The sequence below is a fragment of the Mercenaria mercenaria genome, chromosome 6 (genome assembly GCF_021730395.1).
Source record: "Mercenaria mercenaria strain notata chromosome 6, MADL_Memer_1, whole genome shotgun sequence".
In the NCBI taxonomy this organism is placed as follows: domain Eukaryota; kingdom Metazoa; phylum Mollusca; class Bivalvia; order Venerida; family Veneridae; genus Mercenaria; species Mercenaria mercenaria.
Window position 1 is genome coordinate 2,126,517 of NC_069366.1, and position 144,179 is coordinate 2,270,695.

General features: G+C 37.2%; 1 protein-coding gene and 3 long non-coding RNA genes across 15 annotated transcripts; 2 read left to right on the forward strand and 2 right to left on the reverse strand.

Moving 5' to 3' along the window:
- Positions 1 to 3,654: 3,654 nt before the first annotated feature.
- On the forward strand, positions 3,655 to 21,661 carry LOC123549839 (uncharacterized). Of its 3 annotated transcripts, none has more exons than XR_008371226.1 (6): positions 3,655 to 7,355; positions 7,702 to 7,765; positions 10,328 to 10,458; positions 13,857 to 16,264; positions 18,972 to 19,101; positions 21,066 to 21,661. It is a non-coding gene; the product is annotated as an uncharacterized LOC123549839 (long non-coding RNA). The 3 variants fall into 3 exon arrangements; XR_008371224.1 differs by having other exon boundaries at positions 3,664 to 7,355; positions 10,328 to 10,445; XR_008371225.1 differs by lacking the exon at positions 7,702 to 7,765 and having other exon boundaries at positions 3,663 to 7,355; positions 10,328 to 10,445.
- A 3,644-nt stretch (positions 21,662 to 25,305) lies between these two features.
- On the reverse strand, positions 25,306 to 74,686 carry LOC123549840 (uncharacterized). 10 transcript variants are annotated; one of them, XR_008371228.1, is made up of 12 exons: positions 73,029 to 73,119; positions 67,558 to 67,682; positions 63,405 to 63,501; positions 62,856 to 63,074; positions 47,720 to 47,816; positions 43,429 to 43,540; positions 39,984 to 40,578; positions 39,217 to 39,335; positions 33,562 to 33,766; positions 32,959 to 33,051; positions 30,377 to 30,526; positions 25,306 to 28,882 (listed from the first exon to the last, which is right to left on the reverse strand). It is a non-coding gene; the product is annotated as an uncharacterized LOC123549840 (long non-coding RNA). The 10 variants fall into 10 exon arrangements; XR_008371230.1 differs by lacking the exons at positions 67,558 to 67,682; positions 73,029 to 73,119 and adding an exon at positions 74,544 to 74,686; XR_008371229.1 differs by lacking the exon at positions 67,558 to 67,682 and having other exon boundaries at positions 73,029 to 73,118.
- Positions 74,687 to 85,381: 10,695 nt separating this feature from the next.
- On the reverse strand, positions 85,382 to 95,829 carry LOC128545999 (nuclear apoptosis-inducing factor 1-like). The gene is made up of 3 exons (XM_053544969.1): positions 95,767 to 95,829; positions 86,456 to 86,538; positions 85,382 to 85,961 (listed from the first exon to the last, which is right to left on the reverse strand). The coding sequence occupies exons 2-3, from the start codon at positions 86,507 to 86,509 to the stop codon at positions 85,674 to 85,676; spliced, it is 342 nt and encodes a 113-aa protein (XP_053400944.1). The 5' UTR covers positions 86,510 to 86,538; positions 95,767 to 95,829; the 3' UTR covers positions 85,382 to 85,673.
- A 39,764-nt stretch (positions 95,830 to 135,593) lies between these two features.
- Positions 135,594 to 140,258, forward strand: LOC128557957 (uncharacterized). Its single transcript, XR_008371516.1, has 3 exons — positions 135,594 to 136,075; positions 138,443 to 138,529; positions 140,121 to 140,258. It is a non-coding gene; the product is annotated as an uncharacterized LOC128557957 (long non-coding RNA).
- The last annotated feature ends 3,921 nt before the right edge of the window (positions 140,259 to 144,179 follow it).

Here is a 144,179-nt window from a genome sequence, read left to right on the forward strand (position 1 = left end):
AAAACATGCAAATACATACCAGGATATTTTAAACTATCCTCATTTAAACAAGAAGTTGGGACTCGCCGAATTTACCAGACTCAAAGTAAAAACAAGTGCGCCCATGACGTCATCCGTCTATACGGAATAATCTGGAGGTTTTCGAAGGTTTTGACTGGGGATCACGCGGGCGATCATACATGTTCATTGCACCATTGGGTGGTTATTTTTGGAAACTAATAATAGTAGCATCGAAATTCCAGAGATATAAATCGGAAAACCATGCATGGTGTCAATTGCTGTTACTGAAGGCTACATAGACAATGTAAATTAAAAATAAACAGAAGTAGGGATAATGTTGATAAAATACCGGTATTCCCCGATGGTACCACGGGAAGATGGTACCACGGTTACTGGTATACCGGTAATACCGCGCACCTCTAATCAAAAGTGAGTTCCAAAGTTTAGATCCGAATATGTCAAAGATTTTCTTTAATATGCAAGTCTGCTTTGAATGTCAAGGTCATACCTGTTGTCAGAGTGGCTTTTTTTGGCTCAATTCTACATTTTGTTATAAAAGGATGGCTAAAATGAAATACTAATTAGAAATTGACTGCTTCATTACTATTAAAGACAAAAAATGACATATTTTTTTAAACAGTCATGGGTTGCAAATAGGATATTAGGTTACTGTCTTCTTAACTTAAGGACGCTCGCTACAGTTTCGTAATTTTTTTCTCAATAATAGATTTTGATGAAATGTTTTGTATTAAAAGATCATGTTATGATGTATTGAAAAATGAAATAAAAATACTAGGTCACCAGCTTAGTTTCAATTTAATTTGCCCCTAGATATGGTGCTATTTTAAACATTTTCAAAATTCTGTAATCCTAAAATATATTTCATTAAAGTACAATAATCAGCATAAATTTGATATCTAAGCATTTTTTATAACGGAAACAATGTATCTATTGGAAACATGCTCAGAGAAATCAAAAGAACATGATTTTGTAAAGAAAGGAATACTTGTTCAGTAGATCCAAGGGCTGTTTTTGCATATTTTTGTCAGTTTAAGTTGGTACTTCTGCTGTTTTATCTAGTTTCACATAATAGAATTTAATCAAACTATGCACATACCTTTGGTTATGTCTACCTAATCTAAAACAAAAAGAAAATTGATAGGTCACCATACTGATTTCGCTTAAATCAAATTACAACGAGGTGGGTGTGGCGGGCATTTATACAACGCAGGTTGGCACGAAATACTCTTCCAGTGTTTGAGCAAATGACTTAGAATTGTATATATAAAATTATCCAACGGCAGATTTCTTAATAACCGGATTTTGAGGTGTTTCAGAAGCATTTTGTTGTCATAGAACGATGAAAGTTTCCGCCTTTTTTTTTTAACAAAACCTATAGTTTACGAATGTACGGTACGGATACGGTACGGGATTAGAAACAGCTGTGACTCAGTGCAGAGTTGGAGCGTTGGTATAAATAACAGACTCCAGTATATATCGGATTGAAGCAGTTTGAACTAAAAGTACTTTAAATGTATATATTTTGTAACCATGGTGATACTTACTCTAACCTTTAGTCAGTATATTATACATTTTGTACATTAAATGCATGCGACCATACAATAATTTGCGAATTTTTGCCGTACGGGACATTAGATAATCACTTCCGGGCATGCGCAGAAGACCGCACCAACACTGCAGTGAGCTACATCGAAACCAAATTGGCACGGTGTTGGGGTAAATATCGACCCGTCCGGAAAAACTGTAGCGAGTGCCTTTAAATTTATACAGCAATACAGCAAGTTGGAGAAAGGTTTATCCATCCTAGGCTTTGCCAAGGGGAGTCAACTTATTGAAAGGGTTTTTTTTATTTTGCAACCAATAAAACCTATTAAGAACAAAATATTTGATAAAGTAGCTTTTCGATACAAAAATAATAACTCACATTTTACTGATTTGTAAATTCCCCCGCCGATTGCTCACTTCAGTGAAACACAATAATGAATTGCTTATATATTGCAATAAAAACATTAATCCTTCCTTACAATTTGACTTCTGTGTGATATAAATGATAGTTGCTAACTGGCATTCATGTACAGAACAAGTGATGCCATTTCAGCTTGGACAAAATTGATATCAAATGTCTGCAGTCTCTACCTTAATCTGCTCCATTTCTGGTATGAAAATAACAATTCAGTGAAAGTCTTTCCACAAAGAATGTTTAACATCCATTGAACAGTTATGATAAATGCCTGCTAAAAAGATGTAAGAAGTGCAAACTTTGCCAAAGCAAAGGTCAGTTGACTCAGACTTAAAAACTTTGTAATGTTCCATACTGAGGTAGAATAAAATAGAATTGAATAAATGCTTTATTTTATGGTGGCAGTCATAGTGAGAGGGCATGATGAATTGTATGAAATATCAGCACATCTGCTGAAATATTGAGGGACTGCTAGGGCTAAAAATAGAAAAAAAAAACTTCGAAGGATTTCTTCTCATGAACTGCTTGATAGAAATTCATCAACCTTGGTCTATAGGATCATTATAAGGAAATCTCTCTGTAGCATCATTGTAACATCTTCCCTCAGATTTGTTCAAATGTGAGCAGTTGGCCCCATTATAGGGCTGATGGAGCTAATAATAGGAAAAAAGCCTTTAAACATTTCTTCTCATGAATTGTATAAAGATCTTCATCAGTGTTGGCCTGTAGCATCATGTCCTTTCCCAAATTCATTTAGATAGAAAAGGGTTGGGGGGGCCCTTGCGCCTTTAAGGAGCTGTCAGAGGTAAAAGAAAAAATATTGAACAAATTCTTCTTATGAACTGCTTGGTGGATCATTAAAAGGTTCTCTCTTGCATTTATTCCAGTGGGAGCCCTGTGTCCCTTTTAGGTGCAACCAGAGTTAAAAATAGAAAAACATTAGAAGAAGTTCTTCTCATGGCCTGCAGAATGGATTTTCATCAAACTACTTCAGTACCATTATTGTAATATCCTCTGTTAAGGTATTGGACCCCTAATAGTAATGTTTAAAAAATGGCATTTGCTTGGTATATTCTTAAAGTTGACCATGTTTCGAACTGTGTTGCAATTTTAAACAACTTTTACCGTGCTGTTTTTTTTGTAAATTTTGTATGATTTATGGAATTTCCTCAAGCTCAAGTAGAGACAAATTTCAGTGTGATGGCCACTATCTAAAACATTTGCAGAGAATTCATTACAGCATTAATTTTGATAAAAGAAACATCAAACTATTGTTAAACAATTATAAAACACAAAATAAAACTGTAAATATCTGTTTTTTTCTAGGGTGCATCAAGTAAACTTTATTAGACAGAATTCTTACTCCAACATTGAAAAATTAAGGTCGAATCCTGTGGGTCTGTTTTGAATTTTGCTCACTTCATTCAAAAATGACCTTGGGGCAGAAGTAAAACCTACCTGCATTTCTTCCACAATATGTAATCTGAGAATGAAGGCAAAATAGAGAACTTTTACCGCACGTAACTCAGTATTTTTAAAGATGTCTTACTCTACCTCTCCTGATTCAGAGGTAAATTCACTTTGAACAGCAAGAAATAGCTTATAAAATGAAAAAAATTGGTACCAGTGGGGCTTGAACCTACGCCCCCTTGAAAACTGCAGTCAAAGAAAGTTTATGGTAGGAATTGAATACTCTTCAAAAAGAAGGTACTCTATTACGGGTCCAATAGGTTAGAGACCACCAATTGTTTTCCCATAGACTTACATTGTAACATTACGGCGTGTACGGCCTTCCATACATCAAAATACCCGAAGGCCTACATGTGTCGCATATATGCCACTTTTCTTTATGTGTGAACCCGGAACATTTGAACATTGAACCCCAGTTTATAAATAATGAAAGGCAGAAATGTGGGGACAAATGCTCAGGCCCCGTGTTCACAAAACATTTTTTGATCTCAGCTGAGTTTGAGTTTGAAATTTTAATATCAGTTTTACCAAAACTTCAACATTAAATTTCAAATGAGATTGACCATCAATACCGAATAATCACTTTGAAATAGTTATCAACTTAAAATTTAGTTTTAAACATGTTATTTCGATATAAATGAGAAATTAAGTTTCATTATCAAACTCAGTTGAGTCTGAAAATGTTTTGTGAACAAGGGGCCTGGCCATAAGTTTAGGGAGTTTTCTTTCAAGGACTTTATTCTATGGTATACAGTAGTTTACTATTTTTGTATATTTTTGATAAATATAGCACTATTATATACACAACTTATACAAGGCTTATTTACATTTGTGTGGTTAAGATAACTTGTTATATGTGTGCAGTGCCAGCTCAGCTTGCAGTACCGGCTCAGCTGGCCACATTAGGCAGCACAATAATTTTACTTATAACCATCTTTATTTCATGCTAATGTCACACTCTATGCATAAGCAAGATCTTTTAGGTGTGGCGTGCTAGAAAAGTCAGGCTTGGGGTCAGTGAGACCCTTTGAATAGTGTAAATCTGTTTGTAATTTGTACCTATACTGGCGTGATGCAAAACGACTGTGTCTTGCTTGTGATATATACCTGGTAGTTTTACGCAACTTGTCATAGTACTCTCTTCTTAAAAGGTGTCTGATAACAGAAGAGCTATGTGACAGTTTTACACCATTTACCCTAGCTTTAAGGATGACAGTGTCAGCAAGCCCATGATTTAGTCTTAGAATCTAGCCATGGATACGGCCATGGCAGTTGCGGAGAAATGTTACATTTTTGGGCAAGCATGCATCATAGGATCTGTTCACTGCTTCACATTTCTGTGTAGATGTTAAAAATTTAGTTTTTTCTATGCTTTCTGGACCAAGGAGAATTTCAATACATTTTCTGAGTAAAGTCTCATCATCATCAGTCATTTTAAGCCCAATATTGTCTGGCATATAGTTTTTTGCTTTTCTGTAGTTGCCAGCAGAACAAACCAGGCTGTATTTAGAACACGAGGTACCACTGTAACCTTTGAAACATAGTACTATTGCTGAAATTATAATAGGCATTTTGTGTTTTATTACTTTCAAATTGCTTTTGTACTTCTTATGTTCACTTGATAGCTCTGAAACACACCTAGATTTAATAGATAAAGCAAATCTGTTTTTAGCTCAACTATTCGAAGAATAAGTAGAGCTATCCTACTCACCACGGCGTCGGCGTCACACCTTGGTTAAGTTTTTCGTACCAGTCCACATTTTGACAAAGTCTTTGAGATAAAGCTTTGAAACTTTCAACACTTGTTTACCATCGCCATGACCAGTTATAGGCAAGAGCACATAACTCCATCAAGGATTTTGGCTGAATTATGGCCCCTTTTGACTTAGAAATCATGGTTAAGTTTTTCGTACCAGTTTATATTTTGACAAAGTCTTTTGAGATAAAGCTTTGAAACTTTCAACACTTGTTTACTATAACCATGTCCAGCCATAGACAAGAGTACATAACTCCATCAAGGATTTTGGCTGAATTATGGCCCCTTTTGACTTAAAAATCTCGGTTAAGTTTTTCGTACCAGTTTATATTTTGGCAAAGTCTTTTTAGATAAAGCTTTAAAACTTTCAACACTTGTTTATCATCACCATGACCTGTTATAGGCAAGAGAACATAACTCCATCCAGGATTTTGGCTGAATTATGGCCCTTATTGACTTAGAAATCTTGGTTAATTTTTTCGTACCAATTCATATTTTGACAAGTCTTTTGAGATAAAGCTTTGAAACTTTCAACACCTGTTTACCATCACCATTTCTAGTTATAGGCAAGAGTACATAACTCCATCGAGGATTTTGGCTGAATTATGGCCCCTTTTGACTTAGAAATCTGGGTTAAGTTTTTCGTACCAGTTAATATTTTTTGTAAAGTGTTTGACGTATGGCTTTGAAACTTTTATCACTTGTTCAGTATAATAGTCTCGATCTGTAGGAAAGAGTACATAACTCTGTCATCTATTTTGGCTAAATTATGGCCCTTTTTGGACTTGAAAATTTGTTCTGTTTTCATACAAGTCCACGTTTTGTCAAAACTATTTGACATATTGCTTTTAAACTTTGAACACTTGTTTATCATCAGGATTTCAATCTGTAGGCAAGAGTACATAACTCTGACAACTATTTTGGCTGAATTATGGCCCTTTTTGGACTTTGAAATTGGTTCACACATTGCCATTTAGTGCAAGACTTATCGAAATCTACAAATACTGGAACATTGTCTAATCTTTTTTTTCTTTTGTCTGAATATCTTTGGTAATATTTTGACCCTATTCTTCAATCAATTCTTCGAATAGTCGAGCGTGCTGTCAGCAGACAGCTCTTGTTTAGATTAGACTTCTGTTTACCACAGAACATTTTGTCACTAAATGGTGCCTGGTTAATTTGCCTTTTTAGAGAATTTGCTAGGTGCCTCACATCTTTCAAGTGCACAGTTTTAGTTCCTTGACCTTTGTCTACACCAGAATGACTTTTAGAATCTCCATCACCTGTGTGGTGTGAAATCTGAAGATCTTTAGTAATATCCTTAGATACCATTTCATTCCATTTGGCTTCATCACCAGTGGATTGGGCTTCATCTAAATTTACTGTACAGTGACCTGGATGATTGGGGCACTTTACACCCTTGATTTCTTAACTTAGAAGCAGCTGTACATGTTTTAACACCAACAAATGCACCAATAATTGACTTTCTATGTGTATTATTTTCACAAATAGCTGTTGCGGCAATGGTGCCAGCTTGAAAGGGCGTACTTTCAGAGTTAAACAAGGGGTTATTATAGCAGGAGTCCCCTTCAGTTAGGACTTCTGAGCTATTTGAATTACCACATTTCGCATTTTCCTGTTTAAGTGACTGTCTTTCTTCATGCATATTCTGTTTGTTAAGGGTTTCAGTGTTTTCACCTACTTTATTTGACAATCTTTGCATACCAGTAACACAGGGTGGAATTATCTCAGCATGGGCCAGTAATCTAGCTGCACCTGTATTACCTATTGGGGTTGTCATTACACCTAACTGGAAGCCAACATTGATTTTAGTAGCTTTTCTACCCCTTCCTTGTTTTTCCACCTCATCATAAAGCTTATAATATTTACTAATATAGCTACATTTTGAGCATTTAAGCTGCTCTTCCCAAGCTAATCCCCATTTACGAGAAGATTCCGCATCAAAATTCAGATTGCCATCACATATGTTTTCACCGGTGCAATGCCTTTTTATTTCAGAGTTAAACATTTCCTGTAGCAGCTTAGGACAGTACAGTTTGTGAGTTAACAGATCAGGGTGAGCCTCAGTGTTTCCTGGTGTACTGTACTCATCCGCCAACTTAGGACAGCTGTTTAGTGACCACAGAAGTGGGACAATCATTTCAGAGCCATTTACATCATTTAGTTTAAGTAAACCTTCGTTATCATTAACCCTTGACTCAAAAGTCTCTTTTGTAAGTCTAACATACTTTTTTGCAGTAACACTTGTCTGACTAAGTAAAGAAATGTTAGTTTTACCTTCATGAATTACCCCCTTTTTAAATCCGACAAGCCTGTTATGACTTTTACTGGAAAATTTCCGTGGCATCTCACTTGAAGAACGGCTTATTTCTTAACAAAAGGATTATTTACACTAAACCTGTTTTTTTCTATTTTATTTTCTAAATTATATGTGTTAGTAACAAGGCATGCAGAAACTTAACTAACATTTCAGGAGGATTCCTGTGTACGACAGTACTGAACCTGAGGATTTTCACACATTTTTGAGCAGAGACCAGGTGTGCAGTATCAACACCTTTTTAGTTACATTTTGACATAGTTTGAATAGTTGGAGAGAACTTGAATACCATGGCCATGAGATATGACTTTAGCTATAAAATGCAAAAAGATGCAGTATTGTTATCCCCCGCCGATGAAATCGGGAGTGGGGTATTGAAATGGCGTTGTCCGTCCGTGTGTGTGTGTGCGTACGTCCGTCTGCAATAAACATGATCCAATAACTGGTATGATGCCTGTCAAGTTTTTTTTTTTTTTGATTGATCAATTTTCCTTAGAGTTATTGCCCTTTATTTACTGAAAAATGCCCAAAAATGTCCTTCCACAGTCATTTCTCAATAACTAGCAGGTAGAATTTCATGAAATTTTAAATAAAGATGAACCAACATACTGCAATGATGCCCGTCAAGTTTTTTTTGGGTTGGTCAATTTCCCTTAGAGTTATTGCCCTTGATTTAATGAAAAATGCCCAAAAATGTCCGTCTGAAGCAATTTCTCAGTAACTATCAGATAGAATTTCATAAAACTTGAAATAATGATGCCCTTCAATTTTTTTTTTGGTGGGGATTCAGTTTCCCTTAGAGTTATTGCCCGTTAATTGTTAAAAAATCCACATTAACAAAAAAAAAATTCACTAAACACTAATTTTGTTCTATGTTTTATCACAGTTGCATAATTAGAAGGTTTTTTTTAGTGTAGTTGTCTATTCCGCATTTGCTGGTGGTATATTTTATGTAATATCTTACGGGTTTTTTGAAAAAAACAGCGTTTAATGACTATATGTGATTCAGCCCAATTTTACGGCTTAAACTGCAGTCTTTGGACAAAATGATGGCTGTACAAAAATAGTGATTTTGAGAAAACTACTTGTTTGTTTGGGCTGAAACTTGTTTTATAAGCTGAGTATAGATGAAACTTCACATAGCAAAAAAGCTGTAAAAAAAAATTCGTATTTCCTTATAGGCATACAGACACTAAATAGCCCGAGTACCTGTGAAAAAACGGTAGTCGCATAATAACGGCGGATTCAAATAGTTCTCAGTTTTTTTTGCTGTAAGAAGGATTTTTCCTTGAAATCATTGCTATATATTGGTTGAAATCATATTGCATGCCTATACTTGACATACTGGTAGCATTTGCATGTTGAAAAAAGACTCCTAACTGATTTAACATGTGAAATTTATTCATACACCCCTACACTGAATTGTGATTGTCATTTCAGTGTAAAAATTATGGTGTGTCCGTTGACCAGAAATATTTTCTTGCATCAAACATGACCCTACTTTCTTTGGATATTTTTTACAGTATAATGTTGCTCTACAAGAAAATGTAAGTGAAAGAAATTTAAAATGGGTCTAGGTGTGTACTGCAGCATTGTGAAAACTTGTTATTTTATATAGAATATATAGTGCTGGCTATTTAGTGTGTTATAACCTAAATATATTTCAAACTGGACACTTGACTCCTTTGAGTGTCTGTTGGAGCTCAGAAAAGCAAAATATTTAACTGTGTACTTCCTCAAGAACCTGCTGAGTGTATTTTCATCAAACTTAGTTTGTAACATCATAATAAGGTTCTCTTTCAAATTTGTTCAAGTTTTTTGGGGGGACGCAAGTTCAAAAAATAGAAATACATTTTAACAACTTCTTTTTTTGAACCACTTGATATGTCCTCATCAAACTGTTCATAGCAATATTAAAAGTTCCTCACTTTATCTTGTACATATGAGGGTGCTTAGCCCTTTTTATGTAAATTAGAGCTAAAGATAGAAAATTAGAGCTAAAGATAGAAATAATTCTATACAACTTCTTCTCATGATGTGCTTATTGGACCTTCATCAAACTTGGGCTGTAGCATTCTTTTAAAGTCCTCTATTTAATTTCTTCAAAAAGGGATATTTAGCATCTTAAAGGGGACACTAGAATTAAAAATACAGATGTCTGTATATGACTATTCCTTGAACTGCATGAACTGGAGCACTTCAGTAAACTTGGATCAGTAGCATTCTTGTAAGGTCCTCCTTCAGGTTTGTTCAAATAGGGGTACTTGAACCTGTTTTATGTTTTTATACTAAACACATTTGTTACCAAAATGGATCAAAGTGTCATTCATATATTCAAGATCATATAGTTTAGGTCAGTTGAGTTACTGTGGCCCGTATGGCTGTTTTGTTATGTGTAATTTCCTTTTTTCTGTATTGCTGATCAGCAATTCTTAAGTCACTTGTTTCAGTTGGTCCAGTGCTGCTGTCAGTTTCAGAAAGAACAAAATTGAAAACAAAGAAAGCAATTGTCTGAAGATTAATTGTTTTAACAAAGTGTCACATCACACTTTGAACAACTGCTACAATACACAATTCTGATATAACACACTGAGATAAGTTAACCCACCAGTGGAGCTTCATAACCCTTGAAATATTCCCAACTTAACAGCCATTAAAATTTCATATATAATTGACGTAGACTTGCATTTATAGGAAACAGTTTGAATTGTAAATATTGTCTTATACTCTTTGCATTAATAAACTAGCTTTTTGTACATCATGAGGAAATTTTCTTTTTTAGAGAAATTTATGAGGCAGAGCTATCAGCAGTATGCCAGAGACACAGCAAGAAGTACACATTGTTTTGCACAGATTTGTGTTCCACATGTATGGCCTTAGTGGAATTGTCATAGTATAAGGTAAGAATACCAGGTATGTACCCGCTGAAAAAAAATTGTGTAAACTAATCGATATGGCCCTTGTCTCTTGTGATGCAATTGATGATGGGGAACAACTATTATAAGAGATGAAATGAAATTTCAAGAAAAAGGTAACAACTAATTTTAAAACTGCTTGACTGTATTTTGTGCTATCCTAGTCTCTCTGGCATCGACTTCCGCGTCAGCAGTTTAGTTGTTAAAGTTTTCTTGCAATTCCATTTCATCTCTGTTATTACTTGATTGCTTTGCTTCAGACTTATAATAGTTGTTCCCTATCATCATTCACATCACAAGAAAAGGGCCATAACTCTCACACCAATAATACATGAATGAATTATGCCATCATTTTATTAATTTTAATTAAAACATTTTGAGCATTTTCTTCCTATTTCTATTATTACTAAATAAAATTTGATTCAGACTCCACATAGTTGTTTCACGTCATCACCCACATCATATGGCACAAGAATATAATTACCTTTTTGGTACTGAAAAATTCTGGTTAATGTTTGGTGCACTTTACCTTGGTTATATGACTATTAAATGGATTTGACTCAAATGGTTGTCCAGTATCATCCTTTACACTGGGGGTATTAATCACTACAGTGATGGCTCTAGTTTCTTCAGGTATGCCCTGTTTTGCTATCAAGCATGGAAATAGTCATGCTAGCTGTCTCCACTTACAGCTCTTGCCTTTTCTGGGTTAGACAAAGATTTGGGGCACAACCATCCCTAGTTTTCTCCACTTACTAGAGTTTTATCTTGTCAGAAATTTCATTCATACACTATTGTTTCCTCTGCTTTATTGCTTCACTGAGTTTCATCAGATATGCCCAATTACTTCAGTGATAGCTCTAGTTTTATCAGATATGCCCAATTGCACTTTTTAGCATCAAATTCGTCAAGCATGCTGTCTCTCTGCATTATTGGCTTCATATAGTGTCATAGCAGGTTTAATGTTACAGGGTTATTCAGCGCTATAATAATAGCACGAGGCTCTAAGGGTCAATGCGTTCGATTTGTGTCCACATGTGAAACTGGTATATGATATTGACACACATGATATAGGTTGAATTCTATCAGTTTAATACAATCATATTGTATGTTAATGTAGTAAAGCAACACACTCTGAAAACAAAGGTTAAAAGACAGTCAATATATGGTCAAACATAGTAAAAGCAATACACAATTCATCATGCATATGTTCCTGTAAGTACCATATATTCCCATTTAGAACATAACAACATAGTGGCCAAATAACCTTATTTGTTCTATAAGGTATATAACACATATAGTTACACATAGCACATCATATGACTACCATCTATGGGATGAACGATCCACAACTGTACAATTTCACACTTCAATCAAACCAGTGACTGTTACTTGATACTGCAAAGTTTAATGTTAGTAGTGAATAAAATGGAGAGATGTGATTGGAGAAATACAAGTGTCATTCTGAAACTCACTTTTCATCAATCATGAAATTCACAATTATTAAGTTACTAAACTCAAAGTGAAACTAATACAAAGATTTAATTCCTTGTACTATAAACCCAGTGATTAACTACAACAGGACAAATACAAACCATTGGAAATACAATTTCTGGGCCACAGGTAAAAACACGTCTTAACAACAAAGACTAAAAGTTTTTTTCCAAAGCATGGCCAACAGGTAACTTTTGACAGGTTAGAGATACAAGGTTGACGGAATTGTCTCCCTTACCAAATTTAAAACTGTAATAAAAACTGACCCAGTTACATTAAGTTTGCATGATAGTCTTACAAAATATTTAACTAAATGTGAGATTTTTTTTTCATTTAAAGTCATTTTCTAGTAAGAACTCTAAACCTAGAGATTACTCACATAAACTTGCCTTTGAAGCCACCTGTACTTAGCAACCACTTGCCTTTTAGCAGCCAGTCAGCTAACTTACTAAATTGACATTTTGTTCTAACTTAACTTCAGCAGCCATCTTCCATAAACAGTCACATTGTGCCACTCCTTTGGCTGACTGCTTAATTAAGTTTTTCCTCCTTTTAATAGACAGGAACTGATTTTATAAAAAAGTAGGAAATTGATTCTATGATTGAAGGGAAGTAACTCAATTAAAAATGTTCTTTCTAATCTTATTATGGTAATCTTGCAGTTTTCTTTCCACAAGTATCGCATTGAAATATAAAATAATGTTTTAAGGAACTATAAGTGTTTGTGTGTCTGTTTTGATTATTTGGATTTTTTTTGTTTTTTGTAGTGATGCTGCATGAATGCAAAAAGATATAAAGTTGTAAGATATAAGGAGTTGAGTTGCAAATAAAATGCATAAAATAAGAGACTAAATAAAAAAAATCAGGATTTTAGTTCTGTGGTGTGGGAGACATTGATTTACTCCAGTGTGTGTGTTTCTGTCTGTCTGTCACAGAACTTGTCCGCACTCTAAGTCGATTATTTCTCATCCGATCTTCACCAAACTTGAACAAAATGTGTTTGACCATAAGGCCTCAGCCAAGTTTGATAACTAGCCAAATCGGCCAAGACACTTCAGAATTGTGGCCCTTGACATTAATTAATGAATCATCTAGGCTCATAAAAATGCTGAAGTTTTCATTCTCAAACATGCACCAAAAACCGTTCATTTTGTCTGCACTCTAAATCGAAGATTTCTTATCTGATCTTCACCAAACTTGAACAAAATGTGTTTGCCAATAAGACCTTGGCCAAGATCGATAACTAGCCAAATCGGCCCAGGCACTTAGGAATTATGGCCCTTGAATAAAAAATCAGCCTTTTTACTCTTGTCTGCACTTTAAGTCAAATATTTCTCATCCGATCTTGACCAAACTGGAACAAAATGTGTGTGACCACATGTCTTCTCCCAGGTTTGATAACAAGCAAAATTGGTGTAGGCACTTCAGAATTATGGTCCTTGAATTACTGAAAATCAGCCATTTTACTCTTCAGAGGTATATTTGTTGTGACTAAACAGCTAAACAGTATAAAAAGACTGACTTAGTGTTTAGGTGATAAGGCAGTTGTGGGAGACATGCACTTTTCTCAAAAGCAGCTCTAGTGTTTGAAATGTTTCTGTGGTATAGAATTTGATTTGCAATGAGAATGTCTTGAATGAATTTCTAGCATGACCCTAAGTTACAAGATTTTAAGGGAAAATTTTGGCAAAATTAAAAATTTGGTTAGATTTAGCTGTCGCCCCAATATTGAAATACTTCCAGGTTGTTGTATTCTAGGAAGTAGTTCTTTGAAATTGTGAAGTCTCCATTTTGAAGCCATCACTGTTTTGACTGGTTAAATTTCAAATGTATTTATTGACATTGTGTAAATTTTATGTCATTTCTGATGTGTCTAACAGTTGTTTTGTCTGTTTTTTGCAGGACCACATTCCTGTGCGGAAGGATTAAAAAAGTACTCCGGACCAGATGGCCTTGACAGATGTCTATGAAGAGGTGTACAGTGATAGGACAGCAAAGACAATAAAATGATACTGGGCAGACACCAGAAGAAACAACTAGCGAATACAAATATTAGGATATATGGCCTAGAGCAAAATGAGGTTTTTTTAATGATGCCAAAGTTTGAAAGCATTAAAAAACTAGGTTTCTTTTTGAATTACATTTCTTGTATTATTTTCATTCCAAGAGATTTGACCCTTTCTGTGTTGAAAATTTCTGAGGAATCGGGCAACTAGTTTCGAAGATATGACACATTCAAAAATAATATCAAACGACATTTGTTAATGTTACAGTCCAGTGCTTAAAATAATTATATTATTACAGTTTTTACATATCATGATGTCAGTTATTTTATTATTATTTTGTTTTGCTGTTGTTCATTTTTTCTCTTTAATAGTCTTATAATTAAGTGAGTGTCTGTCGGATGGATGGATGGGAAGCTTCTAATCGTATTTAATACATTGATCATTGATATATATATATATATATATATATATATATATATATATATATATTTTTTTTTTTAAATATGATTTTGTGAAATTTATCGTAAATGTTTGTATACATGTGTATTGTTGTTGTTGTTAACTGAAGGCCATACTGAAAATAAGTTTACGTTTCATTTTCATGTTATGTACACTTTGCATGTAACCTTCATTAAATAAAGATTTTATTATTATTATTATTACTCTAAAGTTGAAGAAGATTGTGAAAAATTGCCATTTTAGCGTGACATGCATTTTTTGATTTATTAGAAATGTGTGTCCAAAGCAAATTTTAGTATATATGGTTCTTTTTTGGTGTTTATACTATAGCACAGCCATCTACTTTCATCAGGAAACAGTTCGCTTTAAAGAAAAAACAGCATTTCCTGGTTTGATGGTTTTGAAAAAATATACTCCAATGAAGCCAAAATAGCATTTTTATACCTTTATTATATGCTGTATGCAATAAACAATACAGGAAGCTTTAAATATATGTAACCTGACTTTTTCATTAGTCAATAGACACCACTTTAATACCATATCCTAACCTTCTTCATAGTACTGCATGCATGCTAGTGGCTAGTATCCTTTGATGCACCAAATTTGTCCCAACAGTCACGGTTTAACTGTGTTCCTCTTCTTTGTTCACTGTTTTACAACAATATCAGATTTCTAAGATTAATCTGTCTTAACATATTCCTTAACCCTTATGTAGATATATGAGCCGTGCCATGAGAAAACAAACATAGTGGGTTTGCGACCAGCATGGATCCAGACCAGCCTGCGCATCCGCGCAGTCTGGTCAGGATCCATGCTATTCGCTAATAGTTTCTCCAATTCCAATAGGCTTTAAAAGCGAACAGCATGGAGCCTGACCAGACTGCGCGGATGCGCAGGCTGGTCTGGATCCATGCTGGTCGCATACCAACTATGTTGGTTTTCTCATGGCACGGCTCATATGTACTTCAGGCCAGCTAATGTGCTGATACAGATCACCCATACATCACACTGAATCCTTGTCCCAGTTTCTGTCCCAACAGTCACAGCTGTATTAGCTGCATATATTCCTGTTCCAGTATTTCTCTAAATATAATCGTGCATATTTTTATGTTCATTTCTTATCTATGGACATTTTCTAACAAGACAAACATAAATACCATGAAAGCAATTCTCAAAAATGTTTTGTTACTATTTTAAGAAGTCTAAAAATTCCAAAAATTGTACATGGATGACAGATTTCCAGAAATTTCACATTTTCCAGCAAAAGGTAGCAATAACTTGTTGAAACATGCAAATTTAAAATACTGACCAGTTTACAGTGTTGAGTACATCTCATTGTCCTGGCAATAGAAACTGTGACTGTTGGGACACTTTCATACCTAGAACTGTGTGTTGTAACAAAATTAAATTCCTAGGATAAAATGGATAACTATCAGTAGAATTCAATTTTTGGCCTCGGAAAGCGAAGATTTCAGAAACTGGGTGTGAAATTGAAAAGCAGTCTAAAGACAAGACAGCTGCAGAGGGACAAATAAGATGTAGATCTAACAAAGATCTATATATACTAAAATTTGTTTTGGGCACACATTTCTAATTAATTAAAAAATGCATATTGCGCTAAAATGGCAATTTTTCACAATCTTCTTCAACTTTCTAGTGTCATATCTTCGAAATAAGTTGCAAGATTCCTCTGAAATTTTCAACACAGAAAGGATCAAACCTCTTGAAATGTAATTGAAAAAGAAACCTTGCTTTCAAACACTCATCCTGGCTTCATCAAAAAAAGGATTATTTTGCTCTAGACCATACATACCTAATTAAAGCCTGACAAAAGCATCCAGTACTGTTAGTAAAAGTTTTTATTCACAGATCAGCTTTATTTCATGAATGGATAAAACAAATTATGTGATCTGTCATCATAATACATGTGTATATACTTAGAATATAGATAAAACTAACACAAGTTGACAGCTCATTCAATGAATAATTGTTATATGTCTATATAAAAGCAAAATTAGGATTTGTTTTACCAAGCATGGTACTAAAGAGTGAGTAATTTCAAAATTACAATCGAGACAAATAAAAAATCTAGCGTGCACAAGAGGCTAATATGTCTCCCAAGTCTAAGCTCTTAAACTGCCGGGATGCAAATAGATTTGCACACTTGTGTCTGTCTGTTACAGCTGTCGACTGTGTCTGACTACGAGGATAAAATTTAAGTCAAAGGCAGGAATTGTTCAGTTTGCTTTAAGTTTGAGCCCAGACCTAAGTCTGAAAAAAAAGTTAGGGTAATTTCGGGTAACTGAGCCACCCAGGTAATTTGTTACCTTTATAACATATCGACATTGCTAATATAAAATTATACGTGCAAAAAGGGATTTTTCTATCACCTACAAAAACAAACAGCCTTCACATTACCAGTTACGGAAGGTGCGTTATACATGTATTTATAAATTTGAAATTTCGACTTCTTACCTGTAAAGTGTAGATAATTGTTAGTTAGAATACACAGAATTATTAAGGACAGTCGAAGATCATCAAAGGGTATTGGCTCACATTCAATTCATGTTTAGACTGACTCACGTAATACAGTTGGACAAGAATAATATAAAATGTTCTGTATTAATAGTTGTATCTCACAAAAATTTAACTATTTGAAAAATATAAACATCTATCACTTGTACAGATCAATTCAAACTTTAGTATCAAAGATTATTGAAATTTCATCAAATATTTTAAACGGCATGTGTAGTATAAATAAAACGACAGTGAGATTTATAAAGATGCCTTTAAATTAGAATTTTAACACTTTTGGGGCAAATTTTAATGGCCGCCGTAAAGTGGGCTTCTCATCCATGTGGTTGAGGCTGCTTTCTTCTATCACCTGCCCCTAAATGCCGGTGGCTCGAAACATCCCTTGGTGTGTTAAACTCTTTCATGTTAGGAAGCCATCCAGCTGGCTTTCAGAAGGTCTGTAGATCTGCTTAGGTTCCCGTCCGTGATGAAATAATGCCCTAGGGTTTTGTTCCGCCATCAAAAACTGTAAAATCGCCAATATGACCTAAACTGTGTTGGCGTGATGTAAAACCAAGCGTAAAAGCAACAACATGAAAACCAACAGATGTATCGCTGTTAAAAGCATTTGGTCAACATAAGTTCTTAAGTTTCATGAGATTTCATATATATGATATATACAATGAAAATCCATTTGGCATGTGACTATATCACGGCATACACATGACCGCAGTGATATTCTGTGTATATTTTGCATTAGTTACAAGTTGTGGCAATTGATACAGTCATTTTTGCCAGAGTATATTTTTGTAATCATTTTTAACGGAAACACTGTTTTATTATTTTGCGCTCCACGTGTTTTGAAGGAATTTTCAATATAACTGCGCACTGCCCTCGTTTGTAATAGAAGTAAATGTTTCGTATACCTACTTTTTGGCGAGAAAAAACGTGTTTTTCATACCATCGAAAATGAAAGTAACTTATAAACACGCTTGAACATGCTTCATTTATCTGGCTGAAGAACAAAATACCCCTTCAAAATATCATAGTTTTATTTCGTCTATAGATATACCATGCCTATCAAATTAGCACAAACATGTTTTAACATGCCCCACTCTACAACGGCCGAGCATGAAAAATAAAGACGCAGAGAGGAAAGGAATTGATAAAATAGATATTATGTTATTATAAAGAATAAAGGCAGTTATTAATTTGTTTAAGGTAGTCCCTTATATAGGCCGTTGTCTCAAATTAAAATATGTACATTTTAAATCATTAATTGCATTGAGGAATAATGTTTTACCTAGATCGAACGGTCACTAAAAATAGTGAGACGTAGGTAACAGAAAGCACCAGTCAGTACACAAACATATATTCATGTTAAAAACAACCTTTTAACAGACTGTTATCATCCAAACCTTTGATACGATTGTAAACAACAGTAACCCATAATGAAAATTAGTTAAATGGGTTGCGCGCATCTCCGCTGTCCCCACCTCTGTTATGATATCTATGGCTAAAACAATGGTACGCACTTGACTTGAGACATGTATTTATTTTACGTCGATGCTAACGAGTATTACTGCAAGTATGAACACGTTTTCAGAAAAAAAGCTGAAAACCTGAAACGGAAATAACTGCTTAATTTGAAGTAAAATGTTAATTCAGCACCTTCCGTACAAGTAAATCGTACAAGTTTTGGACAAAGTTTGTTTTAATTTTCCATGTCTATTATTCAACAATAAATATATCAGATGTCGTCAACTGTGAGCAAACCCCCAAATGACGTTTATATGGACGTGCCATCTTGGAATAGATGTCACGTCATTTTACAACGCAAGTCTATGGGGAAAACATAAAATCTTGATTTTTAACTTCATTTTACATTTTTAAAAGAAAATGAAAAGGGTGCCTAGAGATATTAACCGTCCAGTATTAACGATGCCATTTTTGACAATTTTACATTGAGTATAAAAAAATTATCGGAGGTCCAAAATTAGGTGGGACAGACTATAGTATGTAATTATTTTGATTCCAGGAAACACATCAGTCAGTAAGATGAATCGGAGTGAAATATATAACAGGATAGCAGCTGGGAGATTTACCCTTCTAAATAGCAACACCAGTGATAGTGGTACATACTGTCCACACAGGGATCTGTGGTTAAGGTAATATATCAGAGTGGCATACGTAACAGTATCGCTGGTGGGCAGTTTTAGTAGTTCACCTGTCACATAATGACAAGTTGAGCTTTTGTGATCGCCCTTGATACGTCTCTGTTCACAGTTTCTTGTGAACACATTAGAGACTATATTTTGCAATTGATTTTAATCAAACTTGCACTGGCATAATATCTCTGGCATAAGTTCCTTTCGAAAACATTTTAATAGAGTTGTGGCCCCCTTAAAGGGCCAAAATTTGCTATTTTGGCTTTTGCAGCCATATAGAGACTTCATTTATGATTTGATTTGATACAAACTTGCAAAATACCTTTAACAACAATAGCTTTTGGATTCCTTGAATACATCAGATCCAATCATAGGTTTTGGAGTTATGGCTCCTGACTGATCCGTGAAAAAGCCTAAATTTGTTAATTTTTACCTTGTCAAGATGATAGAAGTGACATTTGACTTTTGATTTTAACCATACTTGCACACAACTTTAGTTACAAGAAGATCTCTGCTAGATTCCATCATGGGTTCTAGTGTTACTGCCTCTGAAAGGGGCAACATTTTCTATTTTTGGCCCTTTCAGCAACATAGATGTTTCATTTATGCTTTGATTTGATACAAACTTGCACATCTTGATGATCTAACTGGGTCATGTAGGGTCAAAATTAGGTCACCAGGTCAAATAAAAGGAAAAGCTGGTCAGCACCATAAAGGCCACATTTTTGACCCTATCTTCATGAAACTATCAGAATGTTTATCTTGATGATTCCTAGGCCAAGTTCAAAACATGGTTGTGTGGGGTCAGAAATTAGGTCACTGCTCAAATCAAAGGAAAAGCTTGTTATCACTCATGAGGCCATATTTATGACCATATCTTCATGAAACTTGGTAAGATTGTTTATCTTGAAAATTCCTAGGCCAAGTTTGAAATTGGGTCATGTGGGGTCAAAACCTACGTCACCCTATCTTCATGAAACTTGGGCTGATTTATGTCTCCCACACCACAGTGTGGGAGACATATTGATTTACTTTAGTCTGTCTGTCACAAAGCTTGTCCGCACTCTAAATTGAACATTTCTCATCCGATCTTCACCAAACTTCAACAAAATGCGTCTGCCAATAAGTGCTCGGCCAAGTTTGATGACTAGCCAAATCGTCCTAGGCACTTGGGAATTATGGCCTTTGATTTACCAAAAACACTCAGATTTTTTGCGCAGTTTTACCCCTAAACCGGCGTCTATACTACTAGTAGTATAGTATAGGCGTCCTTTTGGTGTCAAGAAAGCGCATGCACATGTGGATTAAGTAAACAGTATATAAAGACTGACTTACTATTTAGATGATTAGGCAGTTGTGGGAGACATGGGCATCTCTAGTGTTTATCTTTATTCCAAGGCCAAGTTGAACAGGTGAGTGATATAGGATCATCATGACCCTCTTGTTTAATAAGTTGCCAAACAATTTGGACCACTTGTACAGTTTTGAACATTCATCTCGAAACTGATTTTCAGTGACCTTGATTTTGACCTACTTACCTACTTTCTTCTTTTTAAGATACGACAATGAAATTTGGAGATCATACAGTTTTGCAGACAATTTTTGAGCATATTTGTACATTATCTCCCTGTACAATATACAAATGCATTGTATCATATTTTCAATACCCCTGTTGCCCTGACAATAAGCTTGGGGGTTTTCATCAACATTAGTGATAGGTCTTGTTTAAAGTAGAAAAAAACATTTTCTGACTAAATTTGTTGTATAGCAAGCTTATTAGATGTCGCCCTGGTTTTAAAGTATTTCTGGGTTGTTGTGGGAGGAAGTTCTTTGTAATTTTGAAGTTCACAATTTGAAATCATTCTTACCTTGAATTGTTAAATTTTAAATGCATTTATTGATACTTTGTACATTTTGTGTCATTTCTGATGTCTTTAACAGGTGTTTTGTCTTGTTTTTTTCAGGACTACATTTTCATGCGGAAGGATTAAAAAAGAACACCAGACTGGCTGCCTCGACAAATGTGTATTTGAAATTTGAGCAGTACTGGAACTTCGATGTGTATCAAAAAAAAAAGTTAATTGTTGATGGTAGTGTTTTTCATGGCAAGATTCAATGTCAGTGTTAATCTTTAGAAATACAGAGCTGCCAATCATGTAATTTTCTCCATGTCCAAATGTGCTTGATCTTCAATACAACAAAGAAATTGTACCGGCCGACACTTCCATGCAAAATAGTTAATGTTGAATATCTCGGCAACTAAAGGACTTACAGCAGTGAAAGTTACAGCACACTATATAGTAGCTGATAACAATAAAAAATCTGTAGCTTAAAAGATTTTATAAGGGTTTATGAAAATTTTATTTTATTGATTTTTGAGTCTGCTTAACGCTGAAAGCATTTGATGAGTCCTTGCCATCGCCCGATTTCTCATTCTCATTAAATGGCCTCACAACACAGCGAATAGATGTAGTTCCATTAGCACGGGTACTAAACAGTGCCTGCGGTACTGACTGTGCCGACGAGGATTGAAGGCACTTCGCTTCCTGTACCGCAGGTACTTCGTCAATGTTTACAAAACGAGCGAGATCGGTGAGTGATTTTTGTAATTTTTGTCATTTTGTTACTGCATGGAGTATTTTTTCAAAAATCGGGGAATGTAGCGGGGTGTAGATGTATCTTATCTACATATCCATGCTAAAATTTGTGGCAAATGATCAATTTCCTAGAAACGTAAGGACAAATAAGTTGAGAATGAAACGTGATTTTTTCACATCAGTGACTGTTTAGACTCGATTTCTTTTCGCTGACTCAAACGATGTCGTCTCTGCCGTCGTAAATTGTATTTATAAATGACATGTGATCTGCTAAAACATAAAATGTGTCCAGAAAATTCCGAATTTGAACGTTATGCCACTTTTGGAAAAGTGCTGCAGGCATTTTGACGATGCCGCAGCCCCTTCGAGGTGCCGCAGGCACTTTCAAAAAGTATCGGGACATATTTAGCCGAAACTAGACAAACAGACAAATGGAAGAACAGAGAAACAACATTTCTTTCAAGAAAACGAAAAGAAAAAGGGGTGTGGGATAGTATGCAGTGGAATGCAAGTCAACTGGAGTCAGGTACCCTCATATTGCCGCATTTCAGAAAGCGGTCCGCAGAATAAAAACCCTACTTTCGTTTTCACGTAAAACAACTCGAAAACAAGCGAATATTAGCATGACAAGTGTCCTATTATATGTAAAATTAATTCCACGAGTGGAATGATGCCCATTTGGCTCCCGATTTATGCGAAAATGCGCGAAAAATAGAAAACTTAAGATCTATTTATTAGGGACTTCTTTCGACTACACCTACACCACGGAAGCACATTTTTGACCAGATTACTGCATTATAACCTCTGCCACGAGATAGGTAGGTAGCTGTCAGGATACTTCAAGAAATTATCGTGATAAAGCGAAGTTTTCTAATAAGAGTCTCAATAGTCAAAAGTTTCCTGTAAATATTATTGCGATGATTCACATTATAATCTCGATACCATTTGTGTAAGAGCCCATTGTGGACAGCTGACATTTACTAGCTAGACAGTTATTACGGTATAAAATCAGAAACTATATCGATGTTTGAAATTTACTGTAGTTATTTTAATAGCCTAACGTTTCCTGGAAATATTAAGTATATCTACAAAAAAAAAAATATTTTAAAAATGTTTTCAGAAAAATGGAGAACTTAATAAGTATAGCTCATAAACGATCAAACGGGAGAATTTTAATAGTTTTCACATGTACGCAAAAACCTATTTTATTCCCTGCAAACAAAACTTTGAAAAAAAAAACAACAACAACATATCGAGCAGCATAGGGTTTTTATTCTGAGAACCGCTTTCTGAAATGTGGCAATATGAGGGTACCTGACTCCAGTTGACTTGCATTCCACTGCATACTATTCAACACCCCTTTTTCTTTTCGTTTTCTTGAAGGAAATGTTGTTTCTCTGTTCTTCCATCTGTCTAGTTTCGGCCAAATTTATGTCCCCGATACTTTTTGAAAGCGCCTGCGGCACCTCGAAGGGGCTGCGGCATCGTCAAAATGCCTGCGGCACTTTTCCAAAAGTGGCATAACGTTCAAATTCGGAATTTTCTGGACACATTTTATGTTTTAGCAGATCTCATGTCATTTATAAATATAATTTACGACGGCAGAGACGACATCGTTTGGGTCAGCGAAAAGAAATCGAGTCTAAACAGTCATTGATGTGAAAAAATCACGTTTCATTCTGAACTTATTTGTCCTTACGTTTCTAGGAAATTGATCATTTGCCACAAATTTTAGCATGGATATGTAGATAAGATACATCTACACCCCGCTACATTCCCCGATTTTTGAAAAAATACTCCATGCAGTAACAAAATGACAAAAATGACAAAATCACTCACCGATCTCGCTCGTTTTGTAAACATTGACGAAGTACCTGCGGTACAGGAAGCGAAGTGCCTTCAATCCTCGTCGGCACAGTCAGTACCGCAGGCACTGTTTAGTACCCGTGATTAGATTGTCTCTAATTTCAAAGAGTTCATTGATCGGATGAAGTTCAGTTATGTTAATCCCATTTGCTATGACCAATTTACGATGTAATCTGTCAAATTTATGAAGTGTAATTGTGCAAACTCTAATAAAGCCATGTATTTTCTTTCGCGGTAACTCATTAAGCATAAACACGCATAACGATTCTGCGGATCATTTGGTATACATTTGCGCATATGATTATGGTGACTAATTTTATGCCCTTTTGTCACAAAATAGCAATTATGATATTCACAAATTCAAATAAAAACTACATAGTAACTTATTAGCCAAATTATCCATTTGTTACTCTGCCCATTTCAAAACATAATCTTTAAAATCATTGCGCAAATAACAAATTTATTACGCTGTGCATTTCATGAATTGCGCAGGCTTACCAAGCTTGCGTAACATCCAGCGAAAGACAAAATATAGTTCCAGAACATACTGCTAGTATTTTATTAGAGTCGGGTACCTCTGAAAGCATTGGAGTGTCTCTTATCAAAGAGTTTACCACATCGGTGAAATTAAATTATGACAGTTTCATTTTAAATGGCCCGAGTAAGATATGTGCAGTACGTTAATCCTTCGCGAGACTTCGCGGAAGAATCCTAAATTCATTCTGGGCACTTGTTGGCGAACACACGTGACCTGTTTGTAACAACGCTTCTACGACTTTGCTCTTGAAAATATGGACTTCGGTTCAACAAAAAAATACTACGAAGATCGGCAAGATCAAAATGATGCAGAATTGCGATGGCGAAAAATGCAGACATATACATACAACTTCGTTCTAAATCGTAACCTTTCTGGAATTTTGACAGGTTTGGATAATTTGCTTATGATATAGGTCGCAAAAAAAATGAAACCGTCACCCATTCTGTGTTTCATGATGACACATGGGTTGAATTTTGCAGTCAGTAAGCGGATAAGTTATCGGGAAAAGAAGCTCTTACTGGTTTGTTTAATTACTACTGATTTAAAAAATGATTTTATTTCTCAAGAATAAACAAATTGGCGAAACATTAAATTGTATTTTCTTGTAGATTTTGAAATCGAAAGTAGATTGTCTATGTTAGAATGCTTTGACGAAACAAAACAATTTTTTTAGCTCGACTATTCGAAGAATAGGGGAGCTGTCCTACTCGCCCCTGCGTCGGCGTTAGCGCGAGCGTGAGCGTCACACAAATGTTTAAAAGTTTGCGTACCACCCCAAATATTTTCAAAGTACATTGAGATATTGCTTGATATTTTGCATACTTGTTTACCTTCATGACCCCAGTCTGTAAAAAAGAGGCAACTCTATCAAGCATTTATAAAACAATATTCAATAAACAAATATTTCATCGTTATACTTCCTGACTTCGCTGAATATGGTAGAAATGCCAAATATAGTTTATTGGAAAAGCCAGTAATGCAGAATAAGAGAAAATCAGAGATACCCCTTCTCATTAGTTCAGAAATACATGTTGATCTCCACTTCCTTTGCATTTATTTGCAATGGTAAACACAACCTCAAAAAATAACAAATTTTGAAGTTGCTTACAACAAGGAGAATATGACAAATGAAAATCGATAGGTAAATACACAGTGCCTAACAATCGACTGTCCTAATTATTTTTATAGAAATATCTACTAAAATTCAAGTGCATACTTTTCTTTATTTACCATTGGTGAATCCATGCATGTAAATAAAATGTTTAGACTGAACAAGAAATATTACCTTAAATTTTTTATCTTAAAATTTTACATCACTTTAGAGTAGCCTGAAACTAATTCCTTAATTTAATAAAATTCCATTTACTAAGGGCTTTTAAGTGTTCTTTTTAAAAAGCGAGTAACCTCCCTTCAGTTGTAAAATTTGTTTTGTTTAAAAAAAACTTAAAAGTAATGGACCCATAACAGTGTACCTCCTTTTGAAGAGTATTTAATTCCTACCATAAACCTACTTTGACTAATTTTTTCAGGAGGGTGTAGGTTTAAGTCACACTAGGACCAAACTTTTTTTCTTTTTTTTCTAGTAAGTTAAACTTTTTTCAAGATTTATTACTGATTGATTACAAAAGCAGAAAAATGTTCTCGAAAGTTTCATGTTGCATTTTATAATTGTTTAAACAAGAGCTCGTCGAACACGAAATGCACCCCTTGATGCATTAAGTAATTGCACAAGGAACAGAAATTATATGCTCACTGTAAACAAAAATTACTATTCTGGTTTAATCTGACCTTGACCTCTTACCTACTAACCTAACAAGAGATTACAGAGTGATCTTGGCACCATCCACTGAGCCATTTTTGAATGTTCCAAATTTCAAGACTAGATCAAGGTCAAATTTCATTTCGATACAAAACAATGTGTATGTGGTCCAAATTTGAAAGCTGTGGCTTGAGAAATGTGAAAGTAGGTCACTAGATCAATTTCAAGGTCAAAGTTCATTTCGGTAGACAGAACTATGCAAATGCTTCAAATTTGGAGGCTGTAGCTTGAGAAATGTGAAAGTAGGTAATAGGTAAAAATCAATGTCAAATTTAAATTCAGAACACAAAAATATGCATGCGGTCCAAATTTGAAGCCTGTGGCTTGAGAAATGTGGAAGTAGGTCACTAGGTCAATCTCAAGATCTAAGTTCATTTCCGTACACAAAAATGTGGTTCAAATTTGAAGACTGTAGCTTGACAAAAGTGAAAGTAGGTCACTAGGTCAAAATGAAGGTCAAATTTTATTTCTGAACACAAAATTATGCAATTGGTCTAAATTTGAAGCCTGTACCTTCAGAAATGTGGAAGTAGGTCACTAAGTCAATCTGAAGATCAAAGTTCATTTCAGTACACAAAACTATGCTTGTGGTTCAAATTTGAAGGCTGTAGCTTGAGAAATGTGAAAGAAGGTCACTAGGTCAAAATCAAGGTCAAATTTTATTGGGGAACAAAAACACTATGCATGTGGTCCAAATCTGAGGCATGTACCTTCAAAAATGTGAAAGTAGGTCACTAGGTCAATAAGATCAAAGTTTTTTTCGGTACACAAACCTATGCATGTGGTCTAAATTTGAAGGCTGTAGCTACAAAAATGAGAAAGTAGGTCACTAGGTCAAGATCAAGGTCAACTCGTCACTAGGTCAATAAGAAGATCAAAGTTTTTTTCGGTACACAAACCTATGCATGTGGTCTAAATTTGAAGGCTGTAGCTACAAAAATGAGAAAGTAGGTCACTAGGTCAAGATCAAGGTCAACTCATGTCAAGGTTCATCTTGCCATTCATAACTACACATATGGTCCAAATTTGAATGATATAAGTTATGGACATGAAGATTCTAAGTTTTTCCCTATATAAGTCTATATGAACCATGTCACCCCTGGGGCGGGGCCATATTTGACCCTAGAGGGATAATTTGAAAAAACTTGGTAGAGAACCACTAGATGATGCTACATTACAAAATATCAAAGCCATAGTCTTTGTGGTTTGGACAAGAAGATTTACAAAGTTTTTCCCTATATAAGTCTGTGTAAACTATGTGACCCCCAGGGTGGAGCCATATTTGACCCTAGGGGAATAATTTGAACAATCTTAGTAGAGGACCACTAGATGATGTCATATACAAAATGTCACAGACCTTGGCCCTGTAGTTTTGGACAAGAGGTTTTTCAAAGTTTTTTTCTATGTAAGTCTATATAAACCATGTGACCCCCAGGGTGGGGCCATATTTGACCCCAGGGAAATAATCTGAACAATCTTTGTAGAGGACCACTAGATTGTACTACATACAAAATATCTAAGCCCTAGGCCCTATGGTTTTGGACAAGAAGATCAGAAACCGTTTAACTGTTCCTGGCCAATGTGACCTTGACCTAATGACCTCAAAATCAATAGGGGTCATCTGCTGGTCATGTCCAACCTTCCTATCAACTTTCATGATCCTAGGCCCAAGTGTTCTTGAGTTAAATGTCCTTGAGTTATCATCCAGAAACAGTTTAACAGCTCAGGGTCACTGTGACCTTGACTTTTAACATACTGACCTCAAAATCAATAGGGATCATCTGCTGGTCATGACCAACCTCCCTCCCTATCAACTTTCATGATCCTAGGCCCAAGTGTTCTTGAGTTATCATCCGGAAACCATTTTACTATTCAAGGTCACTGTGACCTTGACCTTTGACATACTGACCTCAAAATCAATAGGGGTCATCTGCTGGTCATGACCAATCTCCCAATAAAATTTTGTGATCCTAGGCCTAAGCGTTCTTGAGTTATCATCCGGAAACGGTTTAACTGTTCAGGGTCACTGTGACCTTGACCTTTAACATACTGGCCTCAAAATCAATAGAGGTCATCTGCTAATGATGACCAACCTCCCTATCAACTTTCATGATCCTAGGCCCAAGAGTTCTTGAGTTATCATCCGGAAACGGATTGGTCTACATTCCGACCGACCGACAGACCGACATCTGCAAAACAATATACCCCTCCTTCGAAGGGGGGCGTAATAAAAGTTACCGTAATTGCGTTTCCAGATGTTTATAGTAATGTATTCAAAAAACACTTACGATATTATTGCACACTTATCAAAGAATAATTTAAAAGTTGTAAATGATATCTTCCAAAAACCAGTAACAATTTACAAATGGGTTTTAACATTACTTTGTACTTCTGGTCAGAACATTCAAGCCTTTTTCTTAAAAATGTCGCTATGGATGTCAGCTTGTTCATGTGAATATGATATAGTGGAGGCCTTTATAAATGTATATAAGCTTGAAACCATGCTACATGTTACAACATAATGAAAAGGTCTGTTTCAGGTCACATTGTAAACTAATATTTAACAAAATTCATTTTACATTGATTAGGTCTTTTGTCAATATTTCATTAACAGAATAGTGCTATAAAACTCTGTACAAAAATATATCCAAAATGAACTATCCGGATACTGGTACACTTTTGTAATGTCGTCTGGAAGTGTTTTTAACTTTGTTTACTTGATGCAATAGGATAAACCAGAGTTAGTTCCTTAAATTTTGATGTTACTTATCATAAAAAATACGCTGATTGTCAGCTTTTTTTAAGGAATTATGGAAAAATTGCATACAACATCATGACAATTGTGTGTAGTTCGTTTTCGCTAAAAAGCAATGGGTGGCAATAAACATTTTTTTCGCAGTCCCAAAACAAGTGGTGGTGCCCAGAATAACCAAACCGGTCTGCAACTGTAATGAAGCACACCTGAAAAAGAAAACATACATTTTTGGATTCACAATGACTGACTTCATTCAAAACATAGTCAAACAAATTTTCATCTGTCATCTTGGGTATAGCTAAGGCTGGACCTCTGTTGAAAATGGCCTTGAAATCTGGTGACAAAAACACACAAAATTGCCAAACTTCAAAAATCCATAGGAACTTCCCTGCAAATGATAGAATCATTTAGTTTATTGCTCTAGAATTCCAAGACACACCAGAATCTGAAAATGTATTCAAAAATATGTGCCGTCCGCACCGTTTTTGAGCTATTTACAATCTACTGAGGCCCCCGTCAAATGAGCGTCTGTTTTCCTGACTAGCTGAAAAAAGACATAGTTTCGCATTCACCGCCATTTCTCAGCAGGTACTCGCTATACAGCATTGACTGGCTGAACAATTAATTTTCAATGTCCTCTGATTCTAATGATTTACAGATAACCTTCATTCATTATTATTTACATGACCAATAATCTACCCAATTTTCTAACTTAACTTATATTTCTGATTTTGACCCTGGCCAATTCGACTGCAGGGCTAGAAACTGTTTACTGCCTCCTTAAAGAGACAATAAATCTTGCCTGATAACTATCATTCTACCATATTCAAGCAGTACTACTATCATGTAATAAAAATAACTATAAAAACAAACCTGGTGTTGAGTTTTCACTGTGCATTATGCATTTTACCAACATGATAATCTTGTGAAATTCCAAGCAAGATTTAGCCATAAATGTCTACAAACAGTATACCTGTTTAAAAGCTTCCCTTTCTTCTACATCTTATCCAGGATATTTGTGACCCCTCGATTCTTCCTTCTGTATGAGTAGAAAGTCTGAAAATGACATATAAGTGCACAGGACACTTACCTTTCTGGAAAAACAATGAAATATGTATGCGACTCGGCTAAAATTTTCAGCTTTGAGCGGTTTTCGTCACTTCTGGTTATGTCAACTGGCTGGTTCCCTTTAGAAATATGTCAGATATATGCCTACACATGCCTAAATGAAGTAGCAACTCTTTAACTAGCACCTTATAAATGTAAAGATAACCTTAAGCTGCTGTAAGAGAGACTGAAAAAATTACCTTGTATATAAAGGGAAGTAATCCATCTGGTCTTGTTTCAAAATCAGCACAATGTCCAAAGACAAACAGTCCAGAGAGTGTCAAGAACCTCATTAATAATGTAATCCAATACCAAAGACCCTGATAAGCCAACTCAGCTTTCAATTTTTGTAACAATAACCCAGTGATAAGCCACTCCAAATGCAGCATCTTTGTTTTTTTGGTAGAATCACTTAGGATTTAGACTCCACTGTGAAATAGTGTATTGAAATTATTGTAAAAATCTGGATTAATAATCTACAAAAATGTTTAAAGGAAATACCTTGAAAAGGAAACACAGCTACAAGCATTCTCATGGAAAACGTTGGACTCAGTTTAAAAGTGGCAATGTAGGAAAGCAGAAGCAGAATTTACCTATTATGAATGTTGAAATGACTGACACTCCAGACCTTCAACTGCAGCGATTGAACACTACTGAAGCAAGGGATGTTCTTTATGTTTCCGAAAATGCAAACCCGGATACTACAACTGTAAATACACTTCCGTACAGGCTAAGACCTCAATCTGAAACAAAGCAGAATAAAATTCTTAATGGTGACATAGATGAAAACATTATTGTTAACATAGAAAAGTTACGGCAGCTTATTCAGCTGGTCCATAAGTGTAGCTGTCCTTCTATTTCTGTAAACATTAATGAAAGAAAAGGATTAACAGTAATGCTGTCAGCTGTATGTAGTACCTGCAAGTTTAAAACACCAACACTTGAAATATCAGATACATTACAATAACAAATTCAAGAGGTCCAACTTAAGGGGCACTGATTCAATGACATGTTACTTTTGCCTGTGATGAAATCGAAAGTTGGCATTGAGGATCTGTCTCTAGTTATGTCTTGTCTGAATATAAAACCACCAAGTAAGCCATGCCTTCAAACAAAGATGAACAAATTAAGTGAGAAAGTGACTGCATTGAATGAACAAGCACTGTTAGAAAATCAAAGGTACATAAAGCGTGTGTCTGAAACTGCCGGAACAAGCAATGGCGTCAACATTCAATTCGATGTTTCATTTTCACGAAGACCTCGTGGAGGCTTTGAGGCTGCACAACAAAGCTTCGGAGTCGCAATTGATCACTCAACATCTAGATCTCTACCTATAGATACTGCCATTGTTAACAAGCACTGCAGGAAAAAGAATTGCAATCATACAAGTAACTGCACAAAAAACTACCAATCAGAGGCCTCAGTTTCTTCCAGTGAGCGATCACTCCTACACGAAAGCCTCGACAAAATAACACAATCTGGACTAGTAAAAATACAATCCATAACTACAGATGCAAGCACACAAGTAGCAAAGGCTATGAATGATTACAAGCGGGACAAAAAAATATATTTCAAACACTACAAGTGCCTGGTCCATCGGCTATGAACACTTGAAAAAAAACATACGTTCATTGAGACTGCAAAGTATTCCGAGACACTACACAAAATCCATCTACATGCAGAAACTTGCTGCTTGCATCCATGCCAGGGTACGACTAGAGTTACAGCATCTCAGAGCTCTAAAATATCATGGGCAACACATTGTACACAAAGGCTGTTTAGCCATTAAATACATTACACGATGACTAAGCGGTAACCATAGATTCTGTCGGGAAAACTCAACAGTGTGCATTCACCACCTACAACACTACACAACTAAATCACTACCCTATGGCATCCAACTGGAACTGAAAAACACAGACCTAAACACCATACAGGCAGAGATCAACAGGATTTTTGGCATTGAAGGGCTCAAGAGCATATGCAAACTAACAAAACCAACATGTGTGAGAGCATGCATTCAAGTGTCTATAACTTGGCACCAAAATCTACAGGCTGGAGTCGAAACTTTTCCGGTCTCTGCCATTCGGCAACCCATTCAAGAACACTGGGCCATGGTGTTGCAACACTTCGACTGGCAAGGGCTGCTGGAATGAAAGTCAAAAGCAGCAGTCAAATATTTCTTCAGCTGAGACAAAGGGACAAAGTTAAAAATTATCATGCAGCTAGCAAGACCTTCCAAAGTACAAAATTTCGCAATACTTCCTTAGAAAAAGAACAGCGAGCCACCTACAATACCAAAATTCCCTGTACAGATCTGGCTGCTACATCTGGTGTATCTGGTGAACATAACTATGGACTTGCAATCTAAACTTTTACAAAAACAGTAGTAGAAATAACAACAACAACAGCAACAAAACTTGAAAACTGGAACTCTGCAAAAGTGAGAGAACATGCAAATATTAAGATATATTACCGGTAAAAATACATATCCCATAGCTCCGATGACCACTACATTCTTTACATAAAGACATGACTTTCTATTATTGTTAACTGATTATGGTTCATATGAAAGGTGTGATACTTTAATGCAGAGTCGGTTATGGCATCGATGTGACACATGAATTTGACTGTCAAGCTGCACTGTTGGATCAGACAGGTAAAATGCTAGGCGGTGATATAACAGTTTGACCCGTTTTCCATCTAACATGGTTCTGACATAGCCAAAGCCATAACGATCACATGGTCCTGACCATATCAGACATTGGCCAACTTCCTCACACTTTCTGAATAAACTGTTTCTAAGTTTTTGTAAACACTCATTGTCATGACTTTTTGTAAAAAATGAAGAGGCCATAATTTGTTCTGAAAAAAAAAAAAATCACTAAATTTTCTACAAATTATACTTAAAATTATTTTATTCTTGATATTTATTATCAGAAAATGAATTATAAAGTATCTGAAATTCATTTCCATACAAAAAAAATCAAACTTTAATAATTTTGTAAAAAGTGCCTATTTTCAAAGTTTTTATTACCTCCCTTTTTCAATTAGCTCTCACATACAAGATATGAATAAAATTTATGAAAGCTTTCCTTTTCCTGACACTACATGCATGTGTCTGAAATATGACTACTTATTCCCATATTGTGATGCTGAAAACTTGATAAAATACCTTAAGGTGGCAATAAACAGTTTTTTCGCAGTCCCAAAACAAGTCGTGGTGCCCCGAATAACCAAACTGATCTGTAACTGTAATGAAGCACACCTGAAAAAGAAAACATATATTTTTGGATTCACAATGACTGACTTCATTCAAAACATAGTCAAACAAATTTCCATCTGTCATCTTGGGAATAACTAAGGCTGGACCTCTGTTGAAAATGGCCTTGAAATCTGGTGACAAAAACACACAGAATTGCCAAACTTCAAAAAGCCATAGGAACTTCCCTGCAAATGATATAATCATTTAGTTTACTGCTCTAGAATTCCAAGACACACCAGAATCTGAAAATGTATTCAGAAGTATGTGCCGTCCGTACCGTTTTTGAGATATTTACAATCTATCGAGGCCCCTGTCAAATGTGCGTCTATTTTCCTGACCAGCTGAAAAAAGACATAGTTTTGCATTCACCGCCATTTCTCAGCAGGTTCTCACTATACAGCATTGACTGGCTGAACAATTAATTTTCAATGTCCTCTGATTCTAATGATTTACAGATAACTTTCATTCATTATTATTTACATGACCAATAATCTATCCAATTTTCTAACTTACCTTATATTTCTGAGTTTGACCCTGGCCAATTCGACTGCAGGGCTAGAAACTGTTTACTGCCTCCATGGACTCGGGTGTGAATGAAAATATCGTTGTCATCTCATGTACTTCAATGTGCTTTGTTATCTCATGTACTGTCCTCAATGTGCTTTAATTCACTTGTACTTTTTTCTCTTTTCTCAGGGAAGCTGTTTATTATGAAAGGCTAAAATGTCCAAATTAATCTATTCAGTCCATTGTTTTTGTGAAAAAAAAAACGAACAAAAAACTAGAATGTGTCTTTAGGACACAGGGTGTGCCCCCCACTGGTACATTTGTCACAAATAAGGGGCAATAATTCAAATGTTTGCAGTCTTAATGGGGTAAAGCCTCAACAAACATTTTATAAAAAGGATTCATTATTCTAGGCCCTATACTTTTTGAGCTATGAGCATCACAAACAAAAAATCCACTATTTTGGTTATTTCACGGGCCATAACTCTGTAATAAGAGCTAAGACTTTCAAGAAGAATGCCAAGTGTGCAAGGTCACATCACGATAAAGACTCCAGCAAGGTTTCCTGAATTTACATCTAATACTTTTTGAGCTAGGCATATAATTCGGTGAAAAAGTGCATTTTTTTACTATTTCAGGGGCCATAACTTTAAAAATAGGGGGTGGACACACTGGTTAGGCAAAACGACAGTCCTCGCATTGTTACGTCAGACCGAGCGTATTTGATCGCCAAGGCTCGAGAAAAAATGGCGAATTTTGACACCAATGGTCAGGTAAGGCTTACTTTCTTCCTTCTATTTTCACTTGTATGCACATTCTAGTTAAATGACTAGTCTTACGGAATATCCACACCATCTGTCCATACGCCGAAATATACTATATCGCTAGAAAGCGAATGGTTTCGTAGTAAAACGCAACAAAGTTTGTTGTGTAATGTTCAAATAACAAACAGACATGTAAAATTGGACACAATTTATCATCGCATTATCAATATCAACGTAATCCAGCCATCTTCGGGTACCTAAACACTCTATATATAAGAGTAATGTTGCTAACGAAATAATTTTTGACGGAAGTATTCCTTATGCCGTTTAAACGCACTTTTTAAAATGCAACGTTATTGCTTAGCAGATCCATGCAGGGGAACGAAATCGCCTGTTCTGTATGTGTCACGAATCACATTACCGTAAAACAAACGATAAAACACACGTTTATGTTATAGCCTAGTGACAGTGTTAAACATTTGATGATACATGTTGACGAAATAATCGGAACACACGTTCACAAGAAAATACATTTCTTGATCCATGTTGACAAAATAATCGGAAAACATGTTCACAAGAAAAGACAAACTTGAACGGCAGAAAGGACCAGATCAATTCAAGTCAACGTGTTGCAGGTGTTCTATGCAGGTATTACCTAAACGTACCCAATTTGTGGTCACAATTTCATGGAAAATAGGTGTCGCGATCATTGCAGATGTGTGCATTCATATGCAGAACGACTTGGATACAAGAATGGTATGCGATAAGCAGTTCTTGCATAAAGGACCTCTTACTCTGTAAGAAAATAAACCGCTGACGGAGAAAAGTGAACTTTAAGAAAAAGTGGATTACTATATAATATTATAGTTTACACGTTTCCTCACATTTGAGTAGAATTGTTAGTCTAGCTCACTTCTCTATGAAATAATTGCACCTACCAAGAAAACATATTTTGTGGTTTTGTGCCATATAAATAATTATAATTTTACAACATAAATCTTTAGAAAAATGTAATATCTTTGTAATTTGATATAATTTGGACAATGAATTTATGTGCATCAGCCCAGATCTTACATCAGTTTTTATTTAATAAGCCTAAAGATGATTCCACGTTTAGCCTCACCCAAGGTCAGGGTCAGTGTGATATTTTCAGTATTATTTCATACACGAACCTTTAAATGGCCGACTTATATTCCATGCAAGTATCCACCCTTGTATATCATTCAGTACGCCGAAAAGCTTAAGATTAATTATAAGTAGTAAAATTTGTGAAAGTCTTTTTCTTGTTAAGCATTTAATTTTTGGATTCAAGATATGATGTTTTTCTCAAGTATATGATAAAAGAATATCAAATTCATGTACACGGCAGTTGTTTAACCTAAGTGTTTTGATAATAAACAGTTTGATATAAGGTTATTGGAATTAACCAGGCCGTACTAGTACGTAGGGCAACTGAATTCAAAGTCTCGCCCGCTTAGCTCAATAGGGAGAGCAAAGATGTACGGATCGCGAGATCGTGAGTTCGACCCCCGTGAGTGTATGTTCATGACAATTGATTGTTAAAGGATAAGTACATATCTGGCGTTTGTTTTAGGTAAAAATCATTTACGAAAAGTGGTTCTCGAACATCAACGGTGTATTGCGATCGGTATCCCCTAACGTTGCATTTTAAAAAGTGCGTTTAAACGGCATAAAGAATACATTCGTCAAAATAAGTTCTGTAGCAACCCATTACAGATGTATATAGTGTCTTCAGGTACCAGAAGATGGCTGAATTACGTTGATATTGATAAACAGAGGACAAAGTGTGAACAATTTTACATGTTTCATCGCCACTAGAACGTCACTCGCTAAACTTTGTTGCGTTTTACTCCGAAACTATTCTGTTTCTAGTAAAATAAAATATTTCGGCGAATGGAGAGATGGTTTGGATATTCCGTAAGACTGGTCATTTAAGTAAATTGTGCATACGATGGAAAATACAAGGGAAGAAATATGCCTCACCTGAATATCCTTATCTGAATTCGCCATTTTTTCTCGAGCCTTGGCGGTCAAATACGCTCGGTCTGACGTAACAATGCGAGGACTGTCGTTTTGCCTAACCAGTGTGGTGGAGCCAGCCAAAAAATAAGAGGTGTGAAAGTTTATATCATGATAAAGACTCATGCAAGTTTTCAACCATTTATATTTAAAACCTTTTGAGCTAGGTGCGTTACAAGGTGAAAATGTGCATTTTTGACTATTTCAGGGGCCATAACTCTAAAAACAGGGGGCAGACCAAAATGAAAAATAGGAGGTGCGCAAGCTCATATCATGATTAAGACTCATGCAAGGTTTCATGAATCTATATCAAACACTTTTTGAGCTAGGCATGTCACAAGGTAAAAATGTGCATTTTTGACTATTTCAGGGGCAATAACTCTGAAAATAAGGGGCAGACCCAAATGAAAAATAGGTGTGCAAGTTCATATCATGATTAAGACTCATGCAAGGTTTCATGAATCTATATCAAATACTTTCTGAGCTAGGCGTGTCAAAAGGTGAAAATGTGCAACCCCCCTAAAAATACCTGAACTCAACAGAACTATTCAAGAGGAAAAATTCCAGCCACATTAAACATGGGGTTGACTGGCTCTTTTTTCCACCATTCTGAACCAAATCACATGCATATGAAGAACACTCTCTAGATGGCCGCAAACAGGCAAAACAGGCCCTATCAAAAAGTCATGTTATGCATATTCTGACATTCTCATTCTGTCAAATTGTACATGTACCTACTATTTCATATCTCCTCTATTAAATTATGCCATTTATTGCAGGTCTTTCACTCAAAACTTCACAAATATTCACCATCAAACAGAGGAATTATTTTCCGCATAACCACTTCCGTATTGTGGTCAAATTGCCAAGGGCAAATAACTGTGGTCTTGTGCCTACTTAGACCTATTTTTCTCTTCAAACTAAAAATTATTTTACCAGTACAATCTCACATGTATAGCAAATTAAATCTGAAAGTTACACCTTTGTTGAACTATGCACTAAAATTTGACAGCTTCCAATGTTACACATGGTATCTGTCAAATCTGAGCAATAAAAAGTTTCACGTACTTTTCAGATGAAAAAAGAAACGCAAAATTCTATAACTTTTTTGTTTGATGAGATTTGAGACCCAAAATAAAAAACAGCATGTTTCCTTATTATATATCTATCCAAATTAAGAGCCACTTCAACTTTGATTACAATATCACTGTTCAAATTTTAGGAAAACTATTCATATTACAAAAAGCACGTCGAAACGCGTAGTCTACTCGTACAAAAAAGTAAAATGTGAACTAAGAAAAATCCTGTAGCTGTCAAATTTGCAGCCCAGTATGTGGCAAATATGAGAATGAATAGCTTTTGTAAATATATGTGTCATGTACTTTTCAGTGATCATTCATTTATGGCTACCCTAGGTAAAACTAGAGTTGTCACAGAAGTGACGAATTTATAATAATACCCCACAATATGGCCTTGTCACAGAACTAAGCCAAGGTCAAAGCTGAACTTGCTTGACCTTTGACCTACTGACCTCAAAATCAATAGAGGTCATCTGCTGGTCATGATCAACCTCCCTATGAAGTTTCATGATCCTCGGCCCAAGCGTTCTCAAGTTATTGTCCGGAAAAGGTTTAAATGACCTTTGACCTTTGGAACCCAAAATAATTACGGGTCATCTGCTGGTCATGACCAACCTCCCTATTAAATTTCGTGATCCTAGTCCCAAGCGTTGTGAAGTTATTGTCCGAAAACCGTTTAAGTGTTCCGGGTCACTGTGACCTTGACCTGTGACCTGCTGACCTCAAAATCATTAGGGGTCATCTGCTGGTCATAACCAACCTCGCTATCAACTTTCATGATCCTAGGCCCAAACGTTCTCAAGTTATCACCCGAAAACCATTTAACTGTTTCATGCTATTGTGACCTTGACCTTTGACCTACTAACCTCAAAGTCGAACCTGACCTTTATTTAATCATGTTACACCAGTGTACAAAAATTTAAGATCCTAGACTCAAGCGTTCTCAAGTTATTATCTGGAAACCGTTTAACTGTTACGAGTCACTGTGGCCTTGACCTTTGACCTACAGACCTCAAAGTCGAACTTGACCTGTATTTCATGATGTTACTTCTGTGTACCAAAAATTATGATCCTAGGCCCAAGTATTCTCAAGTTACCATCCGGAAACCATTTAACTGTTCCGAGTCACTGTGACCTTGACCTTTGACCTACAGACCCCAAAGTCGAACTTGACCTGTATTTCATGATGTTACACCTGTGTACCAAAATCTATGATCATAGGCCCAAGCGTTCTCAAGTTACCATCCGGAAACTGTTTAACTGTTCAGGGTCACTGTGACCTTGACCTTTGACCTATTGACCCCAAATTCAAACCTGACCTGTATTTTCTGATGTTACATCTGTGTACCAAAAATTATTCAAATCGGTCAAGCCTGTCATGAGTTATCATCCAGAAACCACAAAAACCAACGGACCGACCGACCGCCAAGCTCACTCCTATATACCGCCCCCCCTCCCCAAACTTCGTTTTGTGGGGGTATAATGAGCCAAACAGCTCTGAAAAGTCCAATATGTGAGCTTACTAAAAAGTTTATGAGTCTTTTTGGAATGAATATTTCACTCAAATCTTATAGTTTAAAGGCATTCAGTGCACTCTGTAAATGAAACATGCACACCATGACCATTTACACTGCACAAAATCTTACATTGTGTATCACAGCTGAGCTTTCTGGCAAAAGCAGCCCCTATCTCTATAAAGAATGATTTTAATGTACATCACAGCCAGCTGAATGTTCCAAACTGGCTAAATTTCTGCAAAAACCTTAATAAATATCAACCTGAGAAACTACAACTGGTGCTCCTATTTTTTCCGGTGACTAATATCAATGGAAGTGACCCTTCGTGTGATCGAACCAGGATCTTCTGTGTGATTGGAAGGCCTGCGGCCGAACAACATCTGAAATATGAGTCAAGCTAGTCATAATTTCTTAGATTGAATACTTAATCAGTTTACATGATTGTATGTATGTGCAAACTATATTTCAAAACAATCTGACTGCAAAGACAGTGTGAAATGCAAAAAAGTGCCCCTCAAAGCAACTTTTCTATGAATATTTATATCACAATCTCCTTTCCCGATACTGAAACTGTCATAATGTAATATAAAACCTCAAATTCAAGTCTTATATATGTAAAATGTGTCATAACAGTCTGAATAACAAAACTATCAATCACAAAGCAGTCTGTCCAGTTTCCTTGCTTTACTGACTGCTAGATCTGAAGCAATGTTTACTATTTTCAGGTGAAATTAGCTACAATCTGAACTGAGTATTCACAGTGGGAATACAGCTTACTGCATCAACTATTATGAACAAATTCCTGTTCAATTTCATGGTAACTGATTATAAATGTAATCTCACTACCACACATGCTTTAGAAAGTAGTCATTATGGCAAAACTGGCTGAAATAATGTTATTCCACTACAATTCTATTTTCTAGCTGTTTTTCGCTTGCTGGTGCAATTTAACAAAGTCTATTAAATTTTACAAAATCACAGAAAGTACCTGATCTTGATTAAAAGCATCTAAAAAAGGAATTATTTACCCATTCACAACACCGAACAATTGTCTTCGGTCAAATCTGAGAAGCTGTAGACATATATGTACAAAGGTGGTCAATCCCCGTCTATGCGACAAACTTCACATTGTCCGAGTGCTCTCATTTCAGGTTTTTAGGTACTAAAGTGTAAGAAATCCAACAGAATAAGTAAATATACAATTCAGGACCTCAGATATGATGATTTATGTTCAATTAAGCATTAAGGAAACCAATATGCAAGTCTAGTGTGTGAAAATCTGCCTGTTTTCCTTCAAAATCAATTAAAATATGCCAATTTCAGGCCTTATCTGTTCAATTTTCAAGTCCTTGAACTGATTTTTCTTGCACAGATTATGATAACACATACTTTTCTATTCAGACTGTGTGTACTGTGTAAATTCAAGTAACCAAAAGAGCAATTTAATGTAAACAAGAATAGAAAAACTACATATCCGACTTAGGTGAGATTTCCTCGGCCGCAGCTCAAATTTCTAAACATTCAAGAGAATATCACATTGCGGCATTTGTAATACCCCATTCTGTTTTCCACATACCGGTTTCAAACAAAGAACTTATAAAAATGTATTTCATGCATGAACACCTGCAAAATTAGAAAAAATCCAGAAATATGTAAACTGAAAGTAGGATTTTTCACATTTTTCAAGTGCATGTATACTTTTTACCCAAACTGAAGCAGTTTCATCAAATGTAATAATTAGTCTAAATATTTACCAGATTTCTATGCCTACCAGTCATTCACTGTCAAAATTTCAGCAATGTTGATTGAAAAATAACAAAAATATTGACAATTTACTTTCTGACAATTTCCATTATATCAGGCCTAAGACCATAGTTATTTTTACATTAATTATATTCTATATAGGCACTGGACACTTTTGCAAATTTGCATGCATTCCAACCCCCCTAAAAATACCTGAACTCAACAGAACTATTCAAGAGAAACAAGAGGGCCATGATGGCCCTATATAGCTCACCTGTTATCATTGCTCTTGAGGACAAGAAGACCCTCAGAAAAAATATCTAAGTCCAAAGGACAGGAACAACAAAGGGAAGAAATTTAACCAAAAAGAAAAAAAAATCTTACAAGGTATAGATATGTCAAAATACACCTAAAAACTGGAGGTACCATCCATGTTGTACCACAGAAAAGTGGTCTTGGTTTTTCCCTATGGCCAATAATAAAAAAGTTACTAAAAATAAGCTATTTATTGTAACGTAAAAGGGAAGTAATAAAAAAAAATATTGTAAGTGAACAAAAGAAGGATCTGCCAAATAAATCTGTTGACATAAATGAAATTTCAGATCAGTATCTTCATTAGTTACGGAGATATACCCATTTTAACTTGAAATAAAGGGAGGTAATTTGACATAAAATCAGTCCATAGTTATCTACCCTGATTGTCTCAGTCCAACTAATAACAATAATGAAATTTCAAATAAGTCCTATAAGTACTTACTGATATAAATCCATTTTGATTACAATCAGGGGAGGTAATCAGATATAAAAAAACTCTGGAACCTACGATTGGATCTGATTGCTCATAGAATCCAAGATTTATTGTTGTTGAAGATATTTTGGAAGTTTGTATCAAATAAAACCATAAATGAAGTCTCTATATGGCTGCAAAAGTCAAAATAGCCAATTTCGGACCTTTAAGGGGCCATAACTCTGGAACCCATGAAGGAATCTGGCCAGTTCAAGAAAGGAAGCAAGATCTTGTAGTGATACAAGTTGTGTGCAAGTTTGGTAATTTTGGCCCTTTCAGGGGCCATAACTCTGGAACTCATTAAGAAATCTGGCCGGTTCAAGAAAGGAACCGAGATCTTATGGTGACACAAGTTGTGTGCAAGTTTGATTAAATTCAAATCATAAATGAAGCTGCTATTGTGCAGACAAGATCAAAATAGCTAATTCTGGCCCTTTCAGGGGCCATAACTCTGGAACCCATAACAGAATCTGGCCAGCTCAAGAAAGGAACCAAGACCTTATGGTGATACAAGTTGTGTGCCAGTTTGGTAAAAATCAAATCATAAATAAAGCTGCTATTGTGCAGACAAGGTCAAAATAGCTAACTTTGGCCCTTTCAGGGGCCATAACTCTGGAACCCATAATGGGATCTGGCCAGTTCAAGAAAGGAACTGTGATCTTATGGTGATACAAGTTGTGTGCAAGTTTGGTTAAAATAAAATCATAAATGAAACCACTATCGTGCAGACAAGAAATTGTTGACGCACACACGGACTGACGACGGACGAAGGGTGATCACAAAAGCTCACCTTGTCACTATGTGACAGGTGAGCTAAAGATTCCAGCCACATTAAACATGGGGTTGACCGGCTCTTTTTTCCACCATTCTGAACCAAATCACATGCATTTGAAGAACACTCTCTAGATGGCCCCAAACAGGCAAAACAGGCCCTATCAAAAAGTCATGTTATGCATATTCTGACATTCTCATTCTGTCAAATTGTACATGTACCTACTATTTCATAATTCCTCTATTAAATTATGCCATTTATTGCAGGTCTTTCACTCAAAACTTCACCAATATTCACCACAATCAGAGGAACTATTTTCCGCGTAACCACTTCCGTATTATGGTCAACCAAGGGCAAATAACTGTGGTCTTGTGCCTATTTATGACTTGCAGATGCGAAAACATGCCTCCACTGAGCTAGCTGAAAGTGGAGTTGTCATTTTAGCAGGGGCCTCTGGAAAACTGGAATAGTGAAAAAATGGTACTGATGGCACATATATTTGAGCTTATTTTCAGATTTTACAATGTTACTGTTGTATGAACCCGTGTAGCAGTTGGGGCTATCATTTGCAGGAAATTATCTGCAGCGATTTGAAAACTGGCTTTTTCGTCATCAGTTTCCGCGACTGGGAGAGCACAAAATTCAGGTCTTATAAACGGAAAACTAGATATTAGAGATGTACTGCAGATTGTTTGTAACGATAGACATACAGTCATGTTGGTTACAACTTGTGTGTGAGGTTTTGAAAGTTGGGTATGCGACTAGGCCGAGAAGCTCTGAAAACTTTTACTGCCTCCTTTGAAATTCATCAAATTTTTGCATTTTCCAGTTGAAATTACTGTAGGATCAGACTGCATTGAGATACACTTATGATTAATTTTAACACTTCATTGATTCTCGCCGACTGTGTGACTTAATTTGCTGATAAAAAAATCAGCGAGACATGTCTACAGGATAAAGGGCGGGATTTAGCAGATCAAAGGCAGGATGCGCATTTTAAGTGCAGTGTGGTGGCAGTTAAAAAGGGCAGGGCGGGGCACCCCACTGCGTCACTCTAGTAATAACACTATTACTATTACAGGTCCACTACCTTAATGTATGTATTCAGTTCTGCTATAACTATGCAGCTGGACTAAACGAAAATGGTTCTATATACGAATAATCTGTTTACTCATTAAATGTTTTCTATGCTGGCCATCCACTGTGTTTTCCATATACACCATGCTGAACAAAGACCTGCATATCTGTAACTATTCTGCTTCACTAAAACTTCACAGGTTTCACTACAAAAGAAGAGACTTTTTTTTTTTTTTAAAAATCAAGTAAATCCAGAAAAGTTCTATAGACATATATTTAAAATGTTATAACACAAATCAGGGCTCCAGATAATATTTACGCCAATGAGTATTTACTCGTCATAACTTTTGTGAATGAATAAAATGGTACAATCTGAAATTGACTAGAAGTAATTTTACTCCTGGGAATTTCTGTTAATGAGAAAACCCAGAAATCAGTTCTGTTACATATACATTGTGTATATTGTTTGTTTGCAGTTAATTTTTTAATTCAGCAGTCATGTTTTTGCCTATCTATAGTGGACTTTTGAAGGTTACTAGAGCCTAACGAAGGAAACACAACTTTAGCTTGACTATTCGGAGAATATGGAGAGCTATACTACTCACCCCAGCATCGACGTTGGTTAATTTTTTTTATAATGTCAAATATCTTGAATACTATCAAAGATGTTCAACTGAGACTTGGAATACTTGTTTATAAAGACAGTGTGCACATGTATGACACAGGGCATTACTCTCTCAGCAATATTTTCAGAGTTAAGCCCCTTTTTAACTTAAACATTTGGTTAAAGTTTTTGATAAAGTCAAATATCTTGGAACACTATCAAAGAAATTCCACGGAGACTTGGAATACTTGCATATAGTGACAGTGTGCACATTTATGACAAGGAACTATGTCAACAATACTTTCAGAGCTATGCCCAATTTTAACTAAAAAATTTGATTAAAATTATTCATTATTATTACTATTATAATACCAGCTTTATGTAGCGCCCTTTTCATGATAAACACGTTCAAAGGCGCTTAACATACAGCAAACGCAGCCACACAGGGCGCGAAATTCATCCTTTACTTGTACAGACACAGAGCGATCTGACCAGAGGGGCAGGATTAGATTAAACCCCCAGAACAGACAAAGAGAACGTTTTAGATACAGTGTCCAGCTAACTGGTTCTTTTAAGTGCCCGGTGTTGGATTCAAACTTCACACATGTCTTTAAGGACTGTAAATATAGTCACAGGTCCAGGTCCTAGAAAGTCTAACTTGTATTTTAACAAAATTAAGTGACTTTTTATATTAAGAAAATTTATGTGTTAATACAGAGTACAATTCTCTGCCTTTGTAAGTACTTGAGGGGTATTGTAATGAAACTTCACACATGCCTTTGGGTCATTGCATACGGTCACTCGGCCAAGTCCAATAACTCTGAACTTTTTATTTTAACAGAATTATACCCATTTGTCTACTTAGTTCATATTGAGGTTTTGCATGCAACTTAAAATCTTTCTAAGTACTAGGACTATTGGATTGAGACTACAAAGCTATGTTAAGAGTCAGTGTATAAGGTCACATATCTTGGACTTGTATTTTAACAGAACTTTGCCTGTTCTGTACTTAATGTGTGTGACTCATGAGTGATGTACTGGACATCAACTCCGGTTCAGTTTTATATTTGTATTCAGTCTATTGTAGTATTGGTCCTATATCACAAACAAGAGGACAATGATGGTCCTGAATCGCTCACCTCTTCCCACATGACCCAGTTTTGAGTATGACGTCGTTTTTTCTATTATTGACCTATTGACCTAGTTTTCGAAGGTACGTGACCCTGTTTTGAACTTTATCTAGATATCATCAAGGTGAACATTCTCACTAATTTTCATGAAGATCTCATGAAAAATATGGCCTCTAGAGAGGTCACAAGGCTTTTCTATTTTTATACCTAATGGCCTAGTTTTTGACCGCACGTGACCCTGTTTCGTAACTGACCTAGATATCATCAAGGTGAACATTCAGATAAATTTTCATGAAGATCCATTGACAAATATAGCCTCTAGAGAGGTCAAAAGATTTTTCTAATTTTAGACCTACTGACCTAGTTTTTGACCGCAGTTGACCCAGTTTCAAACTTGACCTCGATATCATCAAGTTGAACATTCAGACCAACTTTCATACAGATCCCATAAAAAGTATGGCCTCTAGAGAGGTCACAAGGTTTTCTTTATTATTTGACCTACTGACCTAGTTTTTTATGGCACGTGACCCAGTTTCAAATTCGACCTAGATATCATCAAGGTGAACATTCTGACCAATTTTCATGAAGATCCATTCAAGGGTATGGCCTCTAGAGAGGTCACAAGGTTTTTCTATTTCAAGACCTACTGACCTAGTTTTTGATCGCAGTTGACCCAGTTTCAAACAAGCTTTTCCTTTGATTTGACTCCACACGACCCGAATTCAAAACCACTCAAGACTTCATGATAACAAACATACTGATCAAGTTTCGTGCACATCAAATGAAAAATGCAGTCCTTGTTGCCTACACAAGGATCTTCTTTGATTAAACCAGATGACCTAGTTTTTTACTACAGATAACCAGATTCGAACACAACTTAAGATTTCATCATGAAAATCATTCTTCCATGAATATCAAATAAATAATATGAGCCACGTTTTAAATGTCAAACTGATGGTTTTTAGAATTTTTTTGGAAGATTTTCCGATGTACAATCAAGTAACCCCTGGGGCGGGGCCAATTTTATCCTGGGGGTCATGACTTAAATAAATTTTGTAATGGTCCGCTAGGCAATGCTACATGTGAAATATCTCAGCTCTAGGCCTTCTGGTTTATTTCTAGAAAATTCTGAAGATTTTTCTATGTACAATCAAGTAACCCCATGGGGCGGGGTCAATTTGACCCCGGGGGTCATGATTTGAACAAATTTTGTAGAGGTCCACTAGGCAATGCTACACGTCATATATCTAAGATCTAGGCCTTCTAGTTTATTTTTAGAAATTTTTTGAAGATTTTCCTATGTAATATCAAGTGACCCCTGGGCGGGGCAAATTTTGACCCCGGGGGTCATGATTTGATCAAATTTGTAGAGGTCCACTAGGCATCGCTACATGTCAAATATCTAAGCTCTAGGCCTTCTGGTTTATTTTCAGAAATTTTTTGAAGATTTTCCTATGTAAAATCAAGTAACCCCTGGGGCGGGACCAATTTTGACCCCAGGGGTAATGATTTGAACAAATTTTGTAGAGGTCCACTAGGCAATGCTACATGTGAAATATCTAAGCTCTAGGCCTTCTGGTTTATTTTTAGAAAATTTTGAAGATTTTTCTATGTACAATCAAGTAACCTCATGGGGTGGAGTCAATTTGACCCCGGGGGTCATGATTTGAACAAATTTGGTAGAAGTCTACTAGGCAATGCTACAAGTCGAATATCTAAGCTCTAGGCCTTTCGGTTTATTTTTAGAATTTTTTTGAAGATTTTCCTATGTAAAATCAATTGACCCTTGGGGCGGGGTCAATTCTGACCCCGGGGGTCATGATTCGAATAAATTTTGTAGAGGTCCACTAGGCAATGCTACATGTCAAATATCTAAGCTCTAGGCCTTCTGGTTTATTTTTAGAATTTTTTTGAAGTTTTTCCTATGTAAAATGAAGTGACCCCTGGGGCAGGGTCAATTTTGACCCCGGGGGTCATGATTTGAACATATTTTGTAGAGGTCCACTAGGCAATGCTACATGTGAAATATCTAAGCTCTATGCCTTCTGGTTTATTTTAAGAAAATTTTTGAAGATTTTCCTATGTAAAATTAAGTGACTCCTGGGGCGGGGTCAATTTCGACCCCGGGGTAATGATTTGAACAACTTTAGTAGAGGTCCTCTAGGCAATGCTACATGTCAAATATCTAAGCTCTAGGGCTTCTGGTTTTTGAGAAGAAGATTTTTTAAGATTTTCCTATGTAAAATCAAGTGACCCCTGGGGCGGGATCAATTTTGACCCAGGGGTCATGATTTGAACAAATTTGGTAGAGGTCCACCAGGCAATGCTTCACAACAAATATCTAAGCTCTAGGGCTTCTGGTTTTTGAGAAGATTTTTAAAGTTTTTCCTTTGGGTTGCCATGGCAACCAGAGTTCAGCATGGAATTCAATTCTTTGAACAATTTTGAAAGGGGGCCACCCAAGAATCATTCCTGTGAAGTTTGGTGTAATTCTGCCCAGTGGTTTTCAAGAAGAAGATTTTTGTAGAAATTGTTGACGGACGACATACTACGCACGACGGACATCAAGCGGTCACAATAGCTCACCTTGTCACAGTGACAGGTGAGCTAAAAATAAGACTGAAATATCAAAAGTAAGGAAGACAACTTACAGTGATGTGATGATATCAGTGACCTTCAACAATGTATCTGTCTCACATCTGTGCGTACACCCACAAACGCCCTCTGAACTGTTACTGTGCAGCTGTGCTACAAGAACATTAAAATGTTATAGAACATGTGCACAAATATAATTATTCTGACAACCGCTGAGCGAATTGCAAATGGCGTCAAAACTTCACCTAGACTTCAAACCGAAATACACCACTAAAACGATAAATATCATGCTAGCTACTGTTTCAATACAATATCTACAAACCGGTACCTTGTACTACATCAGGGGCCTCCGTGGCCGAGTGGTTAAGGTTGCTGACTTCAAATCACTTGCCCCTCATCAATGTGGGTCCGAGCCTCACTCGGGGCGTTGAATCCCTCATGTGAGGAAGCCATCCAGCTGGCTTACAGAAGGTCGGTGCTTCTACCCAGGTGCCCGCTCATGATGAAATAATGCACGGAGGGGCACCTGGGGTCTTCCTCCACCATTAAAGCTGGAAAGTCCCCATATGACCTATCATGTGTCGGTGTGACGTTAAATAAAAAAAAAAAAATTGTACTTCATACTGCAAGGTGCCTTCTGTCAACAGTAATAGAATAATAGTAATTTGAATAAAAACTAAAATAATCTAAGCTGCTGCTCAAGCTATCAACTCTGCGAGGAAAGTGAACGATTCGCATGATACTGTTCTACTTGACTGATTTCATGTGCTACTTCTGTTACCCAAAACTATTTAACTACCGACATCTACCATAATCTACCATGAAATTACCATAATACACGGTTAGTAAATTATTATAAACAAACAGTAAATAACAAGGTGTTGACCCCGCCACATACTCCTCTCTTCTCGGAAATGGCATCCCGACATTTAAATTAATTGTAAAACTATAATACATCATGACACAAATTAGTTCTAATAATCTTTACAGAAAATATGATAGACTAACTCTTATTATTTCACTGAACTATATTCCAATGTCTGCTTTCAGAATCTGACCAATAATCTGCAAATGAAGTAAATGTAAGTCAAAGCTAACTTAATTATACTGAAATAAAGATATGACTTTACTTAGATAACACAATGCTAATATTCTCCTTCATCCTGCAACTTCTGTTATACTGAATAATTACGTACATGAAATATTATTTAATATTAAAAAAATTCATAGTAAAACTATGTACAGTGTAATGCTATTCTATCTAAGCTAGTTCTTAACTACATCATCTGAAACAAAATTAAATGACAAAGTAATCACGCTTATTGACTATTCTAGGATTTGTTTGCAACTGCCCAACTACATATGGTTCAAGCCAAGCTGGTAATTTCCTGGTCCGCTCTGGTCTCCTTGTTTGTATCTGACCTGTATCTGGGGGTTCTGCTTGCGGTCTATTCCCTTCTGGTTGGTGAACAGTATTGTTCTCATTCAATCTACCATCTGCACCATTTTCACTACTACCGTCTGCACCATTTTCACTACTATCATCTGCATCATTTTCACTACTACCATCTGCTTCAGAGTCATCCTCTGACCCCTCCTCCTCACTTTGATCATCATCATTACTATTATGATCATGTTCCTCATTCTCAGAACTACTTGCATCTCCACTGAATCTTTCTACCGTGTGGTGGGCGTCCCCATGCACACTTGGTTTAAACATAGTTAATATGTATTCCTCTGATTCATCTTGCGTGACTTCACTTTTTTTTATCATACTCCGTTTCATTTTCAGAACTGTTTGTTTGTCTTGTCACTGAAACAATATTCTCTGGTGCTGGTAATACTATATCTTGTTTCTTTACAATGTCTATTTCCTTATGTTTTGTGGCATGCCTGGTCTTAGTATCTACTTGAAACAAATGATTTCTATGCAGGGTTTTCTCAATTCCATCAGGTGACTTGACCAAAAACACTGGTATATCTGTATTTGGCTGTCTAACCACCTCGTAAAATTGTTCTTCAAATTTGTCAGCCAGCTTGTGTGGACCATCGAATGCTAGTACTTTTACCATTACTTTGTCTCCTACCCTGATACTTGCAGCTTTGGCTTTCTTATCAAACTGTTGTTTTTGTTTTAATCTTGATTTGTCTGCTATCTTTTCTGCTAATTCATATGACTTTCTAAGTCTTTTTTGTAAGTCACAAATATATTCAGACTGATTAGTTTCTGTACTGCTGGAATCTGTATGAAATATTAGATCAGCTGGGAGCACTGCTTTCCTTCCAAACATGAGTTCGAACAGTGAGATGCTTGTACTGGAATGTGGAATAGCATTGTATGCATATACTAGTGGTGCTACAAAACGTTTCCAATCCTGTTTTTCTTCCTTTTCTAGTGTCCCAATCATATCTATCAGGCTTCTGTTGAATTTTTCAGTGATTCCATTACACATCAGATGATAAATAGTTGTTCTTAGTTTCTTAATTCCTGAAATGTTACAAAGTTCTTTCATCAGCTGACTTTCAAAGTTTGTGCCTTGGTCTGTAAACAGTTTTGATGGAAATCCGTAGTGTAGAATGAAGTTATTGAAAAATGTTTCTGCAGTTGTTTTAGCCATTTGATTTTTGGTTGGAAAGGCTTGTGCATATTTGGTGAAATGGTCAGCAATTACCAAAACGTTACTAATTCCACCTTTGCTTGGTTCAAGTTTCAGAAAATCCATAGTCACCATTTTAAGAGGGTAAGTGCTTTTTATGTTAACAAGTGGAGCTTTCTGCTTTAATGGGCTTTTTCTTTTTAAACACCTCTCACATGTTTTTATCCACTCTTCTGTGTCTGATGTCATACCTGGCCACCAAAATCGTTCTTTGATAACATCCAAATGTTCTTTCCCTTCCTAGATGTCCCAAGTCATTGTGACAACCTTTCAACACATCTTCTTTGAAAACATTTGGTATAACAAGCTGAAGTTTTTTCACATCTTTTTCAGTGACTTCCTTGTACAAGACTCCTCTTGTGAAGTGGTTATAATTCTTTGACATAGTAGTGTGAAGTTTATTCTTCTCAGCCAGTTTCCTTTTTGGTCTTATTTTATCTCTTAAGGCAGGCAGTGAACTATATTGATATAATGCTGTCATGTCTTTGAGCTTTACGTATCAGTCTGCGTAGTCAAAGTACCAGGATATATGCTGCATCCATTATGTCGACTGATGGGGAATATGCTGTTTCATCTATCAATGGTGGTTCTTGAATGTGTCCACAGACTGCTTTAATTACATCTGTTGCTATGTCTACACTGTTACTATCTTTATTCACTGTTGGTAGTCTTGACATAGCATCTGCATCAGTATTGTGTTTGCCGGGTTTGTATACTAATGTATGTTGAAGTCATACGATCCTAAAGATGCTAACCATCTATGACCTGTTGCATCGTGTTTTGCTGAACTGAGTACGTACGTCAATGGGTTATTGTCTGTTATGACTGTGAACGCGTTACCACACAAGTAATCGTGCTATTTTTCTGTGATAGCCCACTTCATGGCTAGAAATTCTAATTTATGTGTAGGATAGTTTCTTTCTGACTTTGTTAGTGATCTACTAGCATAACTGATTACACGTAAAATGTTATTCTGTTTTTGGTACAGTACTGCTCCTAATCCATCTACATGTAGCTCAAAAGGCACTGAATAGTTGGGATACGCAAGTATGGGAGCTGTTGTTAAACATTTATTCAGATGTTGAAAAGCCTTTTCTTGTTGGACACCCCAAATAAAATTTTCTGTATGTTTAATTTTCTTTCCACTTCTCTGGTTTTGCATTGGCATTACTTCATACAGTGGTTTGGTAATTTTTGTAAAGTCTTTTATGTATTTCCTGTAAAATCCCACAAACCCGACGAATTGTTGAACTTCCTCTGGATTTTTTGGTGTTGGCCAATGTATAACTTTTTCTACTTTGCCTGGATCTGTAGAAACTCCTTTTTATGACACAACATATCCAACATATTTAACTTCTGACTGTAAGAAAACACATTTCTGTGGAGCAAGTTTCAGGTTACATTCTCGAAGGAGCTGGAATACCATTTCCATTCTTTCAAGATGTTCTTCAAATGAATTTGAGAAAATTATCAGGTCATCTAAAAATATTACACAGATTTTCATATTTAGGTCATCCAGACATTCTTCCATCACTCTCTGGTATGTGGCAGGTGAACTGCATAAACCAATTGTACTCATAAAATCCAAGCGGTCCCACGCAAAATGCTGTTCTTTCTTTGTGCTGCTCTAAACCCTCTAACTGATGATATCCACTTTTCATATTATTTCCATTACAGAATAGTACTTTGCAACTTTTAGAGTGTCTAAAATGTCCTCAATCCTAGGTAAAGCGTACTGATCGCGCAACGTCCTAGAATTCAATAATCTGTAAGTTGACACATTCAGAGACTGTTACTCTTCTTACGAACTAGTACTACATTGGAAGCATATTGAGAATGTGATTTCCGAATTATACCTGCCGAGAGGAGCTGTTGGCTAACTTTGTCCTGGTGTGATTCGTCTGTAACATTGTTTGAAGGGTCTTCATCAAGTGTATCTCATGTTTAATTCCTGTATAGTGACCAATGTCTTCTTCATTTTTAGAAAAGATATCAATGTGTTTCCTGAAGAGCTATTCTAATCTGCTAGTTTGTGCTTCACTAAGTGTAAAATTTTCAATAGTAATTTGTGAGAATGTTGGTATCCGCATCAGTGTCAAGTTTATTCTGTCATCAACTTTGACCGATTGTAGTTCACACAGGACTGACTTTGGAGAGATAGCAACTGTCCTAGTTGTAACATTTGAAACATTAATGTCTATGATGTTGTTATCTTTGTACTTATAGTTAATGAGTACTGGAGAGATGTCGATATCTGATGGTATTACTGAAAACTCACAGGCTTCTGTCATGGCACATGCTGGACTGTATTCAAGTTGTTGATCTGGAGTTAGGTTTAACTAGCACTGTATTACTTTCAGCTGATCTAACGATTCCTAGTCTATCTTTTGTTTTTTTTCAACTCTCTTTCTCAAATTGTCATGCATCAAAATGCTAAGTACCACAGTGTATGGAGCTTTGCTGACTGTAAGAATCTATCATCATGTTTTATTTTGCAATATCCAAGAGTTCATTTAGTATGTTTGTACCGATTAATAAAGGAACTTTGGCGCTGTAACTGCTTTCTGGAACTACTAACAGAAGACAGTGATGTTTGGTAGTATCATCTATTCCACTGAATTGTAACTCAACTTCAATAAATCCCAGGTAAGGTAATTGTTGTCCGCTAGCACATTCAATCTTCAATATCTGATCTAGTGGCTGTATTTCTAAATTTTAGGGATGGGAACGAATATTCGAATATTCGAATATTCGAAAATCGGTCGAATATTCGAATATGAAAATCAAATTCGAATTTTCGTAAAAAAATTTCAAAATAAGTATCATTGGTTTTGGGCAATATGAGCATGCTAATTCTACAGAATAAAACCATTTCATGTTGGTTTATCGTGTATCAAAAGATGTCCAATTAACAAGAAAATAGCAATGCATATTTGGCAGGGACCATCGTTAAGGTTTAACAGTTTGCAACAGGCGTCAATGTGTCAGATGCATGTCAAAAGATGTCCAATTAACAAGAAAATTGCAATGCATAATTACCTGGGGTCATCGCTACGGATTAACAGTTTGTATCAGGCGTAAATGTGATATCTTTTTATCTTTTGTTCATTTTTATTGGCGCCTGTTTTATGCAACAAGTTGTAGATTTTTTTTTCGAAAACAATATACCAAACTTGTAGACATTGTCGATCTTTTCACAATATTTTGTACGACGTTTCAGACCATCCACAGAATCGGTTTTCATCGGCAATCGGTCGTATTCGAATTAAATTCGACGTACTTTATAATAAAATCAAGAAATAACATATGATTGATGTATAAGTTCATGTTGAAGGAGGTTTACTTGCTTTTTACACGACGATTTTTACACGCCGATTGAAAATTTTCAAAATGCCGGCGGTAATACAACAGCGCGTCACGTGTTTGAATTGGACGACCTAGATAAAATTGCGACGGTCTAAATTATAATCGTTTTGAGTTTTTATATCATTTTGAAGCTAAAACACTGAACTAGTTAAATATGTTCATGATTATACTGACAGAATCGTGAAATAAAACGCTAGGATCGGCAGGTTTTGCTAGTTAGGATCAGGTTACCCGAAACAAACAGTTTTTGACATTGTTACGTACGATGATCCACGCTTAAAACAAATGAATACATTGTGTATATACCAATCACTTAATAAGAATTTAAAGCTTCCATTAAAACAAACCGAATATTCGAATATATTCGAATATGGCAAACCGAATATTCGAATACTGATTTCAGTATTCGTTCCCATCCCTACTAAATTTGCTAAGTTCTTTTTGTAAAATGTTTCACTCACTGTGCTAACACATGACCCTGTATCTATCAATGCATCTGATGGAATGTTATTTATAGTCACTTGTGCTTCATTGCTTTGTCCGACTAAATTGTTTTTGAGACAATTGTTTTAATTTATCTCCTTGTTTTTGTTGTTGGCCCAGCATGTGTCTCCTCATCTGGGCCCTTCCCAGTTTAAAAAAATCTTCTCTTAAATTGCATTGGTATTGGTAGTGACCTTACTGACCGCATCTGTAACATGTGACATTGTCTAGATTTCGTCTTGTTGTTTGATGTTGTCTCTGTTGTTGATTACCATTGTTGCCTGTGGCTGTTTTTTGTTGATTTGTTGGTGTTTGGTTGTTGTTATGACTCTCGTCTTTCTGTGAGTATCCTTTTTTGTAGCCTCTACCTCTACTGTATAAATAGTTGTATCCTCCCCTAATATATCTGCTGTTGTTATATCTGTACGGTGTATGCTGTTGTTATATCTGTACGGTGTATGCTGTTGTTATATCTGTACGGTGTATGCTGTTGTTATATCTGTACGGTGTATGCTGTTGTTATATCTGTACGGTGTATGCTGTTGTTATATCTGTATGGTGTATGCTGTTGTAACTGGTGACTCATAACAGTGATGTTTTCTGACATAGTAGCCATCATCCCTTTCAAATCTTCCAATTCCTTCTTTGTCTGGTTTTCTTCAGCACATGTTGCTCCTTTACTGATAATATTTGTTGTTTTGCACTTCTGTTCTAGATGTTCCTGCTCCATTTCTCGTAACTCTACTCTTAATTTATCAAATTAACCACAGATATCTTTAAGATCTTTTTTTCATGCCTGTCCATAACATTGATTTCAACATACTGTTCATATCTGGTTTTTTAACTAGACCTTTCTCGGCCGCTTTACACAAAATGTCTTCTAGTTGACATGACCATGCAGTTATGTCTTCTGATTCTGTCTGTTTGGCAGCATAAAATTTTGCTAGCAAGCTTTCTCTTGTTTCTACAATTCAGTAAACACTTTAAAATTTCTGTAATATTTCTTCTACTGTCACATCAGTTCCTAATCTCATTAGTATTCTTACAGCTTCTCCACGTAACGAACGTCTTACTGCTTGTAACAGTATATCTGCTTTGTAAGTGCCGCTCTTCATAAGACTTGATATTTCGTACCGCCACTGGTCATAAACAACTTCACCTTTAACTAAAGTGTCTGTATCACCATACAAAATAGACACTCTTGGTACTTGAGTGTTCAGTGTTACTGTTGGCATAACTGGAATTCCTCCTGATGCGCCGTATTTATGCAACCAATCGTCCAAGTCCTCCTTTGTGTCAGCCTTAGGTTTGATCCCAAGTTCCCTCATCGATTTAATAAGTCGTTTCTCTTCTTCCGTCACTTCAATCGACATCTTGACTTGATAGTAAGTTAAGTTTATGCAGAGTTAATGCTAGAGTCTATTTGAAGCTCAGACTATGATAAAATATTCACACTTCTTTCCACAGTCTCAAGTATGTCAGAGTAACTGCTTCAATATTTACGCTTGGTTTTCACAAGTTTTATTTGTATTAACTAGATAAATGTTCCTTAACCAAGTTACAAGACTTATTTGCGTAATTGCTGACTAGCACTAACCATTCAGTGTCTATATTTCAAGTATCTCTTGTATAAAAATACCTTAATCACAAAGTGTCTTTTGTCACAAACTGCTTGTATTACAAAGTGTCATTTACCACTCTATATTCTGCTACAAATCTTTTAATTCAAAGTCTGCACGCTTTAAATGTTTCTACTTCAACTGCTCCCAGGAACGCCAATGTCGTTGCACGATGAATGTTACGCAATCTCCAACTTTTTAATATAGACTATAGTATTTTCAATTATCTTCACAATGCTTCAGTATGATGAAGCCTGTAGGGTCGATCCGTGAAAGTTCGGACATCCGGAAAATTTCGGACATTATCGCATTAAATGCATTTTACGTCACTCCCTTATAGTGACCTACATGTCTTCCCTAGTTACTTCCCTTTCTTGTTCATGTTTAAAAGAAATCTAAATATAGCATGCGGTTTTTTCCGAATATACGAGCAAGGAATTCTGGGAAAACTTGAGCTTCCTTTCAAGTTCACAACAAACTTCTAAAGGCGGGAATATTCAAACCTGAACACTCATCTTAAAAATTTAGGTAGTAGATTTAAACAAATAGAGTACAATTTCGTGTAATGCAGAGCAATTGTTGTTTCTCTATTCAATTAATTTTACCTAGAATGCAAAATCTATTGTTTTATTTAAATAAAAAGGAAAAAAAGAGATGTCCGAGTTAACCCTACGTTTTTTTATTGGAACGGTTAAGCTAGGACACAGGTCTTTTCATCTTGAGCGGACAAATAGGTTTACAAAAAAACAAGAGCTGTCTGATGACAGCGCGCTCGACTATTCGAAGAATTGATTGAAGAATGGGGTCAAAATATTTCCACGGATATTCAGACAAAAGAAATAAATAGATTAGACAAACAATGTTCCTGTATTACTTTGATTTCGATAAGTCTTTCACTAAATGGCAATATATGAGCCAATTTCAAAGTCCAAAAAGGGCCATAATTCAGTCAAAATAGTTATGTACTCTTGCCGACAGATGGAAATGATAATGATAAACAAGTGTTCAAAGTTTAAAAGCCATATGTCAAATAGCTTTGACAAAACATGGACTTGTATGAAAACAGAACCAATTTCAAAGTCCAAAAAGGGCCATAATTCAGCCAAAATAGATGACAGAGTTATGTTCTCTTTCCTACAGATAGAGACTATTATACTAAACAAGTGATAAAAGTTTCAAAGCCATATGTCAAACACTTTACAAAAAATATGAACTGGTACGAAAAACTTAACCAAGATTTCTAAGTCAAAAGGGGCCATAATTCAGCCAAAATCCTTGATGGAGTTAATGTGCTCTTGCCTCTAACTGGACATGGTGATGGTAAACAAGTGTTGAAAGTTTCAAAGCTTTATCTCAAAAGACTTTGTCAAAATATGAACTGGTACGAAAAACTTAACCATGATTTCTAAGTCAAAAGGGGCCATAATTCAGCCAAAATCCTTGATGGAGTTATGTGCTCTTGCCTACAACTGGCCATGATGATAGTAAACAAGTGTTGAAAGTTTCAAAGCTTTATCTCAAAAGACTTTGTCAAAATGTGGACTGGTACGAAAAACTTAACCCAAGGTGTGACGCCGACGCCGACGCCGTGGTGAGTAGGATAGCTCTACTTCTTCTTCAAACAGTCGAGCTAAAAACAGGTCTGACAATAGGATTTGTATAAAGTCGTCCATAGGCATAGTACAGAATAAATGTAAAGTTGTTTATTTCTTTCATGTTTACTTAAGGCATTGACTTCCAGATTTTGCTAAAAATAATCTTCTTTCAAATTGAAGCTTGGTCATATTATGAACATCAGAATATGAGTTTTTGTTTCTAAAATATTTTTAAAATTCCAAATCAAGAAAAAAAAGATGACCGCGCCGGAAATCAAATCCGGACCGCCGCTGCAATAAAGTAACCAATAGCGCTAGGCGAAATTAGTGATTTTTGACTGCAAAATACAGATATTTATAATCGAGACAGTTTACATGGAGCTTTTCGATTTTTATCTTAGATCTAACAGCAAATTCTCACGTGTTTCCGTAACATACAGTTTGTCAGTAATTTTAAAGTTTTAAAGCCTTCTTAAGAAATATAGCATCTATTTCCAGGTATCTAAAAATATTTTTGTTGTCGAACGATCTGGAGGCCAGTCCTTTTAATATCTAATTAATTAAAACAGACTTTTCGGAATGTTATGATTAAGCCAAAACAGTTCAAATTTTATTTGTAGAAATGTTTGCCATACCAAACATAGTGAAAGTGATTAGCAGACGGCAGACTGGGTTCAAGAAAACAGAGAATATTTTGACTATCATAGCTCTCAAAATGCTGGACAATGTTTTGAACATCCGTTACTTTATGCTTTATAGTTTGGATTATTTCTTATCTGTTGCTTTGGAATTTTTTAGTTCAGTATAAAATCAATATAACTTGTTCTTTTTTTTTTTACTAATATTCATTTTGTAAAAGCAGACAACAAACATCAATATGACTGAAAGAAATGTAATTAAGCATAATCCGTAAGTTATATTCTGTATATAGATTTGTGTGACCATAACAAATTAATCAGAATAGTTTTCAAAATTGTTTAATTTGCCTGAAATAAAAACGCAAAAGCAATTGTGATCACAAAAATGATTTGTCTTTCACAGGGAAGCCATGACGTTACATGAAGTTACATCGTCAATTACCGAAAAGCCGATGGCACATGTTGTAGATGGTTTGCCTGACACAGGAACACTTGAACCAGTGGTGTTACAAGACAGCAGCCATTCTCTGAAAAGTTCTGTTCTTGACATTAGCGATCCAGAACAGCTCGTTACTCTCATCGAGTGTGGCGAATTACTCTGTCAACCTTTAGTTAACGAAAATGGATGCAACCTTGTGGAACCCTTAGTTCAGATGCAAAATGTCGAAAAAGAAATAGAAGAAATGTTTATTCCACCAGCACAGCGCAAATCAAAACAAGTTAACAAAACGCAAAAAACGGTGACAACACATCAGCTGTTGACAAGCGAGGACATTTTTAAGAAGGTCAAAGCAGAGGAGAAAAAATTTGAAAAGGAACTGAAAAAGAAACATAATGAATTGAAAAGAGAAAATTAGAATGCACTGAAATTTTCAAGTAAAAAGATCAAACGTGAAAAAAGCTTTTTACTTGTCCGAATTATTCCTACCTTCGTCCGAATTTTCCCGATGTGAGAGTCGATATTATTTCTGCATGATTTCACTATCTCTGACCGTTAATTAAATAAAGGCATACGGTAAATCCCCAGCACAACAGTAAGGTACTTACAGCAGCTGAAATTATTACGGAACACTGATACCGAATACGAGATTAAAAAATTTGAAAAGGAACTGAAAAAGAAACATAATGAATTGAAAAGAGAAAATTAGAATGCACTGAAATTTTCAAGTAAAAAGATCAAACGTGAAAAACAATAATAACATAGAATATGGTCAACACAATGAAAGAATACCCGCTAATAATCTGTAAAGAAATTGAACTTAATATGTTTAAATGACTGGATATCAGATACCTGTATAAAATTTTCGAAGACATATGTCTCATAGTGATATATTAATAGTGATGTTATTAAATCTTGAGATAATATCTGTTAGTCAGTACTACACTTAACTGTAATGTATACAGTTTAATTTTTATGAAAAAAAAAAAAAAAAAAAAAAACATTTAATATTTGCTGTAAAACATATTTTTAAAAAACAAATTGCTGTCCGAATTTTCCCTATATAGCTTTTTACTTGTCCGAATTATTCCTACCTTCGTCCGAATTTTCCCGATGTGAGAGTCGATATTATTTCTGCATGATTTCACTATCTCTGACCGTTAATTAAATAAAGGCATACGGTAAATCCCCAGCACAACAGTAAGGTACTTACAGCAGCTGAAATTATTACGGAACACTGATACCGAATACGAGATTAAATTCATACAAACACGAAGCTGCGAAAAGCGTCCAAATTTATCCGGATCGACCCTATATTCATGCGTCTCCTTTGCTTGGTATTGACATCAGTTATAATGGCACTGATATTTAAACAAAATGTTGAAATTCTTCTCTAAATTATTATTATTATTTGTGATGAAATTCAAATCCTCCAAAATAACTTGATAATTGTTTCACTTTTCCAGAACTTATCACTTGAGTGAATGCAATAGCTCAACCTATCGGTATGTGAGTGAATGCAATAGCTCAACTTTAATAAAGGAAGCACAGTGTATTCCTTAAGATATATTCTAAACCTAATCTAAACTAAGCATGCATAAACCTGTAATCTGCTACTGTATAGGCTGTAGCACTTCTTGGTAACTGTAACTTTAACTGTAACTGGACTTGGTAACTGTAACTGAACTGTAACTGATCTGTAACTGTAGATGTTCTACTCTTGTCATCTGTAACACCTGGAACTGTTCTAGATCTAACACACTAGCATATCATATATAAATTATTATCAATTATTAATACAAAATGTACTACCTATTGAGAATAATTGTAACTTTATTAAATCAAATTATCTATTTTGTATCTGTTAAATGTATATATATAGTTTCTAATTTCCACTTGACCGGTTATTTACTCAGTAGATTATCTGTAACCTATGCAGTTCTGACAATCAGTTATCAGCTGTTGTTTCATCAAATTCAATGGAAATGGTGGTCTCACACAATCTGTAACTTTGTATTCTGAAAGAGAACTTGTCAGTACTTTTTTTTTTTTTTAAATCCTACTTGAAAATTTACTTACAATCCTACATCTATAATTACTTAAACCCTGTTTACCTTATATGCTTTAAATCAATTTGAAACTAAATTACTTACTGAATTTCCTCTTATGTACCAACCAGACACTAGAGCAACTGTAACGCCAAATATTACTCCCGGTTGTCAGAACAATTACTGTTAGCAAAGTTAAATATATTAAGCAATTTTAAGTGAAGTTCATGCAAACTTACAGTGAGATATTACAAAGCACCTTCACCAAGTGAACATTGTGATTTTAACTGAAGCTTACTCACAAAGTCTCTTTTTCACCATTTAAATATTTAAACACTCAAAAAAAAAAGTGCTCAATGTAATGCTGCAAAAAAAATTGTAATTCTTTTTCACCTGTACTCTCACCTATGTATAACTGCCAAAAACATTTCACTGAATTCAGCCTGTTTTACTATAACACACTGACTTGTAAAACAAGAGGGCCATGATGGCCCTATATCGCTCACCTGTTATCATTGCACTTAAGGACAAGTCTTCAAGATCAAAAGATCATAATAGAAATCAATCAAAAGAATTATGAGAAAATACAGTTGAAATTTTCTTTAAGTAACTTTAAAAACAAGATTTGAAAACTTTTTGTAGAGGTCCACTAGGCAATGCTACATGTCAAATATCTAAGCTCTTCTGGTTTACTTTTAGAAAATTTTGAAGATTTTTCTATGTACAATCAAGTAACCCCATGGGGCAGGGTCAATTTGACCCCAGGGGTCATGATTTGAATAAACTTTGTAAAAGTCTAATAGGCAATGCTACATGTCAAATATCTAAGATCTAGGCCTTCTGGTTTATTTTTAGAATTTTTTTTTAAGATTTTCCTATGTAAAATCAAGTGACCCCTAGGGGCGGAGTCAATTTTGACCCCGGGGGACAAGGTTTGAACAAATTTTGTAGAGGTCCACTAGGCAATGCCACATGTCAAATAGTCTCTAGGCCTTCTGGTTTATTTTTAGAAATTTTTTGAAGATTTTCCTATGTAAAATCAAGTGACCCCTGGGGCAGGGTCAATTTTGACCCAGGGGGTCATGATATGAACAAATTTTGTAGAGGTCCACTAGGTAATGCTACATGTGAAATATCTAAGCTCTAGGCCTTCTGGTTTATTTTTAGAAAACTTTTGAAGATTTTCCTATGTAAAGTCAAGTGACCCCTAGGGCGGGGTCAATTTTGACCCCCGGGTCATAATTTGAACAACTTTAGTAGAGGTCCACTAGGCAATGCTACATGTCAAATATCTAAGCTCTAGGGCTTCTGGTTTTTGAGAAGAAGATTTTTTAAATATTTTCCTATGTAAAATCAAGTGACCCCTGGGGCGGGGTCAATTGTGACCCCGGGGGCCATGATTTGAACAAATTTTGTAGAGGTCCACTAGGCAATGCTACATGTGAAATATCTAAGCTCTAGGCCTTCTGGTTTATTTTTAGAAATTTTTTGAAGATTTTCCTATGTAAAATCAAGTGACCCCTGGGGCGGGGTCAAAAATTGACCTCGGGTCATGATTTGAACAATTTTAGTAGAGGTCCACTAGGCAATGCTACATGTCAAATATCTAAGCTCTAAGGCTTCTGGTTTTTGAGAAGAAGATTTTTTAAGATTTTCTTATGTAAAATCAAGTGACCCCTGGGGCGGGGTCAATTTTGACCCCGGGGTCATGATTTGAACAAACTTGGTAGAGGTCCACTAGGCAATGCTTCACACCAAATATCTAAGCTCTAGGGCTTCTGGTTTTTGAGAAGAAGATTTTTAAAGTTTTTCCTTTCGGTTGCCATGGCAACCAGTGTTCTGCATGGAATTCAATTCTTTGAACAATTTTGAAAGGGGGCCATCCAAGGAACATCCCTGTGAAGTTTCATCAAAATTGGCCTGTTGGTTTAGGAGGAGATGTTGTTTAAAGGAAAGTGTGGACGGACGTACAACGGACGTACAACGGACGGACGGACGCCGGACGGTGAGCGATCACAATACCTCACCCTGAGCACTTTGTGCTCAGGTGAGCTAAAAATTCAGTCAAATATTCTCAAACTGTATATATCTACTTCACAATAACATATTTCACAACGTTGAACCTATCATCACATTTAAACTAAAAATTATTTTCTTAAAAATCTAATAAAAATGTATTTAAAATGGTTAAATTGTCCTAATCAATTCTGGCACCACTCCTAAGACAATGTCTATATAAACACTCTACAGTTCATTTGTATCCTCTCTAATCTGTTGATAATTCCTCGTTTAGCTGGATTCCAGACATAAAATCTTTAAAGTTAATGTCTAATTCATGTACACTTACTATACACTGCTTAAAATGGTGTATAATGTTTGTCGTCATCACTAAAGTGAGTAGATTTTCCAAAAAGTTCATTGCTAATGTGACATCTACGAGATCCTCTATCCAGGAGTAAACTGGTAGTACCAAGGGCATTGTCAATCCCTGTCGTTGGGGGCTCCAAAATGTGACCTCATGAGTGATGTAATGGACAACAACTCCGGTTCAGTTTTATAATATTATCTGTATTCAGTCTATTGTAGTATTGGTATTGTATCACAAAAAGTATCAATACATCTATATAAATAAAACTACAAAAATATACTCAGACTTATAAAGATAAAAATAAGAGTAAAAGGCTGATAACTTAGTAACTGCTATATAAGTTCATCTGACATACCTAAATAATTATAAATAAACCTCATACAATACTCTGAGCAGTCAAATACTTGTAACTGCAACTGGTGTTACAATGCCATAAATAACTGTTCTGAAATATTACAGTAGTAACAGTACATACAATATTTCTTAAAAAATAAGACTGAAATATCAAAAGTAAGGAAGACAACTTACAGTGATGTAATGATATCAGTGATCTTCAACAATGTATCTGTCTCACATCTGTGCTTACACCCACAATCGCCCTCTGAACTGTTACTGTGCAGCTGTGCTACAAGAACATTAAAATGTTATAGAACATGTGCATAAATATAATTATTCTGACAACCGCTGAGCGAATTGCAAATGGCATCAAAACTTCAAACCGAAATACACCACTAAAACGATAAATATCAAGCTAGCTACTGTTTCAATACAGTATCTACAAACCTGTACCTTGTACTACATACTGCAAGGTGCCTTCTATCAATAGTAATAGAATAATAGTAATTTGAATAAAAAACTAAAAAAAATCTAAGCTGCTGCTCAAGCTATCAACTCTGCGTGGAAAGTGAATGATTCGCATGATATTGTTCTACTTGACTGATTTCATGTGCTACTTCTATTACCCAAAACTATTTAACTACCGACATCTACGGTAACCGTAATCTACCATGAAATCAGCACAATACATGGTTAGTAAATTATTATAAAGAAACAGTAAATAACAAGGTGTTGACCCCGCCACATGTGTTAATACTGCATACAAATTACTGCCACTGTAAGTACTTGTAAATTACAGCAGGTTTTATAATTTTGACCCTTATTGTGACACAGCTGTAACAGTACTATTATATAATCCATTTTATTGACAAGCCTTTGAAAAGTTGAGCGTGCTGCCATCAGACAGCTCTTGTTCCTTTTGCACTAAATGCATAATGCACATTTTAATTTAATTTGTAGGGATCTCCGGAATTGATAAGCCCTCATTCCAAACTGCCAGGGTTTTCCTGGAAACAGACACATGCTTTGGTGATACACTAATTACTCAATCCAGTAATTTCAATGATGCTTTAGGGATCACTTTCTGTTGGTTTATAATATGCATAGTGTTAACACAGTTTACTTTTTAATTTCTTTAACAGTGTCAATTTGTTGTTTTCACTGCACTAGAAGTTGATAATTTTAACCAACCCCACTTTAAAATATACCACCGTACCAATGCAGTTCCAAACTTATATGTTAATGCAAACACCTAATCGACAATGGGAATATTAGCTAGACTGACACATTAAAGCATTCAGACGAATTAGTTGTTGTTTACACTAGAAAAAAATCACTGCTTTTCTGTTATTTCACATAGGTATTTAAACACTTGAAAATTATCAGATATGCGTATATGCATTACAGTCAAATACCATTACCTCGATATTCCAGGGACTGCAAAAATTTGACATATCAGAAGTTCGACGTAATGATATTGTATATCTTGGACTATATTTTGTATCTGTGTAGGACGTCTATATTGTCATTACATCCCATGCTTCTTTTAGTGGGTTTAAAAGGGGAAAGAAATAATATAAAACGTAAATACGTCATTTCTAATGGGTTTTAATAACGAAAATTTGTCATTTAAATACGCATATTGTTACTCAATCGAAATATTGTTATACTGGAAAACAGATTTTCCAACTTGCATGCCTTTTAGACTGATTATTGCGAATTAAATGCAAACTTGCTAACATATAACAAAAACACACGCACAATCTAACCTGATTATAATTAGTACATCGGCGGACAACAATAGGTTAACTTACACACCTTAAAATAACATCGATATTTTAGACGCTCTGTGATATCGACGAAACCAGGTGTGAAACCCCTCCAGCTAAAAAGAAAATTGAGCTAATGATATCGAGCTAATGATAAATAATACCATTAAACTATACAGAGAAAAGTCGGGACCAACTAAAACACATCGTGCTATCAGAAGTATCGAGCTAACCGATATCAAGGTAAAGATATTCAACTATATTTCAATGTGCTAATATGCATCTTATCTGGAGTCCTGACAAATTCATAAAAATCTTTTAATATTTCAGTTGGACAGCACTTTAGTGTATAATGCTGATAATAAGCACTGTGTGACACTACATTGTATATACTTATATTTAAACAAGAGAGTCATGATGACCCCGGATCGCTCACCTGAGTAATATGAGCTATATGTTTCAAAGATCAAACTGATGATACAATATCAAGAAAGTCAGTAGGGCACATTCATGCTCAATGAAACTTTGTTTTATGATTGGTGTGCAAAACTGTGTATGTCATCAAAATTTCAAGGCTGTATCTTAAAAAAAACACAAGAAAGTTGGTCAGTAGGTCAAGGTCACAGTCAAGTGACATCGTATTACTTGGGGTCATCAGGTAATTATAATTAAACAGTCTTGGAAATAGGATCAAATGATTTGTTTAAGTATTTTTTCCTATATAACTCACGTCATAGTTACGAAGTGACCCCAGGGCAAGGGCCTCTTTTAACCCCAGGGGCATAATTTGAAAAATTTTGGTAGAGAACTACTAGACAATGCATCATGCCAAATATCTAAAGCATAGGTCGTATGGTTTCAGACAAGATTTTTAAACTTTTTTCATATATAAGCCTATGTAAAACTTGGGACCCCTGGGGCGGGGCCATATTTGACCCTGGAGGGATAATTTGAACAATTTTGGAAGAGGACCACTAGATGATGCTACATACCAAATATCAAAGGCCTAGGCCATGTGGTTTTGTACAAGAAGATTTTCAAAATTTTCCCTATATAAGTCTATATAAACCATGTGACCCCTTGGGCGGAGCCAAATTTGATCCTAGGGGGATAATTTGAACAATTTTGGTAGAGGACCACCAGATGATGCTACACACCAGATATAAAAGCCCTAGGCCCTGTGGTTTTGGACAAGAAGATTTTTAAAGTTTTTCCTTCCGGTTGCCATGGCAATTAAATTCTTTGAGGTCACAATTAGCTAAATAGTTTTCCCTATATATTCTATATAAAACTGACCTTTTATAAAGAGCTACCAAACATAGCTAGACCCATTTCAGAGAACAAATCCTTACCTCATTTTAAAGAGTTATGATAAAACAGATATAAAATGAAGAGATAAGTAGGGGTCATGTATCCTCTAAGAGAGATTTCTCTGGTCACATTTGCTTACTGTAAACTGACATCAAAATCACACTGCTGTGACCTGAAAGTACTACTCATACTAAAATTGAGCTTCACTTCACCAAATACAACCTGCTCTCCCATTTTTCCTACCAAAATGTCAAAAATACATCCACAATGAAATTTAAACAGAAACTAGCTTCAATTTAGACCTCTGTTGCCATGCCAAGTGAAAAATTAGTGTTCAAATACCTGGCAGCCATTACGCAACTAGACCAGATGGCTCCCACGCTGGTTCCTTTAGTTTAGTTAGGCCTATAAGAAAATCTTTTTTTCTGTAATAGTCTCAATTTCATTTGTATAGTACCAGTAACATATCTGCATGAAAAATACCAAGTATCAGCTTGATTAAATCAGTTTTCAAGGTTTTATGGCATTTTCACTAACGCGGGTCCCTGCGCCAATTTTCCTTTAAAATTGATGTCACGACATAATTTTTAACCAGTTCTTCTAGCCAGTGCTGGTTTTTGCCCTAATTCATAAATTTTCACTATAAATTGCAAGCAAGTTACACACTAACACTTTGAAATATACCAAATGTCCCCTCTGAAAGGTATAGATGGGCAAAATTTAGAGTGTAAATGTGCATTTTTAAAAAAAATACACCCAAAACAGTGAAAATGTGATTTTTTTGGTTTTTATCAATTTTTGCATCAAAATTTCAATGAAAAGCTCATTTTTACCAAAATCTGACCAAACTAGTTCATTTATATCAATATCTGGACAAATCTCAATTTTTGCCCACATTTTCTTATAGGTCACAATTAGCTAAATAGTTTTCCCTATATATTCTATATAAAACTGACCTTTTATAAAGAGCTACCAAACATAGCTAGACCCATTTCAGAGAACAAATCCTTACCTCATTTTAAAGAGTTATGATAAAACTGATATAAAATTGTCACAGTGAGTGAAAAGAATTGGTATTGTACTACATAAATCACTGATGCGAGAGTGTATGTTAAACAAGTTTTGATTGGCTGCACACTAAAATCTCACAAAATCACGTTTTTGGCGGTAATTGAAATTATACTTGGCAATTGACAGCTTTTCTTGAAAGGGGAAACATGTAGTTTTCTCAACTACAACATTTCTTCTCCTTCTAAAAGACTTACAGCTATTTTACAGCTCAGGTAAATCCCAGGTTGTCCATTGTCCTGTCCCTTGTTCATGAATTGCTTGGCTAAAATTCCCTTTTGTCCAGTTTTCATGAATAATGACATTTCAGCTGTTTTCTAAACTGTCAGTTGTTTTTACAAGAAAACATTATTTTCATATATATAAGTAAATTCTCCATAGAATGATGCAATTTAGCTTTATTTGCTTATAGCTAACTGCTTTGATTTTGCTTTTATTTGCTTTTATTTTATTTTATGTTATAGCTTATGCTTGTGTTTGTTTGTTTGCAGGACACCCTGCAATTCTACCAATCAGTATCTGCATAATCTTCCAACAATGGAATAAATATTGACAAACCCTTATGAATCTTATTTTGTGACAACCCCCAGAAATAACTGAGTTCTACCAAATACACCTCTGTCACAAAATGAAGAGATAAGTAGAGGGTCGTGTATCTTCTAAGAGAGATTTCTCTGGTCACATTTGCTTACTGTAAACTGACATCAAAATCACACTGCTGTGACCTGGAAGTACTACTCATACTAAAATTGAGCTTCACTTCACCAAATACAACCTGCTCTATCATTTTTCCTACCAAAATGTCAAAAATACATCCACAATGAAATTTAAACAGAAACTAGCTTCAATTTAGACCTCTGCTGCCATGCCAAGTGAAAAATTAGTGTTCAAATACCTGGCAGCCATTATGCAACTAGACCAGATGGCTCCCACGCTGGTTCCTTTCAAGGTTCCCACACTTTTTTTTTTATCTATGAAATTTAAGGACTTTTCCAGGACCTTGTTGCTATTTTCAAGGACCTCTGTACGACATATCGGGTTGTACGTTCCCGTCAATTTTTCTAGATTCAGTGCAAAAATATAAGAACAAGAGGCCATGATGGCCCGATATTGCTTAAAAATTTCTACTTAATAAATACAGGCTTTGCAAATTTTCTTTTTTCTCTTTTTTTTCATTTTGTTTCCTTACTGTCCTCAAGTTTTGTTTCTCAAGGAAACTATGAATCATTTACTTGTCTAGCATGTTGTGAAAAAATTAATCAACTCCTTCATAATAACTACACCTCTGGTGCCACCTACATTATTTATATAATCTTTGATACACTTCTAGCAATTAAATTATTTTCAGTCAAGTTGATGTTTGATCACTGAATTCAAGCGTGTCACTAATCACGATTTTCACAATAATTTGTAGTGCTCGCGTACGGTCTGGTATGGCCTACGGGGCGATAGCCTGAACCCGGAACACAGCAAGAGTGATTTCCCTTGGCGCGGGCAGCACGAAAAGACGTTGCTGGTGTTGCTAGACAATATTATTTGGCTATTGTCCCAATTAGCATAAAGTACAGACTGATTCCACCTGGTAAGTTTCCCACAGTTACAATATTGGTGGCAGCGGTTCATTTTGAGCCCATATTTCGCCGACCAATAAATCGCTACCGAACAAGTTTCTATTTTTAGGCTTGGCCAACTTGCCAGTCTAAAAACAATTGTGACTTGTGTTGGAAAAGGGACCGGGTGAGGCGTAATTGAATTTAGTCGATTACGTTCTAGGTCAAAACACTTATTTAAGTGTAATAGGTTGAATAATTGAAAAATTATTCGACATTTCCAGACAGTTTGTTGGGACTTATACCATCGGAAATCCCTATAGTTGGCATTGTAGTTTACCTTTGTTGAATCTTTAGGATCCTTAAAAGAATTTTTTTGGATCATTCTGGAATTGAAATAATTAAATTTATTTCTGATTTTGTTGTTGTTATTTTGATTTTTATCAAAGATGTCACAACAAAAGAGTCCAGAAGGTAAGTCAGTTACATCTGGTATTAGTTCACAAGTGGTTTCAATTAATTTTGCTACCCTTGAGCAATTGAGAATGATACCTGGAATTAATACAAAAATTGCCAGTGCAATTTTGTTGGTGCGTGAGGCAACGGGGAACATAACCCCGGAAGTCTTGTCCGTGCTGTGTCGTAAGAAATTTACAGAGTCTGAGCTGGGTCGAATTGATTTTACCCAGAATAAACTATGGCCACTTCAGGACAGTGATAAGGAGCCTGAGGCTAGAAAAGAGCCTTGTGCTTGGTCACATGTTAAGACCGGAAATACTCTAGCTAGGCCTGGGGACTTGATCACCCCTAGACCCAGAATGCATGCTGTATCTTCTGGTATGCGCAGGCCATTTTTGAAAACTCCGGCTGAATTCCTTGGGACACCAGCATCGGGCAGGAAGAGGGTATCGTTACCAGAAACGAAACTGAATATCAACCTTGGTAAAGGTAGCACTCCTTTTGGTGATGATGGTAATGCCAATGCAAGTAGACCATCATCAGATGGGAGAGTGGGAGCCGACTATAGTCAGATGGCAAAGAAATTAAGTTCTTTGCAAAAGCATTTGGCATTTGATGGTAAGGGCAGCTGGGAAGCTTTTGATTTAAAGTTTCCCAGATATGCTGAGACATGCGGATGGTCAGATGCTGAGAAATTTGAGGGCTTGTGCTGGTGTCTTACTGGCAAAGCTATGGACTATTATGTACTGATACATGATAGTGGTGAGGTGAACTCTTACCAGGGTTTACATAGTAAGCTTGAGGCGTGGTTTGGTGAGCACGAGTTGCCAGCGGTGGCTCAATTGCAATTTCAACAGGCTTGCCAGGAAGAGGGCGAGTCGTTAGATGATTTTGCAGACCGGCTTTTGACACTTGCAGCAAGAGCGTTCAGAGGCCTGCCAGATTCATTTGTGACTAATCAAGTCATAAGTCGTTTCTGTCAGGGCCTGTTAGATAAGGATGCAGGCATTCATGTGTTTATGCTTGATCCTACGAGTATCCAACAGGCCAAGCAGGTAGTCCGTAAATACCAACAGGCACACATGGCTATATTTGGTATGTCAAAGCACCAACCTAAGCCGTTCGAAAAGGAGGAATGGTGCGAAGAGGAGGAACGTATTTTTGCAGTGGGAGAAATGGCCGGTAGCACACAAGGGGCACCAGATAATAGGACTGTCATTGAGGCACTTAAGCAATTAGAGCTTAAATTTGAAGAAGTCATGACAGTCAGATCCAGTAAAGGTGAATCTGGTGAACTACCATAGAGGCTTTATAAAAGCAAAATCTGTTTTATGCTTTGACAGGCAAACTTCGGTTTGTGTGGCGGGGAGAGTGGGTCAGAGCTTTTGAAGTTTTGATAAGAGGCTCTGATGCAACCGCCTGGGTTAGCCTTGTTGATGGGGATGGATGAGTTTATGCTTTACACCAATGCATGGAATAAATAGATCAGTGCATGGGTACCATAGGTCCAGGTCGGCAAGGAAAAGGTCACTGCATATGGTAGTTATGGTAGTTATGTTCTTATTTGGTAAACTGTATTGTACGAAATGACCACTCAAGTTTAAGGTGATTCATGGGGTTCCAAGAGCCTCAAGATTAACTGGTGAGACAGTGGCCGGAGGAGCCGTCTCGGTTGAATATTGTGCTGCAGCACGGGGTAGGTCGTGAGCATGATAAAGCTAAGGCAATGTCTTGAATGCCGGTTGGAGGCATTGCAGTGAGTATCATGCTGGGACACGACTGGAGCAGTTACCTTGTGGCAGGTGTAATTACTGTTAAGAAGACAACGAAAGTTGGGGTCCTTAAACCTTGTAGACGACGCAGTGCCGTTGGTCATAGGGGACACCGAGCTTCCATCATAGAGCGTTTGAGGGACCTAGGACCAACAAGGGCATGGGTACGACTGTCTACGGGTTTCTTGATGTAGACGACGCAGTGCAGTTGGTAAAGGGGTTACCTGGAGGTTACATCACAGAGCATCCGGGGAACCTGAGACCAACATTGGCATGGGTACGACTGTCTACGGGTATCACGAGGGAACCACAGATGACACTGCGGGTAAGAGTGGCAAGCCAGTCCTTGCAATAGTAGTCTCAGATGCGGGATGACCCTTCTGAGAAAAGTAGCCTACCAGATGCTGGTATGGATTTAGACTACTGTGAGGTAGTAAGCTTCTTTGTGGTAGATATGTTTGAACATGCTGTTGTAAACATGAACATGGTGACCACAAGGAGGGTTGTGACTGAGGCTGTTTAGGGCCTCGGTAGTCGGTAATACAGTCACGTCTGGACAGTCAGTTCAGTGCCTACTGTAGGACAGCCAAGTTCACAGTCTGAGGTCCTATCCCCAGAAAGGACAAACAAAAGACTTGCCGTGCTTAAGGGTGCGACAGGTACCTCTGACTCTACAAAGGGTCTGGGGTCTAGCCTTCAGAATTCCATCTCGGTACCGGATCAAGGAGCTCTGAGGGATAAAACTGGACTGTGTAGTTGGTGGTTCTTAGTGGTGGAGCTGAGTGAAGTGTTGAAACAGGATGAGAAATTGCTGTTTGTTTTGGATTGGTAATGAGAAAGGACAGATCCGGCATGGTCCGATCTGTTTCTTGCCAGTCCAGTAGCTGAATTAAATCGGTAAAACGGGGAACAATTTCTTCTGTTAGATTGTGTTTTATGTTAGTGTGACTAAGGTCAAGATGGCATTCATCTTGGTATGCTGAAAAGTCTGAAGGAGGAAGCTATTGAACTCAATCATGGCTTAACTTCTTTGGGACATCAGACTAAGAAACAGATTAGTCCGGTGAAGCCTCGTCCTAGAGACCCTTGACGAGGAACGTATGGCCTCACACAGTTTTACTAGGATAGGGCAGGCACCGCAAGGCTCTGTCACAGAGGAGACTTGAGCTCTGCTTGGACTAGCAGTAAGGTTACCTAGGCCCCCCTCTGTTAGGCAAAGCTCAGGTAGAGGCAACTGTGTGAGGTAAGAGTCAGCCGCCTGTTTGACTAAAGGTTGTTTTATGGTAAGTGTTCGGCTGCTGACCATTCTTCGAGTACGAACAGTTCTTATGATAGCATTGACTATCTATAGAAGAACTGAGTCTGTTTAGGCCATAGGGGCTGATCCTGGTGCACTATGGATGCGGAGATCCATGGTCGCCGGTAGCGGTGGTATTGTGGCTGAAGTGACACAATACTAGTACTGGTTAAACCCAGGAACATCTCATATTTATGAGCAAGAGACCATGGTATACTTCCATGGTCTAAGACACCATGGTCTACTTCCATGGTGTAGGGACTACCTCCTTTCAATAGGACGGGGAGGAGTGTAGTGCTCGCGTACGGTCTGGTATGGCCTACGGGGCGATAGCCTGAACCCGGAACACAGCAAGAGTGATTTCCCTTGGCGCGGGCAGCACGAAAAGACGTTGCTGGTGTTGCTAGACAATATTATTTGGCTATTGTCCCAATTAGCATAAAGTACAGACTGATTCCACCTGGTAAGTTTCCCACAGTTACAATAAATTGTTCTCGAAAAATAATCGGAATTTCACAGGGCTTCTTAAAAATCGACACAAAAATGACCGAAAGCCTAAAATTACTGTTTAAAAATTCAAGTATAGCAACCTATATAGGCCCATCAACCACAAAAACATCGGTATTTTCAAAAAAGGAAATTGAAATGACACCCATGTCCGCCATTTTGAATCATGAATTACTTCCCTTAGCAAAGTTGGATAATTCCCGGTATTTTCCCGTACCTTTACCATTTTCTCGCCAAATTCCTGGTATTTTCACGGCCGGGAGTCAATTTTTGAAATTCACAGACTTTTCCCGTTTTCCTGGATAGCATGGGAACCCTGCTCCTTTAGTTTAGTTAGACCTTGAACAATTTTGAAAGGGGGCCACCCAAGGATCATTCCTGTGAAGTTTGGTGTAATTCTGCCCAGTGGTTTTCAAGAAGAAGACTTTTTAAAACAAGAGCACCGCCTTGCGGGTGCTGACGCTCATCTGATTTTTTTTGTGTAATAGAAATATTGTCCTTCCCATGATTTTCTAAGTCTAAAAAGGGCCATCATTCTTGCAAAAAGCAGGATAGAGTTATGTTTCTTGATGTTCAGTGTCCACTTATGATGGTGAAAAACTGTTGCAAGTTTTAAAGCAATAGCTTTGATAGTTTATGAGAAAAGCTGACTTAAACATAATACTCAACCAAAAAAATGATTTTCTAAGTCCAAAAGGGGCAATAATTATTGCAAAAAGCAGGATGGAGTTATGTTGCTTGCTGTACAGGGTCAGCTTATGATGGTGAACAAGTGTTGCAAGTTTCAAAGCAATAGCTTTGATAGTTTAAGAGAAAAAGTTGACCTAACATAAAACTTAACCAAGAAATCTGATATTTTTAAGTCCAAAAGGGGCAATAAATTTTGCAAAAAGCAAGATGGAGTTATGTTTTTTGATGTAAGGTCTGCTTATGATGGTGAACAAATTTTCCAAGTTTCAAAGCAATAGCTTTGATAGTTTAGGGAAAAGTTGACCTAAACATAAAACTTAACCAAGAAATCTGATATTTTCTAATTACAAAAAGGGGCCATTAAATCTTGCAAAAGCAAGAGGGAGTTATGTTTCTTGCTATACGGGTCAGCTTATGATGGTGAACAAGTATTCCAAGTTTCAAAGCAATAGTTTTGATAGTTTAGGAGAAAGCTGCCCTAAACATAAAATTTAAACCCGGGCAACGCCGACGCAGACAACCGCTCAAGTGATGACAATAACTCATCATTTTTTTTCAAAAAATCAGATGAGCTAAAAATGTTGACGGACGCATGCCACACAACGGACATTGAGTGGTCACAATAGCTCACCATGAGGCTTTGGCTCAGGTGAGCTAAAAATGCCCTCAATAAGTCTTGGGTTATATGACAATGGTAAAATCATTCAAGTACATGTAGCTATAACAAGAATTAATAATTGCAGTAGAGAACACAAAGGGTTGTAGTACATGTATGTGGAAAGGAGCCTGAGAACTACATCAAGAGGGGCTCAAAAATGAAGTGTTCTTGATCCAATGCTAATTTGATACATGCGGCTTTCCAATGGATTTAAACCTCTTAAACATGGGCACATGTATCAATGATCTACCTGATAAATCAAAAAAATCAACTATAATTCCCTCTTTCACCATGTAGAACAAAGACCTGCATCTCTTCACTTCTGAAGTTACTGGTCTCTTGTCACTCTGCTTTACTTTTACATCACACTACAAAAGAGACATTTTTATAATGTTTAGAAAGATACAAAATACAATAATAGATACACATATACCACAAAAGAATGAAGCAGAGATCTTAGTGTGTTTTTTGTTTTAATTGAGTTACCTCCCTTCAATTGTAAAATTTGCTTATTCTTAAAACAAGAGGGCCATGAAGGCCCTGTAGCGCTCACCTGAACTATTGACCTAAAGATCATCAAGATCTACATTCTGACCAAGTTTCATTAAGATACGGTCATAAATGTAGCCTCTAAAGTGTTAACTAGCTTTTCCTTTGATTTCACCTGGTGACCTAGTTTTTGACCCCACATGACCCAGATTCAAACTTGACCTATAGATCATCAAGATTAACATTCTGACCAAGTTTCAGGAAGATACAGTAATAAATGTGGCCTCTAGAGTGTTAACATTTTTTTCCTTTGATTTGACCAAGTGACCTGTTTTTGACCCCACCTGACCCAGATTTGAACTTGACTAAGACATCAAGATTAACATTCTGACCAATTTTCTTAAGATATGTATAAATGTGGCCCTACGTGTAAACAAGCTTTTCTTTGATTTGACCTGGTGACCTAGTTTTTGACCCATATGACCCAACATTATACTCCTCCAAAATTTTATTGAGGGTAACATTCTGACCAAGTTTAATTCAGATTGGGCCAAAATTGTGACCTCTAGAGTGTTAATAAGCTTTTCCTTTGATTTGACCTGGTGATCTAGTTTTTGACCCCACCTGACCCAGATTTGAACTTGACCTATAGATCATCAAGATTAACATTATGACCAAGTTTCATTAAGATATGGTCATAAACGTGGCCTCTAGAGTGTTAACTAGCTTTTCCTTTGATTTTGACCCTACATGACCCAGATTTGATCTGGACCTTGAGATCATCAAGATTAATATTCTGATCAAGTTTCATGAAGATATAGTCATAAATGTGACCTCTACAGTTGTTAACAAGCTTTTCCTTTGATTTGACCTGGTGACTGTTTTGACCCCAGTTGACCCAATATCAAAAATCGTCCAAGATTTTTTTGAGGGTAACATTTGACCAAATTCATTAAGATTGGGCCAAAAATGTGACCTCTAGAGTGTTATACAAGCTTTTCCATTGATCTGATCTGGTGACCTAGTTTTTGATCCTAGATGACCGAATATCAAATTCATCCAAGATTTTATTGAGGGTAACATTCTGACCAACTTTCATTAAGATTGGGCCAAAATTGTGACCTCTAGAGTGTTAACAAGCTTTTCCTTTGATTTGACCTGGTGACCTTGTTTTTTGATCCCAGGTATTTGTATATCTGCACATCTGAATAATACACAGTGAAGGGGGAAGAAACTGACTAGTTGGTTTTTACCCCCTGGTATTTGTATAATTATCTGCATGTCTGAATAATATACGGTGAAGGGGGAAGAAACTGACCAGTTGGTTGTTTCCCCCCTAGTATGTGTATATCTGCATGTCTGAATAATACACAGTGAAGGGGGAATAAATTGACCAGTTGATTCTTAATCTTTCTCCCCTGGTATGTGTATATCTGCATGTCTGAATAATAAATGGTGAAGGGGGAAGAAATTGACCAGTTGGTTCTTTTTCCACCTGGTATTTGTATATCTGCCTGTCTGAATAATATATAACGATGAAGGGGGAAGAAACTGACTAGTTTATTCTTTCCCCCCTAGTATGTGTATATCTGCATGTCTGAATAATACACGGTGAATGGGGAAGAAATTGACCAGTTGGTTTCCCCCCCTATGGTATTTGTATATCTGCATGTCTGAATAATACACGGTGAAGGGGGAAGAAATTGACCAGTTGGTTTTTCCCCCCTGGTATTTGTATATCTGCATGTCTGAATAATACATGGTAAAGGGGGAAGCAATTGACCAGTTGGTTTTTCCCCCCTGGTATGTGTATATCTGCCTGTTTGAATAATATACAGTGAAGGGGGAAGAAACTGACTAGTTGGTTCTTTCCCCCTTGGTATCCTGGTACGTGTATACCTGCACCTCTGAATAATATACGGTGAAGGGGGGAGAAATTGACCAGTTGGTTCCCCCTCCCCCTGGTATTTATTTATTTATCTGCATGTCTGCATAATATACGGTGAAGGGGGAAGAAACTGACCAGTTGGTTCTTTCCCCCTTGGTATTTGTATATCTGCCTGTCTGAACAGTACATGGTGAAGGGGGAAGAAATTGACCAGTTGATTCTTTCCCCCCATGGTATTTGTATATCCGCACATCTGAATAATACACAGTGAAGGGGTGGGGGGGGGGGGGGGGGGGGGGGGGGGGAAAGAAATTGACCAGTTGGTTTTCCCCCCTGGTATTTGTATATCTGCATGTCTGAATAATATATGGTGAAGGGGGAAGAAACTGACTAGTTGGTTCTTTCCCCCCTGGTATGTGTATATCTGCATGTCTGAATAATACACGGTGAAGAGGGAAGAAATTGACCAGTTGGTTTTTTCCCCCCTGGTATGTGTATATCTGCATGTCTGAATAATATATTTTGAAGGGGGAAAAAACTGACTTGTTGGTTTTTTCCCCCCTGGTATGTGTATATCTGCATGTCTGAATAATAAACGGTGAAGGGGGAAGAAATTGACCAGTTGGTTCTTTCCTCCCTGGTATTTGTATATCTGCCTGTCTGAATAATATATAACGGTAAAGGGGGAAGAAACTGACTAGCTGGTTCTTTCCCCCCTACTATGTGTATATCTGCATGTCTGAATAATACACGGTGAAGGGGGAAGAAATTGACCAGTTGGTTTTCCCCCCTATGGTATTTGTGAAGAGGGAAGAAACTGACTAGTTGGTTCTTTCCCCCCTAGTATGTGTATATCTGCATGTCTGAATAATACACGGTGAAGGGGGAAGAAATTGACCGGTTGGTTCTTTCCCCCCTGGTATGTGTTTATCTGCACGTCTGAATAATATATGTTGAAAGGGGAAAAAACTGACTAGTTGGTTTTTTCCCCCCTGGTATGTGTATATCTGCATGTCTGAATAATAAACGGTGAAGGGGGAAGAAATTGACCAGTTGGTTCTTTCCTCCCTGGTATTTGTATATCTGCCTGTCTGAATAATATATAACGGTGAAGGGGGAAGAAACTGACTAGCTGGTTCTTTCCCCCCTACTATGTGTATATCTGCATGTCTGAATAATACACGGTGAAGGGGGAAGAAATTGACCAGTTGGTTTTCCCCCCTATGGTATTTGTGAAGAGGGAAGAAACTGACTAGTTGGTTCTTTCCCCCCTAGTATGTGTATATCTGCATGTCTGAATAATACACGGTGAAGGGGGAAGAAATTGACCGGTTGGTTCTTTCCCCCCTGGTATGTGTTTATCTGCACGTCTGAATAATATATGTTGAAGGGGGGAAAAAACTGACTAGTTGGTTTTTTCCCCCCTGGTATGTGTATATCTGCATGTCTGAATAATAAACGGTGAAGGGGGAAGAAATTGACCAGTTGGTTCTTTCCTCCCTGGTATTTGTATATCTGCCTGTCTGAACAATATATAACGGTGAAGGGGGAAGAAACTGACTAGTTGGTTCTTTCCCCCCTAGTATGTATATATCTGCATGTCTGAATAATACACGGTGAAGGGGGAAGAAATTGACCGGTTGGTTCTTTCCCCCCTGGTATGTGTATATCTGCACGTCTGAATAATATATGTTGAAGGGGGAAAAAACTGACTAGTTGGTTTTTTCCCCCCGGTATGTGTATATCTGCATGCCTGAATAATACACGGTGAAGGGGGAAGAAACTGACCAGTTGGTTTTTCCCCCCTGGTATTTGTATATCTGCATGTCTGAATAATATACAGTGAAGGGGGAAGAAACTGACTAGTTGGTTGTTTCCCCCCTGGTATGTGTATATCTGCATGTCTGAATAATACACGGTGAAGAGGGAAGAAATTGACCAGTTGGTTTTCCCCCCTATGATATTTGTGAAGGGGGAAGAAACCGACTAGTTGGTTTTTTCCACCCTGGTATGTGTATATCTGCATGTCTGAATAATACACGGTGAAGGGGGAAGAAATTGACCAGTTGGTTCTTTCCCCCCTGGTATGTGTATATCTGCATGTCTGAATAATATATAACGGTGAAGGGGGAAGAAATTGACCAGTTGGTTCTTTCCCCCCATGGTATGTGTATATCTGCATGTCTGAATAATACACGGTGCAGGGGGAAGAAATTGACCAGTTGGTTTTCCCCCCTATGGTATTTGTGAAGGGGGAAGAAACCGACTAGTTGGTTCTTTCCCCCCTAGTATTTGTATATCTGCATGTCTGAATAATACACGGTGAAGGGGGAAGAAATTGACCAGTTGGTTCTTTCCCCCCTGGTATGTGTATATCTGCATGTCTGAATAATACACGGTGAAGGGGGAAAAAATTGACCAGTTGGTTCTTTCCCCCCTACTATGTGTATATCTGCATGTCTGAATAAAACATGGTGAAGGGGGAAGAAATTGACCAGATGGTTTTTTCCCCCCTGGTATTTGTATATCTGCATGTCTGAATAATAAACGGTGAAGGGGGAAGAAATTGACCAGTTGGTTTTCACCCCTATGGTATTTGTGAAGGGGGAAGAAACCGACTAGTTGGTTTTTTCCACCCTGGTATGTGTATATCTGCATGTCTGAATAATAAACGGTGAAGGGGGAAGAAACTGACCAGTTGGTTCTTTCCTCCCTGGTATTTGTATATCTGCCTGTCTGAATAATATATAACGGTGAAGGGGGAAGAAAGTGACTAGTTGGTTCTTTTCCCCCTAGTATGTGTATATCTGCATGTCTGAAAAATACACGGGAAAGTACAAACATCTGGGTGGGTACGGATTAATTCACTGTCAACGGTCATTATGTCATATGGGCAATTCCAGACCTTTTCATTGTGATACCTACATTTTCGATAAGAAAGACCTTACCAAGTTTGCATTGTTTTTTTTTTTGCTAGAAGAAACTAGTCAATCATGTCAAATCCTTTCTGACGTAGTCAAAATCAAATGTGGTAACATTTAAACGTGCTCTGTTTACTTTAAGAGTAAAGGTATAAGCAGCATTTTCTAAATATATTTCCACTCATTCAGATATTGTGATGCCTGAAATATAAGTTTGACATATGTTTTTAAAGAAAAGCAACAAGAAAAACGAAATATATGCAAAAATGCTAAATGTCCGTACTTTCCATGTTGTTGTTATGTGTTGAAAAAGTATGGACAGATGAGTTTAGTTGATTGTTTGAATTTCTGATAGTTGCTTTCCTGTTCTTTTCCAATTATAGCATTTGCCAGTGAAAACGTGGAAAAGGAGATAAATGGCTGTTGGACAGTTTAAGACATATATGCTGATAAAACAGGCAAATTCTATGAATTGGTATCCCCCGCCAAAAGGGTCTGTGGTGAGGAACGGCAAAAAAATATATCCAGCAAAAAGTTAAGAATGTTACAAAGTAGCAAATAATTTCATTAGTCAAAATCAAATTAACAGAAAACTAGAGATGCTTTTGAGAAAAGCGCATGTCTCCCACAACTGCCCCTATGAAAAATGTCTAGTTTCTCTAGATGGTTTAGACAAGTGGATCCAATTAGATAGTCTGGATGAGCGGATCCAATCAGTAATTCAAGGGCAATAAATCAAAAGCGCCTGGGTGGATTTGACTAGTTATCAAACTTGGCTAAGGTCTTATGGCCAAACACATTTTGTTCAAGTTTGGTGAAGATCGGATGAGAAATGTTCGACTTAGAGAGCGGACAAGAGTAAAAAGGCGGATTTTTCAGTAATTCAAGGGCTGTTACTCCAAAATGCCTAAACCCATTTGGCTAGTTATTGAACTTGGCCGAGGTCTCATGGTCAAACACATTTTGTTCAATTTTGGTGAAGATCGGATGAGAAATGTTCGACTTAAAGAGTACGGACAAGAGTAAAAAGGCCGATTTTTGGTAATTCAAGGGCCATATATAAACTCCAATACGCCTAGACCGATTTGGCTAGTTATCAAACTTGGCCGAGGTCTCATAGTCAAACACATTATGTTCAAGTTTGGTAAAGATCGGATGAGAAATGTTCGACTTAGAGTGCGGATAAGAGTAAAAAGGCCGATTTTTGTTAATTCAAGGGCCATAACTCCAATACGCCTGCACCGATTTGGCTAGTTATCGAACTTAGCTGAGGTCTTATGGTCAAACACATTTTGTTTAAGTTTGGTGAAAATCAGATGAGAAATGTTTGACTTAAGAGTGCGGACAAGCTTTGTGACAGACACACACACAGACTCACACACACACAGACTGGAGTAAATCAATATGACTCTCCCACACCACTGTGTGGTGGGAGACATAATGAATGCTTTTTTGGGGGGTTGGGGGGAGGGGTGAGGGTACAAAACTGTACATGTTGATTATAAATATTGATGGAAAATTAAAAATGAAAAAATAAATAAATAAATTGGGGGTGGGGGTGGGGAGGGTGTTGTGAGGGGGAGGGGGTGTGACCAAGGCAAGGTTGCATCCCCAGGTGTGGGTACACAACTTCACATGTTTATAATAAATGTTCATGAAGAAGACTGAACGTAGTTTAATGAAATTCTTCCAATTAGTTGGTTTGTTATGTACAATTAAAGGGCAATAACTGTATGGAAAATTGACCAATAAAAAAAGAAAATGACGGGCATCATCAAAGTATGTTGGTTCATATTTATTTCAAGTTTCATGAAATTCTACAAACTTGTTTCTGAGAAATGGCTGCATACTTGTGTTTTTCATTAAATCAAGGGCAATAACTCTAAGGGAAATTGACCAATCAAAAAAAACAAAAACTTGACGGGCACCATTGCAGTATGTTGGCTCATGTTTATTTCAAGTTTGATGAAATTCTGCCTGCTTAAGTTACTGAGAAATGGCTGCGGACAGACATTTTTGTGCATTTTTCATTAAATCAAGGGCAATAACTCTAACAAAAATTGACCAATCGAAAAAAAAACTTAAAGGGCATCATCGCAGTATCTTGGTTCATGTCTATTTCAAGTTTGCTGAAATTCTACCAGCTAGTTACTGAGAAATGGCTGCGGACGGACATTTTTCATTAAATCAAGGGCAATAACTCTAAGGAAAATTGACCAATCCAAAAAAAAACTTGACAGGCATCATCGCAGTATATTGGTTCATGTTTATTTCAAGTTTCATAAAATTCTACCAGGTAGTTACTGAGAAATGGCTGCGGACGGACGGACAGACTGACGGACAACGCCATTTCAATAACCCCCTCCCAATTTCATCGGTGGGGGATAATTAAACTTAGTGAACAATTACAACATATATATGAGCATGAACATGTGTTCGACCACCTTCCGATTGAACATGATTTGTGAAAAGTATAATTGATAGCCAGTACTTATATGAACCGTGCCATGAGAAAACCAACATAGTGGCTTTGCAACCAGCATGGATCCAGACCAGCCTGCGCATCCTTGCAGTCTGGTCAGGATCCATGCTGTTCGCTTTCAAAGCCTATTGCAATTAGATAAACTGTTAGCGAACAGCATGGATACTGACCAGACTGCAAGGATGCGCAGGCTGGTCTGGGTCCATGTTGATCACAAAGCCACTATGTTGGTTTTCCCATGGCACAGCTCATATATAGTTCTGAAAGAGTGCAAATATGTAACTGTTACACAAGCAGATGAAATAAGTATTGTATGGGTGGCTAATAAATTTGGCTGGAAATGCAAGGATAGCAAGCTTATATATTTATTAGATATAATTCGTAGGATGGGCGTTTACATCAAACGCAGGTAGTAAATGACGTAGCTGTCACTCTAGTGATCGGCACGAGAGTAATTTGATGACGCTTGTAGATTGCTCCGTCCAAACGTATATTTCTATCGGTAGCAGTGTAAAGTAACCTCGTAAAGTGTTAGTTACAAAAGTGAAATATTACGGGAGTTTATTTCAGGATAATCCTGCATAATCATACATGTGCATGCACACATACGCAGCCTATACACTTTAAACTATTTACATTATAGATCTGAACTGTCTGAAGATTGACATTGATGTGCATAATTTTTATTTATAAGCAACTCTCGACGAAATACAACACAGCTGATTTTATGTATTTATTTGAATTGATGTATCTAGTCTTCGTATTATATCCACGGATGTCGGTCATGGATTTCTTTTCAAACGAGGAAAATACCTCTTATCATCGATGTTGTCTTTCATATTGAACTATAAGGTTCGTTTACCCATTCTGCTTTCAATTGTGAGAAAACAAACTCGGCAATATTTATTTAAAACTACATGCAGTATCTTGTCAAAACACAACTGAAAGTTTTGTCCCTAGAAACGTGAACGTCTGGTAATACCTAGTACATGTATGCATAATGCCTTTCTTCTATTTCAACCTTTAGCCTGATTGTGGCAAGTGCTTCTGCCTTTGCGACAAGTGCAGACCAAGATCAGCCTGCACATCCGTGCATTCTGATCATGGTCTGCACTGTTCGCCATTCAGTCAGTATTTTTTTGTAAGTGCCCCTATTAACAGTTAATGGTACTATCCAAATTGAAAGACGAGATGTACAAATTCATTATAGAAATTTAGCAGGTTAAGGTTAAATTAAGAGCGCAGCTGGTTGCATTTCATTTTTGTTACACTGAGAATAGAAACCTAAGATCATGCACAAGATTTTGTAATAAAAAGCTTTATTGTCCAGTGTACATGTCATGTTGATTGCTATTTCAGCGCGCCAATTATGACCGATGTCACTCTATTGAAAATGCTTTCAGGTCACTGTTATATTATAGCACTAAGTCTTGTTCAGTAATTTCTTTCTTCTACACATGTGTATCGGACAATTCTGTAAAGAGCGCAACGTGCGCCGAGTGCGACCGAGTAAATCGCATGCAGTCTTGGCATTTTTATTTTATTTTCATTTTTGCTTCAAAAATTACTAAATGGTGCAGATAATCACGCAGCATTTAAAAAAAAAAAACTAATACGCATTTCCTTTCCTACGATGCGATGTAATCCGATTGTCAGTAAAAAGTACAAAGTGATGTGGTCACTATGATTATACCTCCATCTGAGTTTGATTACCACATCCAGTCTTCCAGGTTTCAAGTGGGTTAATTTAGGATACCTTGATCTTTTCAAGTTTGACGCCGAGAATTGTCGAAGTCAGACAAGCTTACGATAGGAAAATTATAGTTATGATTTTAAAGAAACAAAAGCACAAGTGGTTCTGATTAAATGCATATCATGGTCAGATGGCACTATCGTTAGAAACTAGTATTTGTGACAGACAAAGTATAAGCAAGATCGCCTTTTACAAATGCTGTGAACATAGAAGTGCAATTTTACTATCACAGTTTAAAAAATAAAAAAAATCTTTTGAGACACGTAAGTTCTATGCAATCTATTTTGTATTTACGACATAATCTGTAAAATACCAAAGGAAAGGATCGACATCGATTAGAATTTCATTGGAAAAGTTTTCAGTGTGAAAAAATATACATTACTTCATAGAAATCCATCAAATTATTACTGAATGCAGAAGACATGTGGTATGCGATGTCATGAATACTTAAGTCAAACGTAAAAAAGTAGAGATAAAACTACTAGTAAGCTGTCTGTCGATTCCATCGCCCTTAATCAACTTGAGAGTTCTATATCTACTTCTGTCGTGATTTCTAGAATCCGAATTGAAGTACCCATCCATCGTTTGACTACTCCCTAGTCGAGTGGTTAGTCGTTGTCTTGAAATCACTGTAACCTCTCACTGATTGGGGTGGGGGGCACAGGTTCGAGCCTTTCTACCGACCATATTTCATTATGTGAGAAAGTGTGCAGTTTCTTACAGAGACGAGAGTCTAGTACTGGTTCTTCCCAGGAGAGATGCTTAATTAAGTAAACTAACCACCCGACACCAAAGAAGAACTGTTGAAATCTGGCGTTAAACCCATGAAAATAAATCTGCGTCGTGAGTAAGTTTCTTGGCAAAGGAGACTTACTTAGTCATGAATCCCGATTCAAGTTACAATTTGCTATTAAAGCCAAATGAAGAAGCCCAGCACTTAAGGCTTTTAACTTCATGTACAACGGCTGCATGGCCGGAAGTGTAATCGTTGATAAGTAGGACCTAAATACATGTTAAATGTACGAAAAAAAGATTCCACTTAATTCAAGCATGTCTTTGTAATCTCGCATGTTGCTGGATTACCAAACACATAGAAATGCTTAGAGCTATTACCTTTATAACTTGAGAAATGTATGTAACAGGGCATTTATGTTTAAACTAAATATATCATTTTTAACGTGAAAAGTGATGCCCATCAGGCTATGATTTACGATTGTAAACTTAGATCCCTGACCAAGCGATGAAAATACACATAATTTTTTTATCGACTTGTCACAAGGAAATCGATGTACATCGGTGACAGGGAAAAAAAATACTTATAATGTATACGTGAATTGATTGGGAGAATGCGAGGTTAATCAAGTTCAGTTTTTACAGACATAATGTAATCAGTTCGAGTGCACGTAAAATCGGCGATGTTTGTTTTGAAACTGAGTCAGAGATACGGCTAAAAACTGTAATATCATCCATTTTAAAATTCATAAATACATTTATCACAGACTTTTCAGTTTAACTTGCGTCTTGGGCGGAGTTTATGTAAATGACGGTTACAAAATTAGCCACTCACGATATGAAAATCGATATCAGTCAGTGACTAAATGTGTATGATGCAAACACTGAAACGGCGGGCTATTCTGAAATTGGCAGTATCTACAGTAGTCCAAATAATTTTAGTCTCAATAGATGAATATACTGTGAGGTCGATATCCAATGTAAAATATCACACTGACTGCGTTGAATGGGTCTCAGCCTTAGAAGTCGAAACAGAGACATTCTTTTAATTTCAAACTATGTCGACAAGGACTGTTGATTGATTGATTGATTGGTTGATTGATTGATTAACTGACTTATTTATTTATTGATTCATTTTTATTATAGGCTACCATGTTCCTCCATTTCTCCTTCACTTGAGCCACCGTCCTCGGGCAGTCCCCAACAGCGTTCACTGTCTCCGTAATATCAGCCCATATTTTGTCTGTTTTCTTCTTTGTCTGGGGATTGGGACCTCCACTTGAATGTTTGGCTGTGAGTTCCCCTTGCTTGATTTCCATCATCTCTTTTAATACCTCTGTTTCGCGATGGCTGAACTTTTTGCTACGATACCGCTTTTCTGACGCCATTTTGTTTTTGTTCGTCTGAAATTTGTGCGGGAAAGTTAAGTCACAACATATTGCATTGTGGGATTATTTGGTAACTTTAACCCACGGTTAAACTATACCAAATCTGGTTAACTAACCACAGGGTTAGTTGCGTTTATACAATTGCTTAACCAACTTGGTAACTTAACCTGGACTTTTACCGCTGGTTTATTTTAACCAAGGTATATTTAACCATTGTTTATACAAATGGGTGCTGTATGTTACAAGAATAGTACAACAATATCACAATAGAAACAATATCAATCTTGTTATACTAGTATAGTATACAAAAATTAATGCTAATAAATAATCTGCATTTACAAATTCAAAAAGTATAGGTAGTTTAATACACCGTCATGGCGTGATCAACTGAATGGCAGTATATGTTATATCATAATTAATGTTAACACAAACAAACTCACAAGCATTTCCAAGTTAATTAGACAAAGCAGTGGTAATATAGAGCTATAGAGCTAACTTATTACACTTACCTGACTGACATGTTCTGCGAGTCCATCTTTCACACTCATCACAGGAGATACCATCCTGATTCACTGTAACTTCCTTACTACAACTAACACACAAATCAGAGTCACTGACGCTATCCGACATTATCACAATAATCACAATAATAGATAATATATGAATTTCAAATAATACACAAAGTTGTAAGAATAATATATTTAGTAAAATTTTGCAATTTATCATAAAACTGAGTTGCTCTTTTTTCTATAGGAACCAATTGAACACTTTTAACAACTGAGTTATATTTTGAGAAACAATAAAAAATCAATGAAATATCTTCTTACATAAGTAAGTTAATTGTAAGATATCAAACATCAAAGTGATTTGGATACTGGATTAATTAATCGGATAATTAATAACAAATATGGTAAAATATAACTTTTAATTGCTGTCATAAAGCACATTTATGATTATTCTTCACACTCAGTGTTAAAGTTTAAGTCATTTTTGCAAAAAAGTCGTTAAAAAACCTTCAGATCAAAAATCAGATCTGAAGCGATTTTTGTGCTATTCGTTATTTCAGTTCAACGTTAAGACCGGACATAACATGGAAAATCAAAGGCCTGAAGGGCCTGAGTCGGCTAATGATTGATGTACTGACAGTATAGTCTACCAGTTTCAGTTTGTTTTTAGTTTTTTCCCCAACTAAAGAGAGATTTTGTTACAATAAATGAAATGAACATTCGGTCGATGCCTAGTAAAACTTTGATTGACATTATACAAGTATTTAAACCCAATATATTTCTCTAAAATTGAAGAGTGGTTCGCAGAAATAAAAATGTTGAAAGTACAAACTACAATTTGACAGCTGACACTAAGATACTGCCCATGACTTTATATATTTTTCCAGTAAACATTTGCCTCCGGCATTGCCAAAAGAGGCAATTATCGGCTGGTATATATTCGCACATGATAAAATTTGAATATGACAATTTATAATATTAAAATTTTACAGCGCGGATTGCCACATACAATTTGTAACGGATGGACGAAAGAACTGATATTTTACAGATATTATAATGGGCCTGGCGATAGCCTTGTCATATGTTAGGTATTGTTCAATCATATTATAAGTGATGTCAATTTAAAGTATACTTACTTTTGCGTTTAGAGATACATGTACAGCCCTTTTTTTGTAAATTTGGGGAAGGGTACCAGGTCCCTTTTGGAGGGGAAATTTACGTCGCGAAATCATTGTTTGGAGGAATATATTTGCTGAAAAGTTGTTAAAATCAGGACTGAAAATCAAAACTAATTTCATTTTTTTTTGCATGGGGAATTTTTGGCCAAGGTGGGGAAAAAAGTATACTTTTTAGATTGGGGAATGGGGCCGAATTTCGGCCCTAAAATCAGCATAAAAAAAGGCCTGATGTATGTAAATGTTGCTGAGTGTCAATATATAGTGTAACCGATATTAATAAATGCAGTTCTTTTTTAGTTAAAACTATCATTTATTCTATTTCAGACTTGTTAACCCCTTAAAAATCATGTCTGTTATCCCGAAGTCCATCCACTTTCAATTATCCATTTTGATTCATGTAGACAGACAGGCCCAGACTGGGCAGAAAAATGTTTGAGCCATTTTTACGTGGTCGGTAGCAGGGTGGGTGTGGGAGGGGTGTTTCTTTCCGCTTTAAAATGCAGTCAGATTTTGAAATGGGCATTGCGGCAGGTGGTAAAAGGGCAAATGTATCAAACTGTAAAGTGGCAATATGGGGGAAGGGTGTTGGAGGATACCTCCTCCTGCAAGTAGGGTTTGGGGTATTACCACAAGAAATTTTTGAATATGTAGACCCTTGATACAGCCTTTGGTGCGATTTTAACTGAAAATCTTCTGTTTCAATTTCTAAATATTACCTAGATTCTTTCTAGTATTACAATATCCAAAGTATGACTGTCACTTCCTCTTTTTACTTTCAGATCATGCCTCAGGACTAAAATATGAGTCTGATATAGATTATATGTAGGTGTAATAAAAATAAATTCTAGAATCATTTCTGCTACAATAATATCTATCATGTATGTAACTTGAATGTTAAAATTTCATAACACAGCTCGATATTTACCCAAAATATTATATCCGGATAAGATTACACTTTTCTCCAGTTTCAACAATATATTTTACAAATTGTGATGATACGAAGACATTTAGCAGCAATTGGCAGTATCTGACATTTAAGTTTACAGTTAAATTACCTCTTATTTAAATCTTTTCATAAAAAAGTTGTTTCGTTTCGTCAAAGCAGCCAAACATAGACGATCTACTTTCGATTTCAAAAACTACAAGAAAATACAATTTAATGTTTCGCCGATTTGTTTATTTCTCGAAAAATAAGAAATAAAATCATTTTTAATATCAGTAGTAACTAAACAAACCAGTAAGAGCTTCTTCTTCCGATAATTTATCCGTTTACTGACTGCAAAATTCAACCCACGCAAAGTCGTAGAAGCGTTGTTATAAACAGGTCAAGCGTGTTCGCCAACAAGTGTCCAGAATGTAGTTAGGATTCATCCGCGAAGTCTCGCGGAAGAATTAACGTACTGCACATATCTTATTCGGGTCATTTAAAATGAAGCTGTCATAATTTAATTTCATCGATGTGGTAAATTCTTTGATAAGAGACATTCCAATGCTTTCAGAGGTACCCACTCAATAAAATACTAGCAGTATGTTCTGGAACTATATTTTGTCTTTTGCTGGATGTTACGCAAGCTTTGTAAGCCTGCGCAATTCATAAAATGCACAGCGCAATAAATTTGTTATTTGCGCAATGATTTTAAAGATTATTTTTTGAAACGGACAGGGTAACAAATGGATAATTTGGCTAATAAGTTAATATGCAGTTTTTATTTGAATTTGTGAACATCATATTTGCTATTTTGTGACAAAAGGGCATAAATTCGTCACCATAATCATATGCGCAAATGTATTACCAAATCCCGCAGAATCGTTATGCGTGTTTATGCTTAATGAGTTACCGCGGAAGAAAATACGTGGCTTTATTCAAGTATTGCACATTTACAAGTCATAAATATGACAGATTACATCGTATATTGGTCATAGCAAATAGGATTGACATAAATGAACTTCATTCGATCAATGAACTCTTTGAAATTAGAGACAATCTAATGGAACTACATCACTTCGCTGTGTTGTGAGGCCATTTAAGAATGAGAAATCGGGCAATAGCAAGGACTCGTCAAACGCTTGACAGCGTTTAGCCGACTCAATAAAAAAAATGTAAAACATCAATTAAAATGAACTTATAAAGTGATATGAGTTAGGTCAGGTCTTATATTTAGGACAAGTGTTATTGCAAGCATGAATACAGTTGATAGTGTTAAAAACAAGCAGGATTTACAGATAAAGGCAGTTTAAAAACAGGTTTATCATGTTAAGCATTGTGTGCAAGTTTGATCACACCCTGCTTAAACTGGTTCAGGGTGGAGGCTTGCACAAGTTGTACTGGAAGCCAGTGGAAGGCACAGGCACCTGGTTGCACTGGTGGTAGTTTTACATAAATGAACAAGTACCAAACTTTTGGTGCTTTAAACCTCTGAAGTAGTGCTCTTTGAGTTACTATATAAAGATATCAACAATATGTCGAAAATTCGCTTTTTAAAGAATCTTAAAAATTTGGTCCGAGGACAGATATAAATTATTTATAAATGGGATTCTCTTACAGTAAATCAACTTTTTGAATACAGGGAGTACTGGTGCACGTATCAGGGGCGTCGGAAAGTATTTGATATTGGGGCCGCGAAGGGGGTTAGGTACGAGAGGGGGACACCCCTTATGTATGGGGGTATGGGGTCTCCCCCGAAAAAAAAATAAAATTAAAATACATGATACATGATGTGTAATGCAATACAAAAAATACATGTATTTTTTTTTGGTGTGTGTGTGTTTAATATTATAATTAACAATAATCATTCATGATACATTCAATAAACATATTGAAGGTCAAGAAATTTCACTTAAAAGTTTTTAACATTCTCAAAGCAGTTCAATGTGAGACAGTTTTACGCCAACTGTTATGTACATGTGGTGTAATTGGACTTATTCAGTCTCTTAAAACTTTCCAAAAACGGCAAGACTCGAGTCTCTGCAGATATGACATAAGTTAAACTTCATTTCATATCTGTTTAAAATATCAATTTGTGAGTAAAAACAGTTTATACCGTTAATTCCTTTCATCTTACCGGTGTGATAAATCTTAATACTGACTTCATTCATTAAAGAAAAAACATGCTTATTAATTTTCTAATGGTATAGTTTAAACGTACCTTTAACTAAAGACATGTCAATTAAAAACATGATGATTTGTTCACGCGTAATTAAGTCCAATCACGGACACTTGTGTTTGACTCCAATTAAAACCCTGATCATTTCATCATCACCACGGTATCATACTAATCATCGTTTAACACGAAGCAAAATGTAATATAAAAGATAACTCGCCAATAGCGGGTCACTATCTAAACTTTTAGCATATAGTGAAGAATGTTCAGACTTCCATGATATCCAAACCTACTAACACTTAAAACTATTGCTTGCATTCATTCAAATGTTTGATTTATTTGAATCATTCTTTTATGTCTGAAGTTAAGATGAAATATTTATACCTGTCTGATTTACCAATAGGGGGTCACTTTGCCAATAGGGGGTCACCTAGTTTATCATATTTTCTATCCATTTTAAATAGCCTTTTTCTGACAAAACATGACTATGGTATTAGAAATAAACATTTCAAGACAGAATATAATGAGAGACAGTATGTTTACATTTCAAACAGGAGATAATTATTAAGTCAAAGAATATAGCACTAGTTTTCACAGTTGTATTTCTATGCATATTTAGCACCACCTATATCTGAAACTAAAATCAAAATATTGATTCACAGAACCTTATTCATTTATCTAGATTTGCCAGTTCAAACCAGTACAACACCAAATCAACCTTTGATTTGTATTTTTAAGCAAAATAAACAACCTTTTTATTATCCCTGAAATGGGTGATTCTCTATTGGCTGAATGGCAACCTCTGTTTGATGGCACTTTTTTTCATCAAAGTCAATCTAAAATTCATAATCATATTATTCCTATGAAAGTGTGTGTTTCACTCTTCAAAACTGTACCAAATTTGTGTGGTTTTATCTAAGAAATTGTGAGGTATGCTCAAAAATATTCTACTTTGAAGAATTCAAGAGTGCTAAAATCCAAGTCAGGAAACATGGTTGCAAGAGTTATCTACTCATGGAACTCAAACTCATTAGATTAGATCCATCTTCTTTTGTCTAATAATTGCTAAATGCTAAGTTTATATAACTGGATACTTAAACATTGTATACTCTAATATGTTTAAGAGAGATTCACATTTTATTTCCAAGAGACCCGCTAAATATTGGCAGTGATTCTCTATTGGTGAGTTGACTGTACTGTACAAATATTGGCAGGGGCATAACTGGGCCTATTTTGAGAATACGCACGATTGCTAGGGGGGTTCAGGGGCATGCTCCCCCGAGATTTTTTTTTCTTAGAACGTCTTTGGTGCGTTCTGGAGGTTATCCAGATGACGAATTTCAATATAACAATCATACAACTCACGGTAGCAAATTTGATTTAATACCTATTTTTTTATATCTTTAACAGCCGATAAGAACAATAAAAACATCTACCACATGGTTATAAGTGACCAGAGAGGGTCCATCACTAGATCTAACATATTATGTAATGCCCAACTCAATAGCAATGATTCTACGGCACAGTGCTGAAAATCGTCAAATTTTGCAGAACATTTTTCCGATAAAGACAGGAGTTAATTAAATACACGTTTTACACGCTTCAAACGTCAGCATGAAAAACAAAATTCCCGTAGCTATGGTCGACGGGCTCGTGTCGTATCAATCATCAGTGTGACATTTTCTATTAACATTGTTATATATTCAAACACGGAATAAAAGTGCCAAACGTTGGCTTTTCCTGTTTGCAAATATGTCAACAACATGTTCTGCACTAATTTCTCGCTCTCTATTATGTACTCATTGTACTGCGCAGATAGGTCTACCCTTCTCATAGTGGAGAAGGATCTTTCTGCGGTTACAGTTGAGACTGGCATCACTAACAGAATGATAAGACATTTTCTGATGCTTGGGTACATATCGGCCCGGTGACATCTACCGGCAGGTTGGCATTGTAACATTGGAACACTTTTTCTTCGCATTGTTCCTGTGATACACCGTTACGTTGCACCTGAAACAAAGCGGACGTGACACCTTCAGCTAGTCTGAATGGGTCACTGTCCACCGGGGGTACTACTTTAAGGTCCCCGAGGGGCTATGAATATACTCAACCGTAACCAAATACCCAATGGGGACATTGTAGTATGCTCAATTGAAAAAACATACTAATAGCGCCTGCAGGTACAGTGTTCTATACATCTGGGACCGCTTATTAAAGGCAATAAAAATAATTTTAGAGATTTTCGAAATTCATTTTGTAGCGATAAGTTTATCTACCATTTAATTCATATATTTCAAAAAAAAAGTATTTTGGAAGACATAAGTTAAATCAAAGTTTTTGGGGAGGCACAAGATAACAGTTCTTAGATAAATTCTGGCCCTGATGCTTTTCTTACTAGTTAGCAGTGATTTGTCCCTGTTTAAAACATTGGTCACTTGGTGATTACTCAGGGGATGTTTTCAGTATTTTGACGGGCCCGCAGTATACTCAATGAAATGTTTTGCTTCCCGCACAAAATACAAGTTAATATATCTCAATTATTTCATGATACTGCGACGAAAGAGTATTTTCAATCCTTCCTGTCCCCCTTCATAACAGCCAAAACGTTATCTGCAGCAATAGATTGCTGAACATGGTAAGGATGTGTGTCATGGGTCTTTAATCCCCGTGTATTGTTGCTGAAGTCTGTGGCAGGTTCTCTAGAGAGCTTCTTATTACGTGGGCTGTGCTCACCAGCAAAAAGCAGTTGACGCAGTAATATTACTCCTTTAGACTTAACCGAATATCGCAACAACTTGTAATTCATAAACCACGAAGCTTGTGACTTTTGCATTTCGTCACTATTATAAAAAGAAAAAAATATATATGAGAATTGATAAAACGTATCTCGCTGGATCGAACCTCGAACCCATAAATTCGACAGCGGGTGCTCTACCAAAGAGCTATGGGGACTATATGATTGCGCAATATATTATTGTAGTTTTTTAACCAGTTGCTGTACCCACCGTAACAGTTTGCTAAAATTCTAATGTTTACATGTTAATTAACAAATTATTGACAAACATAATTCCCCAGAAATTTTTTAAGGCGCTGGGGCAAAGTTTGCGTGGCGGGATAAGGGGTGGGTGCGGGAGGGGTTTCCCCTCCCGTGTTCGATTTTTTTTTTAAAAATCGAACCCAAATGGTGCTTTTTTAAGTATACCATATGCATAAAAAAACACAACAACATGTATTTCATTACTTCTACATTTTCACATAATCATATAACCATCAATATATCATATACACTACACAGATGTCCACTTCTTTTATAAGTATTTTCGAACAACACGTATGTCCTTCCACATCTTTTGTACTAACACTAACAACACATAGGCATTTTTTTTCATATAAGTGTCTGTCTTTGGCACTGTTCCATTCCTTTACTGCATCACTGAAATTAAAGTCATTCATTTTTTGTCCCTGCATGGACACCATGAGTAAGGCATTAAGCACTTTCATACTCACTGGTCAATGGTGGGCGGTCTTTACACATTCAACTGCTGAAACCTCTCTCACAATCTGAAAGTACAAAAAAAAAGTATTTGTTATTTTCCCAGAGCAAGGATAACCAAGGATTGATTTATATTGTAAAAGTTCCTAAGATTTGACATTTATCTTGTGTTCTTCTGCACAATGAATTGCAACAGTATTTCTGTTAAATATTTGTGGGTGTTAACAACACCATTGCTGTATTTCAAGTTTAACTATGTATTTTACTGCAAACAGCAAGTTTCAGAAAGAACATGTATACACACCAGCTGTGGAGGTTGGTAGAAGCAGTCCCACTGTAGCGACTTTGCACAGGTTTGGGTGAGACTTGGACAGATTACCAATAATCCACTCCATTGTGCTCAAAGTGTTCATCTGTGGTAAGGGTGGCTTTCGCCTGTGCCCATTCAATAACCGCCCAGTCTTCTTCAAGGGAAAAGTGTGATGAAAGAGCCTGAAATGAAACATAAGTTACAATGACATGTTTCAATGACTTGACAAAAATGAATCATAACTTTTTTGTTGTTGATAAGTTTCTTGTTTTTGTTATTTTTCTTCTAAAATTCTTTGGACCATACATGATGCTATAAATATATTCAGTACTGTAAACAGAGATTCTAAATAAATCAATGTTTATTTAGCATAGAAATAGACTATTGACTTCCTTGAAATACAGCAGAAGAGAATTCATTGATCCCTTTTACCGAATAGCCCAGTTCTTTACGTGAGAAAGTAGGCAGTTTATTTGGAACTGGTCTTTCCCAGGAACGATGGTTAGGTAACCTGCCCTTACTTTTGTTATTCCACTGAAACTTTATCATTTGGTCTTTTTATGTTTACTTTGAGAGATAGATCTACAAAAGCAAAGTGAAACAAAAATATCATAGTAGATAAAGTTTAATAAATCTATTTAGAAATTAATAGCACCTTAAACAATAGTAATTAAACATCCTCGAAAAAGTTTGCTTCAGTTCATCGGGAACAATGATTGCAAACAGTCAAAGAATCACTGGTCATTTTAATACAGTTGCCTTTCCCTGCTAATTATTACTCGATAACAATCAACTTACCCATGCATGCCGCCATCAACTGTTATCCCATTTCTTTGCATAGACTAATTATAATCCTTAACTAATTATATTCCAATCACTCCTGTTCCCAAACTATTGAAAACACAGACTTTCATCAACACATGTCGTATTTAAACCCTTATCAGTACACGGTAAACAGCTAGCTACACTGTGTATTCATATTAACTACCCCGATCGATTTTACCTGAGGTATCTCACGGGGATGAAATCGCTTACTGATTTAAGACGCTGCGCTAATAATTGAGGCACCGCGCGGGATATTAATTCATATTACTTCTTTGGTGCAACCGAGTGCCTGTGCTGGAAGTTCCAAAGCACTATGGTGGCTCCCTTACGTTTTTAAACTCTGGCATGTGACATGATGTATTTCAGCGACCTGCAAATAAGTTATCACGCCCCAAAGGAGCAAATACCTGCATCCTGGTACAAAACATCTGCACGAAGCTCAATGTTCTTTTCTGGCCGGTGCAAATGGCGTGCATTTGATTAAAGGGAAGTAACTGTGCACTACCGAAAATAAAATAAAAAATGTGAAATCAGTATCGGAAACATTCATTCAGAATACAGAGTTGTGGACTTAGTTATGGAACTCGTTACCACAGAAAGGCATTGATTTCGTTTGAAAGAAATCTAGATAAGTTCTGGAAATCACAAGACAATGAATATAATTATCGCTCAAAAATAAGCACCGAAATAGCGCCAAGCAATTACACAACAACTATTGTCGTAGTATTGAAGAAAAAGCAGAACTGAACCAAGAGGCTCACCAAGCCCTCTCTTAGAAGAGGATTTGTGAGTATCTGTGAGTATAGTATGTTATCGTTGATAACTCCATAATTTAAAAATCACGTACTTTGGAAGATGGCTGTAAAAAACTGTCAGGGGGCCGGGCCACTATCTCGAAAACGTTTTCGTATCGTAAATTAAGAAATGGTTAACGAGACTAAGGTAGCGTTATTCAGTAGTCGAACTAGATCTAACCCGACGCATACAGCTAGTTGTTTGTTTTATATTGTGACGGTCAAACTGTAACTGCGGTTGCTGCAAATGTCAGAAATTAAAGAGCAGCCACTCAGCGACAGTAAGCTTGTCTACGTTATTCGGCTATCTCCAACATGGGAAATATACCTTTTATTCATTACCAACGGTTTATGTCTCCTTTTCATCAGACTTTATTTCGTTATAAAAATAAAAACAATTCAGCGATGGATATATAATTATTTTAGAGATGCCTATTAGCTAAATTAGCCTACGCTCAACCTTAACTCTAAACTTTTGGCCACATATACCATGTTTTGTATAATAAGGAGTGTAGGCGTACAGTATTTTTCTAAGGTACATTCAAAGAGCAAATTAAATATATATGAAATTCTATTCAAAGAACCTTTCTACTAATCAGCTTTTCAACAGTATCGGTCTTGCCCGGCACTGTGCAGAGTATTGTCTAACCAGTCCACTGTACCAAGAAGGGAAAGAACACTGTTGGAGTTTGCAGGGTAGTTATACTGAAATTTTATCGTAAAAACTTATGCAAGAACCAGACAATCACACATTGCATAAACAAGAAAGAAAAGTAATTAAAAGAAATAAATGTTCAAAGACAGTTCTGGTTTTCAATGCAAAGGTTGTTTACACAGTATGAAGCAACAAGGTTTGATAATCACTAATTAGCCATTTTCTCTTCAAACAGGTAGCATGTCATTTGACGGATTTACACCAAACAAATATCAAAATTGGCAAGTCGGCATACAGTGAATTTTTTCCGTCTAGATAAAAAAATAATTTCTTTCAAAAACGCAACAGCTATGCAACAGCCTGTTTACATATGTTTATGGAGTACGCATGTTTATTTCAGAAAACAACATGGATTATTCGACTGCAAAAAAAATTGACATGTTATTCGCCAGTTTCGTGACTTTGTATGAATTTCTATGCAATGAGTGTGATCAGTCAACATGTCTGTTTCATCTTTTATATCACCACATACACATATTTATGTTTAACGTATCGTAAAATTTAAATACATACACCGTATAAAGCAAAATAATGAATTTGAAGACGATTTTCTACCTTCGGCCTGCCAGTTATTTCTTTTGATCGGAAGAGGGGGAGTACAGTGCAAATGCTAAGAAGACATTTTAGGTTTCGTCAATCAAGCATAAAATTTTACAGTATTATAATTAGTTTCATCTATTTGTTTCCGAAGTAAAAGATATACGTTTTTTAGAAGAAATTTCTCTTGTATTCGATGTATTGTAAATCGGACAGAACAGGTACTCAGAACAGGTACTCTTATATTTTTTTTAAAACTTGTTTGAGTTACGCATGATGACAATCATGCAGAACCTAATGGGTCAAATAGAATAATCAGTCGAGCCTTTGCCCAAAATATCTGCTATTTCTATTTGATTTTCGTTGGTTCAATCTACAGATATTGCAATGTACGCTAGATAAGACGTATTCTAAATACTTAATGATAACAACAATAAGGGTGATTTGCATATTAATGAAAATACAATAAAAAAGATTTAAAAAAAAATGTTGAAACGGTTAATGTCTTCAACACTCACAGAATAACCAAGCATGTCGCACCAGGAAAGGTCTACATGACATGTGCGAATATAAAACAAACAAAACTTTGAAGATTGTAAATTTTTATGCTACACATCAAATATTTCTTGTTTCTGTTAGAAGAAATAAGTGCAATTTTTATCCGTCAGATCATATTGTTTGCACTGTATTTCAGTCTGATAATTTATCAAGTGTTACACACATGTACATGTAATAGTTATACAGTAACACAACGATTTTCTACCTGCAAATTTCAGTAAAGATGTGCGAATGCTAGAAACATCTTGTGGACTCCAAATACTAAAAACAACTAATGTATACTATACTACAATACAGAGCTCTATGTGTGTTTGAACGACAAAAATCCAGATCCAAGGATAACCTGTCTAGTGGATAGCTTCGTACTTCGTCTTAGCATCATATTCCTATAAAACTTAACAAAAAGAAATTGATTATAAAGGCGATTATGTGTTTGTCTACTTTATTCAGCAATGTATTCAGATGCACACCCCAGCCAAACTGCTTCGCCCGCATGGCCTCCAAGGGTGAGCATCCCGGACGAGCCTCCAAATGTAACAGTCTCAGGAAAAATGTGCAGCTTCGAGCCCTCGACCAGGACTCGAACCTCGGACCTTTGGCTTACCGTGCCAACGCTCCACCAATTGAGCTACCAAGGCTACCCGATACGAAAACCGCTACATAATAAAACTATTTGTATTACAACTTACAATTTAAACGGTCTAGTCGGTAGTCGTTTTAGCAACTCGGTTCTTGTGTTTATTGTTTCATCCATTTTCATATTCTACACATTTTTGCAATATACTGGACTGCTTCATATATATTTTTCCTTTATTTAAAGATTGTATGAGTTTATCACGTGACCATGAAATCATTATATATAAAATTGTATGTATGTATGTAAGGAGATATTATATATGTATAAGTTACTGAAATAAAATTATGTTATGTTAGGTTCATTAAAACCAAAATTGAATATTATACAATTATTGCCTTTTTCTGAGGTCGATATCGCTTTTATCAGGTCGATAAAACCATATATTGACCGAACCTAAAAGGCAATAATTGTTTTATTATTGAATCCAGCCTACTTATAATTATAAAAAGTTAAATAAAAATATCTGCAACATTTGGTCATTTTTTCGAAGTAAATTGTGTACAACGTCGCTTTGTTTTGACGCCAGACCGTGATGACGTCACAGCTGGAGGTCAATACGCGTTTTTGGCTTCGCCGTTGAGTCAATAAGACATTTTATCATTGATCATATGACTACATAAGGACTATAGATATAGATTTAATAATTGTATGTATTCTAGTTTATGATGTAACATAAACAATGAAGAAGACTTTTAAAATATCGACATATAACTACATATCTTTACAGAAACAAATATCCAAGCAATCACGGTTTCCCGAATTTTGTTAGGTTGTAAATTTCTACTTTGTAATAATACACAAAATTATAGTCATACAAAGACATGTTTACCTGCAAAAAAGTTTTCATATCCGACTGTTAGAAATTTACTAGCAATAATACAATGACAGTTATTGTCATAGATAAAAAGATATAAAAAATAAAGTTTGCACACATGACAATATATTTGACGATTTAAGGCTCTACTAGGTTACCCAGTCAAAGTTAGCCTTTCAGATTAGCCAAAATATATGGCTATCACAATCCGTCTGTGTACGTGCACTTCGTTCCTATTTTTACAATAGTCTCAGCCATGCTTAATGTCAAATATAGCAATAACGACGTATAAAAAAAAATAAACAAACAAAGAGAACGAGGAAATGTGTTCGTTCAACATTTTATTCATGGAATGCCATCTCCAATATTTTTTATCAGTATCTATATCGGCTTCATAAAACATATTTATACTCGATTAAGAGAAGTAACACATACTAACAGCTTGAACATGAAACAAAGTATTGCCCTCCCTTTATTCAGTCAGTGTAAATTCAGCTTGTGTTCATTCCATTCGTTGATACTTTCAGGCTTGAAGACTCTGATATCTAACATGAACCGCATATAAATACATGCTCAGTATAAAAGACAATCTATTAAATAAGGGGAAAAACATTCTATAAACGTTAGACGAACATACCTCAATATCTCTATTAATTCTATTTAAATGAAGATTGTACTAGTGTACATAAAAAAAATGAAAAAGAATTATCGGACGTATCTGAAAACCGTAGTAAAAGATATCAGTATTAGCAATATCATCACCTTTATTGTAATCTCCGTCAGACCTATCACCATCATCACCAATATTTACTGACATACCTAAAATAAGTCTGATAGTTATTTTAATTGGGACTACACTGTTGGTTAAAACGGAAATGTGCTTGACCAACAGACGTCGAAGTGATCATATATAATGTCAACGCAATCAATCACGGTCGTAGATTACAATATCAGAATGAAATTGACCAATCACCTGTCAGCAAAGGCATAAGATACAAATGTCTCATGCTTAAATAACTAATGCTTAACGAACCATTTTTCACACTAATAAGTCAAGAGTTCACAACATCTGAATTTAATAACGGCATGCTCGGAAAAGAGAAGTAACACATATTAACAGCATGAACATACAACAAAGTATTACCCTCCCTTTATTTATTCAGCGGAAATACAGCTCGTGTTCATTCCATTCATATATACTTTCACGATTAAAGACTCTGATATCTGACATGAACAGCGCGATCTAAACGACTATCTATCACATATGGGATAAAACACTCTGTAAAAATATAAAAGTTATGCCTCATTATCTATATCAATTATATTCGAATAAAGTATGTTCTCCTGTTAACAAAAAGTAAAACTAAAATGAATTGTTGGAAGTATCTGAAGAATATTCAGTATTAGCAATATCATCAGCATTAGTATACATGTAATCGCCACCAGGCACATCATCATGTTTACCAATTTATTCACTGTCACTCCTAAAATATCTCTGATATTAAGATTAATGGCAGCTGCACTTAAGTTAAAACGGCAATGTTCTAGACCAACAGACGTCGAAATGATCATATGCAATGGCATCGTAATCAATATCGTAGATCGTGAGATTACAATTGTAGAATGTGATTGACCAAGCACCTGTCAGCAATGGCTATGTTCGTATAACCATTTGAATTAAAGGTATTAGATTGCTAAAACAACTAAAGGTGAGCGTACTGTTTTTTACATTCTTGTTATAAAAAAGTTCAGGATTTTTTTTATTTTATCGTATGTTTACAATACTCTAAATTCAATATCGGGTTGGGCTATATAAGCTACTGTGATACAGGACTGTTTGGACTATAAAGAGTAATCTGTTAACCAGTATGGTTATGAATATTTTCTTCATGATTGTAAGTCTCAAGTTTCATCTACACCTCTAATACATATAGAATGAAAGTCATAACAAATTGTAGCTATGTAATACGGCACAATACAGCAGCAAAAATAATGATGAAGTTTCAATAAGCAAATCCATTTTCTTTATATTGCTATTTCTTAAGTTATGCATTCTAGCACTATATAGAAAAAGTCACCCAAACACATTTTTACCTGTTATTTTAATATGGTTATTTTCTAATACTAATACTCAGAAGAAACTATGGTAAAACATACTTCAAATTTGCTATGTATGTACGTGTCAAATCACCCAAACACATGTCTACCTGGTTTTATTTAATATGGTTATTTTCTGGTACTAATGCTAAGAAGACACTATGGTAAAACATCCTTCAAATTTGCTATGTACGTGTCAAGTCACCCAAACACATTTTTACCTGTTATTTTAATATGGATATTTTCTGGTACTATTATATAAATGCTAAGAAGACACTATGGTAAAACATTCTTCAAATTTGCTATGTACGTGTCAAGTCACCCAAACATATTTTACCTGTTATTATAATATGGATATTTTCTGGTACTAATGCTAAAAAGAAACCATGGTAAAACATACTTCAAATTTGCTATGTACGTGTCAAATCACCCAAACACATGTCTACCTGTTTATTTTAATATGGTTATTTTCTGGTATTAATGCTAAGAAGACACTATGGTAAAACATTCTTCAAATTTGCTATGTACGTGTCAAGTCACCCAAACACATTTTTACCTGTTATTTTAACATGGATATTTTCTGGTACTATTATATAAATGCTAAGAAGAAACTATGGTAAAACATACTTCAAATTTGCTTTGTACGTGTCAAGTCACCCAAACATATTTTTACATGTTATTATAATATGGATATTTTCTGGTACTAATGCTAAGAAGAAACTATGGTAAAATATACTTCAAATTTGTTATGTATGTACGTGTCAAGTCACCCAAACACATTTTTACCTGTTATTATAATATGGAAATTTTCTGGTACTAATGCTAAGAAGAAACTTTGGTAAAATATACTTCAAATTTGTTATGTATGTACGTGTCAAGTCACCCAAACACATATCTACCTATTATTATAATATGGATATTTTCTGGTACTAATTGTAAGAAGAAACTATGGTAAAACATACTTCAAATTTGCTATGTATGTACGTGTCAAGTCACCTAAACACATGTCTACCTGTTATTATAATATAGTTATTTTCTGGTACTAATGCTAAGAAGAAACTATGGTGAAAAAAACTTCAAATTTGCTACGTACGTGTCAAGTCACTCAAACACATTTTACCGCTATACTGGGTCCGCACGCACGGACCCCTTCTACAACGCCCACCTGGTGGCACCCCAGTGTCTTCTATGGTTAAAGCAAGGCAATCAACTGCTGGAGGCGAAATGGCATTTTCGAGCGTCCGCGGCCAAACACCAAAGTCCTCCCTTCCTCGGAAACCAGACCTTAACCAGGATGGTCACCACCCGGGCGTGTCGGGTGTCCACCACCTCTACAACGACCACTCGGTGGCACCCAAGTTTTTTCTACTGTTGCGGGACTGGACCCCGACACCGAAACTCGCCGTTTTACGTTCTGCCCAGAATTAGACGCACGCTCAAGAGCAAAACAGACCTTAACCGGGATGGCCGCTATGCCGGGTCCGCATGCACAGACCTCCTCTACAACGCCCACCCGGTGGCACCCCAGTTTCTTCTACGGTTACGGCCAGGCAATCAACTGCTGGAGGCGAAATGGCGTTTTCGAGCGTCCCCGGCCCAAAAACAACGTCCACACTTGCTAGAAGACCAAACCTTTACCAGGATGGCCACAACTCGGGCGTGTCGGGCGTCCACCCTCTCTACAACGACCACCCGGTGGCACCCCAGTTTCTTCTACTATTGCGGGACTGGACCCCGACACAGAAATTCGCAGTTTTACGTTCTGCCCTGAATTTCACGCACGCTCACGAACAAAACATACTTTAACCGGGATGGCCGCTATGCCAGGTCCGCATGCACGGACCCCCTCTACAACGCCCACCTGATGGCACATCTGTTTCTATTACGGTTACGGCCAGGCAATCAACTGCTGGAGGCCAAATGGTGTATTCGAGCGTCCACGGACAAACACCAAAGTCGACACTTGCTCGAAAACCAGACCTTAACTAGGATGGCCACCAACCGGGCGTGTCGGTCGTCCACACTCTCTACAACGACCACTCGGTGGCACCCCAGTTTCTTCTACTATTGCGGGACTAAACACCGACACAGAAACTCGCCATTCAACGTTCTGCCCAGAATTTGACGCACGCTCACGAACAAAAAGACCATGACCGGGATGTTCGCTATGCTGGGTCGGCATGCACGGACCCACTCTACAACGCCCACCCGGTGGCACCCCAGTTTCTTCTACGGTTACGGCCGGGCAATCAACAGCTGGAGGCGAAATGGAGATTTCGAGCGTCCCCGGCCAAAAAACAAAGTCCACATTTGCTCAGAAACCAGATCTTAACCAGGATGGCCACCACCCGGGCGTGTCTGGCGTCCACCCTCTCTACAACAACCACCCTGTGGCTCCCGAGTTTCTTCTACTGTAGCGGGACTAGACCCTACACAAAAACTCGCCGTTTAACGTTTTGCGCAGATTTTCACGCAGACTCACGAACAAAACAGACCTTAACCGGGATGGTCGCTATGCCGGGTCCGCATGCATGGACCCCCTCTACAACGCCCACTAGGTGGCACCCCAGTTTCTACTACGGTTATGGCCAGGCAATCAACTACTGTAGGTGAAATGGCGTTTTCAAGCGTCCGAGACCAAACACGAAAGTCCACCTTTCTACGGTAACCAGACCTTAACAAGGATGGACACCTTCCGAGCGTGTCGGGCATACACCCTATCTACAACGACCCCCCCCCCCCGCCCGGTGGAACCCCAGTTTTGTGCTCTGCCCAGATTTTGACGCATCCTCACGAACAAAACAGACCTTAACCTGGATGGCCGCTATGCCGGGTCCGCATGCACAATTTTGCGGGACTGGACCCGGACTCCGGCACTCGCCGTTTTACGTTTTGCCCAGAATTTGACACACGTTCAGGAACAAAACAGACCTTAAACGGGATGGCCGCTATGCCGGGTCTGCATGCACGGACGCCCTCTACAACGCCCAACCGGTGGCACCCCAATTTCTTTTACGGTTACTGCCAGGCAATCAACTGCTGGAGGCGAAATGGCGCTTTCGAGCGTCCGCGGCCAAAAACCAAAGTCCACACTTGCTCGGAAACCAGACCATAACAAGGATGGCCACCTCCCGGGCGCGTCGGGCGTCCACCCTCTCTACAACAACCACCCTGTGGCTCGCAAGTTTCTTCTACTATAGCGGGACTAGACCCTACACAAAAACTCGCCGTTTTACGTTTTGCCCAGATTTTCACGCACGCTCACGAACAAAACAGACCATAACCGGGATGGCCGCTTTGCCGGGTCCGCATGCATGGACCCCTTCTACAACGCCCACTCGGTGGCACCCCAGTTTCTACTACGGTTACGGCCAGGCAATCAACTGCTGGAGGCGAAATGGCGTTTTCAAGAGTCCGAGGTGAAACACGAAAGTCCACCTTTCCTCGGAAACCAGACCTTAAGGATGGCCACCTACCGGGCGTGTCGGGCATGCACCCTATCTACAACGACCCCCCAACCTCGGTGGAACCCCAGTTTTGCGCTGTGCCAAGATTTTGACGCACCATCACGAACAAAACAGACCTTAACCTGGATGGCCGCTATGCCGTGTCCGCATGCACGGACCCCCTCTAAAACGCCCACCCGGTGGCACCCCAGTTTCTTCTACGGTTACGGGCAGACAATTAACTGCTGGAGGCAAAATGGCGTTTTCGAGCGTACCCAGCCAAGCACCAATGTCCTCTCTTGCTCGGAAACCAGACCTTAACCAGGATGGCCACTTCTGGGCTTGTCGGGTGTCCACCCCCTCTACAACGACCACTCTGTGGCACCACAGTTCCTTCTACTGTTGCGGGACTGGACCCGGACTCCGAAACTCGCCGTTTTATGTTTTGCCCAGAATTTTACAAACGTTCAGGAACAAAACAGACCTTAAACGGGATGGCCGCTATGCCGGGTCTGCATGCACGAACGCCCTCTACAACGTCCAACCGGTGGCACCCCAAATTCTTTTACGGTTACGGCCAGGCAATCAACTGCTGGAGGCGAAATGGCGCTTTCGAGCGTCCGCTGCCAAAAACCAAAGTCCACCCTTGCTCGGAAACCAGACCTTAACAAGGATGGCAACCTTCCAGACGCGTCGGGCGTACACCCTATCTACAACGACCATCCCCCGGTGGTACCCCAGTTTCTTCTACTGTTGCGGGATTTTACCCCGACACCGAAACTCGCCGTTTTACGTTCTGCCCAGAATTTGATTCACGCTCACGAACAAAACAGACCTTAACCGGGATGGCCGCTATGCCGGATCTGCATGCACGGTCGACCTCTAAAAAACCCACCCTTTGGCACCCCAGTTTCTTCTACGGTTACGGCCAGGCAGTCAACTTCTGGAGTGAAATGGCGTTTTCGAGTGTCCGCGGCCAAACACAAAAGTCCACCCTTGCTCGAAAACCAGACCTTAACAAGGACGGTCACCTCCCGGGTGTTTCGGGCGTCCACCCTATCTACAAGGACCCCCTGCCACCCCGTTGACACCCCAGTTTCTTCTACGGTTATTGCCAGACAATCAACTGCTGGAGGCGAAATGGCGTTTTCGAGCTTCCCATGCCAAACAAGTCCACTCTTGCTCGGAAAGAAGACTTTAACCAGGAAGGCAACCACACGGGCGTGTCGGGCGTCCACCCTCTCTACAACAACCACCCTGTGGCACCCCAGTTTCTTCTACTATTGCGGGGCTGGACCCTACACCGAAACTCGCCGTTTTACGTTCTGCCCAGAATTTGACGCACGCTCACGAACAAAACAGACCTTAACCGGAATGGCCGCTATGCCGGATCTGCATGCACGGACGCCCTCTACAAATCCCACCCTTTGGAACTACGGTTACGGCCAGGCAATCAACTGCTGGAGGCGAAATGGCGTTTTCGAGTATCCACGGCCAAACACCAAAATCCACCCTTGCTCGAAAACCAGACCTTAACAAGGACGGTCACCTCCCGGGCGTGTCGGAAGTCCACCCTATCTAAAAGGACCCCCTCCCTCCCCGTTGACACCCCAGTTTCTTCTACTGTTGCGGGACTTGATCCCGACACCGAAACTAGCCGTTTTACCTTTTGACCAGAATTTCACGCACGCTCACGAACAAAACAGAGCATGATCGGTATGACCGCTATGCCGGGTCCGCATGCAAAGACGCCCTCTACAACGCCCACCCGGTTGCACCCCAGTTTCTTCTACGATATAGGCCTGGCAATCAACCGCTGGAGGCGAAATGGCGTTTTCAAGTGTCCCCGGCCAAACAACATAGTCCACCCTTGCTCGAAAACAAGACCCTAACCAGGATGGTCACCACACGGGCGTGTCGGGCGTACACCCTCTCTACAACGACGACAAGGTTGCATCCCAGTTTCTTCTACTGCCCAGATTTTGACGCACGCTCACGAACAAAACTGTCCTTAACCGGGATAGCAGCCATGCCAGGTCCGCATGCACGGACCCCCTCTACAACAGCCATCCTTTGGCACCCTAGTTTCTTCTACGTTTACGACCAGGCAATCGACTGCTTGAGGCGAAATGGTGTTTTCGAGCCTCCCCGGCCAAACACCAAAGTCAACCCTTGCTCGGAAACCAGACATTAACCAGGATGTCCACAACCCGGGAGTGTCGGGCGTACACCCTCTCTACAACCACCACCAGGTGGCATCCCGATTTTATCTTTTGTTGCGGGACTGGACCCCGACAACGAAACTCGCCATTTTACGTTTTGCCCAGATTTGACGCACCCTCACGAACAAAACATACCTTAACCGGGAGTGCCGATATGCCAGGTCCGCATGCACGGACCCCCTCTACAACGCCCACCCTGTGGCAGCCCAGTTTCTTCTAACGTTACGGCCAGACAATCAACTGCTGGCCGCGAAATGGCGTTTTCGAGCGTCCCCGGCCTAACACCAAAGTCCACCCTTGCTCGGAAAACATACCTTAACCAGGATAATCGGGGCCTCCGTGGCAGAGTGGTTAAGGTCGCTCTCTTCAAATCACTTGAACCTCATCGATCTGGGTTTGAGCCTCACTCGGGGCGTTCAATTCTTCATGTGAGGAAGCCATCCAGCTGGCATACGGAAGGGAGGTGGTTCTACCCAGGAGCCCGCTCGTGATGTAATAATGCATGCAGGGACACCTAGGGTCATCCTCCACCATTAAAGCTGGACCTATCATGTGTCGGTGCGATGTTAAATCCAAAAAAAAGTAACCAGGGTAATCACCATCCGGGGGTGTCCCCATTTTCTTCTATGTTGGCGGATTGGACCCCGATACCGAAACTCGCCGTTTTACGTTCTGCCCAGATTTTGACAAACGCTCAGGAACAAAACAGACCTTACCCGGGATGGCCGCTATGCCGGGTCTGCATGCATGAACGCTCACCCATCCGGTGGCACCCCAGTTTCTTCTACGGTTACGGACAGGGAATCAACTGCTGGAAGCGAAATGGCGTTTTCGAGCGTCCCCGGCCAAACACCAAAGTCCACCCTTGCTCGAAAACCAGACCTTAACCAGGATGGCCACCTCCTGGGCGTGTCTGGCGTCCACCCTATCTACAACGACCCCGGGTGCCACCCCAGTTTCTTCTACTGTTGCGGGACTTGACCCAGACACCGAAACTCGCCGTTTTACGTTCTGTCCAGATTTTGACACATGCTCATGAACAAAACAGACCTTAACTGAGATGGCAGTTCTGCTCTACAGCACCCATCAGGTGGCACCCCAGTTTCTTCTACGGTTACGGCCAGGCAATCAACTGCTTGAGGCGAAATGGCGTTTTCGAGCCTACCCAGCAAAAGAACATAGTCCAACCTTGCTAGAAAACTAGACCTTAACAAGAATGGCCACCATCCAGGACCTGTCGGGCGTCCATCCTCTCTACAACGACCACCAGGTTGCATCCGAGTATCTTCTACCATTGCGGCAGTGGACCCAGACACCGAAACTCGCCGTTTTACGTTCTGCGCAGGTTTTGACGCACGTTCACGAACAAAACAAGCCTAAAAAGTGTTGGCAGCTATGCCGGGCCCGCATGCACGGATCCCCTCTACAACGCCCACCCGAGGGCACCCTAGTTTCTTCTACGGTTACGGCCAGACAATCAACTACTGGAGGCGAAATGGCGTTTTCGAGCGTCCCCGACCAAACATCAAAGTCCACCCTTGCTCGGAAGCCAGACCTTAACCAGGATAACCACCACCCGGGCGTGTCGTGTGGCACTCCATTTTCTTTTACTGTTGCGGTACTGGACCCCGACACCGAAACTCGCAATTTTACGTTCTGCGCAGATTTTTACGCACACTCACGAACAAAACAGACCTTAACCGGGATGGCCGCTATGCCGGGTCCGCATGCCCGGACCCCCTCTACAATGCCCTCCCGGTGGCACCCCAGTTTCTTCTACGGTTACGGCCAGACAATCATCTGCTGGAGGCGAAATGTCGTTTTCGAGCGTCCCAAGCCAAACACAAAATTTCTCTCTTGCTCGGAAATCAGACCTTAACCAGGATGACCACTACCCGGGCCTGTCAGGCGTCCACCCTCTCTACAACGACCACCCTGTGGCACCCCTGTTTCTTCTACTGTTGCGGGACTGGACCCTGGCACTGAAACTCGCCGTTTTACGCTCTGCCCAAATTTTGAGGCACGCTCACGAACAAAACAGACCTAAACCGAAATGGCCGCTATGCCGGGCCCGCATGCACGGACCCCCTCTACAACGCTCACCAATTGGCACCCCAGTTTCTTCTAGTGTTAAGGCCAGACAATCAACTGTTTCAGGCGAAATGGCGTTTTCGAGCGTTCCCGGCCAAACAGTATAGTCCACCCTTGCTCGGAAACCAGACCTTAACCAGGATGGCAACCACCCGGTCGTGTCGGGCGTCCACCCTATCTACAACGACCTACCGGTGGCTCCCCAGTTTCTTCTACTGTTGCGGGACTTCACCCCGAAATTGGAACACGCCATTTAAATTTCTGCCCAGATTCTGACGCACGCTCACGAATAAAACAGACCTTAACCGGGATGGCCGCTATGCCGCGTCCACATGCACGGATCCCCTCTGCAATGCCTACCCGGTGGCACCCCGGTTTCTTCTACGGGTACGGCCGGGCAATCAACTGCTGGAGGCGAAATGGCGATTTTGAGCGTCCCCGGCGAAAAACATCAAAGTCCTACCTTCCTCGGAAAACAGACCTTAACCAGGATGGCAGCCACCTGGGCGTATCGGGCGTCCTCCATCTCTACAACAACCAACCGGGGGCACCCTATTTTTTTTCTACTGTCGCGGGACTGAACCCGGACACAGAATCCCGCCGTTTTACGTTCTAGCCGGAATTTGACGCACGCTCCTTAACAAAACAGACCTTAACCGACATGGCCGCTGTGCCGGGTCCGAATGCACAGACCCCCTCTACAACGCCAACCCGATGGCGCCCCAGTTTCATCTACGGTAACGTTCAGGCTATCTACTGCTGGTGGCGAAATGGCGTTTCGAGCGTCCCGGTCAAACACCAAAGTCCATCCTTATTCGGAAACCAGACCATAACTAGGATGGCTACCTTCCGGGCGTGTCGGGCGTCCGACCTCTCTACAACGACCACCCAGTGGCACCACAGTTTCTTCTACTGTTGCGGGACTGGCCCCGACACCGAAACTCGCCATTTTACGTTTTGTCCAGAATTGTCGCTCGCTCATGGAACAAACAGTCTTGAACCGGGGTGGCCGCTATGCCGGGTCAACATGCACGGACCCCCTCTACAACGCCCACCCGGTGGCTCCCCAGTTTCTTTTAAGGTTACGGAAAGGCAATCAACTGCTGGAGGCTTAATAGCGTTTTCGAGAGTCCCCGGCCAAACAACAAAGTACACGCTTGCTCGGAAATCAGACCTTAACTAGAATGGCAACCACCCGGGCGTGTCCGGCGTCTACCTTTCAACAACGAAAGCGCGGTGGCACCTTTGTTTCTTCTACTGTTACGGAATGGACCCCGGCACCGAAATTCGACATATTTGACGCACGTTCACGAATAATACAGACCTTAACCGGGATAGCCGCTATGCCGGGACCGCATGCACGGACCCCCTCTACAACGCCCACCCGATCGCACCCCAGTTTCTTCTACGGTTACGTCCAGGCAATCAACTGCTGGAGGCGAAATGGTGTTTTCGAGCGTCCCCGGCCAAAAATCATAGTCCACCCATGCTCGGAAACCAAACCGTAACCACGATGGTCACCACCCGGGACTGTCGGGCGTCCAACCTATCTACAACGACCACCTGGTGGCACCCCAGTTTATACTACTGTTGGGGGCCTAGTCTCCGACACCGAAACTTGCCATTTTACATTTTGCCCAGAATTTCATGCACGCTCACGAACAAAACAGACCTTAACCGGGATGGCCGCTATCCCGATTCTGCATGCACGGACCCCTTCTACAACGCCCACCTGGTGGCACCACAGTTTCTTCTACTGTTGCGGAACTGGACCCCGAAACCGTAACACGCTGTTATACGTTCTGCCCAGATTTTGACGCAAGCGTCACGAACAAAACAGACATTAACCGGGATGGCCGCTATGCCGCGTCCGCATGCACGGACCCCCTCCACAACTCCCTCCCGGTGGCACCCCAGTTTCTTCTACGGTTACGGCCAGACAATCAAATGCTCGAGGCGACATGGCGTTTCCGAGTCTCCCAGGCCAAAAAACGTAGTTTCCCCTTTCTCGGAAACCAGACCTTAACCAGGATGGCCAACAACGGCGCGTAACGGGCGTCTACCGTCTCTACAACGACCACCCGGTGACACCCCAGTTTCTTCTACTGTTGTAGGGCTGGACCACAACACCCAATATCGCCATTTTACGTTCTGCCCAGACTTTGACGCAAGCTCAGGAACTAAACAGATGTTAACCGAGATGGCCGCTATTTCAGGTCCGCATGCACGGACCCCCTCTACAACGCCCACCCGGTGGCACCATAGTTTCTTCTACGGTTACGGCCAGGCAATCCACCCCTCGAAGCGAATTGGCGTTTTGGAGCGTCCCAGGCCAAAAAACATAGTCCACCCTTGCTTGGTAACCAGACCTTAACCAGGATGGCTACTACTCGAGGGTGTCCGGCGTCGACCCTCTCTACAACGACCACCCGTTGGCACCCCAGTTTCTTCAACTTTTACTGGACTGGACTCCGACACCGAACCTTGCCGTTTTACGTCCTGCCCAGAATTTGACGCACGCTCACGAACAAAACAGACCTTAATCGGGATATTCGCTATTCCGGGTCCGCATGCACGGACCCGTTCTACAAATTTCCCCCGGTGGCACCTCAGTTCCTTCTATGGTTAAGGCCAGACAATCATCTACTTGAGGCGAAATGGCGTTTTCGAGCGACCCCGGCCAATCTGCATAGTCCACCCTTGCTCGGACACTAGACCTTAACCAGGATGGCCACGTCCCGGGCATGTCGGGCGTCCATCCTTTCTGCAACGACCACCCGGTGGCACCCCAGTTTCTTCTACTCTGTCGGGACTAGACACGACACAGAATCTCGCCATTTTACATTTTGCCCAGAATTTCACGCACGCTCACGAACAAAACAGACCTTAACTGGGATACCCGCTATGCCAGGTCCTTATACACCGACCCCCTCTACAACGCCTACCCGGTGGCACCCTAGTTTCTTCTACGGTTACGGCCAGGCAATCAACTGCTCGAGGTGGTGTGGCGTTTTCGAGCCTCCCAGGCCAGTAAAACGTAGTCCCACCTTGCTTGGTAACCAGACCTTAACCAGGATGGCCACCACCCGGGCATGTCGGTCATCTAACCTCTCTACATCGACCACCCTGTGACACCCCAGTTCCTTCTACTGTTGCGGGGCTGGACTCCGACAACGAATGTCGCCATTTTACGTTCTGCCCAGAATTTAACGCAACCACATGAACAAAACAGACCTTAACGAGATGGCCGCTATGCCGGGTTCTCATGCACGGACCCCCTCTACAACGCCCATCCGGTGGCACCCCAGTTTCTTCTACTGTTACGGCCAGACAATCAACTGCTGCAGGCGAAATTGCGTTTTCGAGCGTCCCCAGCCAAACACCAAATTCCTCTCTTGCTCGGAAACCAGACCTTAACCAGAATGGCCACTACCCTGGCTGGCTTGTCGGGCGTCCACCCCCTCTACAACGACCACCCTGTGGCACACCAGTTCCTTCTACTCTTTCGGGACTGGACCCAATCTCCGGAACTCGCCGTTTTTGCCCAGAATTTGATGCACGCTCACGAACAAAACAAGCCTAAACTGGGTTGGCAGCTATGCCGGGTCCGCATGCACGGACCCCCTCTACAACGCTCACCCGATAGCACCCCTGTTTCTTCTACGGTTACGGCCAGGCAATCAAATACTGGAGGCTAAATGGCGTTTTCGAGCGTTCCCGGCCAAACAACAAAGTCCACCCTTGCTCGGAAAACAGACCTTAACCAGGATAATCACCACCTGGGCGTGTCGTGTGTCCACCCTCTCTACAACGACCACCCTGTGGCACCACAGTTTCTTTTACTGTTGCGGTACTGGACCACGACACCGAAACTCACCATTTTTCGTTCTGCTCAGATTTTAACGCACGCTCACGAACAAAACAGACTTTAACCGGGATGGCCGTTATGCCGGGTCCGCATGCACGAACCCCCTCTACAACGCCCACCCGATGGCACCCCATTTTCTTCTACGGTTACGACCAGACAATCAAATACTGGAGGCTAAATGGCGTTTTCCAGCGTCCCCGGCTAAACACCAAAGTCCACCCTTGCTCGGAAAACAGACCTTCACCAGGATAATTACCACCTTGGCGTGTCGTGTGTCCACCCTCTCTACAACGACCACCCTGTGGCACCACAGTTTCTTTTACTGTTGCGGTACTGGACCACGACACCGAAACTCACCATTTTACGTTCTGCTCAGACTTTAACGCACGCTCACGAACAAAACAGACCTTAACTGGGATGGCCGCTATGCCGGGTCCGCATGCACGGACTCCCTCTACAATGCCCATCCGGTGGCACCCCATTTTCTTCTATGGTTACGGCCAGACAATCATCTGCTGGAGGCTAGAGTTTAGGGTTAACCAGGATGACCACTACCCAGGCTTGTCGGGCGTTCACCCTTTCTACAACGACCACCCTATGTCACCCCAGTTTCTTCTACTGTTGTGCGACTGGACCCCGACACATAAACTCGCCGTTTTATTTTCTGCCCAGATTTTGAAGCACGCTCAAGAACAAAACAGACCTTAACCGGGATGGCCGCTATGCCAGGTCTGCATGCACGGACCCCCTCTACAACGCCCACCCGGTGGCACCCAAGTTTCGTCGAGCGTCCGCGGCGAAATAACAAAGTACACCCTTGCTCGAAAATCGGATCTTAACCAGGGTGGCCACCTCCCTGGCGCGTCGGGCGTCCACCCTATCTACAACGAACCTGGGTGCCACCCCAGTTTCTTCTACTGTTGCGGGACTGGACCCAAACACCGAAACTCGCCGTTTTACGTTTTGCCCAGATTTGACGCACGCTCACGAACAAAACAGACCTTAACCGGGATAGCCGCTATGCCGGGTCCTGAGGCACGGAACCCCTCTACAATGCCATCCCGGTGGCACCCCAGTTTCTTCTACGGTTACGGCCAGGCAATCAACTGATAGAGGCGAAATGGCGTTTTCGAGATTCCCAGGCCAAGAAAAACGTAGTCCCCACTTGCTCAGTAACCAGAACTTAACCAGAATGAACACCACCCGAGCGTGTCGGGCATCTAACCTCTCTACAACGACCACCATGTGACACCCCAGTTTCTTCTACTATTGCGGGGCTGGACCCCGACAGCGAATGTCGCCGTTTTACGTTCAGCCCAGATTTTGACGCAAGCACATGAACAAAACAGACCTTAGTCGAGATTGCCGCTATGCAAGGTCCGCATGCACGGACCCCCTCTACAACGCCCACCCGGTGTCACCCCAGTTTTTTTACGGTTACGGCAAGAAATCAACTTCTCGAGGCCAAATGGCGTTTTCCAGCGTCCCAGGCCAAAAAACATAGTCCACCATTACTCGGTAACCAGACTTTAACCAGGATGGCCACCACCCGAGCGTGTCGGGCGTCCACCCATTGGCACCCCAATTTCTTCAATTTTTGCGGGACTGGACTCCGACACCGAAACTCGCCGTTTGACGTTATGCCCAGAATTTGACGCACGCTCACGAACAAAACAGACCTTAACAGGGATGGCCGCTATGCCGGGACCACATGCACGGACGCCCTCTATAAGCCCACCCGGTGGGCCACCAGTTTCTTCTACGGTTACGGCCAGTCAATCAACTGCTGGAGGCGAAATGGCGTTTTCGAGCGTCCCCGGCCAAACAGCAAAGTCCACACTTGCTTGGAAACCAGACCTTAAGCAGGATGACCACCACCCGGGCGTGTCGGGCGGCCACCCTCTCTACAACGATCGCCCTGGGGCACTCCAGTTTCTTCTACTGTTGCGGGACTGGATCCCGACACCGAAATTCGCCGTTTTACCTTCAGCCCAGATTTTGACGCAAGCTCACGAACAAAACAGACATTAACCGGGATGGCCGCTATTCCGGGTCCGCATGCACGGACCCCCTCTACAACGCCCACCCGGTGGCACCCAAGTTGCTTCTACGGTTACGGCCATGCGATCAACTGCTAGAGGCGGAATGGTGTTTCGAGCGCCCCAGGCCTAAAAACATAGTCCGACCTTGCTCGGAAACCAGACCTTAACTAGGATGACCACCACCTGGGCTTGTCTGGCGTCCACCCTCTCTACAGTGACCACCAAGTGGCACCCCAGTTTCTTCTACTTTTGCGGGACTGGACTCCGACACCGAAACTCGCCGTTATACATTCTGCCCAGAATTTATCGCACACTCAGACATAACAAACCTTAACCGGGATGCCGCTATGCCGTAACCGCACGCACGGACCCCCTCTACAACACCCACCCGGTGGCACCTCAGTTTCTTCTACGGTTACAGCCAGGCTATCAACAGCTGGAGGCGAACTGGCCTTTTCGAAGTCCCCGGCCAAATACCAAAGTCTACCCTTGCTCGAAAATCAGACCTTAACCAGAATGGCCACCTCCCTGGCGCGTCGGGCGTCCACCTTATCTACAACGACCCTTGTTCCCACCCCAGTTTCTTCTACTGCTGCGGGACTGGACCCAAACACCGAAACTCGCCGTTTTACATTTTGCCCAGATTTGACGCACGTTCACGAACTAAACAGACCTTAACCGGAATGGCTGCTATGCAGGGTCCGCATGCACGGACCCCCTCTACAACGTCCGCCCTGTGGCACACCAGTTTCTTCTACTGTTAAGGCCAGACAATCAACTGCTGGAGACGAAATGGAGTTTTCGAGAGTCCCCAGCCAAACACCAAATTCCACCCTTGCTCGGAAACCAGACCTTAAACAGGATAGCCACCACCCGTGCGTGTCGAGCGTCCACCCTCTCTACAATGACAACCCAGTGGCACCCCAGCTTTTTCTACGGTTACGGCCAGGCAATCAACTGCTGGAGGCGAAATGGCGTTTTCGAGCGACCCCGGCCAATCTGCATAGTCCACCCTTGCTCGGATACTAGACCTTAACCAGGATGGCAAACTCCCGGTCGTGTCGGGCGTCCATCCTTTCTACAATGACCACCCATTGGAACCCCAGTTTCTTCAACTTTTACGGGACTGGCCTCCGACACCGAAACTCGCCGTTTTACGTTCTGCCCAGATTTTGACTCACGTTCACGAACAAAACAGACCTTAACAGGGATAGCCGCTATGCTGGGTCCTCATGCAAGGACTCCCTCTACAACGCCCACCCGGTGGCACCCCAGTTTCTTCTACGGTTACGGCCAGGCAATCAACTGCTCGAGGCGAAATGGCGTTTTCGAGAATCCCAGGCAAAAAAAAATGTAGTCCCCCCTTGCTCGGTAACCAGACCTTAACCAGGATGACCACCAACCGGGCGTGTCGGGCATCTAACCTCTCTACAACGACCACTCTCTGACACCCCAGTTTCTTCTACAATTGCGGGGTTGGATCCCGACACCGAATGTCGCCGTTTTACGTTCAGCCCAGATTTTGACGCAAGCACATGAACAAAACAGACCTTAACCGAGATTGCCGCTATGCCAGGTCCGCATGCACGGACCCCCTCTACAACGCCCACCCGGTGGGCCACCAGTTTCTTCTACGGTTACGGCCAGGCAATCAACTGCTGGAGGCGAAATGGCGTTTCCGAGCGTCCAAGGCCAAACAGCAAAGTCCACATTTGCTTGGAAACCAGACCTTAACCAGGATGACCACCAACCGGGCGTGTCGGGCATCTAACCTCTCTACAACGACCACCCTAGGGCACTCCAGTTTCTTCTACTGTTGCGGGACTATGTTGCGGAAAAACATAGTCCGCCCTTACTCGGTAACTAGACCTTAACCAGGGTGGCCACCACCCGAGCGTGTCGTGAGTCCACCCTCTCTACAACGACCTCCCGTTGGCTCCCGAGTTTCTTCAACTTTTGTGGGACTGGACTCACCGAAACTCGCCGTTTTACGTTCTGCCCAGAATTTGACGCACGCTCACGAACAAAACAGACCTTAACAGGGATGGCCGCTATGCCGGGTCCACATGCCCGGACCCCCTCTATAACGCCCACCCGGTGGGCCACCAGTTTCTTCTACGGTTACGGCCAGGCAATCAACTGCTGGAGGCGAAATGGCGTTTCCGAACGTCCAAGGCCAAACAGCAAAGTCCACATTTGCTTGGAAACCAGACCTTAACCAGGATGACCACCAACCGGGCGTGTCGGGCATCTAACCTCTCTACAACGACCACCCTAGGGCACTCCAGTTTCTTCTACTGTTGCGGGACTGGAACCCGACACCGAAAGTCGCCGTTTTACGTTCAGCCCAGATTTTGACGCAAGCTCAAGAACAAAACAGACCTTAACCGGGATGGCCGCTCTGCCGGGTCCGCATGCACGGACCCCCTCTACAACACCCACCCGATGGCACCCCAGTTTCTTCTACGGTTACGGCCAGGCTATCAAATGCTGGAGGTGAAATGGCGTTTTCGAGCGTCCCTGACCAAGAAACATAGTCCACCCTTGCTCGGAAACCAGACCTTAACTAGGATGGCCACCACCCGGGCGTGTCGGGCGTCCACCCTTTCTACAACGACCACGCAATGGCACCCCAGTTTCTTCTACTTTTGCGGGACTGGGCTCCGACACCGAAACTCGCCATTATACGTTCTGCCCAGAATTTGACGCACGCTCACGAACATAACAGACCATAACCGGGATGGCCGCTATGCCGTAGCCGCACGCATGGACTCCCTGTACAACGCCCACCCGGTGGCACCTCAGTTTCATCTACGGTTACGTCAAGGCAATCTCCTGCTTGAGGAGAAATGGCGTTTTCGAGCGTCCCCGGCCAAACACCAAAGTCCACCCTTGCTCGAAAACCAGACCTTAACCAGGATGGCCACAACCCGGGCGTGTCGGGCGGCCACCCTCTCTAAAACGACCACTCAGTGGCACCCCATTTTCTTCTACTGTTGCGGGGCTGGACCCCGACACCGAAACTCGCCGTTTTACGTTCTGCCCAGAATTTGACGCACGCTCACGAACAAAACAGACCTTAACCGGGATGGCCGCTATGCCGGGTCCGCATGCACGGACCCCCTCTACAACGCCCACCCGTTGGGACACCGGTTTCTTCTACAGTTACGGACAGACAATCAACTGCTGAAGGCGAAATGGCGTTTTTGAGCGTCCCCGGCCAAACACCAATGTGCACCCTTCCTCGGAAACCAGACCTTATCCAGGATGGCCACAACCCTCGCGTGTCGGGCGTCCACCCTCTCTACAACGACCACCCGGTGGCACCCCAGTTTCTTCTACTGTTGCGGGGCTGAACACCGACACTCTCCTTTTTACGTTCTGCCCAGAATTTGACGCACGCTCACGAACAAAACAGACCTTAACAGGGATGACCGCTATGCCGGGACCGCATGCACGGACCCCCTCTATAATGCCCATCCGGTGGGCCACCAGTTTCTTCTACGGTTAGGGTCAGACAGTCAACTACTGGAGGCGAAATGACGTTTTCGAGCGTCCCTGGCCAAACAGCAAAGTCCACACTTGCTCGGAAACCAGACCTTAACTAGGATGGCCACCACCCGGGCGTGTCGGGCGGCCACCCTCTCTACAACGACCACCCTGGGGCACCCCAGTTTCTTTTACTGTTGCGGGACTGGACCCCGAAACCGGAACTCGCCGTTTTACGTTCTGCCCAGATTTTAACGCAGTTCAAAGAGGTAATCCATTATTTGAATCATTGTGGTAAATTATAATTGTAGAAAGAGATTGACATAGCACCTGTCGAAAGGCTTTGTTCCTGTAATCATTTAAGTTAAAGTTTTAGATAAAAACTTTTCATGCTGGAATTACTAAAGCTTACCATTCGCAGTCGTTTTTAATAAATGTAATATAAACTAACAAACTACAAGATTTTCTTATAGAATATATATATACTGTAATACCGGTCTTTTTGGGACATAAAGGTTAATCACTAAACCAGTATCATTTTTTAAATATGATTGTAATTGCTCACGTTCATCTATACATGTAATATAAATAGTATAAAAGTCATAGCAAATTGTGACTATGCTGTACTATGACACAATTGAACAAAGAGGTATTGATGACATTTCTATAAGCAAACCAGTCATTCTTTTTATATTTTTATATCTGAATTTCTGCATTCTACCACTATACAGAAAACATCACCCTAACATATTTCTTCCTGTAAATTCAATATGGACTTTTTGAGGTTCCAATTGAAGAAACTATTGTACAACATACGTCAAATTTGATACATACGTTGTGAAGCAAAATACTAAGCACGTTATCCAACTGACCTTTCCAACTTATTTAAGCTGGTTCGGTAAAATTGTGTTTCAACATTTACGCAAAATAATAATTTACATTCAACATATCAGTAACAAATAACAGTATACATTGTTATATATATATGTTTATTTAACTCTTGTAAATACAAATCAACTGCGTCCATAAACAAACACTATCATTCTGCATATATCAAAAGCATTGCTCTCCCTTTGTCATCACTGTTCTTGGACTACAACAAAAGCATTAATTCAAGAAGTAGTTTTGTTTATTCAAAAACGTTTATTTCCCTTTTTACTTTCCGTTATACAATTTTATCAGCATAGTAATCTGACACTTAAAACAAAATTTTAATAAAGCTTTATTTCCAAGTACCATTAAGGTGCAATCTTTACATAAAAGGTCAGAAACAAAAAAGCCTCAGTTATATGTCGGGGTAAGATAATTTGACTATCAAGCAGGCTTCTTGTAGGAGAAAGTAGGCTGGCATACAGGTTGTCCAACTAAGATGGAATTCAGTAGTTTGACAAAGAACAATGAAATAGTTCAGTTAGCTAACCAGTTCAAAGAGGTTATCTTTTTAGACTAGCCTACATACATAATATAGATTTGTATAAAATGTAATTTGGTACAAAGTCATAAAGTATGCATTTACAATCCGTCTCTGTACGTGTACTTCATTCATATTCTTAAAATAGACCCAGCATGTTTTAAATCATATGTAGTGGAGACCTTACCATAGCTCTTCGCATTCTTCGATTTTTCAAAAAAGTGGTTTTTACAAGAGCACCGGTTACGATGTAAACAACGGACTTATTTGAATGAATGAATGATCGCAGATCTTAGTCATAATATTGATTAACAGTGAATGCTAATGACTCCATGTGTTGCAGAAATATATTTATTTTGTAACTGTACTTTCCTATCAACTGATGTCCTCTCGAAACTGGTAAAGTAACTGCTTATATTTTGACAAAGCCCAGTGTCTTTGCCATTCGCCAACTGCTATAAATGCAAATATATGACATTCAGTGTAAGCTATATTTCACTGGTACTACCAGTTAGTAAGTTCATACTCTAAAATACACGCCAGAGAAATTCGGGCAGTTTTTACCGATTAAAACGTTTGCAGCATTAGATTATATCTTTTATTTTCACGAAAATTGCCGTAAGGTAACAAAGCGAATACGCCGATAATCCGGAGTAAGCCGGTTATGTGTTATTGTCACAAAACTGTTCCAGTTCACGTAATGTAATCGGTGCACTTAAACTGCCTAGCTATAGCTACTGCTGTTATAGGGAAGTGGTAGAGTGTCTGCCTTAGGTGTGAGAGGTCCTGGGTTCGAGTCCCAGTTAGAGCTTAACAATTTTTATTTTGCTACAGTATCTTTTTGATGTTAAAGGACAGTTCCAGTTGTTCTATATTTTTAGCACACAGTATCATGGATCAGTATTTAGAAATCCAGATTACAGTTGAATGTTGAATCAAATGCACCAGAGTAGAAAATATTCGCTATATTATGCCCCTTTGATGTTTATGCTCTTAAGGTCCAAGAGTTACATTTTCTTGATCACAAAATTTTCTTTTACATAAAAATATTAAATGCTCATAACTCTATGCTTCTGCTTAAACTATTGTTAATATATCTTTTTTTGAGAAATGTATGTACAGTTGTCTTTCTTTCAAAGCTTTTTAACTTCATACCTATGATTTGAAAAAACTTAGGTACTATCTCTATATGTAGTAATCACAACTTCTCCATTTTTTAATTTGTTTAGTTCAATCGTTATTTTAAGTGTTCTTTACATATTCCCAATATCCATATATTTACAAAAGAGACCATATATAAGTATACAAAGAAACAAAAGCTCAAGAGGATGGGGAAACATGTTCTGTCAACATTCATGGAATGTCATCTCCAATACATTTTATTAGTATCTATATCGGCTTCATAAAACATGTCTGTATTGGAATAAGAGAAGTAAACCATATTTACACATTGAAAAATCATACATCAAAGTATTGCTGTTCCTTTACTTATTTGGTGTAAATACAGCTTGTGTTCATTCCATTCATATATACTTTCACGTTTGAAAACTCCGATGTGTGACATAAAGCGCACAATATAAATGACATTCTATAACATATTGAATAAAACAGTCTATAACAATTTAAAAGACATGCCTCAACATCTATATCAATTCTATTGAATCAATGTCGTAAATTATATTTGTAGAATGAGAATGAGATTGACATAGCACCTTTCAGGAAAGGCTATGTTCCTGTAATCATTTAAGTTAAAGTATTAGATACACTCTTTTCATGCTGAAATAACTAAAGCTTACCTTTCACAGTTTTTTAATAAATGTAATAAATAACAAAGATTTTCTAATACAATATCAGCATGGGTTATATCTATCTACTGTAAAACAGGTCTTTTTGGGACATAAAGGTTAATCAGTAAACTAGTATGTTTTTTTTTGTATATGATTGTAATTGCTCACATTCATCTATACCTGTAATGTAGATAGTATAAAAGTCATAGCAAATTGTGTCTATGCTGTACCATGGCACAATTACACAATAGAGGTATTGATGACATTTCTATAAGCAAACCAGTCATTCTTTTTACATTTTTATGTGTAAAGTTCTGCATTCTACCACTATACAGAAAACATCACCCTTTTCTTCCTGTAAAAAATATGTATTTTTTTTCAGGTTCTAATTAAAGAAACTTTCTATAACATACGGCAAATTTGCTACGTACGTTTTGAAGCAAAAAACGTACGCATGTTATCCAACTAAGCAAGTTCTAATGCAAAGAAGAAACAATTGTATAACAAACGTCATATTTGCTACGACCGTTTTGAAGCAAAATAGTAAGTACGTTATCCAACTAAGCTTTCCAACTTATTTAAGCTGGTTCGGTAAAATTGTGTTTCAAGATTGACGCTAAATAATAATTTACATTCAAGTTATTTGTAACAAATAACATTAAACTTGTTATGCATATATGTTTATTTAACTCTTGTCAGTACAAATTAACTGTGTCAATAAACAAACACTAACAGTCTGCATATATCAAAAGCATTGCTCTCCCTTTGTCATCGCTGTACATGGACTACAATAAGAGCATTAATTCAAGTAGTAGTTTTTGTTTATTCAAAAACGTTTATTTTCCTTTTTACTTTCCCCTTATACAATTTTAACAGCGAAGTAATCTTACACTTAAAGCAAAATTTTAATAAAGCTTTATTTCCAAGTAACATTAAGGTGCAGTCGTTACCTAAAAGGTCAGCTACAAAGAAAGCCTTAACGAGGTAAGATTATTTGACTACCAATTTAAGCAGGCTTCTTGTAGGAGAAAATAGGCTGGGATACAGGTTGTCCAACTAAGATGAAATTCAGTAGTTTGACCAAGAACAATGAAATAGTTTCGCTGCCAGTAAACTTATGCTTTCTAATAATGCACAGATAAAAATGTACGGTCCTGCAAAAAGTGGACATGTGCGAATGTTAAAAATATCTAGCGATTAAACGATATGACGTTACTATTAAGATTTGCTCACTGATACTGTTTTTGAAAATTAAAGGTTCAGTTAGCTAACCTGTTCAAAGAGGTAATCCTTTTTAGACTAGCCTACATACATAAGCTAGATTTGAATAAGATGTAATTTGGTACAAAGTCATAAAGTATGCAATTACAATCCGTCTCTGTACGTGTACTTTATTCATATTCTTGAAATAGACCCAGCCTGTTTTAAATCATATACAGTAATCGCAACTTCTCCATTTTTTAATTTGTTTAATTCAATCGTTATTTTATTTGTTCTGTACATATTTACAATATTTATATATTTACAAAGGAGACCATAATATATTAGTACACAAAGAAACAAAAGCAAAGATGGTGGGGGAAACATGCTCTGTCAACATTGATGGAATGTTATCTCCAATGTATTTGATCAGTATCTATATCGGCTTCATATAACATATCTGTACTCGAATAAGAGAAGTGAAACATATTAACACATTGAAAAACATACATCAAACTATAGCTCTCCCTTAATTTATTTAGTGTAAATACAGCTTGTGTTTATTCCATTTATATATACTTTCACGGTTGAAGACTCTAATGTTTGACTTCAAGCGCCCGATTTAAATGACTATCTATAAAATATTGAATAAAACAGTCTATAAAAAGTTAATAGAACATGCCACAATATCTGTATCAATTCTATTATAATAAAGAATGTCTACTGTAAACTAAAAGTAGGACCACAATGAATCTTTGGAAATATATGAAAAGTAAGAAATATCAGTATAAGAGAACGGTATTTGGGACATAAAGGGTAATCAGTAGGAAACCAGTATGATTGAATAGTTTTTTTTATATGATTGTAATTGTTCACGTCTAATCTACACCTTTAATGTATATAGTATGAAAGTCATAGCAAATTGTGTCACTGCCTTAATATAAAACAATTCAGCAAAAGTAATAATGATGACATTTCAATAAGCAATCCCATCATTCTCTTTATGTTACCTTTTCTTATGTTCTGCATTCTAGAATAAACAGAAAAATGTCACACAAAGGCATTTCTACCTGTGAATTAAATATAGACATTTGCAGCATCTAATGATAAGAAAAAGAAAACAAACAAACAACCAATTGCTAAGAAGAAACAATTGTATATCATACGTCAAGTTTGCTGCGTACGTGTTGAAGTAGAATAGTAAGCATAGTATCCAACTAAGTTTTCCAACTTATTTTAGCTGTTATTGTCGTTTTCTTTTAGAACTGACGCAAACTAATAATTTACATTCACAATATATATAGCAAGTAACAATATAATTTACCATAATATGTTCATTCAACTCTTGTCAATACACATCAAATACGTCAATAAACAAACACTAACAGTCTGCACATATCAGAAGCGTTGCTCCCCTTTTGTCATCGCTGTATTTAACTACATCAAGAGCATTAATTCAAGTAGTAGATTTTCTTTATTCAGTAACGTTTATTTCCCTTTTTACTTTCCACTTATACAACTGATTTATTTTCCATTATGATTGACATGTAAAACAAAAGTTTTATTAAGCTTAATTTCTCAGTAACATTAAGGTGGATGGGGTTGCGATGCAATCTTTACGCAAAAAAAAGGGTAACGATATCTCAGCTACCAAAGAAAACTTACTTTTATGAAGGGATAAGATAATTTGACTCCCAGATGGGGACACAAATATGTCGTAGAAGTTAAAGTTTAACAAAATCTCAATGCTTCTCAAAATCAGTTAATAACTTCATACTTTCAGGTTCAATTCAAAGTATTTAGTTATAATTATTGGCCATACAAAACTTCATTATTCTTATACCTTTAGATAGTGTTTCGCATCCAATTTAGTCTAATTATACATATGGATAATCGAAGAACGTAATAAGCAGAAATCCTGAAACAAAGCTTTTTATTTCACATAGTAATAAAGATAAGTCTTCGGCTTACTTGATATTACATGGAAAACTTTAGCAACGTCTGATATAAATAAAATACACGCATATCGGTGGCGTTTTACCCCTAATATATATGAGAGACGTTGAAGTGGAAGGCGAAGGTTGAAATCTTAAACTCTAAAATCTTAAGCAACAGACGCCGATGTGGTCACATACAATGAATTGCAATCAATGTCGTGAATTACAATTGTAGAATGAGATTGACAAAGCACCTGTCAGGAAAAGCTATGTTTCTGTAATCATTTAAATTAAAAGTGAAAGATACAAATGATTCATTCTAAAATAACTAAAACTTACCATTCACATTCTTGTTATAACAAAGTTCAAGATTTTCTAATACAATATATGCGTAGGTTATATATATATCTACTGTAATTCGTTTTTTGGGGGGCAAAATAAAGGTTAATCAGTAAACCAGTATGATTTATTTTTTTTCCCATACGAATGTAATTGCTCACGACTCATCTATACCTGTAATACATATAGTATGAAAGTCTCTATGCTGTAGTATGCTACAATTCCACAACAATAATAATGATGACATTTCAATAATCAAAACAATCATTCTCTTTATATTATTTTTTAAGATCTACATTCTAGCACTATACGGAAAAAATCAACCAAACACATTTCTACATAGAAATTAAATATGGACATTAGCAGGTTCTAATGCTAAGAAGAAACAATTGTATAGCATACGTCAAATTTGCTACGACCGTTTTGAAGCAAGTTCGTAAGCACGTTATCCAACTAAGCTTTCCAACTTTTATCTGGTTCGGTAAAATTGTGTTTCAAAATTGACGCAAAATAATAATTTACATTCAAAATATCAGTAACATATAACAGTATATTTTGTTTTATATATATGTTTATTAAACTCTTGTCAATACAAATCAACTGCGTCAATAAACAAACACTAACAGTCTGCATTTATCAAAAGCATTGCTCTCCCTTTGTCATCGCTGTACTTGGACTACAACAAGAGCATTAATTCAAGTAGTAGCTTTTGTTTATTCAAAATCGTTTATTTCCTTTTTTACTTCTCCTTTTACAATTTATCAGTAGCATAGTAATCTGATACTTAAAAAAAAAATTGAGAAAGCTTTATTTCCAAGTAACATTAAGGTGCAGTCGTTACCTAAAAGGTCAGCTACAAAGAAAGCCTTAATTATATGTAGGGGTAAGATAATTTGACTACCAAGCAGGCTTCTTGTAGGAGAAAGTAGGCTGGCACACAGGTTGTCCAACTAAGACGAAATTCAGTAGTTTGACAAAGAACAATGAAATAGTTCAGTAAGGTAACCCGTTCCAAGAGGTAATAATTTTAGACTAGCCTACATACATAATATAGATTAGTATAAGATGTAATTTGGTACAAAGTCATAAAGTATGCAATTACAATCCGTCTCTGTACGTGTTCTTCATTCATATTCTTAAAATAGACCCAGCCAGTTTGAAATCATATACAGTAATCACAACTTCTCCATTTGTTAATTTGTTTCGTTCAACCGTGTTTAAGTGTTCTTTACATATTCACAATATATATATATTTACAAAAGAGGCCATGTATAAGTACACAAAGAAACAAAAGCACAAGAGGCTGGGGAAACATGTTCTGTCAACATTCATGGAATACCATCTCAAACATATTTTATCAGTATCTATATCGGCTTCATAAAACAAGTCTGTACTCGAATAAGAGAAGTAAACCATATTTACACATTGAAAAAACATAGATCAAAGTATTGCTGTTCCTTTACTTATTTGGTGTAAATACAGCTTGTGTTCATTTCATTCATATATACTTTCACGGTTGAAAACTCCGACGTGTGACATAAAGCGCACAATATAAATGACGTTCTATAAAATATTGAATAAAACAGTCTATAACAATTTAAAAGACATGCCTCAATATCTATATCAACTCTATTGAATCAATGTCGTAAATTATAGTTGTGAATGAGATAGACATAGCACCTTTCAGGAAAGGCTATGTTCCTGTAATTATTTAAGTTAAAGTATTAGATACAAACTTTTCATGCTGAAATAACTAAAGCTTACCATTCACAGTTTTTAATAAATGTAATAAATAACAAAGTACAAGATTTTCTAAAACAATATCAGCATTAGGTTATATATATATATATATATATACTGTAAATCGGGTCTTTTTGGGACATAAAGTTTTGTTCTTTTATATGATTGTAATTGCTCACGTTCATCTATACCTGTAATGTAAATAGTATAAAAGTCATAGCAAATTGTGTCTATGCTGTACTATGGCACAATTGAACAACAGAGGTATTGATGATATTTCTATAAGCAAACCAGTTATTCTTTTGATATTTTTGTGTCTAGAGTTCTGCATTTCACCACTATTCAGAAAACATCACCCTAACACATTTCTTCTTGTAAATAAATATGGACTTTTTTAGGTTCTTATTGAAGAAACTATTGTATAACATACGTCAAATTTGATACATACGTTTTGAAGCAAAAAAGTACGCATGTTATCCAACTAAGCAGGTTCTAATGCTAAGAAGAAACAATTGTATAACATACGTCATATTTGCTACGACCGTTTTGAAGCAAAATAGTTAGCACTTTATCAAAATGAGCTTTCCAACTTCTTTATTTATATAATTAGCTAGTTCGGTAAAATTGTGTTTCAAAATTGACGCAAAATAATAATTTACATTCAACATATCAGTAACAAATAACAGTATACTTTGTTATATATATATATGTTTATTTAACTCTGGTCAATACAAATCAACTGCGTCAGTGAACAAACACTAACAGTCTGCATATATCAAAAGCATTGCTCTCCCTTTGTCATCACTGTACTTGGACTACAACAAGAGCATTAATTCAAGTAGCAATTTTTGTTTATTCAAAAACGTTTGTTTCCCTTTTTACTTTCCCCTTATACAATTTAATCAGCATAGTAATTTGACACTTAAAACAAAATTTTAATAGTTTTATTTCCAAGTAACACTAAGGTACAGTCGTTACGTAAAAGGTCAGCTACAAAGAAAGCCTTAATTATATGTAGGGGTAAGATAATTTGACTACCAAGTGGGCGTCTTGTAGGAGAAAGTAGGCTGGCATACAGGTTGTCCAACTAAGACGGAATTAAGTAGTTTGACAAAGAACAATGAAATAGTTTCGCTGCCAGTAAACTTATGCTTTCTAGTAATGCACAGATAAAAATGTACGATCCTGCAAAAAGTGGACATGTGCGAATGTTAAAAATTTCTAGCGATTAAACGATATGACGTTACTATTTAGATTTGCTCACTGATACTGTCTTTGAAAATTAAAGGTTCAGTTAGGTAACCTGTTCAAAGAGGTAAATCTTTTAGACTACATACATAATATAGATTTGTATAAGATGTAATTTGGTACAAAGTCATAAAGTATGCATTTACAATCCGTCTCCGTACGTGTACTTCATTTATATTCTAAAATAGACCCAGCCTGTTTTAAATCATATACAGTAATCGCAACTTCTCCATTGTTAATTTGTTTCTTTTAACCGTTATTTTAAGTGTTCTTTACATATTCACAATATCTATATATTTACAAAAGAGACCATAAATTATATAAGTACACAAAGAAACAAAAGCACAAGAGGCTGGGGAAACATGTTCTGTCAACATTCATGGAATACCATCTCAAACATATTTTATCAGTATCTATATCGGCTTCATAAAACAAGTCTGTACTCGAATAAGAGAAGTAAACCATATTTACACATTGAAACAAAACATACATCCAAGTATTGCTGTTCCTTTACTTATTTGGTGTAAATATAGCTTGTGTTCATTCCATTCATGTATACCTTCACGGTTGAAAACTCCGACGTGTGACATAAAGCGCACAATATAAATGACGTTCTATAACATATTGAATAAAACAGTCTATAACAATTTAAAAGACATGCCTCAATATCTATATCAATTCTATTGAATCAATGTCGTAAATTATAATTGTAGAATGAGATTGACATAGCACCTGTCAGGAAAGTCTATGTTCCTGTAATCATTTAAATTAAAGTATTAGATACAAATTGTTCATGCTGAAATAACTAAAGCTTATCATTCACAGTCTTGTTAATAAATGTAATAAATAACAAAGTACAAGATTTTCTAATACAATATCAGCATGGGTTTATGTATATCTACTGTAATACCGTTCTTTTTGGGACATAAAGGTTAATGAGTAAACCAGTATGATTTTTTGTTTGATATGATTGTTATTGCTCACGTTCATCTATACCTGTAATGTAAATAGTATAGAAGTCATAGCAAATTGTGTCTATGCTCTACTGTGGCACGACTGAACAACAGAGGTATTGATGACATTTCTATAAGCAAACCAGTCATTCTTTTTATATTTTATATCTAAAGTTCTGCATTCTACCACTATACAGAAAACATCACCATAACACATTTCTTCCAGTAAATTAAATATGGACTTGTTCAGGTTCTAATTGAAGAAACTTTTGTATAACATACGTCAAATTTGCTACGTACGTTCTGAAGCAAAAAAGTATGCATGTTATTCAACTAAGCTTTCCAACTTATCTAAGCTGGTTTGGTAAAAATATAATACAGAATTGACGCAAAATAATAATTTACATTCACAACATCAGTAGCAAATAACAGTAAAAGTTGTTATATATATATGTTCATTTTACTCTTGTCAATACAAATCAACTGCGTCAATAAACAAACACTAACAATCTGCATATATCAAAAGCATTACTATCCCTTTATTATTCATGTCAGTTTGTTTGTTTTGGGTTTAACGCCGTTTTTCAACAGTATTTCAGTCATGTAACGGCGGGCAGTTAACCTAACCAGTGTTCCTGGATTCTGCACCAGTACAAACCTGTTCTCCGCAAGAAACTACCAACTTCCCCACATAAATCAGAAGTGGAGGACTAATGATTTCAGATACAATGTCGTTTATCAAATAGTCACGGAGAACATACGCCCACCCCAAGGATCGATCTCACGACCCCGCGTTCCATAGACCGACGCTCTACCTACTCAGCTGAGCTAAGCGGATGGGAAGAGCATTAATTCCAGCGGCAACTTGTCTTTTTTAAACAATGTTTATTTCCCTTTTTTAGTTTTCCCATTTCCGTATATTTGTCATAACAAACATCATATTTTTCGTGACATGATAAGGAAGCGGAAAATTTAAAGATTTTATAATTAAAGGGACATTAAATTTTTATATGAATAATAATTCTGATTTACATTATCCGGTATCTTATAGCACCTACTTTGTGCACCTACTTTGATAGCTTATTAAATTTGACTGAACGGTAACAGAGCTTAATTACCAAGTTACATTAAAGTAGATCGACTCAGATACATACTATTTGAAGAAGGGTAACGGTAGCTCGACTAACAGTCAGAACTACATAAACAAAGTTAAACAAATAAACAACAAGAACAAAACAGACATTCATAAAAAATAGAAAACTGAACACCTCCGGGGATATTAAACTGGCTAATTGGCTAAACCTCACTCCTATTACAGGACAGTTTTTCAATTAACACTACCTGGCAAACCCCTTTCTTACGTTTTTGTACAAAAGTTATGCTGTCAAAGACTAAAAAGTTTAAAAAAGTATGATTAACCACTACACATATAAGTATATATTGTACTTAAACTAGTTTATTAAATTATAACTTTTAATTAGATTCAGGGTGCTTTTTAGATGTATTCAGAAACTTATTTTATTACCCGGTACGCATTGTCCCTAAAATAATCATCGTTCAAAATATACCTCAAACAAGCTGTTACTACTAATTACAGTACCATTTTTAATGCGAACATATTTTTATCATATTGTTTGATCCTTCATCTTTTTTTGTACTTTTTGTTAGTTAAACCAAGCATGGAAGAGACGCTATCGTTGGCCTGGCGGGCGGATAAATAGTCATTAGTCTTTTGGGTAGCGAAAGTACGAAATGAATGGTTAAAATATGTGTAGTGTGTATAAAGTGTTTTATAGAAATTATGGAAAATTATGTTATGTTTTGGATAAAAAGGATATATATTTAGTGTTAATGATATTTTTATTAAATTTTGGAATATTAAACCTAGAAAGGAAAATCTAGGTATATTTATTAGCAGTAAGTATATGCTTTATAATTATATGTTCCTTTTTAAGCTCGTCATATTCGTCAGTAAAACATTAAGGCTTTTTAATTATTTATGCACCCATCTCCCTAGAGATATGAAATAATTCATAATATGAATATTATGAAGTTAAATACCTATATCAATTTTTCACTTGATGACAACCATTTATTTTTGAAATATTCATTACTGCTCGACCACAGGTTAATATCAAAATATAATTCACACATTTTACAATAATATTTTATAACGAACTGACTAAAGCAATTAATTAACAAAGCACCCTGAATTAATTAATTTTTCATTTAAAAGTTTGAAGGTAAAAAATTTGGACAATTAAGAGTACAGTAAGGAAACCCACCTTAATATTTTCTGTTCGTTTGTGCAGTGATTTCTGTCGCCCTGAAAAGTCATTTCCACTATTTTCAAATTTATATGAAAATAAAAATAACACTTAATCTTTATCCATTTTTGATGAATCACAAATCACGTAGCGTAAAGAAAACAATGAATTGTTATCTTGAAAATAAAATCACTTCGTTAAGCCTGAAGCCTTTATGTATGTTTATCTGATGCCAAGAAGAAAGGCGGCGGAAGCACAGCTCTTATCTGATTTTTGCTTTACAATAACAATGACTATAAACACCGCCTTCCCAGCTAAAGACAATAGTTGATTGACACGATATCTTCCAATGACGTTCAAATAGACTTTTTCCGTGTTTATGTTTAAGCGTCAGTTAGGAAACTATGCAAAAATTGCCATCAATTATACATATATTCATCTGTAAAATTATAATGGTAAACATAATCACGTTTTACAGTTTCCAAATACAACAAATATTACAAACATTTAACTCTGCTTTATAAAAAAGCTGCAACACTTAACAGAGATATTTGGGTAATAAACACGACATGAATATAATTGCAATGCCTAATATGTCTTCTGTCACCTAACCTTAGCGTTATTTTGTGAAAGATAACGGATAAATGTTAGTCACAGAATCATTAGTTACCGGCTTCAGCTACCTATTTTGGCATCAGAATGAAACTCATTATCTACGTAAGAACAAATCCTAAATGTATAACAATTTACGTGAAATATTTTTAGCTAAAATGTTTGTATCAAAACCAGATTGGTGACTATGGTAGGGTTAACATGTTTTAGCCTGAACTAAAAATAATCTAAATAATGTACATTGCGCATTATTAATAATAATATACTGCATTTGTTTATCCTTATAAAATTCTAGGAATATAAAAGTATAACAATTCATAACTCATAATTTTATTTGAAAAGAACAATATATTTTTTTCGCAAGATATGACCTTAATTTGTATGCTAGAATTATATTTCAGAAAAAAAGTCCGAACCTAAAATAATTCAACATTCAATTGCATAGATTTTACAACAACAATAATTTTTGCGTGTATTTTTATTGACGGATGGAATAATAAATGTCATTAATTCCGATGATTTTGTTCACCTGAAGTAAAATAATATACTGATAGCGAACCTACAGCTAATCATTTTCGGAAAATGCATAAAAGAATACACATTTTTTATTAGAAATCTAAATTTTATCAAAATGATTATTTATTGAAATGAAGAAACATTCATGGCTTTTATCAAAACCAACGAGTTATTTAAAATGATAAGATTAATATAAACTTTATTATGTCACAAGCAAAACATCGTTAAATTCATACCAGTTTAATTATGTGCTTCTAATAATGACAGGCATGATTGTACATTTATTTGACCAAATTTCATCATTTAATTCCTATACCTCTAGATACATACACCATGCCGATCCTAAAATAAAAAAAAATAAATTAACAGTATCCACAATTCATTAAGTGCTTAATTTTATGAATTTCAGGAACTTCAAAATTACAGCTATAGAACGGAAATAAATAATTTTCATAATACCTGAATGGCATGCTCACAAATATAATATAATATAATATGATATAATATAATATAATATATAATATAATATAATATAATATAATATAATATAATATAATATAATATAATATAATATAAAAATGGATAATAAAGCGGGGAATTAATTGAAAAAAATATATGTAACCTAGTATTTTAATTTGTTTTTGTTTCAAAAAAATATTCTTTCAGTCAATATAAAAATAAGAAATACAAAGTTTTATCCGTGAACGTTTTTCCTGTGTTATCTAACGTTTGAAAAAGTTTTCATTACACACAGAACCGTTTCAGAAAAATTATTTTCTTACAGCTTGGTATATAGTCAATGATTTAGCAACCATAAGCCCCTTTTAAATGCAAACACGAAAGAGTGGAATTCTCAAAGGGAAAAAAAAGAGAACGACATAAGGTTTTATCCTTTAGTGTTTGTAAATAAGCGCTGTTGGTCTTATGAATTCCTTTGCCCCGTAATTTCAGTTCTAAATGTTGTCAATGTTATGTAAAGATAAAATAAACATTCTGTCTTAGGTTTGTTTTCCTATAATTTAAAATATTATCTTTTTATTATTAGAAAGAGGAATGAAGATTGAACTCAATGTTTTATAATACAATAAAGAATGTGTGTTATAAGAGCATTTGTCATTGAGAAACAATGTTTCATATTATTAGATATTTAGAGATAGCGTGTACAATTTCAATTTTAATGGCAAATAAAAAATTATACAGAGTTGCAGAAGAGTCAAATTGTCTGACAGGATTGGACGAAGGTAATATAATTGTATTTCAGTGTGAATTGATATTTCTCCTGTCATAGAAAAGTGCTTGCATCATATGTTATATAATGATATTGACCTTTAGGGATTGTAACACCATGGGACTTAATCGTACTGGTGAATTTTCTGTTCTATGTAATTTATCTTATCTGAATTTGGTAACGTAGACATATATCTGTTACGGATGTTATAACAGGTTGAAAACAATTGTAGACATGTTTGAATAATTTCAGCTTCCTGATTACCAAAATATTCAAAGTACGACTACTTGTCGACCTTATGCCTCCTATAGTTTTTACATTTTTATATGAAAAAAATGCTGTTGCGTCCGCACCTGTCTGTTTATAACGTGTTAACAGTGTTGTTTCACAAACAATGAAAAATATACTATGATAATATTCTTATAGCAGCCAATTTGGACTTCTATAGATCGAAAACAATGCAAAAGGACCGAAGAGTGAAATCTTCAGATAGTGTTTTTGTCCAACCGAACTAACAACATAAATCAACGGAACTTTGAATGCATCCCACATCAAAGTTATTCATTCTTCCTTCCAAAGGAAACAACATTGAAATTCGAAGATGACGGCCATTTTGAATTAATTTTAATAAAATATTTCTTGCCAAAAGATGACAAGTCAAGATGTTATACAATGTATATTTATTAAATAAATGAAACTATAAAATATGTTTTACATACGCCATTAACGATTCTGTTCAAGTTCTACTGGACTAGTCTAGTTTGTCATTAAGGTATTAACAAAACAGATTTTATATCTTATTATGGACCGCAATTACTAAATCCAGTCTAAAATAAATTTCATGCATTTTAAAATTAATGTTGTCAATCTGAAATTAAGCTATATCATTTCAAGTTCATTTCTTGAGAAAAGAAAATAGTAATGTTTTCTAAGTTCATTTTTTTATCATTTAAATATCATATGATATAATAAAAGATTATATCAAAAAGGCATGAAATAACTATTTTAAGTTGTTGATTGATGCAAAATATATATAATATATAAAGTTGGACAGTTGATAACTGGTCTATGTAAGAAACACAGCTTCGGCTTTTATTTTCATTTCAACAATATCCATGAGAATAATAGCAGCATGCTGAACGATTTTTTCCATGAAAAATGCCAGACGAGGGGTACTGCTGTAAGTATTCTAAGCTGTGAAATTTGTTCGAATAAATGCAAATAACACGAAAAAATAACTTACGTTAGAAATAATATGTTTTAAAGCTACATCAACTAGAAAGATAATCTTATTCAATATTTTTATAAGAAATTACGACAAAAAGCAAGATATAAGCTATTTTAAACATCTCTGTTGCCATGGGTACTTTAAACTTTAAGAAAAATAGGGTACCATGTAAAGTGCTTGGTATTTAGCTAATAATATTACCCAAATATTCCATGTTGGTCATTAACAGAATGGCACTGAAGCCGTCGAAAACTCCTATTTTTATACATAGTTGTTTAAAAATGAGAGAAAATGCGTTACCATGGAAACGCGAGCCCCGCGACATACACATTTTAAGCTTATATTAGAAAGCTAACGTGCATACTAGTAAAATTATCAGTTATGCAGACTTCTACGGATATCAATGAAACTAAAATACACCGAAAAGTGTTAAATATCCGTATTTTCCCTCTTCTTTCAATATGAAATACCTTTGAAGGGTCATGTTCTTCAAACCTGGATAAAAATTGAACTTGAAGGGACAGAGACAAACGAAATTGAGATTGTAGCAGTTAAAACTTCATATTACACGAAATACAAAAAAATGCTGCGGTTCAACTAATTTGAATTTACCCTTGTAACAAGGTAACCTACCTCCTTAAAAGAAACGCTCGGAGGAACGGAAAAGACTCATCTAAAGCACTTGTGCAGGATATTAGCTTCCTGCACATAATTCAAGAAATATATTGTATAGAATAAAATCATCCAGGGAACGGTTAACTCTTTAATTCTTTCTGTCAGGTGGCGTTATGGTGTGTGTATATGTCCCGTCCAGCCTTTGCTTGGTGAGAATGGGTATCCGACTTGCAACTGAACTTCAGATAAAACTTCACTTGGCAGCAAATGAGAATTATTTATTTATGTTCAGCAGAACGGATAGGTCGGATACAACACAAACAAGGTTAGCCTTTGTTTTCCGCTTTTATTTGATAATATGTGGGATATTAAAGACCTATTTCAGTGCAGTAAGTATGTAATTTTGTGGGCGTTTTAACTTTTAAATTATTACGCAAGGCAGATCTAGTTGGTGGAAAATTTTGAATTTTAATTAAAAATGATTTTAGATCGAAGGTAGGATAAGCAGAAAATTATGTTACTGCCTTATAAATTTAAATTTATTAAGTTCGTCTACGAAAAAGTGAAACTCTCGGCCGGAGCCTCGGTGTTTACATTGTCTTTGACCCACTTAATAAATCTAAATTTATAAGACAGTAAACTAATATTCTCTCTATATCACTTTTTATAAAATCAATGATGGAAATGGATTACTTGTATAAGATTCGCTTAAATACCTGAAACAATATACTTTGCAATGATATTTTATTTGGCCTGTAAAATTGTACGGAACGTTTATCGACATGTAAACTGTCACAACTATGTCGTGCGTTTAGGAAATGTAAACGAATTCTTTATCCAGTTCTTATATTCACTTTTTTCCCTCTACAATATCGCAGATTTTTTAAAAGATTTTCTAAATTACACTCAATTAAATATATAATATATCACTGAAAATCACACTTCCGTTTGCCACTTGTGGTTTCATTTTGATGGTTTTGGTTTTCTACGCATTTTTAGTATTTGAAATTAAATGACAGTAACATCTAATCTAAACAAAACGACATTTTTCTGTTAAACTATTAGTCAGTAATCATCGTTCAGAAATCAAATTTGTAACATATATGATAAAATAAAGTATAAAGCGGACAGAAAATATACTGACCTGATGTTGACAGCATAATGTTAGAATGTTATATCATTTTTGCAAGATATTCGTGGAACGCATGTGTAGGCAGTTAGATCGAATAATTTTAATAAGTTGATTAGGATCATCTGTAATAATATTTAATATATAAAAGAACAACAGTATGAACGAACAAGAATTGTAAGTTTTGTTGATTTTATCTTTTCTGAATTGACAGTGAGCAAAACAATATAAATGATTCCCCTAAAATTTAAAATAGTCCCGTGTCCGTTTTTATCACATTTGATTGCGTTTGCTAGAACAATAATACTTGTAGAAAATATAAATGAGAAGTTCTAATGCAAAATGCATTTTTACTTAACAATAAAAATTAGTTTGCAATTTTCCAAAACTATAGCGTAAAATTAGGACTCGTTCTGTGTTTTAGAATTTTGTAACTTAAAGAATCAGTTATTATGACATTTTCTCAGGTATTGGACACATACTGACACTCCATTACATGTTTAACTGTAAATATCTTTTAAATATCTACATATTAGAAAAAACAACAACAACAACATATAACCTCGAAACTGGCATTACTTCATCTTTTTATGATGTAAAGTACAATTATCTAATTTTTAAAGCTCTACATTTTTAAGGAAAACAACGATGGGATATGAAGTTGTATATGAACACTTTTGTTAACTTAATATGCAAATTTATATGAAATTTGATAAAGATATACTTTAAAAATTATTTTTTAAGATAAACAAGATATAATATTTTTGCGCCTGTTCAAAGTGCTTTCGGGATAATTTCTGTTCCTTAACCAATACATGTATATTCCAACAGGAACTGACTTGACATATAAAGCTATATAAGACAATATATGAATATATTTCAAAATAAACTTAATAACAAATATATAAATTTAAACAAAATGAATAATAATAAAAAACACTGAAAATAGTTAGTGATCAGCGAATACCTTATTCAAAAACAATACCTTATTATAGCGTTACAAAAACAAAGAAAAATATCAAACAGGGAATGCCACGCACCAAAAGCGCAGCCTCCTCAAAACGAACCCCCAGCACGCAAACGCGTGCACGACACACGCACACACACACACACACACTCTCAAAGCTTACACATCAGGACAAAACGAACAACACACACACACACACACACTCAAAGCCAACACATAAGGACAAGACGAACAATAAGCATACACACACGCGCGCACACAAAGTCAACACACAAGGACAAAATGAACAAACAAAGGAACACAGTGGGGCACCGCCTTGAAACGGTCAGTGGCAAAAACACGTCATTATACGTGTTGACATCAGTACTTACATAAAAGAGGGCACATGGCAGATAAGGGTTTCTGGTACTATTTCGATTTTGCAATTAGAGTGCAGCCTAGAATTTTATTCATTGACTTAAATTGCAAAAAATAAGATCCAAACAACATTTGTAACAAGAGGATGACATGCATCGAAGAATATTATTCCTGACTGCTAACATATTTCCCCTTGTTCAATATTAAAGGTAATAATGGTTATTATTCCATTCACATAGATTGTATCACGGAGGTACAGCCAATGGCAACACAAGTCGTCTCAAACATGGCGGGAAGAAAGATGCAAACAGTGTATGTAAGTAAAGGTAAAATATTGTTATTACTTTTTAAGGTTTGAAAAGTTTATATTATTTTAAGGAGACGTCTTGTAATGGTTAAACCTTGGGTGTTGGGTTGCGGGAGGAGATCGAATACCCCAACATTTAGTTTACTTAAATAAGTTATTTTTCTTCATTTTATAGCATGACATTACAAACCAAATACTCCATACTTCTTCCTGATAACATTTGTTTACCGCAAGAAAAAGTTATTATTGAAGAAACTATTTATAAAGAAAAAGAAATATCAAAGAATATTAGCTTATATGGAAGTTACATATATTTTATTGTTTAACTGTAAATACCATTTTCTGGTACATTTTCCATATAACTGGGGCTAAAAGGGAATTTGGTAATGCAAAATTGATCAACACTCCTTGTTAATATGTTACGGAACTTAAACATTCAGATGAGTCAAGAAAAATCTGTTCGCGCAAATAAAAAGGAAACGCCCGTTTTTTTCCAAATGGCATGAGAACAGTTTGCTTAAATAAGTCATTAAAATCATTTATAAATAAATGGTGTAAAACGGGTTTTATATTATACGTGTTTTAATTAATTTATTTTGTTGGATTTGACGTCGCACCGACACATGATAGGTCATATGGCGATTTTCCAGCTTTAATGGTGGAGGAAGACCCGCGGTGTACCTCCGTGCATTATTTCATCACGAGCGGACACCTGGGTAGAACCACAGACCTTCCGTAAGCCAGCTGGGTGGCTTCCTCACATGAAGAAAGTCGCCATATGACCTATCATGTGTCGGTGCGACGTCAAATCCAACAAAAATATAATATCAAATAAAATTTGCGCAAACAAAATATTATTTAAATATTTCTTCTTTAATTAAATGATCACATTCAGTTTTCTAAAAAGAGACTGAACAAGCTATTATTATTAAATTAACGTTAATAGAGAAATATCGAAGCAAACATTATCGCTAAAAGTTGACATTTTGTGCAGCATATGTAAGACTTTGAACAGACTCAATCAAACCGAGTCTGCAATTTTCACTGTTTGCATTGTTTTCGGTGCTTCAGAGGGATCTACTTTCCAGGTTTTATTTTTTTGTACTTAAAGCCCGGGTTTAAGGCAAATACATGTTTACATCTTACATCAAAAGGAACAACTGCTCTTAGAAATTGTCAATAGGGGAAACTGAGCAGTACTTCTGAAGTTTCCATTGTTTTTGTATATACACCTACTTAAAGAACTTAAAAATAGATAAGGATCCATCTCATGAGGATTACAATTGAGGTTTGGTGCATCATAAGCATGAGCGGTACCTCATTATATTCCTTAATTTGTTTATCTTTTTCTCGAAATGTTTGATACTGTCTTTTTATTTACTGACTTGTATTTACGGCAGTGTGATGCATTTAGGTAATATATCGCCGAATTATCAGTTTACAAACATACACTTTATGGTTCTAGTGTTAGGAGCTGCATTCCTTGAACAAGTCTATATTCGTTTGATAAATGTATTTCTTGTGTGCTATTGTCAGGTATTGTAATAATGTGTACTAGAATGGAACCTTGGAAAGCTTTAAAGCTATTGAAGTGTTTCTCTTTTTTTCAGAGATGGAAAACAACAGTCAATATGAAAGACATCTTTCTCATGTTTCACCTGACATTTATTTGCGGTTGATCAGAGCTAAAAATATCGCGAGGAAATATTTTTTTTTTTTTGTATAAAATATTACATGCTTAAATTATATACTCAACAGAGGATAGTTTCAATACCATTTGGAAGATATTAAAGAGAGATAAGGAGTATAATTATTGTGAGTAGGTTCTATTATAGCAGTTAATATGTATTCAAATTGGATTTGTTTATTCAAAGGAGTTTAAAATGTACATAGATCTAGTAATGGAGTTCAATTATATGTGAGGAAGTTTTATTATAATCATTAATTTTTTTGTGTATTCAAATTAGATCTAATTTTCAATATACTTTGGAGTATACATAGACAGAGGAATATAAATAATTCTGTTATTCAGGTCGGATTTAATTTTAAACACAATTTGGAATATACCAAGATAAAGTGAAAGAATAAAATTACTGGTGATAATGTTTTAATGTGATCATTAAAATTTGAATCGGGTTGAATTTTTGATACAATTTTGAATATATACAGACATGGTAAAGAAAGGTGATGATTTGTGATATTCTAATCGAATTTAATTTTCAATACAATTCGGAATATTCATACATTTAGTAAAGGTATATTACTATTGGTGATATTCAAATCGAAATCGATGTTTAATACAAGTTGGATTGTGTATAGGTATAGCAAAGGAATATAATTATCGGTGAGTAAGTTTTATTCTAATTATTGATATATAGCTAAATCTGATAGTACAATTCTCAAAACTTTAAGATTATGCATTGATAAAATCAAGAAATAATTTATTAATAATCGTTAGTTCTAATCATTATATAATGTATACCACAAATATACCCTTATCTATATGGTAATAAACTTGAATCTCAAATAGAGAAATACTTCGCGGAATAAATACATTTAGGAACAGGCATATTTTAATGATTTCGGTTTAAAACACATTGTTTGGGCTCTACCTTGGTCTATGCCTTTTTAATCTGTACTATTATATTTATAATATTTGTTTCCGGCACCTTTATTATCTTTTTTTCTGAGAGAACACAAGTTGAAAGATTGAAGGTACGTTGCACATTTTATCGAATTTGAAATGGTTGTTGATTTGATCATGTAGGTGGACTAAGTCATTTTCTGACACTTTTTTATCAGATATAGTTCAGCCAAATTCCATGATATGCTGGATATAATTTGAGGTATTGTTAACTAACTAGAAGGGCCTTTTGTTTTTAAGTATAAAATAGTCACTTTTTTCCACTTTTATATGTATGTTTAGATGGAACAGTCATGCATTTCTAATAAAAATCCATAACCAGAAATATTTTTTTTTGTCGTAATTAAATGTTTCTTTTTTCTCTCGTCTGATTGATGTTGTAGGTGCAGACTTTACAATAGGGTTTAACCGTTTAGTCTCCAAGCTGCACTGAAACCAGAAACAATGCTTTTTTGAGGAGTGTTCTAAGCTCTTACTATGAGTAACGAATCCGTCTTCTCAAATAAACAACATAAGCACATTAAGAAATAATAAACAACTTTACAAATATTAGGTAAATGCAGCCATTGTATTTAAATAGGAACTACTGCAATCAAAATTTAAGAAATCCGTTCCGAGTATTTTTTGACAAGATGACTTGATTAAGTGACTTATATCTTAATTGAGTGTTTGCTGCAAAGGTATTACATTCAGGTTGCCCCTAGATGTTGAATTTTGCATGATTTGTAACAGTGGCTAATACAAATTTATTACGTTCCGGAAACAATTTCTTGTTGCTTGATGTCACGAACATGTATAAGATGAAACCGTCTCATAACACGAAGGGATAGGTAATTTCTAATCTATTTAAGTAGACCAGGTTAGGTTTTGATATTTTTCTGACTGATACATATAATGTTAAGCTATAAAGAAAATATTTTTTTAAGATAGCCATTCATATTATCTAGAAAATATATATTAAAACAAAAAGAACAAAAATATCAGAATTCACCACATTTTAACAGTTTTAATTAATAAATCTCTTAGATGCACGGTGGGGTAATTATGTCAACATGTAAAAATTAAAGAGATTTGTTAGTGACATTTATGCTTATATAATACTGAAATCAACATATATTCATATAAATCTGTAAGACTTGAAATCCCTATAAGATTAAGTAGGATATTATATATTTTATAAGTACCAACATTTTTTTCAATTTTACAAAATTTCAGAAATGCGTAAACAGTGAGTGAAGAAAATACCTTATGAAATTAAAACGAGTTCGGTGACCTATACTTTTTTTTGCTCTTGTTTGTCTTAGAAACTAATGTTATTCAAGCTCACAGGGTATGAAAAAATTCTTAACTTTAGAAAAAAATCACTCGTACATCCTTAAAAGTAGGCTGAAGGAATTTTACTTCATCTAATCTAATTATTTACTGAGAAGCAATAGACCTGGAAGAAATTAATCGGGCGTAGGAAACAACTACAACAAAACGGTACTTTCACCGTCTTGACCTTCATTTTGGGTGTGAAAATTTCAAATGTAACTGTTCCATATTATCAGCATAGCGCAATAGTTTTTCAAGAACTTTAAGCTGAAATTTGGAAATAAACAAAATAAATATTCTTCCTGTAATTTTCTGGATGTTCGGTAGCATTTATAGATACTGTCTAGCTATTATTTTAAAGATTCACAAATGTCATAAGTTATTTCAAAGTTACAATTAATAAATAGGATAATTATCTTACCTAATAGAACTAAACATATCGCACAATTAGTTCTCAAATCTTACCACTGCATTTATAGAAACGAAAATACATGTTTCCAGTTTCAGCATACGTAAACGTAGTACAAGGTTTTAGGCAAGATTGTTTTTTGTATATATGGTGTACTAAACTGTCTGAAATTGTAAGGATGGTCTCAGACGCAGGGTGAAAATGATTTTACTATGATCCAAAGTTCGTTTAAGAGATGGTGCAATTTTTTAAAATTTATTTTGTAATACAGATATTTATGAACTTATGCGCTGCTTAACTCACTGAAAATTTAGCAGAACAACATTTTGGCACTTTCTGCAATAATTACTAAAATTGCTAAACGTGACTTTTACAAACATGCATTATTGCATCTTTGAAAAATAAACACACAAACTTTAGATCGCCTTCGAAATATTTGTAATATCCCGATATATGTAAAAATCTTTGAAGACCATTTTGAAACACCGGGTCGCCTCCGTTATATGTATTATGAGCACATGCTGCTACATATAGCACAGTCTTAAAATATTTCACCACATTTTAACAGTTTTAATTAATAAATCTCTTAGATGCACGGTGGGGTAATTATGTCAACATGTAAAAATTAAAGAGATTTGTTAGTGACATTTATGCTTATATAATACTGAAATCAACATATATTCATATAAATCTGTAAGACCTGAAATCCCTATAAGATTAAGTAGGATATTATATATTTTATAAAGTACCAACATTTTTTTCAATTTTACAAAATTTCAGAAATGCGTAAACAGTGGGTGAAGAAAATACCTTATGAAATTAAAACGAGTTCGGTGACCTATACTTTTTTTTTGCTCTTGTTTGTCTTAGAAACTAATGTTATTCAATCTCACAGGGTATGAAAAAATTCTTAACTTTAGAAAAAAATCACTCGTACATCCTTATAAGTAGGCTGAAGGAATTTTACTTCATCTAATCTAATTATTTACTGAGAAGCAATAGACCTGGAAGAAATTAATCGGGTGTAGGAAACAACTACAACAAAACGGTACTTTCACCGTCTTGACCTTCATTTTGGGTGTGAAAATTTCAAATGTAACTGTTCCATATTATCAGCATAGCGCAATAGTTTTTCAAGAACTTTAAGCTGAAATTTGGAAATAAACAAAATAAATATTCTTCCTGTAATTTTCTGGATGTTCGGTAGCATTTATAGATACTGTCTAGCTATTATTTTAAAGATTCACAAATGTCATAAGTTATTTCAAAGTTACAATTAATAAATAGGATAATTATCTTACC

Excerpts from the sequence above, each read along its gene's own strand:
- LOC128545999 (XM_053544969.1), bottom strand. The coding sequence starts at position 86,509 with ATGGTATCTCCTGTGATGAGTGTGAAAGATGGACTCGCAGAACATGTC. Across the intron at positions 85,962-86,455 it reads TCGCAGAACATGTCAGTCAG|ACGAACAAAAACAAAATGGC; the intron begins GTAAGTGTAATA and ends CACAAATTTCAG.